The sequence below is a fragment of the Dendronephthya gigantea genome, unplaced genomic scaffold (genome assembly GCF_004324835.1).
Source record: "Dendronephthya gigantea isolate DGI-Jeju-01 unplaced genomic scaffold, DenGig_1.0 000029F, whole genome shotgun sequence".
Lineage (NCBI taxonomy): Eukaryota > Metazoa > Cnidaria > Anthozoa > Malacalcyonacea > Nephtheidae > Dendronephthya > Dendronephthya gigantea.
Window position 1 is genome coordinate 440,214 of NW_021163039.1, and position 141,164 is coordinate 581,377.

General features: G+C 36.9%; 18 protein-coding genes and 1 pseudogene across 30 annotated transcripts in view; 10 read left to right on the forward strand and 9 right to left on the reverse strand.

Moving 5' to 3' along the window:
* Positions 1-1,040, reverse strand: part of LOC114524065 — a 2,560-nt gene extending 1,520 nt beyond the window's left edge. For both annotated transcript variants that reach the window (XM_028545179.1, XM_028545178.1), the window contains exon 1: positions 1-1,040. This exon is cut by the window's left edge. In XM_028545179.1, coding sequence (XP_028400980.1) covers positions 1-1,016 — 1,016 coding nt within the window. In that variant the 5' untranslated portion in view covers positions 1,017-1,040.
* A 5,678-nt stretch (positions 1,041-6,718) lies between these two features.
* Positions 6,719-13,826, reverse strand: LOC114524078. The gene is made up of 2 exons (XM_028545194.1): positions 13,751-13,826; positions 6,719-8,146 (listed from the first exon to the last, which is right to left on the reverse strand). Exon 2 carries the CDS (start codon positions 7,725-7,727, stop codon positions 6,984-6,986), a length of 744 nt encoding a protein of 247 aa, XP_028400995.1. The 5' UTR covers positions 7,728-8,146; positions 13,751-13,826; the 3' UTR covers positions 6,719-6,983.
* A 2,371-nt stretch (positions 13,827-16,197) lies between these two features.
* Positions 16,198-27,698, reverse strand: LOC114524049. The gene is made up of 4 exons (XM_028545160.1): positions 27,579-27,698; positions 19,507-19,617; positions 17,660-19,003; positions 16,198-16,860 (listed from the first exon to the last, which is right to left on the reverse strand). The coding sequence occupies exons 3-4, from the start codon at positions 18,974-18,976 to the stop codon at positions 16,837-16,839; spliced, it is 1,341 nt and encodes a 446-aa protein (XP_028400961.1). The 5' UTR covers positions 18,977-19,003; positions 19,507-19,617; positions 27,579-27,698; the 3' UTR covers positions 16,198-16,836.
* Positions 27,699-39,755: 12,057 nt separating this feature from the next.
* On the reverse strand, positions 39,756-43,229 carry LOC114524063 (serine-aspartate repeat-containing protein I-like). The gene is made up of 2 exons (XM_028545177.1): positions 43,128-43,229; positions 39,756-41,752 (listed from the first exon to the last, which is right to left on the reverse strand). The coding sequence occupies exon 2, from the start codon at positions 41,748-41,750 to the stop codon at positions 40,053-40,055; it is 1,698 nt and encodes a 565-aa protein (XP_028400978.1). The 5' UTR covers positions 41,751-41,752; positions 43,128-43,229; the 3' UTR covers positions 39,756-40,052.
* A 1,255-nt stretch (positions 43,230-44,484) lies between these two features.
* LOC114524088 lies at positions 44,485-45,169 on the forward strand. Its single transcript, XM_028545203.1, has one exon. The coding sequence runs from the start codon at positions 44,485-44,487 to the stop codon at positions 45,016-45,018; it is 534 nt and encodes a 177-aa protein (XP_028401004.1). The 3' UTR covers positions 45,019-45,169.
* Positions 45,170-46,174: 1,005 nt separating this feature from the next.
* Positions 46,175-47,786, reverse strand: LOC114523903 (G-protein coupled receptor 84-like). Its single transcript, XM_028544965.1, has one exon. The coding sequence runs from the start codon at positions 47,552-47,554 to the stop codon at positions 46,175-46,177; it is 1,380 nt and encodes a 459-aa protein (XP_028400766.1). The 5' UTR covers positions 47,555-47,786.
* Positions 47,787-59,107: 11,321 nt separating this feature from the next.
* On the forward strand, positions 59,108-60,955 carry LOC114523904 (probable G-protein coupled receptor No18). The gene is made up of 2 exons (XM_028544966.1): positions 59,108-60,341; positions 60,898-60,955. Exon 1 carries the CDS (start codon positions 59,108-59,110, stop codon positions 60,329-60,331), a length of 1,224 nt encoding a protein of 407 aa, XP_028400767.1. The 3' UTR covers positions 60,332-60,341; positions 60,898-60,955.
* Positions 60,615-65,949, reverse strand: LOC114523982 (dimethylaniline monooxygenase [N-oxide-forming] 2-like). The gene is made up of 7 exons (XM_028545059.1): positions 65,519-65,949; positions 63,737-63,954; positions 62,901-63,122; positions 62,585-62,707; positions 62,236-62,344; positions 61,702-61,936; positions 60,615-61,049 (listed from the first exon to the last, which is right to left on the reverse strand). Exons 1-7 carry the CDS (start codon positions 65,920-65,922, stop codon positions 60,732-60,734), a joined length of 1,629 nt encoding a protein of 542 aa, XP_028400860.1. The 5' UTR covers positions 65,923-65,949; the 3' UTR covers positions 60,615-60,731.
* A 1,023-nt stretch (positions 65,950-66,972) lies between these two features.
* LOC114523992 (dimethylaniline monooxygenase [N-oxide-forming] 5-like) lies at positions 66,973-71,497 on the reverse strand. Its single transcript, XM_028545081.1, has 7 exons — positions 71,050-71,497; positions 69,528-69,754; positions 68,975-69,196; positions 68,767-68,886; positions 68,334-68,442; positions 67,690-67,924; positions 66,973-67,538 (listed from the first exon to the last, which is right to left on the reverse strand). Exons 1-7 carry the CDS (start codon positions 71,442-71,444, stop codon positions 67,215-67,217), a joined length of 1,632 nt encoding a protein of 543 aa, XP_028400882.1. The 5' UTR covers positions 71,445-71,497; the 3' UTR covers positions 66,973-67,214.
* A 203-nt stretch (positions 71,498-71,700) lies between these two features.
* Positions 71,701-74,986, forward strand: LOC114523985 (cholesterol 24-hydroxylase-like). The gene is made up of 3 exons (XM_028545064.1): positions 71,701-71,869; positions 73,530-74,221; positions 74,305-74,986. Exons 1-3 carry the CDS (start codon positions 71,716-71,718, stop codon positions 74,968-74,970), a joined length of 1,512 nt encoding a protein of 503 aa, XP_028400865.1. The 5' UTR covers positions 71,701-71,715; the 3' UTR covers positions 74,971-74,986.
* A 117-nt stretch (positions 74,987-75,103) lies between these two features.
* On the forward strand, positions 75,104-78,050 carry LOC114523984 (dimethylaniline monooxygenase [N-oxide-forming] 5-like). The gene is made up of 4 exons (XM_028545063.1): positions 75,104-75,585; positions 75,725-75,930; positions 76,062-76,747; positions 77,491-78,050. Exons 1-4 carry the CDS (start codon positions 75,203-75,205, stop codon positions 77,803-77,805), a joined length of 1,590 nt encoding a protein of 529 aa, XP_028400864.1. The 5' UTR covers positions 75,104-75,202; the 3' UTR covers positions 77,806-78,050.
* Positions 78,051-80,296: 2,246 nt separating this feature from the next.
* Positions 80,297-82,844, forward strand: LOC114523983 (dimethylaniline monooxygenase [N-oxide-forming] 5-like). 2 transcript variants are annotated; one of them, XM_028545062.1, is made up of 4 exons: positions 80,297-80,802; positions 81,027-81,229; positions 81,347-82,032; positions 82,253-82,844. In XM_028545062.1, exons 1-4 carry the CDS (start codon positions 80,417-80,419, stop codon positions 82,565-82,567), a joined length of 1,590 nt encoding a protein of 529 aa, XP_028400863.1. In that variant the 5' UTR covers positions 80,297-80,416; the 3' UTR covers positions 82,568-82,844. The 2 variants fall into 2 exon arrangements, with proteins under 2 accessions (XP_028400863.1, XP_028400862.1); XM_028545061.1 differs by having other exon boundaries at positions 80,299-80,802; positions 81,024-81,229; positions 82,253-82,842.
* Positions 82,845-82,878: 34 nt separating this feature from the next.
* Positions 82,879-87,538, reverse strand: LOC114523990 (intraflagellar transport protein 20 homolog). 3 transcript variants are annotated; one of them, XM_028545079.1, is made up of 5 exons: positions 87,416-87,538; positions 87,025-87,110; positions 86,530-86,633; positions 86,353-86,454; positions 82,879-83,332 (listed from the first exon to the last, which is right to left on the reverse strand). In XM_028545079.1, exons 1-4 carry the CDS (start codon positions 87,531-87,533, stop codon positions 86,373-86,375), a joined length of 390 nt encoding a protein of 129 aa, XP_028400880.1. In that variant the 5' UTR covers positions 87,534-87,538; the 3' UTR covers positions 82,879-83,332; positions 86,353-86,372. The 3 variants fall into 3 exon arrangements, with proteins under 3 accessions (XP_028400880.1, XP_028400881.1, XP_028400879.1); XM_028545080.1 differs by lacking the exon at positions 82,879-83,332 and adding an exon at positions 85,195-85,481; XM_028545078.1 differs by lacking the exon at positions 82,879-83,332 and having other exon boundaries at positions 85,825-86,454.
* On the forward strand, positions 83,510-85,045 carry LOC114523905 (annotated as a pseudogene).
* Positions 87,539-101,177: 13,639 nt separating the features above from the next.
* Positions 101,178-104,529, forward strand: LOC114523987 (3-methyl-2-oxobutanoate dehydrogenase [lipoamide] kinase, mitochondrial-like). Of its 2 annotated transcripts, none has more exons than XM_028545071.1 (10): positions 101,178-101,381; positions 102,062-102,130; positions 102,216-102,326; positions 102,430-102,477; positions 102,556-102,675; positions 102,776-102,871; positions 102,960-103,033; positions 103,122-103,250; positions 103,342-103,443; positions 103,553-104,529. In XM_028545071.1, the coding sequence occupies exons 1-10, from the start codon at positions 101,232-101,234 to the stop codon at positions 103,857-103,859; spliced, it is 1,206 nt and encodes a 401-aa protein (XP_028400872.1). In that variant the 5' UTR covers positions 101,178-101,231; the 3' UTR covers positions 103,860-104,529. The 2 variants fall into 2 exon arrangements, with proteins under 2 accessions (XP_028400872.1, XP_028400873.1); XM_028545072.1 differs by having other exon boundaries at positions 102,556-102,669.
* Positions 104,530-105,426: 897 nt separating this feature from the next.
* On the reverse strand, positions 105,427-109,593 carry LOC114523988 (palmitoyltransferase ZDHHC5-like). The gene is made up of 8 exons (XM_028545073.1): positions 109,355-109,593; positions 109,156-109,277; positions 107,974-108,131; positions 107,539-107,711; positions 107,009-107,111; positions 106,582-106,673; positions 105,977-106,127; positions 105,427-105,792 (listed from the first exon to the last, which is right to left on the reverse strand). Exons 1-8 carry the CDS (start codon positions 109,459-109,461, stop codon positions 105,613-105,615), a joined length of 1,086 nt encoding a protein of 361 aa, XP_028400874.1. The 5' UTR covers positions 109,462-109,593; the 3' UTR covers positions 105,427-105,612.
* A 173-nt stretch (positions 109,594-109,766) lies between these two features.
* On the forward strand, positions 109,767-113,845 carry LOC114523981 (F-box/WD repeat-containing protein 8-like). 2 transcript variants are annotated; one of them, XM_028545058.1, is made up of 6 exons: positions 109,767-109,894; positions 110,666-110,811; positions 111,110-111,310; positions 112,094-112,293; positions 112,841-113,056; positions 113,178-113,845. In XM_028545058.1, the coding sequence occupies exons 1-6, from the start codon at positions 109,881-109,883 to the stop codon at positions 113,742-113,744; spliced, it is 1,344 nt and encodes a 447-aa protein (XP_028400859.1). In that variant the 5' UTR covers positions 109,767-109,880; the 3' UTR covers positions 113,745-113,845. The 2 variants fall into 2 exon arrangements, with proteins under 2 accessions (XP_028400859.1, XP_028400858.1); XM_028545057.1 differs by having other exon boundaries at positions 109,777-110,811.
* A 6,130-nt stretch (positions 113,846-119,975) lies between these two features.
* On the forward strand, positions 119,976-128,950 carry LOC114523989 (octopamine receptor-like). Of its 3 annotated transcripts, XM_028545075.1 has the most exons (6): positions 119,976-120,432; positions 120,640-120,699; positions 120,791-121,256; positions 124,279-124,326; positions 126,888-127,582; positions 127,872-128,950. In XM_028545075.1, the coding sequence occupies exons 5-6, from the start codon at positions 126,932-126,934 to the stop codon at positions 128,274-128,276; spliced, it is 1,056 nt and encodes a 351-aa protein (XP_028400876.1). In that variant the 5' UTR covers positions 119,976-120,432; positions 120,640-120,699; positions 120,791-121,256; positions 124,279-124,326; positions 126,888-126,931; the 3' UTR covers positions 128,277-128,950. The 3 variants fall into 3 exon arrangements, with proteins under 3 accessions (XP_028400876.1, XP_028400878.1, XP_028400877.1); XM_028545077.1 differs by lacking the exon at positions 120,791-121,256; XM_028545076.1 differs by lacking the exons at positions 119,976-120,432; positions 120,640-120,699 and having other exon boundaries at positions 120,730-121,256.
* A 1,592-nt stretch (positions 128,951-130,542) lies between these two features.
* On the forward strand, positions 130,543-139,983 carry LOC114523986 (dopamine receptor 2-like). 5 transcript variants are annotated; one of them, XM_028545067.1, is made up of 3 exons: positions 130,543-130,870; positions 138,266-138,703; positions 138,870-139,983. In XM_028545067.1, exons 2-3 carry the CDS (start codon positions 138,282-138,284, stop codon positions 139,624-139,626), a joined length of 1,179 nt encoding a protein of 392 aa, XP_028400868.1. In that variant the 5' UTR covers positions 130,543-130,870; positions 138,266-138,281; the 3' UTR covers positions 139,627-139,983. The 5 variants fall into 5 exon arrangements, with proteins under 5 accessions (XP_028400868.1, XP_028400869.1, XP_028400867.1 ...); XM_028545068.1 differs by lacking the exon at positions 130,543-130,870 and adding an exon at positions 132,887-132,966; XM_028545066.1 differs by lacking the exon at positions 130,543-130,870 and adding an exon at positions 133,649-133,941.
* The last annotated feature ends 1,181 nt before the right edge of the window (positions 139,984-141,164 follow it).

A 141,164-nucleotide genomic window follows, 5' to 3' on the forward strand; every position in this document is an offset into this window, starting at 1 on the left:
TCGTTAACAAAGGGAAGGGAAATCGGAATTTTGAAACAGGAGATTAGATTTTCTTTAAACTTCAACTCGAATTTTTCTTTGATTTTAAAATTCTCCATGGGGAAGTTTTTTTCAAAGCAAATCCGAAAAAAGTGACAAAAACAGAAACATACAGCCCACACAATAAAAAGCCACAGGAAATACGCGTAATTGAAATAGTTGGCGAAATAGAACACTGTGAACGAAAGTCCTACAAAAGCTAATCGTCTGAAGAAAGTTTTACCCCATCCACGACCTTCACAAAATATCATAGAAAAAAAAGAAATAAGAGACATATGACTGAACGAAGATTTGTAAAACGTCATTTCTTCGTAGGTTATAATATGTTCAAGCACGAAGGGTAACGTCAATATACAGAATACAGCCACCGCGGCTATTGACCCAGGACGTGCCCATTCAAGTACAATAGAGGAATAATCAGCACAGAGTGTCAACTTTCTACCACCGGTTATTTGACAGCAATTGAATCTGTAAGGTGCTTCATTAAGCGGTCGGCACAATTGATAATACTTGTTATTATCTTTATATTGAATGTGAGAGAAAAGCTCTTTTAAAAGATGGTTAAAAACCTGATCACTTCCATTTTTCCCGGATGGTAAGCAACCAACAGGGTCCTCCGCGGCTACAATAGAAATTCCTTTTATTCCGACTTCGAATGGAAAGGTGAAAAGAGGCGAATCAAATACACTACTTTTAGCACGAGCGACCAAGGAAATTAAGGTGCGACCAATTTCGTTCGCCCAAGGCCATTTCATTTCTGGAAAAACTCGAGTCTTGTTTGCAGAGGCAACGGTCGCTGTTATTTCAATGGTCTTTGTGGTGGGTTTAAGCATTAGTCTGAGCAGATCTTCCACTTTTGATCCATCGAAATGAATAGTCTTGCAAGCGGTAACATTATTTGTCGAAGTTTCATGACCAAATATCGCGGTTGAACAATGCAGAAACACGATTAAACCAAAGTAGTTAAGCAAAGACATCTTTCAACGTGGTGGATTTATATCTCTCAAATTCTAAATGTCAAAAATAGTACGTCAGTCAAAATTTGGACTTGTGAATGCTTGTAATGCTAAATTTAAATTCTTTCACTGTTGTTTTTTACAGAAAGTTTTCGGCAAAATTAATTACTAATTGTAAGACAACAAAAACTGTGTTTATATATTATGTATTCTTGTTCATTTGAATCACTGAACAAAACCAAAATATGCCATGCAAATACCAGGAGTAAGTTAGAAATTTTCGTTTTCTTTCGCTTTTTATCGTAATTAACAGTTTCATCATATCCGTTACCATGCCACAGGCTCAAATATGTATCGGCAAATTTCGATCCTTTTTTAGCATCGGAAGTTACGGGAAGTATTGATGTTTCTCCAATATCAAAGGTATCGAGTAGCAAGTACTTATTAGTTTATATTGACCCATCTCTATCGTCTTGTAACATGTTCAGTTGTTTCTGGCAGAAACGAAGTACATACTGCTTGCGTGCGTGCAAATATTTGCATTTCGCTACAATTTATGAGATAGACGAGGCTTTATTCGTTCCATATTGGGTAATGTAATACATGCACAAGACTAAGAGTAGGTTTTTGATAAGCATCCCCGATTGGTAAAATGACATTCAACATGTGGTTTGTGGACGAGCTGGCTAACGTTTCAAAGACATATAAATAAACTCGAGTTCTGTCAGCATCAACATTCACAAAATTGCTCAATGAGCATAACTGAGAATTTCTTTTATCACTGATCCATGTGAAATATATAGAGTCCTATCTTTAGTCAATGAAAGTTTCAAGGTAGAACATTGAAAATAAGTTCATATTCGAGCAGAAATACCGTCAATGAATCGCTACGTGACGTGATTCAAATCTCCCACTCATGCAATGAGTTTGAATGAGTTTGAATGCGAGTGAGTTTTTAGAATACAGGCGTTAGACTCGTCTTTCATAATTTTACGTTAATAACATTCTAAGAATTTCCTCACCTTGATTTGTTGTGCGATAGCTATACTTGCCTACTATAATTTATTGTTGAAATGTGACGGGTGAAATGTAAATGCGTTCACATCAACCACAGTAACCGTGTGGGACTGCGTTTTCTGGGAACGGCCCCCATGTGTGTACCAAGAATTAATCATGTTTATACATATGAATACAATGGAGCCACTGACTGCGGTTCAGGAAATGGAAATGGGAATGCGAATAGAAAATGCCACACTTTTTCTTAGTATCGGAAGTATTGATACGTTTCTCAGTATCAGCGATATCAAGTAGGAAGTACTTAGAATTAGTTTATATTGACCCATCTCTATCGTCCCGTAAAATGTTTGTTTCTGGCGGAAACGAAGTACATATTCCTTGCATGCTTGCAAATATTCGCATTTAGCTACAATTTATGAGATAGACGTGGCCTTATTCCATCCATTGAGAAATATAATGCACAAGACTAGGACTAGGTTTTCGGTAAGCATCCCCGATTGGGAACATGTGGTCTGCAGGCAAACCGGAAAGCGTTTCGAAGACATATAAATAATAAGCTCGACTTCTCAGTCCGGCTTCTCTCACGATCAACGCAACACAAAATTACTCACACTCGTGCTCATTGAATGTGACTTGTAATTTTTTTTATCACTGACCCATGTGAGAATATATCGGGTAAAACACTGAAAATAAGTTCATATTCGAGTAGAAATACCGTCATTGAATCGCTACGACGTGATTCAAATCTCCCACTAAATGAGTTTGGAATGCGAGCGAGTTTTTAGAATGCAGGCGTTAGACTCGTCTTTATATTTGTTAATTTCCTCACCTGGATTTGTTGTGCGATATAGCCACTTGCGCACTATAGTTTGTTGTTGAAATGTGTCAGAAATTAAACGATTAATGCGATTTTGGGGGTCAAATTTACCCTAGGGAGAGGGCGTCATGGAGTTTTGTCGCCTTTTCCAACCGTTCCGAGCACGCAGTAAAGTAAGCACACGCTTAGCAAAATCTAGCAACAATTATCGCTTAGAACTTATAAAACGCGATTTCTCCGATTCTTTGGCACATCCTACCCCAACAATTACTCAGAATTATAACAGAATGATAATATGTAAAGTTTAAACATTCTAAAGACGGCAGAGAACAAAAAAGCGAGAAAATACGGAATTTCTAAAGTATATGGTTGCTATAGGTGAGTAATTTGAGATAACAAAGCAACCTATTATTTTGACTCATGTTTTGACTTATAATATAAATGCAGCTTATCACTATAAGCTGGTTGGAATATACTATTTAAATCGTCTTTTCAAGCTTTATCGTTTAGTGGCATTCCGGGGTCTTTAGCCTATGTATACTTGCCGAGATATTTACTGATCCACTGATCCATGTGAGAATATATAGAGTCCTATCTTAAATCAATGGAAAGTTTCAAGGTAGAACACGTACACTGAAAATAAGTTTATATTCGAGTAGAGTACCGTCATTGAATCGCTACGACGTGATTCAAATCTCGCACTCAAATCAGTTTCAGTGTGAGTGAGATTTTTGAAATGACAGGCGTTAGACTCGTCTTTATATAATTTTCCATTAACAACATTTTAAGAACTTCCTCACCTTGATTTGTTGTGCGATATAGCAACTTGCGCACAATAGTTTGTTGTTGAAATGTGTCAGAATTTAAACGATAAATGCATTAACATCAGCCACATGCAGTTACTGTGCATAAACCAACCACTTGCGCACTACACTTCGTTGTTGAAATGTGTCTGAATTTAAACGATAAATGCGTTCACTGAAACCAGTGCGGGACTGCGTTTTCTGGGTACGGCCCCCATGTGTGTACCAAGAATTAATCATGTTTATACATATGAATACAATATAGCTACTGACTGCGGTTCAGGAAATGGGAATGCGAATAGAAAATGCCACTCTATTTCTTAGTATCGGAAGTATTGATACGTTTCTCGGTATCAGCGATATCGTGTGGGAAGTACTTAGAATTAGTTTATATTAGCCGAATTTATTTTAGAAGACGGATTTCCGTCTGAGACGGAGAACTCGACGCAGACGGGTAACTCGTCTTGATATAAATTCGGTAAACCATAGGTTTTTTGTCTTAATTTCTCCGTCCAACTTTTCCGTTCAAACGACGGAGAAGTTTAGACGGAAATCCGTCAGACGAGTTTTCCGTCTCAGACGAAAATCCGTCTTCTAATATAAATTCGGCTATTGACCCATCTCTATCGTCTCGTAAAATGTTTGTTTCTAGCGGAAACGAAGTACATATTTCTTGCATACTTGCAAATATTCACATTTAGCTACAATTCATGAGATATAGACGTGGCCTTACTCCATCCATTGAGAAATATAATGCACAAGACTAGTAGCAGTGACCTTACATATACCAACGTACACCCTTACATATGCACATCACGAGACGACCAACCGCTGTTCACTACTGGCTCACTGGCTGTAATGAAGAGCGGTTGGTCGTCCCGTGATGCGCGACACCAGCTTTTTGATTCGATACGATACTGAGTATTTTGTTTGAATGAAATTATGTCATCTTGAGCATTCTCAACATGTGCTAAATTTACTCGCGCAAAAATAAAAAATACTGAAAATACTGTTCATTCGATTTCTCGGATTCCGATTTATATAATATCAGTAATCTGCATCACATCATCATGCGGTCGTCTCGTGACATGTTTATTTCTGGCAGAAACGAAGTACATAAATCCTTGAATATTTGTAAATATTCTCATTTCCCTACATATAAAAAGTCGACCTCCTCTCGGCATCAATCAATGCTTACAGCCAGTAGCGGATCTAAGGTTAGTCAGAATAATTTACGCGGTTTAATTTCAATTCAAAACACTTTAATAACACTGTTATTTCAAATGGATTTCAAAAGAATATACTTTTAAACCGAAAACTATCAGAGAGATTGCGACTTATTCTGAGTTCGCCACTGTTGACATCTGCATTCTGAGTGCATGTAACTTATCTTTAAAATTTCCGTTTGTAAAATTTTAACAATTTCCTCAACTTGATTTGTTGTGCGATATAGCCACTTGCGCACTATGTGTCAAAATGTAGATGATAATTGCATTAACATGATAACATCAGCCACAGTTGCTGTGCATAAACTATCCGCTTGCGTACTACACCAGTTGTTGTTGAATTTAATCGATAAATGCATTCACTCAAACCAGTACGGGGCTGCGTTTTCTGGGAATCCCCATGAAAGGGGCAGTGTGTACCAAGAATTAATCATGTATATACATATGAATACAATGGAGCGACTGACTGCAGTTCAGTAAATAGAAATGGAAATAGAAAATTTCTCTTTCTCTTAGTATCGGAAGTATTGATACGTTTCTCAGTATCAGCGATATTGAGTAGGAAGTACTTAGAATTAGTTTATATTGACCCATCTCTATCGTCTCGTAACATGTTTGTTTCTGGCGGAAACGAAGTACATATTCCTTGCATACTTTCAAATATTCGCATTTAGCTACAATTTATGAGATAAACGTGCCTTTATTCGTTCAATTGAGAAATGTAATGCACAAAACTAGGAATAGGTTTTCGGTAAGCATCCCCGATTGGGAACATGTGGTTTGCAGACGAACAAATATTTCGAAGACATAAATAAACTCGACCTCTCTCAGCATCAACGCTCACAAAATTACTGAACATAACTGAGAATTCATGATGAAATATATAGAGTCCTATCTTAAAGCAATGAAAAAACTGAAGGTAAAGCACTAAAAATAAGTTCATATTCGAGTAGAGATACTTGATTTAAATATCCCACTCAATCAGTTTGAGTGTTAGTGAGATTTTGGAATACATGCAGGCGTTAGACTCGTCTTTATATAATTTTCCTTAAAAACATTTTAAGAACTTCTTGACCTTGATTTATTGTGCGATATAGCCACTTGCGCACTACACTTTGTTGTTGAAATGTGTCAGAATTTAAACGATAAATGCATTCACTGAAACCAGTGCAGGACTGCGTTTTCGGGGAACCCCCATGCAAAGGTCAGTGTGTACCAAGAATTAATCATGTATACATATGAATACAATGGAGCTACTGACTGCGGCTGAACGAACTTTTACTAACAAAGGCTAATTTTAATATCCAAGTTGATATTTTGCTAATATTGTAGGAAATGTGAAACTTGCATTTAAAAACTTGACAGTTATACAGCACAGGCGTATACAGCGCATCACGATGCGACCAACCGCTGTTCACTACTGGCTCACTGGCTGTAATGAAGAGCGGTTGGTCGTCCCGTGATGCGCGATACCAGCTTTTTGATTCGATACGATACTGAGTATTTTGTTTGAATGAAATTATGTCATCTTGAGCATTCCCAACATGTGTTAAATTTACCCGCGCAAAAATAAACGCCTGTCCTGGGAAGGTACGGAATAAATCAGAATTCTTACTCTGTAAACTTTAGTAAATCTTTTAAATAGTTAACCTAGCTTTCTTTTTAAATTTCGACAAACCTGAAAACCGATTCTGGAGATTATTTGCAGGGGGGGGGGGGCATGTGCTTTCCCTCTTTGCCACTGTATATCATGAATTTTAGGAACGTTAATATTCTTTGTTATTTGGAAGTAGCCATCTCATCTACTGAAAGCGAACAAAAACGGGCACGAGTATAGCTGTGAGCTATGCTTGAGCATGATTATTTTATTTATTTTTAGACTAATGCCTGTTTTCATACATGGTGTGAGTGCATCTACGCTGAGTTCTATCTGGCTCACAGAAAAACACCGGTAAATTCGATACAGCTAAAATGTTTGGCCTTGCAGTATTCAATTATGATGACATAATATATATTTATGACAAATTTATTACATAATTATACGTTTTAAAATATAAGGAGTACGGAATATAGTGAGTTTTTATCTTTTTTTAGAATGGCGCACGAAACATTTCAGGTTTCACAGCTACATCAATATAAGCTTAAAATCAAGTCCTTCATCAAAATATTTCTTCACGATTTCTATGCCATGCTTCCACAAATTCTTTGGAAGGAAGTCGGGGATATGCAGCCTTGCAACGTCAACTCCAAAACTGATTATTTCTTTAAAGCAGCGATTGTTGTGCTCTCTTCTTGGGTACAATGCCTTCAATCTTTCAAGCGCATCTTTTGTTTCCTGGTTGGTAGATGGATAAAAATTCGCAAACTTCCAGGCCAGTTTTCCCAATCGTTTGCCATTTTCATCTTTGATTGAATCGACGAGGGTAAAATACTCTCCGATATTTCCAGGATCAGCAACGTACGTTTGCAAGTACTTTTTCGCCTCATCGTGTTCCATATTTTGTAGGCCCTCGATGTCTTCAAATTGACGATCCCACGAAATAATTTCCCTCAACCGTCTTCGGGAATTTCTAGAAAGCGTATCCTTGTCCTTGTAGGTTCTGGCTAGTCGTCCAAACTTCATTAAGCTAGCTGTCATCTTGAGCATGTCCAACATGTCTTCCATCTTCTTCCGGTATTCGGGAGAAATCTTAACAAGTTCACTTTCTACATAGTCAAAGTTAATTAAATCTGGATGCGCAATACAATTTCTCTCCTTTCTTATATTTTTAACTACTTGCCAATGTCTGGCTGTCCAGTGCGCTACTTTGTCTTGTATTTCCTTCCAAAGATTATTCCTCCAACTTGTTTTCTTCAGATATTCATTCATTTGATCAAACCTGCCATTTTTGTAAATTTTTTCATTAGGATCGACCACAAATCTTGCCAGATGTGCTTCCCATGACCACGTAACTTGAGCCAGTGCGAGCGTTTGCTCCAGCTCGTCTTTTTCTGCTCTCAGACAAGACACTTCATCCGTTAAATCTTTCACTTCGCGTCGAAGATTCTTTATTTCTTCTTCTTGATCTTCCAAACATATTTTACTTTTCCACGCAAATCTTCAATTCGTTTTCGAAGTGCATCATGTCCAAGTTGTTTAAGTGTGTCTTCTGCTTCACTGAGTGATCGTAGTAGAGCTACCTTAGAGCTATTATACGGCTCTTTATCACGATGACTTTCCACTCTTTTCCTAGGTGGTTCCAAAGTTAATTTAGGCCATGACGATGAACATTCTCCGGCCATTTCGAACTAAAAAACAAAAATTCATTTACCTCAGGTACAATGTTGTATTTATAATAATTTTTTGTCCTCTATTTAAGGTCTTTTTACATGTGGTATTAAAATAAGTCTTTATGAAACCAAATAAGAACATGCTATAGTCGTAATGACTGCTACGTTTATGCCATACTGATTTCAATACCTCAAACTGGTCATCTCATGCTTTGTTGAATCTCGGCAAACGGAATCTTGTTAACAACCCCTTATAAAAAGATAACCAAGTCTTATTACCGGCACTGTAGCTACGCAAAACTTAACAGAAAATATATACAAAATTAAGATACTCTTGAAAATCTTGATTTCTTTTTTTTGAAAATTATACTTTTAGAATCCTTTCTGACAAAGCGAAGAATATAAACTGGTGAAGTTTTCCACTTCCCAACTTGGCTTTGTGAACGAGTTTCTCTTGGTGAGCGCTAAACTCTTGGCGTTAAAGTCAGTCGGTCAGGCGGAAGTGCCTAACTGTTAGCAACTGCTTTAGCCTGAACACATGCAGACCTTCCTTTCGCGCGCCTTAAAATTTGCGGGGAGGAACGAAGGCGAAATAAAGGTCTGAGGAAACGTGCTCTCCTGATTTATTCCTTGCGGAATTAGAAAGTTCAAGGCTATTCACACTTTGCTACAGGTAAGTAATATTCCCCTCACGTGCATTGAACATGTTTCACTTGCACATTTAGCGTACCTATATAAAGCAATCCGAACTTTATACACCTGGCTGTCGTCGAAGCAATTTCGAAAATTTTCATTGTCATTGTTTATTTCAGTTGGATGCCTCTAATTTGCCCAGAAAACAGAGCTCATCAGTCTTTATAAGGCTGTATTTTATTTGAATAAATTATTTGTAAAAGTAAGTTTCGTTGGAAATGAAAATTACTCTTCTTAAAGAGAGCCAGGATATATTCCAAAATAGGAAAAATTCCATCCCAACACAAAGTTGCTTTCAAAGAGGCAAGATTTGAATTGATCTTCAGTTAGTTACTTTTAGACTATTATTGTATATTTTTAATCAACCTCCAGTCATTAAAACCTTGGGGGTGAGAATGGCAACTGTTTAATTATAATCTGAGTTAATTAAAGTACAAAAAACTACACTAAAATATTTTCATTTTCTATGCCATTTTACTTATAGGCAAAAATATGTTATACAGGGTGTATAAAAAAAATTCGAATTAAACTTTGACAGACTGCTATATATAAAAAACTACACTAAATGATATAATTTTTGTATGGCAAGAAAGACTAGCCTATTAAGTTTTCGATTATATCTTTCGTGTATCAATATGACCAAAAATAACCAAGTTATCGTCTGCTAAAAATGGTTACTTGAAATCAAAATCCAATCGGTTTCTGCTTATGACCAGGGACCGCGGAGCAGGGTGGCTCGCTGGGCTTTAGCCCCACCAAATCCGTAATTAGTCTTTAATTTCGAATATTTGCAGTGTATCTTATCTTGAATATTATCGTAATTTTTACCTCTTCAATGTATATTTTAATAAACAGTTCAAAGAAATGAGTATTCTAATTTCCAACGATATCTGTCGTAATAAATTCGCCATGTTTACAAATGGATTGAAATTAGTTATGTTCAGTACATATGTTTAGCCAAAATAAAAAAACAGAGACAAAAGGGACAAACATTTGACCATTAAAACAGCGTGGTTATCCATATCAAAATATTTGACATCATAACCAAATTTTCCGGTATATTCGACATGGTCGATGCTTGCAACTTGCAACTTTATTTATCATTCACTTTATAGTATTCTCAATTTTGATTGGTTAATTTACCTGCAGTTAACTGCGTGCAAATAATACTCAGCTGCAAATAATTCTCTGAGCATGCGCATTAATGTCAATTTTATAAACAATGGCGACTCGCTTTGCCGAACTGTCCGATAAAACGAACTCAAAATTGAAAATTGAGTGGTGAATGAATTGAAAATTGAGTGGTGAATGATAAAACAATTATTGAACTCGGTTCTCGCAAAATATCGTGATTTGTCGGTGGCTCGCAGATCAATTATTTGCCTCTGCCTTCGGCATCGGCAAATAATTGATCTGCTCGCCACCGACAAATCACGATATTTTGCTCGTCCTCGTCCAATAATTGATAAATAGTTGTTTGTATATGAGCACCAAACATGCTTGAAACTTTACATAGGACCAGCATTTGACCATTAAAACAGCGTGATTATCCATGTTCGAGTATACCGTTTTCCGGCCATATTTGACCATGGTCGAGTATACCATTTTCCTATATATTCAGCCATGTCGAATGTACCGTTTCTTGGTCTCTCATAATTTAATCCTTCCGCTTAAGACATGCGAGAAGCCAACAACTACTGCGCCATAGTCAAACTTGAAAGAGGAGCCTCTTTGGTTGTTTGTATTGTTTAATGTTTGTATATGAGCACGAAACATGCTTGCAACTTTACATAGGACAAGCATTTGACCATTAAAACAGCGTGGTTATCCATGTCAAAATATTTGACATTCATTGCCAAAGCATGGTTACATTGTTTAATATTCGTATATGCATGGGCACGAAAAATACTTGCAAATTTACATAGGACAAGTGTTTGACCATTTAACTAGCATGGTTATCTACGTCAAAATATTCGATTTCATAGCCAAAGCATGGTTATATATTTTAATATCTGTATATGGGCACGAAAAATACTTGCCACTTTACATATAGCTAGGACAAGCATTTGACCATTAAAACAGCGTGGTTATCCACGTCAAAATATTTGATTTCATAACCAAAGCATGGTTATATTGTTTAATGTTTGTATATGAGCACGAAACATGCACTTGCAACTTTACATAGGACAAGCATTGGACCATTAAAACAGCGTGGTTATCCATATTAAAATATTTGACATCATAACCAAAGCATGGTTATATTGTTTAATGTTTTTGTATATGCATGTGATGAGCGCCAAACATGCTGGAAACTTTACAAAGTATCTACTGTTTCCCAATAATCCTTAAATTGAGATGCATTTGCGGCAATTTCAGAGGCCTATGTATATTTCAAAATTTTCCCAGACTCTCCTAGCAGGCGCGCGGTTCCGAGCCCCAGCAATACCCTGTTATGGGAATTCGAAGTTGCACCTAAAGACACAAGATAATGCAAAACTTAATTCAATGAACAAGGCGTTTGTTTTGCACAAGGAGTTTGCGATAAATTTGCATTTCTGTTTTCAGTGATAATTAGCATTTCAAAGCCTTGTTTCACAAATTTTCATTTTTTAACAGAATGACGCGTGCATGGATGTCATTTGAAAGACAAAGAAATAAACTTAACAATGGTGTAAAAGTCAACCAACCTTGTCACATATATTCTGCGTAAAACAAGCGAAATTTGGAATATAATGTTTTTATACACACTGTAGTGGTGTTAATTCTAATCTCACTAAACTACTTGTCAAGTTCGGTGGAAAAAGTTGCGTGTTTCTACATAGTTATAGAAACACGCTTCTCGACCAATCAGCACGCGCGTACTATAAATGGCACATATGGCTTCCCCTTTTTAAGAGCATTCATTTGACAATTAATATAATTGTGCCGAATTCAGTGAACGACAAGTTCTTCAATCATACAAAACAAAATAAATTAAGATTGAACGTTAGTTTAGAATACAATTCTGTTGCTACGTACAATTTTTTCCAGACTATATAGTTAGCTATACACACTCTTGGTTTAAAATCCGAGCGAATGCACTTTTTTGAACAAGTAAGTAATTATAGTATATATCGACTTGTTACAACATCTATATTGCTGTAATTTCCAATCGTTATTTTCATATTCTAATTATAATTATAATTATAATATAACATTTATAGTACGTGCGTGCTGATTGGTCGAGAAGCGTGTTTCTATTTAACAATTAGACAACGAGTCCGAGTTGTCTATGAGCGAATAGTCAACGACATTTTTTTCTGTGTTTCTATACAGTTATACAGGTGTCTCAAAAAAACCGAAAGCTATTGAAATCACTCTTTGTTAAAATTTGTATGCCGTGTTCACGAATTTCAGCCGGTAGGGATTTAATTGTGTTGCTAGAGAAAGGGGACATGTCGAAGGTCATGGTCATTGAGATTCACATTTAAATATTGTTATCCATATTTGTAAATTGTGAATATATTGTTAATAGATATCATTTTTGCGTGCAGGCAAATTTTACTGCATCATATGCATGCATAAACATGGGTATGGCAAACATTTATACACCTGTGGGTCCCAACAGAGTGCTTAGGCATTCAAACTCTAACAATTGCATTGTTATGGGTGATTTCAATAGTTTTCGTTCTTTTTGAGACACCCTGTAGAAACACTTGTGGGAGTTTGGGAGAACGAAATAATTATAATCAGTTGGATTATTTCTCGTTCTCCCAAACTCCCACGCGTGTTTCTATTTATTCTTGCATGACTATTCGCTAATAGACAACGGCATATCTTTTAGGCATATTTTTTCCCGTTGCGTAGCTATATCTCGTATTTATTTAACAACGCCATAATTATTTCGTTTCGAAGACTATTTCGTTTTGTTCCATGCTGTATTCACTTCAGACTACTGTTGCCGTTGGTACAATCACGCGTTATCCATTGAGATTATAGTTTGGACAACTTAAAACTTAAAAGGAGGAAAGCATGAAAACGCTAATTTTAGGTGACTATATTACCCGAAGACCTAAAGTGAACATATATTAGTGCAAAAATTTCAAGCTGGATTATCGACATCATAAATATATCAATGTCGAATCCCTTGAAAACTTGAAAAACAGTGACAAACTGCCATCAAACCAGCTAGGATGGGCTAGAGGATAATTTTTCCATTCATTTATAACAAATATAGTGTTCATAGCCAGAAATCGTGAATAATGAATAATATGCAGCTTGCCATGAATTTGCATAATGCAAATTTCTTCGAATTTTCTTTGCCGAATAGATAGTAGTATCATTCATTGTACACACAAAATATCATATGCATGGGCAAAAAAATCATTTGTAATTTTAACACTTCGCTTGATGGAGATAAATAACATAAGTTTCATGACGTTCATGGAAAATCGAGCGGAAATATAAGGCTTGTTTTTCACTACGTTTTTCACTACGCAGGTGAGTACCTGCAACCATCTGGTGTTAAGAAATTTGTTAAAATAGAACTGAACTCAAAAGCACTAAATTCGCTTCGCGCGAAAAATATAGGCAGTGGAAAACCGGCTATTGAACTGGGAGCAGTTGTTGAGAAAAACTCATTAAATATCGGCAAAATATGGATAGTAAGTGATATACAGAATACGCACGTATATACGAAGCAGATTCCTCGCTTTATAGCCACTACGTTACGGAAAGGCAAGAAAGAGTCAAAATTGCACGATGGAGATTAGAGAATCGAGCAATATTCTCTAACAACTATGAACCTTCATCATGATATTTATACTATCGAGCGAAATGCAAAAAGATATATCTATAATTTATCTTTATATCCTGATATTCTACAGCACAGGAATATCATGTTAGTCCTTTGCAGTCTCTTTACTTAATTTAAGTTTATATACAACTTACCTGGGCGTGGATGGATTCGAGTTGAAGACGTAAAACTCAAGGCAGTGGTGAGCGATACAATATCTGAAACGCAAAGCCAGAAAGTCGTAGGGAAAACTGTTTATATAGTTGCTATGGACGACGCCGAGCATGTCCTAATTGTGGGCACTAGACCCCCTACAGGTGCCTGATCGATTCTTACCCCCGAGAGAATAAGTAGAATAAATATTTCATTTAATTAATGTCGACCCCTAACAAATTGAGAAGTAATTTAATCCGCTTGCGTATTGGAGGCGAGGCCGAGAAAATTGTGCATGTACATGAAAGAAACTATGACATTTCTATTGAGCACGATAGACACTCTTTGTTTTGTGGTTAGCTGAGGTTGAGCAATACGCAGTCGAAGATATAGAACTTCGAATTGCATTTTAACTCAATTTGTATGACTATTCGAATAATAAAGTTATCATGGAATATATTTATCACTTCGAGCAAATTCGCCAAATTATATTTAATTTACCTTTATCTAATACACTTCCATTACACTCCCGTTTATATACACGATTCTTATACGTTCACTCGATCTTGGCAGCTCTCCGCAGCTCAGAGGCCAAGGCAGTGCCACGGCACCACACAGGACATAGGTTGAATTCCTGTCGTAGGAGCGATATAGATGAATTTTGATGCTATAAATGAACTGCTTCCTGAACTCTCCATCAGCCATGAGGACGAAACAATATTATTAACAGTTTATATGTAAAAAACTACATAATTTTTCATTTACTTAAAGTTGAATATGGGCGTCGTGAATAGATAGGGTGCAAAAATTGAAGACATCAAAAGATTTCCACTATAACTTATAAACTTAACGCGAAACTACAGAAATCACGCTATTGCAGCCAATAGGACGCAACTACGTTTAATTAAATTAAGTTTTTAAATTTTTTAATCAAAACCATGCAGTGGCTTTTCTTCCCGGAACGCTGTTATAACATTGCAACTCCCGTCATCGCCTTAATTAATAATTACATTTGTCCCACATGACAAAAAGATTTATTTCGATTTTCGAACCCCTCGTGTTTGGCAACCTAGTAACCCAGTGTAAACCCTTATTACTCCGGCGTCAGCGAGTTGAAAATTCGCCTCGTTTTTGTTTTATATTTCGTCGTCGCAAGTGTGTAATGGCGCAAAATATACACTAGTATTTGAAATGTGTATGTGACGGTATTCATCTACGTCCCAGTATTGTTTCCCAAGAGTTCCGCTGCACAGCTTAGGCTAATTTTCCGATGCGCGATTTGATTTCGCTCGCATGATACGGCAATTCCTCCAAGAGGAACAAATAAACCGTTCTTTTGATGCTGTTTAAGTTTAGATTGAATTGGGTAAGAACACATTTAATACATGTAGATTCTTGTCCTGTTTTAATAATATCGCTGCTATTTCGCCGTTTAACAAGATGTGGTCGTGTATGGGCGCGTTGACACGTCACAGTTTGCACAGGATTGAAGATTTAATATAACTATATAAGCGCGAATTCCAAAGGCAAAGTGTAAGACAAAGTGAATGTATCATGCGGTTTATTTACATTTTTGAACAATTGAACTTCTATACTTTTTTAATACGATGTGCATGCTTCTGAATTTCGCGATCGAACATTTAGGTTCGCAAGGCATCTAAATGCGAATATGAACTGTATTGCTTATGTTCAGAAGCTTTATATTGAAGACTTGTGCGTGCGCCGGAGTTATTAGAAAATCTTAGATTATGGCTAAATCACGTGGTTTGGGAATTAGATAAGACACAGCAAACCCCAGGGAATACATATAATTAAATACCCAATAATACGTTACATTTCTATGATATACATATACTTAATTATCATAGTATTAAAGCTAAAACATGCGAAATTTACTGTAGCAAATCAACCAGTTTTATTTCTTGTTCAATGTATAATTATCTTTAACCTGATGTTATACTTGTAATTAAAAAATGAAAGTAATAAAAACCATCCCAAAACTTTAGGAATGGAGTAGGAGTATTCTACATACTGTGCGAGGCATAGCGAACTTTCGAATAAAATTTTTATCAAATGGTCGAAATGAGGTTGAAACACTCAAAGAAACATTTCAAGATGCTTCTATAGAACCATATTGCTGAGATATAGTGACTGGTTAACACACCCTGCGTTTCAATTATAGTTCTTGCCGTGATCAGTTTCTCTTAGGCAGGTTAAGGCCCGTATTCAAAAAGCTCACTCACACTCACACTCATTGAGTGTGACATATAAATTTTGTTAATGCTGATCAATGAGAAAGTTTTCTCTCAATAGATGAAAAGATATAAGGTAAATCACTGAAAATCAAGCCCCTGTTCGGCTGAAAATACCGCCATTGAAACGTTATGGGCAGATTAAGATCTCCCACTCAATGAGTTTGAGTGTGAGTGAGCTTTTTGAATACGGGCCTAAGGCTACAATCCATTGTCAAAAATGAAATATTTTATTAGCTATGCCTCACATTACTGTACAAACCCCGGGTTTTAATACTAACAAAACAAAATAATCATAATGTACAAACAAGCAATGAGATCTCTTTAAGCTTTGAAGATTATTATTACTCAATTAGTATGTTCGATATACATACAACCACAGTATAGCATATTTCTAGAATATACAGATCTAGAAAATGGGCTAAGCGGATAAATTATATATGTAAGTAAAGTAAATATCTTAGTTAATGATAGTTTTCTACCCTCTACCATTTACTTGGTTATAAGAACAGTATAGTAAATTTGGCTATTCCTTATATAGGACATAAAAGCAGTAGTTGGGATTGTAAGGATAGACGATGGCTAGGGGCTGACCCTTAATATGGGACATTCCAATCAGACTGAATCATTGAGTGAATTTGCCCCCCCAATCCCCTGATTTTCGGGCTTAAATTTCACTTTAATTTCTTCATGATCATTTGAACGATGGCAAACAACCAAAACGCGCCTAACTTTCGACTTCATGGCAATTTCATCGGCCCACTTTTGTCCATCGCTCTGCTGCTTCCAAACGAGGTTGAAAATAATCGGTAAGCTAGCGGCAGCGATTGACCCGATTACTTGAACGCTACTCGAGACCCCTGATTTTTGCGAGAATGACATGAGAATGTATAAAAAGTCTGCAAAAGCTATAACAATTAACACTCCTGTGAAATAATGAAACAAAATTTGATCGTAAGGTAAAAATTTTTCCCTGGCCAGATTGTACAACTTCCGTGGGATCATGGGCTCGCCTTTATCGTCAAACTTGATAACAAACGAATTAGGTGTGTTGTTGTCGTCGTTATTGTTGTTGTTGTTGTTGTTGTTGTTGTTGTTGTTGTTGTTGCTGTTGTTGTTGTTGTTGTTGTTGTTGTTGTTGTTGTTGTTGTTGTTGTTGTTGTTGTTGTTGTTGTTGTTGTTGTTGTTGTTGTTGTTGTTGTTGTTGCTGTTGCTGTTGTTGTTGTTGCTGTTGTTGTTGTTGTTGTTTTCATTGCAAATCTGGTAAATTGCCGAATTTAGTAACAAGTATTTCGCTTCGACCGAAAGCTTCCAATTAACCCACGAGTATAATAGAATGGTGGTAAGTGGAGCAAGATACGGACCATACGTTTCTCCGTTAAGCAATAGACCAGCCGCAAAAGGAAGAAGGAAGTACAAGAAATAGATGGAACCATAAATGATAAAGAATAAAAGGACAATATTCGAATTCCAAGGCAATAGAAGGCATTTAACTAATTTTTGTCGTTTGCTGCGGCAACTAGCTATACGCTCATCACATTTTTTAATTGAATTCCAGAAATAAAATACACAAAATATTGCACCAAAAGCGAAAATACATGATAACGGGAGAACAATTCCTAAATATATAATGACAAAAGTAATAAAGTATATACGAACCAACGACACTTTGATGAACTGCCATATTTCATTGTTGCTTTCTGATCGTTGAGAAACTGATGGAATAGATCCATAGCCTTTGGATGTCAATGGAGTACTGATTTGAACACTAACATTTGGTTGGGGTTTTGTTGTATTCTGTTGATCCCAGCAATAACAATAGGACTTGAAAGTTTCTTGAAGTTTCTTCGCCTCAAGCTTGTCCCACCAAAAGTTTAAGTTAAATGGCAGAGAGATTAGTTGAATTAGGTTTTTATAATTATAACAAAGGGACTGTACACATGAATCAGCTTGACCTTCGTTAAGCTCGTGTTCGTCGGAAAATAGAAATATTGGTGCCCATGGACATATCAGGACATAAAAAAAGATAGTGGAAAAAGACATAACCAGATCTCGCACAGGTAAAATAGTCGCTACAACAAATGATACGATCAATAATCTCCGTACAGAGGTCTTTATTGGGCCACGCCCCTCGATGAATAACATATGCAGTAAGAATGATAACGCCATGGGACTATCTGTTATCATATAACATTCACCGTCATTCTTAAATCGATTGGAATAGTCCAGAATCAATGGGAAAGCAATGAAAATTAATATTGACGTTATTGTAAGCAAAATTATCGGAAAATCATCTGTTACGATTGACGAGTAGTAGGAGCATACTGGACCGTGTTTACTTCTAGCTTTTATTGATTCTGTTATTTCCATTGTGCAACATGATAATTTCAGTTCAAGAGAGACGCATAGCTGATAGTCCTGGTCGTCTTCATTGAACAGATACATCTGTCGCAGGAGGAAAAGAGAAACAGAAAGTCCGATCGATGTATCGTTTCTGAACAACTGCATACAACTTGCGTTTTCTGCGTAGATCAGAACGTCGACATTTCTAAGACCCGCAGACAACGTAACTGCTGACAATGATAAAATTAATGATTGAGAGGCAACTGGTTGAAGCATTAGTGATTGAGAGGCAACTGGTTGAAGCATCATCGAGTATAATGTACGGCCGACTTTGTTTGCCCATTGAAAATTATCCAATAGACTCCGATTCTTATTCGAGGTATCATTGTCTGGCAGCTCAATCCAAACATTCAGGTTTATCACATTCGTTTTGCTATCACGCATCAATCTTGCAACATCCTCGAGCGACCAGTAAAAATGACAGGCATTCGAAGTATAGCTCGAATTTGTTGAATCTCCCAATCCGATATTTTTTATTTCTGAGTTTTGGGAAAACTTTGTGCCTACTGTGGCTGCGACGACGATTTCTTTCAAGCAAAATATTAGAATTGGAATGAGCATCGACCCTTTCATACTTGTTGGGATCTCGACACAGGAGTTCTGGAAATAAAACATTTAATCAGTAACATATTTAGTTAAAGTGATGAGGTAGAGAATAGGTGATTTCAATAGTCTTGGTTTTTGCAACACCCTGTATTGTGCAACAATAGGGCCTTCATAATGATAAATAATCGGCATGCTGTAATAAGTGAAATAAAAAAATTACCCATATACTTCAGAACGTTTGCTACTATTTCTTATGGTATTCAAAAATTGGGTAAAAAAAATGATAGGTGTTAAAATTAAGAATGCGAGAAGTCCGCATAGTTTATTCTTCACTTTGAAAGATGATGTTTGACCGTGATGTTTAGATTTTTTACCGTGCCATTGAAATATGTTTGTTTGTTCCTAGACAATCTTGACCAAAACACTTTTAGGACGATTGATTTTTTCTCCAAAAATATGTTCCCCCTTTCCCCCATTCAATATTGAGTTCTAATCTATGTTAAACCAGGGAGTGATTATAGCCGACGATGTAGTTGAAAATTTGTATCAATTCTTACCTATAAAGAGCGATGTAATTATTTTCTGTTTCCAAAGATCCAGTGAAGTCTATTTCCGAATAATCTGATTTTCGGTGGATTCCCTATGTAGTTCTATGTCTCGCTGCCACACTGCAAATTTAAATGTTCTCAGGTCAAATTTACCCAGAATTACTTTTTGGGGTGATTTGAAACCTTTTTTCACAGTTCAAGTAACCCGCTAAATTTAGAATGTACCATATGTATATGCGCTCTGTTTTCCACTATTGGCATTTAATAAAAACTAATATAAACTATTTGCTCACACAACCGTTGGCAAAATCATGCGCATAAATTATGTATATATTGGATATTATTTAAACACCTAAAAATCAAACTAAACATTGTATTTAAAGATTATCGATTAGTAAAATTCATACGACATCCTTTGAAAACTTAAAAAAAACATTGATAAAGCGTCAGTAAGCCTAAATGCGATAGAAAATAATTTTTTCGTTTTTAACAAATGTCGCGTTTATAATCACGTTTCCATAGCAACTGCATGCTCGTTTTCTTGCTTCTTGCGGTGCAGCTGTTGCATGTCAATGCGCGCCCATCGACTTCCGTCAACGCTTTTTAACTTAAAACAAATTTTTATATGTGCTGCGAGGCATCTTTTTTATGTGTTTTTCTCGTGTTATCCCAGAGCTGATCAGAAGCGCAATGGCAGTTCTCCGAAAACAACTTGCACTTCAGCGGACGCGAATTTAGTTTCTATGGAGACCACGCTAACGCTTCCCTAGACCAATAGGCTCGAACTTAAAATTGAAATTGAATTTAATCTCAAAATACTTCTGGAATGTGTTATAGATACGACAAGTGGTTTATTGTCTACATCCCTTATCGCCTTTGTAAAAACTGATAGGTTAAAAAAATTTCTCACGTACAGAGCAATAAGTTATACACAATGTTATATGAATACTAAGTGAAGGAATCTTTATAATAAATGTGCTGGGCTGGTTGTTTTCGGCTACAAACGCAACTTCAATTTCTCCTGGATTATCTGAACAACGGAGAACGCCGCCAAGCTTAGACTTTAGGGCAATCATTCTCTGAGCAATGCTCTCTGGGCAATGCTTTCGGCTGCCTTTTGCTCGCAGTTCTACTGTTTTCAAACGACGTTGAAAATAATTGGTAATAAAGTGGAAGCAATGGAGCCCATGACTTAAACATCTTAAGACTCGGGATGTTTCTGAATACGAGATCATAAAATATGAAATTAAGGTACGATCAAGGAAATTAGGGTACGACCAATTTCGTTCGCCCAAGTCCATTTCATTTCAAGTAAACCTCGAGTCTTGTTTGCCGAGGCAACGGTCACTGTTATTTCAATGGTGTTTATGGTGGGAGCAAGCATTGGCTTAATCAGATCTCCCATGAACTTCGATTCTTGTAAATCAACAGTGCAATTGGTATTTATATTATTTGTCGAAGTTTCATGACCATATATTGCGGTTAAAGAATGCAGAAACACGATTAAACCAAAGTAGTTAAGCAAAGACATCTTTCAACCTGGTGGATTTATATCTCTCAAATTCTAGATGTTAAAAATATAGTACGTCAGTCAAAATTTTTACTTGTGAATGCTTGTAATGCTAAATTTAAATACTTTCACTTTACTAATTGTAAGACAACAAAACTGTGTTCATATATTATGTATTCTTGTTCATTTAAATCATTAAACAAAACCAAAACATGCCATGCAAATACCAGGAGTACGTTAGAGATTTTGTTTTCTTTCGCTTTTTATCGTAATTAACAGTTTCATCATATCCGTTACCATGCCAAAGGCTCATATATGTATCGGCAAATGCCGATCCTTTCTTGGCATCGGAAGTATTGATACTTTTCCAGTACCAGCGGTATCGAATAGCAAGTACTTATATTAGTTATTATTATGTACACAAGTGCCAGATATGAGGTATGCTGCAATCTCATTGGTTGGCTACTAGACAGATATTTAAGCTCATATCTGTCTAGTAGAGAAAGTAAACAAAATGGCCGAAAGATTTGGGGAGTTGAGTGAATAGAAATCCAAGCTTTAGTTGATAATAGCACACCAAAATGCACCGAAAGGGCGACAAAGTTTGTGTATATAATAAAACAGTTATCAGCTCATATACGACTCGAGTTCGCAGAATAACTGTTAAATATTGACCCATCTCTACCGTCTCGTAACATGTTCAGTTGTTTCTGGCAGAAACGAAGTACATACTGCTTGCGTGCGTGCAAATATTTGCATTTCGCTACAATTTATGAGATAAACGAAGCTTTATTCGTTGCATATTGAGTAATGTAATACATGCACAAAACTAAGAGTAGGTTTTCGATAAACATCCCCGATTGGGAACATGACATTCAACATGTGGTTTGCAGACGAACTGGCTAACGTTTCAAAGACATATAAATAAACTCGAGTTCTGTCAGCATCAACATTCACAAAATTGCTCAATGAGCATAACTGAGAATTTCTTTTATCACTGATCCATGTGAAATATATAGAGTCCTATCTTTAGCCAATGAAAGTTTCAAGGTAGAACATTGAAAATAAGTTCATATTCGAGCAGAAATACGTCATGAATCGTACGACGTGATTCAAATCTCCCACTCATGCAATGAGTTTAAATGCGAGTGAGTTTTTAGAATACAGGCGTTAGACTCGTCTTTCATAATTTTACGTTAATAACATTCTAAGAATTTCCTCACCTTGATTTGTTGTGCGATAGCTATACTTGCCTACTATAATTTATTGTTGAAATGTGACGGGTGAAATGTAAGTGCGTTCACATCAACCACAGTTACTGTGCATAAACCAACCACTTGCGCACTACACTTCGTTGTTGAAATGTGTCAGAATTTAAACGATAAATGCGTTCACTGAAACCAGTGCGGGACTGCGTTTTCTGGGAACCCCCATGCAAGGGTCAGTGTGTATGTTTCCTATTTCTTTTATAATCAGTATAACTCAAAAAAAAGATTTTATACAAATATTATAATTCGATTCAATTACAAATTCTCATTACATCGCTTCGCTTGTCAAGTTCGGCGGGAAAATTCCCGCTGTGTTTCTATACGGTTATAAAAACACGCTTCTTGACCAATCAGCACGCGCGTACTATAAATTTTATATTATAAACTTTGTTGTTGAAATGTGTCAGAATTTAAAAAGTGGTTAGCTCATTTTAACTTGCGATTTCTGTGCGAATACTTGACCGAATTTAATAAAAACAGAACCATTTTAAAGATGATTTTTGCCGATTTTTTTTATGGAAACATACATGACGATATGAATTATCGCATCACCGGCAATATTATTTCACAATAATACAAATATCGAAAAAGATTTCTGTCAAAAAAAACGAAAAACTGACCCCTTGGTCCAATTTTGCGTAAGGAATCGATTTTCGGGGTCAATATTTATCCTAGGGGGAGGGCGTCATGGAGTTTTGTCGCCTTTTCCAACCGCATGACAACATTCCGAGCACGCAGTAAAGTATAAGCACGCGCTTAGCAATAATTATCGCTTAGAACTTATAAAACGCTATTTGTCCGATTCTTTGGCACATCATACCCCCAACAATTACTCAGAATTATAACAGAATGATTATAACATAAATATGTAAAATTCAGACATTTTAAAGACACCAAAGAACAAAAAGCGAGAAAATACGGAATTTCTAAAGTATATGGTTGCTATAGGTGAGTAATTTGAGATAACAAAGCAACCTATTATTTTGACTTATACAAATGCAGCTTATCACTATAAGCTGGTTTGAATATACTATTTAAATCGTCTTTTTAAGCTCTATCGTTTAGTGGCATTCCGGGGGTCTTTAGCCTATGTACTTTCCGAGATATTTACTGATCCACTGATCCATGTGAGAATATATAGAGTCCTATCTTAAATCAATGGAAAGTTTCAAGGTAGAACACTGAAAATAAGTTCATATTCGAGTAGAAATACCGTCATTAAATCGCTAAGACGTGATTCAAATCTCCTACTCAACGAGTTTTGAATGTGAGTGAGCTTTTAGAATGCAGGCGTAGGCTTGTCTTTATATAATTTTCCTTAATAACATTTTAAGAACTTCGATCCTCACCTTGATTTGTTGTGCGGTATAGCAACTTGCGTACTATAGTTTGTTGTCGAAATGTGTCAGAAGTTAAACGATAAATGCGTTCACATCAACCACAGTTACTGTGCATGAACCAACCTCTTGCGCACTACACTTCGTTGTTGAAATGTGTCAGAATTTAAACGATAAATGCATTCACTGAAACCAGTGTGGGACTGTGTTTTCTGGAAACCCCCATGCAAGGGGCATCGTGTACCAAGAATTAATCATGTGTACATATGAATACTGTTCAGAGAATGGGAATGGGAATAGAAAATGCCACTCTATTTCTTAGTATCGGAAGTATTGATACGTTTCTCAGTATCAACGATATTGAGTAGGAAGTACTTAGTATTAGTTTATATTGACCAATCTCTATCGTCCCGTAAAATGTTTGTTTCTGGCGGAAACGAAGTACATATTCCTTGCATGCTTTCAAATATTCGCATTTAGCTACAATTTATGAGATAAACGTGCCTTTATTCGTTCCATTGAGTAATGTAATGCACAAGACTAGGACTGTATACGTTTTTGGTAAGCATTCCCGATTGGGAACGTGTGGTTTGCATGCAGACTTGTAAACAAATATTTCGAAGACATAAATAAACTCGACCTCTCTCAGCATCAACGCTCACAAAATTACTCAATGAGCATAACTGAGAATTTCATTTATCACTGATCCATGTGAAATATATAGACTCCTATCTTAAATCAATGGAAAGCCCAAAGGTGAAACACTGAAAATAAGTTCATATTCGAGTAGAAACACTGTCATTGAATCGTTATACGAGGTGATTTAAATATCCCACTCAATCAGTCTGAGTGCGAGTGAGATTTTTGAATACAGGCGTTGACTCGTCTTTCTACAATTTCCATTAACTAACATTTTAACAACTTCCTCACCTTGATTTGTTGTGCGATATAGCCACTTGCGTACTATAGTTTGTTGTCGAAATGTGTCAGAAATTAAACGATAAATGCAATAACATCAGCCACATGCAGCTACTGTCCATAAACCAACCACTTGCGCACTACACTTCGTTGTTGAAATGTGTCAGAATTTAAACGATAAATGCATTCACTGAAACCATGCAGTGCGGGACTGTGTTTTCTGGGAACTCCATGCAAGGAGCATCGTGTACCAAGAATTAATCATGTGTACATATGAATACAAGGGTTCAGAAAATGGTAATGGGAATAGAAAATGCCACTCTATTTCTTAGTATCGAAAGTATTGATACGTTTCTCAGTATCAGCGATATTGAGAAGGAAGTACTTAGAATTGGTTTGTATTGACCCATCTCTACCGTCCCGGAAAATAATATAGGAAGTACTTAGAATTGGTTTATATTGACTTATCTCTATCGTCCCGGAAAATTAATATAGGAAGTACTTAGAATTGGTTTATATTGACCCATCTCTATCGTCCCGTAAAATGTTCGTTTCTGGCGGAAACGAAGTACATATTCCTTGCATACTTTCAAATATTCGCATTTAGCTACAATTTATGAGATAGACGTGGCCTTATTCCATCCATTGAGAAATATAATGCACAAGACTAGGACTAGGTTTTCGGTAAGCATCCCCGTTTGGGAACACGTGGTTTGCAGGCGAACCGGCAAGCGTTTCGAAGACATATAAATAATAAGCTCGACTTCTCAGTCTTCTCTCACGATCAACGCTCACAAAATTACTCACACTCGTGCTCATTGAATGTGACTTGGAATTTGCTTTATCACTGATCCATGCGAGAATATATCAAGTCCTATCTTTAGTCAATGGAACGTTTCAAGGTAGAACACTGAAAATAAGTTCATATTCAAGTAGAAATAACGTCAATGAATCGCTACGTGACGTGATTCAAATCTCCCACTCATGCAATGAGTTTTGAATGCGAGTGAACTTCTAGAATACAGGCGTCGACTCGTCTTTCTAGAATATTCCATTAATAACATTTTAACAACTTCCTCACCCTGATTTGTTGTGCGATATAGCCACTTGTGAGCTATAGTTTGTTGTTGAAATGTGTCAGAAATTAAACGATAAATGCGTTCACATCAACCACAGTTACTGTGCATAAACCAACCACTTGCGCACTACACTTCGTTGTTGAAATGTGTCAGAATTTAAACGATAAATGCGTTCACTGAAAACAATGCGGGACTGCGTTTTCTGGGACGTCCCCCATGCAAGGGTCAGTGTGTACCAAGAATTAATCATGTTTATACATATGAGTACAATGGAGCTACTGACTGTGGTTCAGGAAATGGGAATGGGAATAGAAAATGCCACACTTTTTCTTAGTATCGGAAGTATTGATACGTTTCTCAGTATCAGCGATATCGAGTAGGAAGTACTTAGAATTAGTTTATATTGACCCATCTCTATCGTCCCGTAAAATGTTTGATTCTGGCGGAAACGAAGTACATACTCCTTGCATACTTGCAAATATTCGCATTTAGCTACAATTTATGAGATAGACGTGGCCTTATTCCATCCATTGAGAAATGTAATGCACAAGACTAGGAATAGGTTTTCGGTAAGCATCCCCGATTGGGAACATGTGGTTTGCAGGCGAACTGGCAAGTGTTTCGAAGACATATAAATAATAAGCTCGACTTCTCAGTCCGGCTTCTTCTCTTTCGATCAACGCTAACAAAATTACCCACACTCATGCTCATTGAATGTGACTTGTAATTTCTTTTATCACTGACCCATGTGAGAATATATCGGGTAAAACACTGAAAATAAGTTCATATTCGAGTAGAAATACCGCCATTGAATCGCTACGAGGTGATTCAAATCTCGCACTGAATGAGTTTGGAATGCGGGTGAGTTTTTAGAATACAGGCGTTAGACTCGTCTTTATCATGATTTATGAATTTCTTCGCCTTGATTTGTTGTGCGGTATAGCAACTTGCGCACTATACACTTTGCTGTTGAAATGTGTCAAAAATTCAATCAATGCTTACAGCAAGTAGCTGATCTAAGGTTAGTCAGAATAATTTACGCGGTTTAATTTCAATTCAAAACACCTTAATAACACTGTTATTTCCAATGGATTTCAAAAGAATATAAAATTATTTTTGAACCGAAAACTATCAAAGAGATTGCGACTTATTCTGAGTTCGCCACTGTTTAGCTACATCTGAATTCAAAAGTTTACTCACAAACATGAGTCACTGCACTCATGAATGAGTGCATGTAACTTATCTTTAAAATTTCCGTTTGTAAAATTTTAACACATTCCTCAACTTGATTTGTTGTGCGATATAGCCACTTGCGCACTATAGTTTGTTGTTGAAATGTGCCAAAATGTAAATAATAAATGCATCAACATCAGCCACAGTTGCTGTGCATAAACCAGCCACATGCGTACTACACTTTGTTGTTGAATTTAAACGTTAAATGCATCCACTGAAACCAGTGGCAGTGCGGGACTGCGTACCAAGAATTAATCATGTATACATATGAATACAATGGAGCGACTGACTGCAGTTCAAGAAATGGAAATAGAAAATTTCTCTTTCTCTTAGTATCGGAAGTATTGATACGTTTTTCAGCATCAGCGATATTGAGTAGGAAGTACTTAGTATTAGTTTATATTGACCCATCTCTATCGTCTCGTAAAATGATTGTTTCTAGTGAAAACGAAATATATATTCCTTGCAAACTTGCAAATATTCGCATTTAGCTACAACGTGCATGCTCTTATTCCTTATATATCGAGTCCTATCTTTGGTCAATAGAATGTTTCAAGTTAGAACACTGAAAATAAGTTCATATTCGAGTAGAAATACCGTCATTGAATCGCTACGACGTGATTCAAATCTCGCACTCAAATCAGTTTGAGTGTTAGTGAGATTTTAGAATACAGGCGTTGGACTCGTCTTTATATAATTTTCCATTAACAACATTTTAAGAACTTCCTCACCTTACCTTGATTTGCTGTGCGATATAGCCACTTGCGCAGTATAGTTTGTTGTTGAAATGTGTCAGAATTTAAACGATAAATGCATTAACATCAGCCACAGTTACTGTGCATAAACCAACCACTTGCGCACTACACTTCGTTGTTGAAATGTGTCTGAATTTAAACGATAAATGCGTTCACTGAAACCAGTGCGGGACTGCGTTTTCTGGGAACGGCCCCCATGTGTGTACCAAGAATTAATCATGTTTATACATATGAGTACAATGGAGCTACTGACTGCGGTTCAGGAAATGGGAATGGAAATAGAAAATGTCACACTTTTTCTTAGTATCGGAAGTATTGATACGTTTCTCAGTATCAGCGATATCGAGTAGGAAGTACTTAGAATTAGTTTATAATGACCCATCTCTATCGTCTCGTAAAATGTTTGTTTATAGCGAAAACGAAGTACATATTCCTTGCATATTTGCAAATATTCGCATTTAGCTACAATTTATGAGATAGACGTGGCCTTATTTCATCCATTGAGAAATGTAATGCACAAGACTAGGAATAGGTTTTCGGTAAGCATCCCCGATTGGGAACATGTGGTCTGCAGGCGAACCGGCAAGCGTTTCGAAGGCATATAAATAATAAGCACGACTTCTCAGTCCGGCTTCTCTCACGATCAACGCTAACAAAATTACTCACACAGTGCTCATTGAATGTGACTTGTAATTTCTTTTATCACTGACCCATGTGAGAATATATCGGGTAAAACACTGAAAATAAGTTCATATTCGAGTAGCTAGAAATACCGTCATTGAATCGCTACGACGTGATTCAAATCTCCCACTAAATGAGTTTGGAATGCGAGCGAGTTTTTAGATTGCAGGCGTTAGACTCGTCTTTATATTTGTTAATTTCTTCGCCTTGATTTGTTGTGCGATGATAGCCACTTGCGCACTATAGTTTGTCAATGAAATGTGTCAGAATTTAAACGATAAATGCGTTCACATCAACCACAGTTACTGTGCATAAACCAACCACTTGCGCACTACACTATGTTGTTTAAATGTGTTAGAGTCTAAACGATAAATGCATTCACTGAAACCAGTGCGGGACTGCGTTTTCTTGGAACCCCGATGCAAAGGTCAGTGTGTATGTTTCCTATTTCTTTTATAATCAGTATAACTCAATAAAAAGATTTTATACAAATATTATAATTCGATTCAATTACAAATTCTCATTATATCGCTTCGCTTGTCAAGTTCGGCGGGAAAATTCCCGCTGTGTTTCTATACAGTTATAGAAACACGCTTCTTGACCAATCAGCACGCGCGTACTATAAATTTCATATTATAAACTTTGTTGTTGAAATGTGTCAGAATTTAAAAAGTGATTAGCTCATTTTAACTTGCGATTTCTGTGTGAATACTTGACCGATTTTAATAAAAATAGAACCATTCTAAAGAGGATTTTTGCCGATTTTTTTTACGTAAACATGCATGACGATATGAATTATCGCATCACCGGCAATACTATTTCACAATAATACAAATATCGAAAAAGATTTCAGGCAAAAAAAAACGAAAAACTGACCCCTTGGTTCAATTTTGCGTCGGGAATCGATTTTGGGGGTCAAATTTACCCTAGGGAGAGGGCGTCATGGAGTTTTGTCGCCTTTTCCAACCGCATGACATGATGACAACATTCGGAGCACGCAGTAAAGTAAGCACGCGCTTAGCAAAATCTATTAACAATTATCGCTCAGAACTTATAAAACGCTATTTGTCCGATTCTTTTGCACATCCTACCCCCAACAATTACTCAGAATTATAACAGAATGATAATATGTAAAATTCAGACATTTTAAAGACAACAGAGAACAAAAAGCGAGAAAATACGGAATTTCTAAAGTATATGGTTGCTATAGGTGAGTAATTTGAAATAACAAAGCAACCTATTATTTTGACTTATACAAATGCAGCTTATCACTATAAGCTGGTTTGAATATACTATTTAAATCGCCTTTTCAAGCTCTATCGTTTAGTGGCATTTCGGGGTCTTTAGCCCATGTACTTGCCGAGATATTTACTTATCCACTGATCCATGTGAGAATATATAGAGTCCTATCTTAAATCAATGGAAAGTTTCAAGGTAGAACACTGAAAATAAGTTCATATTCGAGTAGAGTACCGTCATTGAATCGCTACGACGTGATTCAAATCTCGCACTCAAATCAGTTTGAGTGTGAGTGAGATTTTTGAAATGACAGGCGTTGGACTCGTCTTTATATGATTTTCCATTAACAACATTTTAAGAACTTCCTCACCTTGATTTGTTTGTTGTGCGATATAGCAACTTGCGCACTACAGTTTGTTGTTGAAATGTGTCAGAATTTAAACGATAAATGCATTAACATCAGCCACATGCAGTTACTGTGCATAAACCAACCACTTGCGCACTACACTTCGTTGTTGAAATGTGTCTGAATTTAAACGATAAATGCGTTCACTGAAACCAGTGCGGGACTGCGTTTTCTGGGAACGGCCTCCATGTGTGTACCAAGAATTAATCATGTTTATACATATGAGTACAATGGAGCTACTGACTGCGGTTCAGGAAATGGGAATGGGAATAGAAAATGCCACTCTTTTTCTTAGTATCGGAAGTATTGATACGTTTCTCAGTATCAGCGATATCGAGTAGGAAGTACTTAGAATTAGTTTATAATGATCCATCTCTATCGTCTCGTAAAATGTTTGTTTCTGGCGAAAACGAAGTACATATTCCTTGCATACTTTCAAATATTCGCATTTAGCTACAATTTATGAGATGTGTCAGAAAATGTGTCAATGTGTCAGAATTTAAACGATAAATGCGTTCACATCAACCACAGTTACTGTCCATAAACCAACCACTTGCGCACTACACTATGTTGTTTAAAATGTGTTAGAGTCTAAACGATAAATGCATTCACTGAAACCAGTGCGGGACTGCGTTTTCTGGGAACCCCGATGCAAAGGTCAGTGTGTATGTTTCCTATTTCTTTTATAATCAGTATAACTCAATAAAAAGATTTTATACAAATATTATAATTCGATTCAATTACAAATTCTCATTATATCGCTTCGCTTGTCAAGTTCGGCGGGAAAATTCCCGCTGTGTTTCTATACAGTTATATATTTTAAGAACTTCCTCACCTTGATTTGCTGTGCGATATAGCCACTTGCGCAGTATAGTTTGTTGTTGAAATGTGTCAGAATTTAAACGATAAATGCATTAACATCAACCACAGTTACTGTGCATAAACCAACCACTTGCGCACTACACTTTGTTGTCGAAATGTGTCAGAATTTAAACGATAAATGCATTCACATCAGCCACAGTTACTGTGGATAAACCAACCACTTGCGCACTACACTTTGTTGTTGAAATGTGTCAGAATTTAAACGATAAATGCGTTCACTGAAAACAATGCGGGACTGTGTTTTCTGGGAACCCCCATGTGTGTACCAAGAATTAATCATGTTTATGCATATGAGTACAATGGAGCTACTGACTGCGGTTCAGGAAATGGCAATAGAAAATGCCACACTTTTTCTTAGTATCGGAAGTATTGATACGTTTCTCAGTATCAGCGATATCGAGTAGGAAGTACTTAGAATTAGTCGTAAAATGTTTGTTTCTAGCGAAAACGAAGTACATATTCCTTGCATACTTTCAAATATTCGCATTTAGCTACAATTTATGAGATAGACGTGGCCTTATTCCATCCATTGAGAAATGTAATGCACAAGACTAGGACTAGGTTTTCGGTAAGCATCCCCGATTGGGAACATGTGGTCTGCAGGCGAACTGGGAAGCGTTTCGAAGACATATAAATAATAAGCTCGACTTCTCAGTCCGGCTTCTCTCACGATCAACGCTAACAAAATTACTCACACTCGTACTCATTGAATGTGACTTGTAATTTCTTTTATCACTGACCCATGTGAGAATATATCGGGTAAAACACTGAAAATAAGTTCATATTCGAGTAGCTAGAAATACCGTCATTGAATCGCTACGACGTGATTCAAATCTCCCACTAAATGAGTTTGGAATGCGAGCGAGTTTTTAGATTGCAGGCGTTAGACTCGTCTTTATATTTGTTAATTTCTTCGCCTTGATTTGTTGTGCGATATAGCCACTTGCACACTATAGTTTGTCAATGAAATGTGTCAGAATTTAAACGATAAATGCGTTCACATCAACCACAGTTACTGTGCATAAACCAACCACTTGCGCACTACACTATGTTGTTTAAATGTGTTAGAGTCTAAACGATAAACGCATTCACTGAAACCAGTGCGGGACTGCGTTTTCTGGGAACGGCCCGCATGTGTGTACCAAGAACCAATCATGTTTATACATATGAGTACAATGGAGCTACTGACTGCGGTTCAGGAAATGGGAATGCGAATAGAAAATGCCACTCTATTTCTTAGTATCGGAAGTATTGATACGTTTCTAAGTATCAGCGATATCGAGTAGGAAGTACTTAGAATTAGTTTATATTAGCCGAATTTATATTAGAAGACGGATTTCCGTCTGAGACGGAGAACTCGACGCAGACGGGTAACTCGTCTTGATATAAATACGGTAAACCATAGGTTCTTCGTCCAACTTTTCCGTTCAAACGACGGAGAAGTTTAGACGGAAATCCGTCAGACGAGTTCTCCGTCTCAGACGAAAATCCGTCTTCTAATATAAATTCGGCTATTGACCCATCTCTATATATCGTCTCGTAAAATGTTTGTTTCTAGAATATATTTTTAAACCGAAAACTATCAGGGAGATTGCGACTTATTCTGAGTTCGCCACTGTTTACATCTGCATTGAAAAGTTTACTCACAAACATGTAACTTATCTTTAAAATTTCCGTTTGTAAAATTTTAACAACTTCCTCAACTTGATTTGTTGTGCGATTTGGCACATGCGCACTATAGTTTGTTGTTGAAATGTGTCAAAATGTAAATGATAAATGCATTAACATCAGCCACAGTTGCTGTGCATAAACCAGCCACTTGCGTACTACACCAGTTGCTGTTGAATTTAAACGATAAATGCATTCATGATCACTCAAACCAGTGCGGGACTGCGTTTTCTGGGAATCCCCATGCAAGGGTCAGTGCGTACCAAGAATTAATCATGTATACATATGAAATACAATGGAGCCACTGACTGCAGTTCAGGAAATGGAAATGGAAATAGGAATAGAAAATGCCGACTACTGGCTCACTGGCTCACTGGCTGTAGTGAACAGCGGTTGGTCGTCCTGTGATGCGCGATACCAGCTTTTTGATTCGATACGATACTGGGTATTTTGTTTGAATGAAATTATGTCATCTTGAGCATTCCCAACATGTGTTAAATTTACCCGCGCAAAAATAAACGCCTGTCCTGGGAAGGTACGGAATAAATCAGAATTCTTACTCTGTAAACTTTAGTAAATCTTTTAAATAGTTAACCTAACTTTCTTTTTGAATTTCGACAAACCTGAAAGCCTATTCTGGAGATTATTTACAGGGGGGGGGGGTCATGTGCTTTCCCTCTTTGCCACTGTATATCATGAATTTTAGGAACGTTAATATTCTTTGTTATTTTAAAGTAGCCATCTCATCTGCTGAAAGCGAACAAAAACGGGCACGAGTTATAGCTTTGAGCTATGCTTGAGCATGTTTATTTTATTTATTTTTAGACTAATGCCTTTTTTCATACATGGTTATACTATTAACATTTGCTTCTATCTATAATTAACAAAACTTCATTCATGTTTGGCTATTCACTTATGATGATATAAGAAATGTTTTATACGTTTTAAAATATAAGAAGTACGGAATATAGTGTGTTTTTATCTTTTTTAGAATGGCGCACGAAACATTCACAGCTAAATCAATATAAGCTTATATAAAATCAAGTCCTTCATCAAAATATTTCTTCACGATTTCTATGCCATGCTTCCACAAATTCTTTGGCAAGAAGTCGGGGATGTGCAGCCTTGCAACGTCAACTCCAAAACTGATTCTTTCTTCAAAGTAGCTATTGTTGTGCTCACTTTTTGGGTACAATGCCTGCAATTTTTCAAGCGCATCTTTTGCTTCCTGGTTGGTCGATGCATATTTTTTCTCAAACTTCCAGGCCAGTTTTCCCAATGGTTTGCTATTTTCATCTTTGATTAAATCGACGAGGAAAAAATACTCTCGGATATTTCCAGGATTACCAACGTACGTTTGCAAGTACTTTTTTGCCTCCTCGTGTTCCATATTTTGTAGGCCCTCGATGTCTTCAAATTGACGATTCCAAGAAATAATTTCATTCAACCGTTTTCGGGAATCTTTAGTAAGCGTATCCTTGTCCTTGTAGGTTATGGCTAGTCGTCCAAACTTCATTAAGCTAGCTGTCATCTTGAGCATGTCCAACATGTGTTTCATCTTATCCTGGTATTCGGGAGAAATCTTGGCAAGTTCACTTTCTACATAGTCAAAGTTAATCAAATCTGGATGTGCGACTCCGTTTCTCTCCTTTCTTACATTGTTAACTATTTTCCAATGTGTGCCTGTCCATTGCGCTACTCTACCTTGTATTTTTCTCCAAAGATTATGCCTTTTTATATTTTTTCTCTTTAGATATTTTCTCATTTGATCAAACCTGCCATTTTGGTAGATTCTTTCTGTAGGGTCGACCACAAATCTTGCCAGATGTGCCTCCCATGCCCACGTAACTTGAGCCAATGCGAGCGGTCGCTCCACCTCGTCTTTTTCTGCTCTCAAACTAGACACTTTGTCGGTTAAATCTTTTACTTCGCGTCGAAGACTTTTTATTTCTTCTTCCTGATCTTCCAAAAGGTCTTTTACTTTTTCACGCAAATCTTCAACTCGTTTTCGAAGTGCGTCATGTCCAAGTTGTTTAAGTGTGTCTTCTGCTTCACTCAGTGATTGTAGTAGAGCTACCTTAGAGCTATTATATGGTTCTTTATCACGATGACTTTCCACTCTTTTCCTAGGTGGTTCAGAAGTTAAGTTACATGACGATGAACATTCTCCAGCCATTTCGAACTAAAAAAACAAAAAATTATTTACCCAAGGTACAATGTTGTATTTATAATATTTTTTGTCCTCTATTTAAGATCTATTTACATGAGGTATTGAAATATGTCTTTATGAAACCAAATAAGAACATACTATAGTCGTATGACTGCCACGTTTATGCCATACTGATTTCAATACCTCAAAGTCATCTCACGCTTTGTTCAATCTCGGCAAACGGAATCTTGTTAACAACCCAGTATAGCTACGCAAAACTATATATAAAAAATATATAAAAAATTAAGATACTCTTGAAAATCTTTACTTAGATACTTTTAGAATCCTTTCTTGATCTATCTCTTTTATAGTTATCGACCTTCAAAATCAATTCAATCGGTTTCAAAATTCAATCAAAATCAATTCAATCAGGCAAAGCGAAGAATTCAAACTGGTGTAGTTTTCCACTTCCCTACTTGGCGTTGTGAACGAGTTTCTCTTGGTGTGCACTAAACTCTTGGCGTTAACGTCAGTTAAATGTCAGGCGGAAGTGCCTAACTGTTAGCAACTGCTTTAGCCTGAACACATGCAGACCTCCTTTCGCGCGCCTTAAAATTTGCGGAGAGGCGCAAAGGCGAAACAAAGGTCTGCGGAAACGTGCTCATCTGATTTATTCCTAGCGGAATTAGAAAGTTCACACTTTGCTACAGGTAAGTAATATTCCACATGTTCACGTGAACATGTTTCACGTGCACAGTTAGCGTACCTATATACAGCGATCCGAACATTATACACCTGGTTGTCGTCGAAACAATTTCGAAAATTTTCATTGTCATTGTTTATTTCAGTTGGATGCCTCTAATTTGCCCAGAAAACAGAGCTCATCAGTCTCGGAAACCGCCGGCACCTTCTCATCAGTATAAAGCTTGTGGTTGAAACGGTAGCGATAAATACATTTAATTGTGCATGTTGTTGTAGATTCGATTTTAATTACCACGTAATTGCAGTGTAAGCTACAAAAAAAGCGTGGAAAACAGGCACAAGATTGGCTGAAGAAGAAATGGTTCGGTTTAGGAATGATTGAAGAAATGATTCGGAATGGTCCACACAAAAGCAACATTATACGACTCTATATTTATTGTTACTCGTTATTAATATGGAGCTGTTTGCACAACAAACCTACCGAAGCTGAGACGCAATAACTGAATATGTTGTGATTTTTCACCAGGCTTTTGATTTTTAGGTCCTTTTTTGCTTTTTTTTATAGTTTTACTTTCGTTTACCCGGAATTAAAATTTAACGGCAATTTCCTATTTTCAACACACAACTCTTAATTATTTAAAGCATTCGTCACGAGCACAGATTTCCATCACACGGCAACAGCTATATTGTGAATTCTCTGGTATTGTGAACTCGACCATGGTCGAGTATACCATTTTCCGGCCATATTCGCGATGCTTGCAAGTTGCAACTTTATATAGATGTTTGTATATGAGCACGAAACATGGAAACATGCTTGCATATGCTAACATGCTTGCAAACACGTTTGTTTACATAGGACAAGCATTTGACCAACAGCTAGCGTGGTTATCCATGTCAAAATATTTGACATCATAACCAAAGCATGGTTATATTGTTTAATGTTTGTATATGAGCGTCAAACATGCTGGAAACTTTACATAGGACAAGCATTTGACTATTAAAAAAAAGCGTGGTTATCCATATCAAAATATTTGACCAACGCCAAACATGCTGGAAACTTTACAAAGTATCTACTATTTCCCAATAATTGAGAGGCATTTGCGGCCATTTTGTCACATATATTCATAAATACACGCCAAATTTGGATTCGATTTTTTTTATACACACTGTAGTGGCGTTATTTCTAATCTCACTAAACTACATGTCAACTTCGGCGGAAAAATTGCGTGTTTCTGTACATGCAGTTATATAGAAACACGCTTCTTCACCAATCAGCACGCGCGTACTATAAATGGCACAAAAGGCTTCCCCTCTTAAAGAGCATTCATTTGACAATAATATAATTGTGCCGAATTCAGTGAACGACAAGTTCTTCAATCATACAAAACAAAATAAATTAAGATTGAACGTTAGTTCAGAGGACAATACAATTTTTTCCAGACTATATAGCTAGGTATACACATGGACCCTTGATTTAAAATCCGAGCGAATGCATTTTTTTAGGCAAGTAAGTAATACCAGGAACTTGTTGCAAATTCCAAGTAATATATATATATTCATTTACATAATTCTTAAAAATTTGACATCGCTATACTCTGAGATTCATGTCACAGAGTGGTTTATATATATATATATATATATATATATATATATATATATATATATATATATATATATATATATATATATATATCGACTTGTTAGAACATGCATATTGCTGTAATTTCCAATTGTTTTTTTTAAATTATAATTATAATCACAACATGTTCTATTCGTTGATTTTGTTTTGTCGAAGCGAGTGTAGAGGCCACTGATGAATGATTAATGATTTTTGACTCGTTTTAAGTATATACTCGTTGCCCATTATTAAACCTGTATAGCTCTATAGAAAATGTCCTATATCACGCTTCCTTCCGTTGCCCCAGTATTTGCGAATCATGATCACACAACTTCTGGCAAAATCACGCATATAGCAACAAAAAACAGCTGAGGCACTCTAACAAATACTATGGTTACGAATTGTTGTTTTATCGTACGAGTTTAACCCATACATGAAACGTTGAAAAAATTGGGTTTATCTTCAAGAACAATTTTATGGAACTCCATTAGAAATATAGCGCTCACTGCGTTTTTAAATGCAGGCGTTCTACACAAAATGTGAAAACCATTTGCAGTTGTAAACAGAACGAAGTGTGGCTGTGGGTGTATGCAGTCGTTCAAAAATTAAATTTTATAAGGCGAACGTGAAACACATACAGCAAAGCTGAATTTTCTGCTTCGCTAAATACATCCGAAATGGCCGATTCCTTTCTTAAAACGTAGCTATTTTTATGTACTAATTTCTAAAGACTTAAAGTCTTGTCAGTTGAGCGGTGAATGGACATTTGTCGTATTATCTCTATTTATTGTTTAGAACTTAACTCGATTGGGATGAATAAAAGAACATACTTGTAAGACCCGAGGTAAGACCTAACCTGGAGAAAAAATCACTATGTATACGTCTTACCTGGGACGTGAATTAGACAAGATTCAGCAATTGGAGACAGTGATGACCATGCACCTGTTATCGCGGGAATGATCTAAAACGCAAATGTAAGAAATCTATCTTGCAGCAGCCCAATTTACGGACACAGTTTCCATGGATACCACCAGAGCAGGTGAAAAAAAATGGAATGATATTAGGGGTTACCAATGCGAGTGCAAGATTCGTTATTTTCGCGCCAAGTTCGGTGCTTTCCCTACTTATACGTCATCTACGAAGCTCGTAGTTGTTGATCTTTCGAGTACGAAATTTACCAGCAATTCGTGCTCGAGTTTTGGCTCATTCCTTCCGTGGTGTTATGAAAAAGTAGCATCAAATGAGTTGATGGTCTAATCATAATATTTTGAGTTAAAAACAGTCTAACAAAATGGCTCATATTTTCGTTAATATTAGAAAAATTAATACTTTCGTGAGTTAACTATAACAAAACTACAAAAGGGAGCATAACAACATCCTATCGATAGCTGAAAACGCAAATAATAAAGGAAAAAACTATTAATAATTTATTATCTGAGTCAAGGCCATGTTTACAAATGTGGCCACATCAACCAGTTAAGAAACCGTATACTATGTCGCGTGGTTTGATATATTAGGCACGTTAAACATGTAGGACGGGAACAGGACGACGGCAGCTATCACTACAATAATTCATTGAAAACGAAAATAAATAATTAAATACCTATATAGGAGTTTTAGAAGAAGTCTACATCATGTTTACAACGGAAAAACGTTAACTCTCACGTCCTGCATTTCAGGACCTTCCTATAATACGAACATTTCGATTCCGATTGTTGATGAATTGACGTGTAACATACCAAGAAATAACAGAACTTCGTATAATTTAAATTTAATTCTCGAATTCAAAAGTAATAACTATTGACATTTTCCCAATTGTCAACTTTTATCTTTTCGGCTTTGTAGAAACCGATAATTAAATACTTGTAAATGGCAGGTTCAAAAACCAGAATCAAAGACCCATATTACAACAAGAAATTACAACACAACTTCGCAACTACACTGCTGCGATGGAAAAACATTTGGTAACTTTGCCTCGTTAACACCGTGTCTATCCAACATGTTAGCAGCATACAACATTTTTTAATCAACATTATAGTAAACATTTATTAATTACCCAGGAACCGCGGAGCAGTGCGGCTCGCACCAATAATTTTTCCATAATTAGCCTTTAATTTCGAGTATTCACAAGCAATATTTTTAGCAATTTGTATTTTTTGCTTACAAGTATATGCAGTGTATCTTATCTTCAATACTATCGTAACTTTTACTTCTTCAACGTATATTTTAATAACACACACAAACGAGTATTCTAATTTCCAACGATATCTGTCGAGATAAATCCACCATGTTTACAAATGGATTGAAATTAGTTATGTTCAGTACATATGTTTGGCCAAAATAAAAAATATCGAGGCAAAAAAGTACCTACTATTTCCGGCATTTCTACATCATCTACTGTTTGCGGCCATTTCAGAGGCATTTCAGATCTCAAAATCTTCCCGGGGGCATCCCCCGGCACCCTAGCAGGCTCGCAGCGACGCCGCTCGCACGAGCCCTAGCAATACAAAAAACGCTCCGCGGTCCCTGCTACCGTGGGTTGAAGGGCTGCATGGTACCAATTAGCCTCCTCCGCAGGCATCTCTTATGTATTAAATTATATTAGATTATTAGGCATGGGTTAGCTGTGTCATGGTCATGGAAGGCGAGGAAAAAAGCCAAATATGCATATTTTCAATACGTTGGAGATGCCTGCGGAGGAGGTCAGGTACCAATAGTGTCTGCTCTTTTTGGCTTAACGACAAGAAATTCTCCCCCCTCCCCTTAAAATGACAAGACGCATACGTAATTCGAAATACTTTATACAACATTATATATTTCATTGCTAAAGACATTGACTCCAGATCCCTTCCCTGTGACAAACGAACGAAGTTAAATTTCATACAGTCTTAGAGTCACTGCAACTCTAATAACTGAATAACTGTAGCTAACTATATATAAATACAAAATTGAATATATTCACATGAATAATAATGATACAAATTTCCTATTGAAAGGTAAATTTTGATACAAACGGAAACACGCCTTCGTCCGGTTACCTTGACAACGAAGCATGACAGCAGGGCCGTCTGTTATAACTAACCTCAATACATCAAATTTACTATAAATACTTATGAATGTTTCTTCTTTTGTTGCTGCTTAACGATTTTAACGAATTCAAAATTCGATGTTTCATCACACTCCAACGTCTGAACTGTCTTCCCTTTGGTTTCAACGATGTAGGTGGAATCATTCTCGGAGAATGTCACCTGTTTCTCGACCAGTTGCTGAGGACTGCCAAATGAAATTATACCCAGACTGTCGGCTGTATCGCTTGTATTTGAGTATCTCTTTATTTTCTCGTCTCTGGAGGGCGTTTGATAGCTAGCGGTATCGGGTTTAACAGCGGGTAGATAGTTCTTGTTCATTTTTACGGAGCGAAGACCCACCGTATCATCAGAATCCGAAGATCGATCAGATTTCGTCTCGTTTTGATAAAAGTCTAGCTTCCTGGATTCTTCCTGGGCCGTCGTGATATTCGCAGGGTCCGTTACAATTTCTCTTTGTGGATGACTACTTCCCCGAAATGGAATACTGTAAATATGTTCGGTGTTATCCGAAGTGTGCACGACTAATGTATTTTCCACTTTCTCTCCCTGCACAAGGTGAATTTCCGAGTATTCGCTAGTTTCCGATTGTTCACGATCATTTCCGACTGGAACTTCCATGGTTAAGTCCGGGGTATCTGAGTTTGATGGACTCGCTGGGTGTTCCGGAATTATCGGTTGTTCGGGTAGCTTCGAGTGGTCAATGGCACTTGCATATTCGATCAGTTTGTCGAAGTTGCTGAAGGATAAGCCTCGAATCTGGCTGTCTTCATCCGTTGCAACATCAGGGACTTCAGTCATCTGTGGTGGTTGTTCTGCGATTTCGAATTGTTCCACGATTACAGGTTGTTCCAAGATTTCGGGTTTTTCCACGATTTCGGGTTGTTCCACGATTTCCGGTTTTTCCACGATTTCAGGTTGTTCCACGATTTCGGGTTGTCCCATGATTTCGGGTTGTTCCACGATTCCAGGTTGTTCCACGATTCCAGGTTGTTCCACGATTCCAGGTTGTCCCACGATTTCAGGTTTTTCTTTAGTTTTCCGTGTTTTCCAAGGTCTCATAGAGATTTCTCGATCCCTTGTGCCACCAGGGTAATCAGTACTTCCAGGTTTCTGAATGGTTACACTCTCATAATCCCCAGTATCAGTATCCCCAGGACTGTCCGGTGGCTCGTCCATTACAGGACGCGCTGGGACCTCCGATTGTCCGAAGGTGCTTGCATATTCGATCAGACCCTCGAAGTTAGTAAACGTTAAACCCCGTCTGAGGCTTTCTTTATCCACGCTATCACTGGTATCATCTGCTATCTGTACTTGCTCCACGTTCTCTGATTGGTTCAGGGTTTCCGCAGTCTCTTTTTTTATGTCAGAGCCCTGCATACTTTGATGATGTGCAGCTTTATCGAACTTCTCTGGTTTCTCGAATTTACTGAAGGAGAGATTACGAGTAAGGCTATCAGTATCTTTACCATCATCACCATCATCATCATCGGCCGCAGCTTGCTCCACCGTCGTTGTTTTGGCATGTCCTGCTTTTTTGAAGGTGATCGCTTGATCTTCGGTGGTGCCAGGATGGGAAGTATCATCATAGTAACTAACGTGGTACACTGACTGTCGCTTCATTCGAAACAAGATGGCGTAGATGAAGAACAAGATTATCGTTATTAGAACACCAATAAGTGCCAAAGAAACGGAAAGAAGTGCTTTCGCTGTATCTGCCATAGCTAAGTAGATAAGTAGGAAGAATTAATACTGGTTGGAATAGCAAAGTCTTATATAGTAAATTAATTTAAAACTACGTATTTTGTAAACCTCCCAACATGGTGTAAGATAAATTTCTAACTGAAATTTATGTCGGAGTTTACCACTCTTTGAGCGAAATAACGTCACTCATTAACTGTCTGGAATATACAGAAAAGAAACAAATGTGACTAACATAGATTTATCCAACTTTAGAGACAAAGCAATACCTTCATTGGAATCCTAAGTTTTTTTAAACATTTTTCATTTCAATGGATTTAATTACGAGTTGTGGAGAGAGTGATAAATAGTTTTTTAAAGACTAAGAATTGTGTACTGAACACAATTGTATCTCTTTTCTATTGAAGTGTTGTCAATGAATACGGCTCCCCCTCCCCGCGTCAATCGATTGATTGATATAATACAATATTTAGATAATATCTGACGCAATCATCATCAATTGGTCATTTCGCCGGAATAAAATAATTGATTCGATAAGAGCATAATTCAAAAATCGAAATCTCAGAGTCTTACTCCATTACTCAGATATTTCCCCCAATAGAGTTTTAAGTGCATATACATAAACCTGCGTAGGTTTCGACACGATAGTTTTGGCCGGAACTTCATACGGCGCTTTATATTTACTCTCAACTCCTATTGTCAGACGAGATTGAAAACGATTTGCAAATAGAGCTTTAGCCAGCCTTTGAAGGACCAGATTTTATCATATTATGTCCTGAGTTTTATTCTGTCAAGCACTCAATGTTTACAACGGATATGTACCAATTAAATAAAATGGTCTGCAGTGTCAAGATCACTGTCTTTGTTTACATCGTATGCAAATTAATCGTATTAATCACAAACAGGGAAGCTTACATAAATTTCACTACACCGAACAGAAGTTTCTCAGTAACATAAATCGAACAGTCATAGCCCCTGTTTCTATTTGCAAATAACTAGCTGATTGTCAGACCACAGCACAGTTTCATAAAAGCAAGGAAAATATAGTATTTGCGTATGTAAAGTCAATCTTAGCTAGCATTATAAGCTGTTATTGATGTTTATAAACCAATGATTGAAATAGACATCAATGATCGCTTGCTACACCAGCTATGCCCATTGAGGAATCTCTCATAACCTTTTTTACTCATGGCTGATCCTACATTGTAAGTCGCAAAAGCAATACTGATACGGTGATACCCGGAAAAGTTTGTCAATTATAACGTTAGTAACACTGATTCGTGCAAGCAAATGAAGCAAATATTTCTAAATTGTTCGGTATTTATATTCTATAATCCTATATCCTATTCGCAACAAATGCGGAAGATATACAAGATGAAAAGTTGATATTTCTCGTACCTTCAATTTAGATTTTCAAACGGAGAGTCCACGAAGCCCACAAACCACAGCCACAAATACATTTAAACTGGTTATTTCTCCCAAAATTGTCCACGCATAGCCTCGCTGGTTGACAGTAAATGGCTAATACACAACACAATAAGGAAACCCTAAGAATATTCGGGTCAAGGAGGTTGCATTGAAACGTTCGCGATAGGGTGCCTTGTGCAAGCATGCATTTAGTATATAAATATAATCTGTTATCCACCTACTATAGTCTATAGCACTAAATATTAGTCACTATTCACAGTTAAACATCTGTTTTACTATGTTTCATAATTTTAGCATAATGTTTGGGCTCTCTTAGGATTGCAAATGCATAGTGAAATTCCAAACAAAACATAGTGGAAACAAACTAAAGATTTAAAGGAAGGAGACTTTTTTATAAGGAGTGGGAGTACTAAGTGTACTTTGAATGCATAAATTGTGCTCTAATCGATAAATTTGTGCCTAGTAAAACAAATTACGGCAAATAGAAAAGGGTATAGGCAAGAAAAATGTAAAGCAAGCAAATAATAAAGCAGCAGTTCTAACAGAATATTTTTTGGATCGATTCAGCTTTACATGTCATTGATAGAAACATTGGTTATGCATATATGCATAGTATTTCCAGAATTATCCTCGCTTTATATGATATATTATACACTGTAGCTTGTGGGGTTTCCCTTTAACAGTAAACTTTCATAAGGAGTTTAAGGACTAGCTTTTCAACAAAGGTAAAAAAGTCGAAGATAGAGGGCTCTCTAGATTTCCCATTTTTTTTAAATTTTTTCTAAACACCCTCTCTATAGTTCAGCTTTATTCAGCAGCGTAGCAAACATAAATAGTGTTAGATATTCAGACAGCACATCGTATTTTGAAAAGTAGAAGTTCAAGACGTAAACAGACAGTTTGTTTACATAGTACAGTCTTTCAAGTGCGATTGTATATGGAGTAAGAATCGTGCCTGTGTCAGATTTTATGGAAATTTGCCTTGCCAAAACTTGCGAACGGGCATGTACTCTTTGATCGATATTGGACTTAGTTGATATTCATAATCAATTGGCCCAATATAATATAACAAAATAATCAGTATTTTGAATTACAGATATATATGAAATAGATGAGCACATTGCAGTGAAAACTATACAGAGAACCACCCCCCAATGTTTTGGTAAAAAAACGCAGACTGCAGACATAAACATGAGCACCAGTCGAGCGATAAATAAAATATTTGGAATTTTTCGGCAAACGGCCGATTATTGTGGAGAAGAATTGTTGATCTGGCTGTTCCTGCTGTTGTGTGCTACATGAAGTAATGCAAAGGAAGTAAACAAATATGGCGGCCCTCAATGCACTTGCTGATTACAGCAGCGAGAATAGCGATGGAAATTCAAGTGAAAGCTCTTCGGAGAGTGAAGAGACAGACGGTGAAGAGCAAGGAAATGATACAAAGATAGACGTCGCTCAAGAAAAATTACCTTTACCGGATATACTAAACGAGAACCCACAGCAAAAGCGAAGCGAGTTTGCGTCTGTCAAAATGGATGACCATTCAGCTTCGGTGTTTTTTAATCCGTTCAAAGCCAAAGAAGACGAGAAATTGGCGATTTTGGAAAGGCATGTGAAACTGACTGAACGCAAGGACGATACAAAGGGAGAAAAAGCTAAATTTAGGCGAAGTAAAAACGCTCATAAAGTTCCAAAAAGACAGAATTTTCACGGACAAGATCAGAGAAATGACAATGATGATGGGTTTAAGGCGTTTCAGAAACGCAAACGTAGAGTCGGAGTAAATGACTCTCTCATTCCTCCCAAGAGAGCCCTTCAAGCTTACGAGAAACAAAGACGAGACGAAGCACCTCGGACATAAATTTTAATACATACCAATTTAATATAGACCATGAATGTTCAATTAGTGATCATATATTGTATCGTTGTTGATTGTATAATTCATGTATATAGCTAACAGTGATTTCCGTTCTTTTTTAGTTATTAAGGGTGAGAGACACCGCTTTATTTCTTGAAAGCTGAGGAAAATTATAGTAAAATATACTGAATAATTCAATAATATACCAGTGAAATTATTGTTTTTATAATAGTGCGGTCAATATCTCATCGGAGGTGGAGATAAATATGGAGTCCTACTTGAGAATTCCCTTAGCAAAGCGTGCACTGCTGCATTTAAATGCATATCGAAAGAATAAGCCCTGGTTTAAGCTTATAAGTTTTTGCAAATGAGAATTAATATATTTTTCAGCTAATTTGCATAAGGTTTTGCGCATGGCAAGTACGGCGCCTATACCGCGCGAACTGAAATTCTTCTGAAGGCAATCTAGCCGGTACTGATTTATTTCCCTGAGAGCAGGAAGAAATTCATATCACATTTATTATAAACAAAATTTGTCTTTTTACCTTTATTTACACCTGGTTTAGAACCTTATAAAAATAATACTAATATAAAATTTGCAGAAAGCGTTTATTTTATCGGTATTAACATACATCTATTCAATGTTTATCATTCAGCTCTTAGATGTTTAGAGGCGTCCTCTGCTGGCAAAAATTACTGAAAGAAAACTATAAAATGCTCTTACTTTGACTTGATCAGTGTTAATCAATTTAGCTAATATAGAATAGTGTACATTAAAATAAAAAAGTTTGTCCAGCCAAAGCCCCAATTCGTAAATATATTCACTGCCCAAAAATGGGTATCAACCTACTTCGGGCCTGAAAGGCTGAAAATTGCCTGCTTCTCGATACAAAGGCAAACCGAAACATCACGAATGACGGGTTCATTATAACCTTATCACCCTTTAATATTACAATATTTAATACTCTAAAAGTTACCGATAAATCTTTCGTCTCTTGGTATAAGGGGGGGGGGACGTGAAACGTTCAAAGGGACATTGGAATGTTGGTTATATTGGAATTCAAATTCAATAAAAAAGGGGACTCTGGGAAGTTGGAAACTTTTTATAGTTCTATACTAACCATCGTGTATTTGACGACCTATACTTCACTACAGTTGCTCAGTAGAATATCTCATTACTAATATCTTGAAGTATCTTGAATATAGCCCGACGGAAATGCGCGAAACGAATGGAGTAAAGGAAAGGATTTATGGACGAATTGAATATGACAATCATAAACTGCAAGTCCCTCATGATGTGTATCGCCGAGCAACTGCAAGTATCGCACCAGTTCATCGTGTAGATTATCAACAAGGCTGGGATATAACAGGCCAAAAACACGAGCGAAATCATGATGTATGTCTTTGTTACCAAGATGTTGTATTTGTTACTTGTATATTCGTTGTATGTCGCAACGTTCGCTTGGATGGCGTCAGTATTGACACAATTTTGTTCAGCCATTGGAGGGCAGGTCGTATTTTGATTGGTTTGTACGATCACGTGAGACTTAGTGTTTGAACTGGGGTCAGATTGTGCGCAATCCAAATCGTTTTCTCGTGGAAGTTCTCGACTGGTATCACAAGGCTCGCTATTCTCGATGCATTTCTCGCTGTTCATCGAAGAACCAGCAACGCTTTCGTGGGCATTTATCGCACTCTCCTCCATGTCAGAGCTTGTACTGGGAGACGGTTTAGCTTGAGAGAATCCAGAATCCTTTTCGTCAACATTTTCGTCGATGGATTCAACTCTACTCGCCTCGTTACAACCGTTATTGTCAATACCCTTAACATTCTCCCCGAAACCAACAGCGGCACATTTCCTCAATCTCACAACATAGGCCTTGTTTACAGGGCAGGCATGGCTCAATGCGTTTGTATTTCCGATAACTGTATCCGGCTCTACGTTGGCTTTCTGAGCTTCCTTCAATTTTCGTAGAATTTTAACATAGCAGAACGTGGTAACTCCCAAAGTCCAAAACACCGCAATGTTGATGAAGACGAAAGAATAAAACAGAAAGCTCGTGAGAATGTAAACTGTTGACAAACCAATGGCGACCAGCCAGACCACTAGGGATACCAGAACAAAACGCCTTTTCTTGAAGTAAAGTCGATACTTAAAACTGTACGATATGGAAATGTAACGTTCAATAGCTAGCAACGATATGCTTAAGACCGAAGCGGTGCAAGAAATAAAGTATGAAAGATGTAGCACTCGTATTTCGTCGAAAGCCAAGTCTCGCCTCAGGCCCTCCTTAATGTGTAAATACACCGAGAGCGGTTCAGTTATGCAACCAACCAAGAGATCAGCAAAAGCCAGATTGGCAACAACTATGTTGAAAGGCGTGCGCAGACGTCGATAGGGATCAAGGTACACGGCGACGATGATCATAAGATTACCAGGAATCGTTATCAGACAAAGAGCAGCGGAAATTGAAGCCGTTACGTAGGACAGGGTGGATGTAGAGCTGACTGGACCACACTGAATATTTAAACTCGACATGTTGGCTCGCACAGAATTACTGGATATAATTATACACAAGGTTCTGTTGATCTCGATTTCAACACTTCGAGAAAAGGCTGAAAGGATGTCAGTTAATTTGCTTCCAGGGCCGGCACGTTTTGAATTACTACTCCTACAGTTCGTATCATTTACTGTAATCGTTTGCTCTCCTCTCGTCTGCAACACAAAACGATTCTTCAAACGCCACACGAGAAAGGAACTGCTACACGTCTTGTCCTCTCTTGCACGTGTATTCAGTGTACGTTTTATCGATCGTTGATTCTAAAGTTTACATCAAATGAATTGGATTTACTGTCTGGGATTGAATAAATTTCTGCCTGTATGGGATATGAACACAGCTGGGCTCGTTTACAAGCCTCACTGTTTGTTTAGCTGTGACTGAACGATAAGGAAACTTCTGAATATCATAGATTCTGATTTGAGAAAAAAATGGAAACTTTGATAAGTACATAAGGACAAATTGAGTGAAAACGATTGTTCTAGATAAAAGCGGAATCAGAATTTATTTTACTTCCCCGCCTGAAGAAGTTACATCCGAGGCAAGTCAAGATTCTACTTGAACGGAAAACTCTCGAATGGTTTGTCAGAAGATGTGTCAGCGCCAAATGCATTATCAAGTAACAAAGACGGTCAGCTGAAACGCTTGACTTTATCATTAATGCATTCGGGACATGAGCCGCCGTCAAACAACAGATAATGTAACACGTCTAGTTATTTTTTCCAAATGAGGGTGGGTACTGGGAGGGTCTTGCTCAGGTAAGTTAGTTTATATGTGGGAAGTTGTTATACCACATCTGATGAAAAATCAATCCTGATTATGAATTATAAATACTTCTCAGGCGATCTTCGCGTTTGAAACTTTAGTTTGTTAAGAAATATCTTATTATCTGTCTATACCCATATCGAACTCCATAATTTAGTCGTTGACTATACGCGTTCATATTTAACTAACCCGGTTTCACATCACTTTTTTATGCCTCTCCAGTTTAGAGTAGAGCTTGTGCGTTTTAGAAACTGATTTGCATACAATGAACACAGAAGATCACAAGACTGCAAGTGGAGCTATTCCGCATTGTTCAAAATTACTGGTTACGACTAAACTATACCTAAACTTTCCTAAAATGCCGGCTGTTTTGGTCCGGCTATGTATAAATATACATATAGTACAACGGATGTTTCATCTACAAATCACTAGCAAACGAATTAAAGATATATTACCTTATCAAATCTGCCTTGATTGTCAGAAATTTTATGTTTATACCATCGAAGCACTTTTCCGTTCAGCGTTGCACAATCAGTGGAGGATTATCTACGGCAGTACGCTATAAATCCTTAAACACTACTCGTAGAAGCATCACTATACGCATCACACAGTGGTCAGCGAACGAGAATTAAAACCAATACAATAAACATTTGATATATGAATGCTGTAATAATCTGGTCCGATATAATAATTGTGCTCTCCAAATTTCATCTTTAATTTAAATATCGTAAGAATACAAAACTGCTCTTTCAGTGGTTCTGAAGTGGAAAGGTCCGTTCTGAGGTTTGCCTAAATTTAGGATCAAAGATGACAAGTGTCCAGGTTATTAAGAATGGTCGTAAATTTTTTAAAGCGTTAAAGAGAAATGTGAAGTACTTGTTGCAAGTAATTATTACCTTTGATGTTTACTTAATAACTTGGAAACATTGTCAACAATGTATATGCATAACTAGGCTGTCTTTCATACACGCAATCGGTCAGATTACCTTCTTATCGGCCGTCCAAATCTTAGATTTATCTTTTTTATTTGACAGTTTTATCGTCGGCATAGGAAGAGTTTGGTTTAATTGTTCAATTCTCACAGAAAATATTTAACTTAAAGCTAGAATGCAAAAGAAAGAGGTCAACAGTTATCTAGCTTATTCATACAATGATTGAAACGTCGACTTCATTCATTTAAGAGGTGAAACATTTTTTATCTCTTTTAAACAGTTCCGGTGATTAAATTAGCAGACGATTTTTTGAAAAGCTAATGATGATAATTGCACTGCACCCCCACGACTGCAGCATTTGAGTAGGCACCGTTTCGTAGCTGCCCGTATTTCGTTCTGCGAGAATTCAAAAAATGCGCGTGGCTCAAGTCCCCGCGCCCAAAAAACTAATTGGTTTAAACGATCGTTAACTAACCTATATTGACTAAATATATTTCTACTTTCACATTTCCGTGTTCTGACTGCATGTGAATAGAGAGGTGATTACAAAATAAATTGTTGAAATTTGGAGACGATTTTATAATTACACCATCAGAAAACCGTGTTCGGTTAATAGAGAGGCGATTGCGAGATATATTTTTAACATTTGAAGACGATGTCACATTTACACCATCAAAAAACCAATCAAATATTGCAGTGTACCATGGGACGCACAGCCTTGCGCTTGGCAGAAATACATCCAATTTTAAAACGTGGCCTTTTTTGGAAATTGCATGGAACACCCACCATATCCGAATTCTAAACTCAAAATTTGAAACGCCAACTATTATTATTGCTAAATGGTCGAGTAGTGAGAAAATTCACGAATCTAAGAATCTTTATCAATCGCCGTTACATGCCACATGCATGTGCGATACCGGTAGCTATAAACAAAAACATTCCTACATGCATTCTATAAATAAAAGGGCAATATTTCAAGAATTCTATGTAACTGGTATATGACTTACTATCACTAATTACATAACAAAACCTCTTACTTTAGTGTGCTTTTGGTGTGTTTTATAATTTTAGCGAAATTAGATTATAGCTAATAATAACAATTGTACAGAAATATGTAGTTTTTCTTAGGGAAGGACATTTAATTATAGTGTATATTTTGGCATTATAGTTAAGTGGTTTAAACAGTGTTTATATCGTTCACACACATTGACAACACGCCAACTATTTAACCGTAAATTTTAGTCCCAAATCAGAAGATTTGTACGCAGTGAAGTCATCATAAACCACTAGCAAATAATGCGCAATGTATTGTTTTAATTTTGACTGCAAGAATAAATGTAATTTGAACTGTTTCCAGACAAAGCGACGCCTGCAGAAACCTCGCCGCAAGCGAGCTTTATTCACATCATATGTTTACACTCTCCGGCTTCCCGAAATTGTGTCGCACGCCGCAGCAAAATTGCCTCCGGTAAACAACCTTTTAAAGCATGCCGAAGCTTGTCAAAACTTGTTAAACTTTTGACTCAAAAGATTAAAGATTGCCGCCATATTTGAATGAATATATTGAGCTCCACCGCGCGTATAATTGCAAAAGCGGCTCTTAGCGGTTCGAAGGGGATCGATTTTCATTATTGACACACGTTTTCGTTTGAGTTAAACAAAATGTGTACAAGAATGCAGCAAATACAGCCACGCCAAACGCATGCAGCTTTCTGTAATCCACAGAAAGACATGCAGTACCGTGCTATAAGCATTTACTTGTCACTAAAATGCTTCGCTTCCACAGCACTGGGTCAACTTTTGTATAGAAAACGTTCCTGTTAGCTGACCACCCTATTCATACACGTTTTAAATAGATTAATGTGGTTTTCTATCCGTGGCAAGTTTTTGAATAATGCTATACAATATATAATAATTAGCACGAGCGTCAAAACATGCCGGTTTTAGCGCTGTGTCAACGGAGCCAAATTTTCATACTCAAACATAGTTACTGGCTTCCATAGAAACCAGTTACTAGTAATAGCTTTAAGTAGAACCGCATACGAATACTAAGTGCCCTAACACAGCCTTATAAACGCCCCAATATTCAAACAAAACTGTTAAACACGCGACCAGATTGATACACGATACTCCACAAACCTCGCTTCCCGTTGTCGACGAATGGTGTAAAGGTCATGCCCACTAGTCTTGCCTCGAAGAACCATAATTTCGACTGAATTAAGGCTATAGGAAATTCACACGATTTAGACAATGTACGTGGGAAAACAATGACAGATTTACAGCAAACGAAACATAGATATTTACCAGTATATATAAACATCTTCTCTTGTGGCTATACTGGTCCATGCAACGCACATGAAACGCTAGTCAAACAAGGGAAAATATCATTTCATGCGGATGAACCCACAAGTAATTATCATATTTGTTGAATAACCTTCTCTGGGGACTTATGGACAAAAAACTTTGCAACCGCCTGTCAAAAGGTGACGCATAATAGACAAAGTGTATATTATAAGAGTATGAACAGAATGTTAAATTTTGAGTTGCATATAAAGTTTGGCTTAAGTCTTACTCGGGATTCAAGCGCCCTTGTTACCCTCGTATGATCTACTTCATATTTAACTCTATGATAATAGAAGTCAGTTCAAAGCAAAAGTTTTAGCAGCTAAAAGTCTTGCGAATGGCTCAGGCATTCAAACTATAACAATAGAATAATTTATAGCTATATTGGCACTTTGTATGGTGGTTGAGGAGATTGCAAACGCTATAATATTTGCATAAACACAGATACTGCACACGCTATAATATTTGTATAAATACAGATGCTGCAAATAGCATTTCAATGCCGAGACAACTAACAGTGATTTTGTGTCACAGATATATGCAGCCCAACGCTACATTTGCATGGATGGATATTTGTGTTTTATAAGACTAGTATGCATGCTATTTATCGAATTTTTGCTACTTCATCACCGTTCGAGCCTGCATTCCTTTCTACCTTCTAATCAGCGGGGGTTCAACCCGTCACTCTGTCTCCATGGCATGGCAGCTTTCAAGTCGTTCAAGTGCCGCAAAATTTTAATGGCCGACAATGTGAACAAATTTGGAATTCGGATGAAGTGCTCGTTTGTCAAAAAAAAGGCGGAATCACTTAGCCGAGGAGCACTCTAAAATACTCCGGAGCAACTTCGCCAACACAATTACCTTGCTTCGTATAGCTCTAAAGGGATAATCGGTCCTTTCATAAGAGCAACAATATTACAAATATGTTTTAAGCGCATATTAAGCGGCTATATGCGAGTTATTTGAAAATGAATATTTTAACACGCATTCCAAACTACCTCCTCCGCAGGCCCTTTTCGGGCAAATATGGCGGGCGGTGATATTTTGCGGGCAGAAATTTGAAATTTTTAGTCTGGAGTTGTGTGCAACACAACGTTCTTATAAAAATAGTTCGTGAGTTCTCGTAATCAATTCTTGGACAAATTTGTCTATCTCGATTGAGACAAAGGAAATTTTTTCTATTAATTTTATTATTTGTAAAGCTGGATTTGTACTGTCTGTAGGCCCTAGAGACAAATTGTATCTAATTACCTATGTCTTTACGAACCTGTACAAAAGATAAAATTCCTACACAGCTAAGGACTAGAAAAATATCAATTTTGGATTGTATAACAATTTCGAACTACAATCTTTTATTTTAATCTATTAAGTTCGTTCAGGACGGATGATCAGATCTATTTTAACTGCCGATTCTTTCTAGGTTATATATCGGTCAATAACATAAATTTTTGAAGATGCTACCCTTGATTTCGTACACAACTTCACCGGAGACGTCTATTTACGCCATAAATATATAAATATGAACTATGAAATGATCACCCACGTAGACTACACCTGCTTTTGACTTTGTTTTCCATCTTTGAGTAAAAACGTTTTCAAGACATGCAGCGATTACGATCAGTTGCATGCGTTCTTCTCACGCGTCACGTGCCATGCAGGTGGTAAACAACGTTTGTTCGTGTAGTGAGGATGGGCGAATTTAAATGACTTTTCGTCTATTTTGTCTATGTCGTTGAAAAAACATTAAAAATAAGAATGACTTTGTCTTATTATGAATAAACATTCAGTGTATTACAAGAGTCTATTTTATAGATTGGCTTTATCGATCTCCGTTGAAAAGTTATTTCACTTTTTAACAAAACGTTGCACATTCCGCCATTTTGAGCGGGGTAAATTTTAAATCTTTAAATTTTGAAAATAAATGAAATGTTTTTCTTGAACAAATTTCGCGTCTTATTTACCACGAAATTGCTGGGTATTGACGAAAGTGCTAATACTATTAAGATTTTACGAGATTTTGACATTTTTCTCTTTTTTTGCCTTAATTTAATGAGGTTTTTTTAGCCAAGATGGCGGACAGCAAACTATATTAAGTCGAAATATTTCATCATATTTTTATATGTTCAGTTGTGAGACTCTTTTGTGCCGGACAAACTATTTTCGAACTGTCAATGCCGCTTGAGACTGTACGAGATCGTTGTCTTTATATTTAGTCGCTTGGCGCCACAAAAAGTTATCATTTCCGTCATAGCTATTTGAAAGTATTAAGGACGTAAAATTAGTTAAGTGGTTCTTTTCAATATTTCACAATTTATTGAAAGATATTCGAAGCATGTTCACAAATATGTCATTTAGCTGAAATTTTCATGAAAAAGTTTTGCAATCCTTTTCGATTTTAAAAGAGCTTTTGAATTTCCGCAATAGTAATTAGTTCTTATCTTTTTTTAGACATTGAAGTTCCTTGAGATACAACTTAATATTTAACAACATAGTAACTTCACACTTCATTAATGCCGAAGTTGTTGAGATATCCGAAATAGATACTCTTCAAATTTGCGACAAATAATGCTACTAAAATGGTTGGTCAAGTATAGACTTCAGTCTTCATATTATTAAGTAGAGCAATCTTGACTAACTTATGTGTAAATACATCAGCAAATAGACCGGATATTTCATGGCGATGTAATTGGTTGTATTGTAATTGAAAATCAAACATAGAATCTTAATCATTCCAGGAAAACAAAAGATAGGAATCAGTTGACAGTCTGATATAGAGAAGGAAATTAAACTCGTCTGTTAATAAAAAAGATAAAATATTTACAAAAATTTAGCTTTTCGTCGTACCAGCAGCTAGGATTTTTGAAAACCAACAATATATATAATATATATAGAAGAAACGGATGAATGTTTTCGTTGTAAGTAAAGTTGACAAAATACGGTCTTTCTTCGTCTTGAAAGTGTATGGCTTTTAAATTCAATTTCACAAGAAAGCAATCCTATGGAAACATTCAGGAAATTAAATCAATGTCCGGGCAAAATGAATACCCCCTTCTAAAAAAATTGTAGCCTATAGTTACATTTTTTGAACTCGCATTGGTAATTTTTCCTGCCTGTGTGATAAAAAATAGACAGGTTTAATATTATGAACATTGATATGCTACGCGGTGTGAATTTCATCTGTCAATTTCGTCATATAGTATTGTTTTGTTTGCACATGCAAAATGGACGTCCGTGTCGCAACGGGATAATAATTTAATATTAATATCCTGCAAAGTGGTTATTAATATTTAGAGCTTGCTCTGCCATTTATTATATACTAATGAATAACACATACATGCGATAATATCCTATTTTTGAGGTCGCGTTTTCGAAACGATTACTGAATTAAAATCAAACTTTAATCGTAAACTATCTGGTATATATGAAGGCGAGGATGTAGCTTCGTTGAGTTCGTTAATCATACAAAAGGTAATTGTAAATATATATGCATGTATATATGTCTTATATAGAATTGTGTATTTACACAAAGCCAATTCATACTCCTAATTTCAAAATTCTAAGCTGAAATTAATCTCTGATAGTTCTACAGTAAATAATTAAAGGAATAAAGGTATAAAATAAAGCGCTGTGTTTAGAAAAATAATCGAACTTTGCCTTCAGTATATATATAATTTTATTTAAATCATATGTGCGTATAGAACATAAATAGAAAAAATAAAAAGTCGAAATAGCAACATTAATCTATATGCTAATGGATGAATCGATACGTAACAAAAATAAACACTAAATTGACGCGAAATATTTCTATCGCAATCGATTTGTGGAAAATGTTTTCGTTTTTGACACCCTGTAAGCCAGGCGTTGAGCAGAACAATGTACAAACGAATTCAATTCTTATTTTGCCGAAATGACTTGATGAATACGATCGAAAAAGATAGGGAAAAGATTGGATTTACCGCTGCATCTATAATTAATTATGGAAAACAATCTATTAGCACAAATGAATTGAAAACGCGCGGAATGTTATTACCTAAAGCTGTTTAAACTAGACTCCCATGGGTGGCCGTTACGGTATATTCCAGACCTCAGCAAGCCAAGAAATAGGACGAAGCGGCTGCCGAAAGACCGTTGTTGCCGCCGTGCAAAACGAACTGAGAAGTTCTGAAAGGAAGCGTGAAGGTTACTTGCAAAGTTTCAACTGTATTTTGTTACTCTCCGAAGCGGAAGGAAAATCGCCATTGGTTGGATTTTAGTTGGCTTTGTTACATTCGCGTATGGTCGTTGTCGCAAACTAGCCTGAATCTAGATAAAATCTTGTTTAGAAACAAACGAGGCTCTTTGGACTTCATAAAGACTATCCAGACGTTAAAGATATCGAGATTTTACTACACAAGCAGAAGGGATTCTAACCGCATTGCGGAATATATAATTATACTCTATAAGGAAGTTTGTTTGATGTGCTCTTCAAGACAAACACATTTGTCCATAATAACAGAATAATTTCTAAAGACTTTGGAATATCGAAACGGTGTAAAGAAATACTGTATATTTTGGATAGTCATACTACTTCACAAGTCGAAACGAATCCCAGGTTTGTACATGCATCATTTAACAAAAACCGCCTAAATAGCAGATTTAAACAAAGCAATAAGCTTTAACTCTTTTTATATTCGTATTACAATAGCAGGTGACTATATAATAAGATATATATCTGAATTGATTAAAATGGCATACAGCCGCTACAGCCTTGCAATCATGCGGTTAAAGTTCAAGATTTAAACTGAAAATTGCTTAGCAACTCTATTTTCTTCTTCACTTCCCCCTCGCATAGATGTTTGCTGAAAAGTGATAAGTAATCACACTCTCGTGAGGTGCATGGGAAGCGGATATAAACGGCGCAGTTTCTAAAACACAGCCGGCTAATCAAATCCTTTTGTAAACAGGAAATACTCCGAATCGCGGACGATACATAGACGTGGAGGGGAAAATTTGTGTAAATGAATTGGAACTTAAAGCCGTCCGTTTTAGTTAGACTTCAGAAACATCTGCATGGGTGCAAAAATTAAAAAGGAATAAAAAACATATATTAGATTAATCATAAAGACTTCTGATAAAGAAAAGAGTACAAAAGAGGAGAGATGCTGAGCGAAGGTAAAACGACCGCACTTTAAGGCATTAAAAATATATAGCTGATAACAGCGCCACCTCGATTCCCATTAATTTCATTATCAGTCCAATATATAGTAAAAGCAATTAATATACGTGCAAGAAAACATGGACTAGAAGCCTCTTCAATATAACAGCATTAATTTGATCGAATTTTATCAACCGACCTGATAATTATGAAAATTTTAAGAGATTTGTTATCGCCGCTAATTTCAACGCAAATATGCAGACTTCCTTTATCATGACCAAAGCTTTATACTCGCTCCATAGATATATTTTGAGCAAATAAATAAACTCCTTGAGACTGTATATAATACTGTTCGTGAGTATTCTGAAGGATTTGGACTGTTTTTGATACGAATAAAGAAACATTAGGACAAAGATAAATATTTTAGAAATGCAAAACTTCTATTATTTTGGCCGTTGTTGGGTTGATTAAATCTTAGACTTACGCCTGTATTCTGAAAGCACTCACACTCAAACTCATTGAGTGGGAGATCTTAATCTTCTCATAGCGTTTCAATGGCGGTATTTCCAGCCGAACAGGGGCTTGATTTTCAGTGATTTACCTTATATCTTTCCATCTATTCAGAGAAAACTTTCTCATTGATCAGCATTAACAAAATTTATATGTCATACTCGATGAGTATGAGTGTGAGTGAGCTTTTTGAATACAGGCGTTGGTGTTCCTAAATCAAGGATCCTCTTCAATAATTGTTGGTTACAAAGCCGAAATTTGATTGCTTTTCAAGCGTTTTTAAAACGGTTGAAAAACGTTGATCACGATCTGGTGGCGGTGGATAGCACTATCCAGCTTTCGTTCAACTGGCCCCAGATCAAAAATCACTACAGTAAACATTAATCGACATGAAAGATTTCGCCACGTTTTTTATACGTGACTTCATGATGTAGACTAAATATCAACGATGATAAAACGCCGATTAATAAATCAAAGAAAAAAGCCATCTAGCTTTTGCAAAAATTCATCACACTGCCATTCGCCATAATTGTAAAAAAGATAAACTTTAATTCCGGTCAGTATTGAGAAATGATTAGAGCGCATGCGAAATATCAAACAATTTAAAGATGTTTACCAAGTGAAGTGCACATTTGAATTTGCAAAAAATCGCATCTTTTTCATGAAAGTTTATGTCGAGTTTGTAATATATAAACAAGTGCTTTGCTTCAGTTGTTTACATTCCGAACTGCCGTACTACATTCAATATATGTTTTATTGTTTAGACGCGAAAAGATATGCTCAATATGTTAAATTAGCTTTACTGAACTTCTGTTGTAAATTGGCGGTGTTTGAAACCGTTTTGACATAAAAACGAATGTAAGAGCGCTCGAAAACGTTACCGTGTGTGCACATACCTTAATTTTTATGCCTAGCTATTACTAAATATGAACTAGAGTTGGTGTGCGGCTGTAGATGAATAACCTTAAAAACATTTAGTTTACATCTATTAGTCACCAACAGATGATATGTACACTCAAAATCATCTGCCTAGATCATATAATAACGACATATTTTAGAGCATTTTTTGCACCCAAATTAAAAAGGCTAAAAAACAAGTAATTCGGGAGAATTTCCAATGTGTAACTAAACGTGGACCGCCTATAGAATAATATAATCACAAAAAACATATTCAATGCATTTTCTATATACATGTATGTATATAAATTATAATACATTTTCATCGTTACACTAGATGTTTTCATTTCATAGGAAACAGAATCCAATCAATTGTAGAAGATCGAAAAGTGTTTTACTACAGTCGACTGGAAACCATAAATAAATAATGCATATGGTTTCTTTTTCGTTCTGTTAAATGTTAGCCGAAGAATTATTACTTATTACGTATATTGAAAACATCCTCCTTTCAAAACGGAAGACAGGTGAATCCTGTAAACAAAATATCGTTTGGATGTTGAAAAACTGCATTAATTTGTCTCATTTAGCATTTTTGTTTGTATTTTGGATATAGGATTGTGAGATATATCGTCCTCGTCAGAGTAATTCCTCCTCAAAAGAGATAACGAAGCAGAAGTTTGGAAGAAACAAACGTCCGGATTTGGATAAGTAAAGCGTTCATTGTGTCGGCAATGTAAATTGAATGAAATGGAAATTAGTCTGTCAATAACAGGTCTTTCATTTTTTTCTTATGATAATGGTAGGGAATGACTTCCGTTTAATTAAATAGAGGAAGTTATAACAAAAAAGGAAGTGACTGTCGAGAAGTGCTTGGGTTTCTTCTTCCAAAACGTTGTGCTAAAACTGCACACTTTGAAAAGCAAGTTTTTTCGAAAACAAAACAATTTACGGCTATGTTGGATACTTTGTGCAATTCCAACATGACTTCGCAATCGCAGGCAGAGTCCTACGCTACTGCAATCCTTTCCGGCCTATTGGCTCTGGTTACAATTCCTGGAAACGTCCTGGTCTGCCTGGCAGTTCTAAAGACGTCGAACAGAAACATCCGAAATCCTTTTAACTATTTCGTGCTGAGTCTTGCCGTCGCCGACCTGGTAGTCGGTTGCCTGACCGAACCATTGTCGGTTTATGTCCACGTGAAAGAAGCCTCGGGTGGTCGTGTAGAGCACGTGGAATTGGAGTTCCTTCACATGTCCTATTTCATATCTTGTACCTCTTCCGTGTTAAGCATCTGTCTTCTCGGAATCGAGAGATATGTTGCAATTACTTCGCCGCTTAAGTTCAGGCTGTTCTTCAGTGTACGAAGATTTCTTCTTCTGGGGACTATACTTTGGTTGACATCGATAGGCCTGTCATCGATTTATCTCGTCACAAACTACACGACTTATGCTCTGATCTTCAGCACAAATGCGGTCGGCTGGACTCTGGGCGTGAGTATTTTTACGTACACCAAAATCTTGAGGACGTTCAACGAAAGGCTGAGAAACTCTGCAATACAGCGAAGAAAGAAAACAACGATGTCGAGTGAAACAAAATCGCAGTCGGCAAATGTCGGGTTGCAGCCGGTAAATCGTCATCATAGGTCGCCCTCAAAACAACCGCTATCCCCCGCGGTCGTTCCAAAACACAAATCCAGGTTAAGTCCCTCGCCTGCAACGCATGATGGTAACGAATCTAAGTCTAAAACGCACCACGACGCAAAGGGAATGATTCCAATGACTAAAAGTAAAAAAAACGATTCGCTCCCTAATCCGTGGAACGTGAAGTTAACGAAAACCTACCTGGTTATCATATCGATATTTCTCGCGTGTTATTTTCCCGCGTGTGTCGTGATATACACTATGAAATGGTGCAGCACGTGTAGCTGTGAGACCCTGCGTTATTTGCAAGATTTGCAGTTCATGATCATAGCCGTACAATCCGCGTTGAACCCGTTCGTGTACGCTTTCCGCTTCAAACGTTTCCGGAACGCCGTGATGCAAATGCTACACTGCCGCCCGCGAACGCGAGCTAATGTACGGTCAACGGTAAACTTCAAGAGTAACATGGCCCTAACCAAGAGCACGTTGTCACTGCAAGTCTCCGCGATAAAGAAGCACTCTTCCGAAGAATTATGAGACAAAAACGGTAATTGTAAATACTGCAACTAAATTTGTAAATAATGTCTGTAACTTTCAGGTAAAAGATATTGTAAATGATTTAATGTATTGCATTAAATGTCTGAATCTTTTCTGAATTTTACCTCAAATTATATTGTTATATACTCGTGATAATACATACGAGAATGTCATATTTTTTACCAGTTTTAAGCAGTTTGACTCGAAGTATCATTTGCCCTTTTTTTATGTGTTTTATTTGCAAATTAAAACCGAATAAAAACTTTCTTTTAATCACGTTGAAACTCGACATTTTCCAGCGCTAACTTAGCCGAATATAAGAACAAAATATCAGCATATTTTCACAGATATCTAAAATATAGGCGATAGATAAGGTTACATTATGTATTACAATATTTCTTTACGAAAGGAAACAAAAAATACACGCTAGAAAGATAATTAAAACCACAGCAAAATTCCGATGGAAATAAGGCTTAGTTTTAACCACCGGTGAACATCTCATGGTTTTCAACGGACATTTGTAGTCGTCTTCAACACTCAAAATATTTTTTCTTGCATCTTCCCAGGTATTTGGGCCTTGGAGCCGATATTGGGCTGGAACAGCGGGCCCAAACAAACAATGATAAGCAAGTTGAGGGTCTTTTGCAAAAATTGACCACAAGTCAGGCTTTGCTCCGATCATTTCAGTAATCTCGTCCATGTAGGCTATCATCGGAACCTGAAATGTTTCATCAAATGAAAGAGGGATTTTTATAGTTGTTCATTTAACAAGGAGGAATTGCGTTTTCGACCAATCAGCGCGTTTGTTTACAGAATGCAAAAATTTGAACTACACGCGCTGAAAAAGGTACATTATTTAGCTACCATTTTACATGAAGTATGAAAAACTTGCCTGGAAAATGTAAACAAATATGCCGATTAGTTGAAAATGAAATTCCATCTTTTTGTTCATTCAGCTATTCTTTTATAAAATTGGACCCACTTCAAACGAAGCCTTATTAATGTTACATTTTGCTATTATGTCGTGCGTGCATTTCAAGAGAAAAAAATCATAATATATGATAATATATTAATCTTATTAATCTTTGCCTCTGTAAATCACTGTAAATCCTAAATTCTATTAAAATACTGTCAGTTTTAAAACGAGATTGACAATAAAACTGAATAAAACGTTGAGACCATAAACGTTTAACATCTGCAATTCTTGTTATAAAACTGACCATATGTTAAATAAACCTTGAAACTTTGAAAAGTATTAATAGGCTTCATTCTATCCTTTTTCAAGCTTCGTGTGTTTTAATTGTGAGAAGATGCGAATTGAAACTCGAACTTCGCCATATTGTAAAACGAAGCCTTTCCATTACACTTACTCCATGTAAAAACTTCTCCTTCGATCTACCAATGTTTGAGAGCTGTTCTTCCCTCGCTAAGCATTCAGCCAGCATGTCTTTGTTGCTCGGCAAAACACATCTTCCGGCAAAAACCTCGGCAGCCACCCTGGCCTGCATTTCCCAGGTGGGTACATCCGAGCCGACGGTCTCAATCAGGCCTATAAATGCCAGAGTTTGGTGATGTGCTTCCGGGATAAATATATGCTTATACAACCTGGAATATAACAAGGACATCGACAGAAGATGAATAAATATACAACATAACAAGATGGAATTTTGTTTTCCGGCAAATAATTGGCATATTTGTTTACGTTTTTCAGGAAAGAAATTTTTCAGAATGCACACATTTGATACTTCATGTAAAATAGTATAAATAATGAATCTTTTTACAGTCGAAATTTATTCTGATTGGGTTACTGAAAATGTAAACAAACAATCTGATTGGTTTAAACGAAATTCCCTCTTTGTTATACAGCATAAATATGATTTACAGCTCAATAATTTATAACGAACCTTGAATAATGTTCATTCTCGACCGGGATAATATCAGGTGCAAATGGAAAATCTAATTTAAACCCAGTACAAAATATGATAGCATCAATATTCTCCAACACTTCTTCACCTGTCGAAAATTATCACGTTGGTATTAGCTACATGTAACAGTGTAGATCTAAATCTAAACATTTTCACGTTCTGAATGAAGGCTATATATCAGGAAGCCTGTCTACACCATCGAGGTTTACTACATGAGTTTACTAATTTTGTAGATAGGATGTGTAAATTGCATGCAGAATTTACCCATCGGAGATAATCTTTGTTGACAGCGTGCAACTTATAGAGGTAAAAAAAAACACACACACACCGCCAAATACTACAGACGTTTCTCGTAGATCCTTGAGTTCGCCTTTTACAATAACTCGACCAGTGATTATTTTAGTCGGTAGTTCATCGTTGACAAATCCAAACTGATTAACTCCAAGGACACCTGAAAAGCCAGAATCTGCGTTGTATTTCAATATCGTATCGTGTGCTCCTCTTTTCATAACGGCAAATCAATTTTAATGAAAAATTTTTAGTTTTGTGCATGATCGATTATTGTAAATTTCCCTAGTACTAATAAACGTATTCATAATTTTAAAAAAAATTTCAATGAAAACAAAACAAATTTAGATGAATACCGCTGGGCTGTAGTCCAAGACGCACAAAATCGTACTCCGTGTTGTGGACACCGCTAACATAGAATCGCTTCAAATTTTTGTTTACTAAACCCGCAGCCCTCGTGATTTGATGGTCGAACGGTTTTGTGGTACCAGGTACCAGGCGTTTTACGATGTAACCGCCGCTTCTTGTGCTGAGGTATACTTGAGATGCGTGCAGGCTCAGCTCAATTGAAATATCACCTGCAACCAGAACGTTAAAAGGCCTCTTAAAAGGTCAGTTCTTTTTCGTGAAACGTATACTTCACTATACTACCAATATAATATATAGATATGTTTATTGAACTCTGATGAATGTGGCCTAAGTTATATTCTAAAGATTAAAGGTTGTATTATGGCTACAAGAACTTTTATAAAACAACGATTTTGGAGTTCCACATATAGGTCGTGTGTTGACAGAAACAAACCGAGAGGAGAGAGGGAAGGGGGCTAAATAGAAGGGAGAATCATAAACTCAAGATGTCCGCCGTTCGATGTTCCACCCCTCCCTCGGTGCCTAAATCCCGGACATATCTTCCTGCATTATTGGTTTGCAAGTTAAGATTACATTCGTATATTCGTGATATTTATTACCACCCAAAGATCTTTCGGCATATTTCAAAATTAACTTGGTAATACCCCAACAGAATGCGCACATGATGCATGCTATTGTGGGGGACGTTTAGGTTCAGTGATTTAGCACACAGGGTCGTTTTCAGGCTGATATATTTGATATCTTTCCCGAATTTCCTTAAACGGTTCGCACCCCCCGGGTATTTGAAATATTGCCATAATGGCATGTTTCTCACAGCACCAACCTGCAGAAGAACCACAGCCAACGACAACAACTCTCTTTCCAACATAAGGTTTAAAGCTTCTGTAATCTCCACTGTGCACTTTAGCACCTTGAAATTTCTTCATTCCTGGAATATCAGGTATAGATGGAATGGAAAGATGCCCAGTGCATATCATTACAGCATCAAAAATCTCCTCGTCTATTTGGATCCCATTTTTCGGCGCCTCATTTTCGGCCTGCCTGAAATTTTGGAAAAATAACATGTATATAACGTTTGTTCTGATTGGTCGAAGCCATCCAAACACGGAAATTTAATTCGCGTATGGAAATCAAACTTGGAACACTACCTCCTTTTTTAATTTTATCATGTATAGTAAAATCACATATAACATGGATAATAAAATCATAGTCTTTAACTATCCATGATTTTATAAAGCGATTACTTATTGGTTTCCCGTGTTGTGATGGCCTGATCTAAACATGCACGAGTGCGCTTTTCTTAACTCTCGCAGCATTCCCGCGTGTTTGGATCAGGCCATCCAAACACGAAAACCATGCATGAAGTAATTAATTATTAATAACTATCGATTTGTGATACAGTAATGCATGCGTGTGATGAGTCACTGGAGAGAACAATTCGATTTTACAGCGGACAGTTTTGAATCAACAATCCGCGTTTTAAAAAGTTTCAGCAACTCCTGCCTAAATGGAAAACATGCAACGACCGCAGTTGATTGCAAAGACCCTAGTTCATTCCAATAGATAGTGGGAAACACATAAATTTTGACTACATACTGATCATCGCAGCCCCGACCAGACGACAAGTAAATTCTATATCAGTAATCGACGCTATACTTAGCTAATATAGAGGAGTTTTCCAGCATTTTTTCGACAAATTGAATAAATTTGAAAAGAAAATATCAAGAGCAATGGTTTTAAGGAATATTTTCTAAGAGGCTTTCAAAAGGAAGGCTAGAAAGACGTTTTGCAACTCTGGCGAAATGATTCTATGTGTACAATCGATCCACGCACGACCACCCATGCAACATTAAAAATATTGTAACTATACGCTATGTAAATTTCATGCGGTAATAGGTATATCCTCTGTATTATGTATGTATTATCAATAATTTTATCACAGCACTTTCAAAGCGTAGCCTCACAGACTGAAATTCACACATATTATTCATGCCAAAAATTCCAAGGGGCTGTTTACAGATTCCGGTTCAACGAGGCGCGAGATGATGTTGGGGGAGTGAAATCAGCAAATAACGTGAGATCGGGCAATCGTGTGATCACCCCGACAGTAACATATGCTAGTTTCGTCTTATAGATTTATCTTAATACTTCAAAGTCATCTCACGCTTCGTAGAATCCCGGTAGATTGTCCCTAAGTCTACAGCAATGGGGGGGTTCATTATGACAATGCAATAATTTAATCTCTCATGATCAGGAAATTTCTATAGTGGTTAATATCAAAAGTCTGACTTCGGACGAATTCACGAGAGGAATCGATTAAAAATTGTTGCTCTTAAAGCATCATAAAAATCGCATAAATGGAGTTATGGAGTTGCAGCCCGTAACAGCCGAAGGGCGGTCGATAATTTTAAGATGCAACATTGTAACACCACATGCGACATTTATTACACCACACAGACTTTCGCGTCTGGCCTATAGAAGTCTGTCATTGTTTATTAAAAGACAGCGTGAATTGGGTTTATATCTAAATATATTTTGCAATCTACAGTCCTTGCCTTGTAACTTCCTGATTATAGCAACTGTTATGTTTATAGATATTAGATACCTTGTATTCCTTGTATAAGATAAAGCCCAGTTGCCGGTCTCGTTGTAATCCGTGGCCTTCGATAGCTTTGTGACCTTCGTATTAAACCTGACGTACTCCTCTAAGCCAAAGTTCTCGGCGTACAATCGTAAGTACTTCATAAACAGACGATGGTGAAGGTAATTTGGCCATTCCTTGGGCACAGGAAAGTCAGAAAAGCACATTATTGCTTTGCTAATGTTGGTTACCGTGCCGGAATGCACGGAGCCCAAACCCGGTCGAGGTTCGTCGGTGTAGTTCCAAATGCCACCAAAGCTTGATTGCTGCTCAAAACATGTCGGTTGCAAACCAGCATCGAGGCAGCATTTAATGGCCGTCAGACCTCCGACACCACAGCCGATAATTGCGACTTTTTTGGCAACCATTTTGGTTAACTTTATTTGCCGGTAAAATATGATTGCACGTTTGTGTAGATATATGGTAATTGGATTGGACTTCGCACCCTGAAGGCATATCCTAAGGTGTCAAGCCGTAAGTGTCTGTTCACACGATCCAATTTTGTTGGATTCAATTCACTTAATTCTGATGAATGTTTTATAGTCTGTTGTCTTGTAGTGTATATCAGCAGCAAATCCACTGAAGCCAATCTACTACTGCAGCTACATCAATCGCCGACTATATGCCATACGTCAAAAGTGAATTGGATCCAAGAAAATTGGATCGTGTGAACAGACCTTCAGTGTCAAATTTGCAGCGATGAATTTAATTAATTCATATGGCATTATGAAATAAAAAGATAAGAAGGCTGAAGGCATTTTGCTGAGCGAGTTAATACTACATGTTTGGAGAAGAAAATACACAAGTTTATAATTTTTAGGCTGTTGCGGTTGATCAAAATATTGATAAAGATCGGTTTATTGAATAACGATATTGATTTTTCAGATTTTTCATTCGATACTGAATTTTTTAGTTTATCGATATTTCGATATACCAAAAATTGGGTGAAAAAAATTCCATACTTTTCGCGTTATAGAATCACCCGAAGTTAATGATTAATGTGCTTTTAATCGGGTCTTTAAATGTTTTTAATGACTATTGACGATGCTTTATTAGCGACTCTATCAAACTTTGGTGCTAGAGTAGAGTATAATGGTCTAAGCAGAGATGTATAGTGTTAGATGTCAATTTAGTGAGCATGCTCACATTTTGATGTGTCTGATAAACGACTCATCAGTTTAAAATATGAATCTTTTTTCTGTAAAAGAGCATGTTACTATGATGCTGTCCGCATTTTTCGGTATATGCAGTGTCTGGTGAATCATGTTTTTGTTGAAATATTTATAGAACGTCGTGTATGGAGAGCAAAACTCATCAAAATCGATGTGAACATTTCTCCACCGCCAGTCTGCCATCGATTGAATTGTTTTAATTAACATATCGCCTTTAATTCAATTTTTACCTTTTATTTCCCCCAGAATTAAAAAGACTTCTTAATAAACAAGTATCTATCCTATGATCTTGGAGATGCCCAACCACAGTTGGGCAAATTTTCAGTATGTATACAATCTAAATTCACAAGGTACATTATCGTCGTATATGTATATTAATTCATGACGATATAATTCTAAACCAAGTTCAGTCATCCCATGTACATAGGACTTCCCATTACCTAGTTTACCTCGAAAAGCGGTGTGCCTCATTTCACTAGCCCGATTCTTCACAAAAGATAACGAAGAAAGTAAGCCAAGAGAGCTCCAAAAACCACAACAAGAACCCAAAACAAATATGAAGACTCCTTCTTCGCCATCATCGGCTCGCATCTTTTCACTTTCAACGGGTATTGGTAATCTTCTTCGACGCTTTTTATCACATTTTTTGCACCTTTCCAGGTGTTTGGCCCTTGTAGTCGATATTGGGCGCCGATTCCCGGCCCATAGAAACAGCAGTAGGCTAGTTTAGGGTCTCTTAGAAAAATGGACCACAGGTTTGGCTTAGCACCTATCAACGCGGACACTTCGTCCATGTAGGGAATATTCATAACCTGAAAGATATGGTTTTTAAAAATCGACTTGTAAAGACAGGACAAACATCGTATACTAAAGCAATACTTGACGCAAAACGTGACTGTCAGTATGTGTAAAGCTTGCAACAAAGTTAATTTTTTGACTTGACATTCGATCATGTTCACTTACACCGTACAAAAACTTTTCCTTCGGTCTGCCAATCTTCGTAAGGTATTCCTCTTCTGCCACACATTCAGCCACCCTGTCCGCTTTGCTCGGCAGCACACACCTTCCGGCAAACACCTCGCAAGCCACCCTGGCTTGGATCTCCCAGATCGGAGGATGTGCTCCGATGGTCTCCATGAGCCCTATCACAGCCAGGGTTTGCTGGTCTGCGTCCGGTATGAAGATGTGTTTGTACAACCTGAGTGTTGAAAAAATAATCTAATGACATTCACATTAATGAACAGCTTGGTTGACTCTACAAAGTTTACTTCTGCTTTTCAAGAGAACAAGCTGCGTTGATTTACTTTTTCCTTGTATATTTTGTAACTGCTTATCATCTCTGTCGTGTTATTGTGCGGGTATTAAAATACAGCAAAGACGAACAAATTATTTGTGCACATGTTTTGAATTTAAAAAATAAACCAAGATGATGGCGGCAATTGCAAACAACCTATATGAAAGTCGAAAACCAGTGACACCCTCGAACTAAACACGAGTAAATTTAAATGCAAATCATGGACGAATTGAAGCGAATGCTTTTTGGTAGTGGAAACATCAGATTTGTACATATAGAAAAGTCGGAAACAGACTTGGTTTTAAATTTATACCTCGTATAATGGCCATTCTCGACCTCAATGAGATCAGACGCAAATGGAAACTTCAAATCAAAACCGGTAGCATACACTATGGCATCGATGTTGTCCACCACGTCCTCACCTGTGTGGGGAAATCGTTTGGTCAATAAAAAGCATACAAAATCAATCATTATAACTTTATATGTCTGTGAAAATTCATCCAATTTAAAATCTCAACATTAAGGACTTCGTTTTCCCTATGGACGGTGGAGGATGGAATAAAAATCGAATATAAACAAATTGTCAGGTTTATAAAAACGAACTAATTTGTGAATAATAACAGTTCTATGTATTGCAACATTTTTGTATATGAAATTGATCTTATTGAATTTTACGTTCTAAGAATACTCAAGAACTTCATTTTCTCCCAGAATGGTGGAGGATATAACAAAAAACAGTCACGAACCGTCAAAGACCACAGACGACCCCCTAAGTTCCTTCAGTGCCCCCTTTACGATCACGCGACCAGACATAATTCTGGTTGGCAATTCCTCGAAGAATGGAAATTGCTGAACCATCGCGACTCCTGTGACAGATTAATTGCAGGTGTAATGAGAGAAATAAGTATCATATATATTAGTTTAATTAGTTGTTATTAATTGCAAAGCAATTACCCGTAGGTTGAAGACCGAGACGTACAAAATCGTACTCTGTATTGAGAACACCTTTAAAAAGGCTGCGATTGAAATATTTGTTGACGAAACTCTCTTGCCGCGTGATCTGATGATCAAACGGTTTTGTGGAGCCTGGCACGAGACGTTTAACCACATAACTACCCTGCCTTGTGCTCAGGTACACTTGTGACGCGTGAAGGCTCAGCTCAATGGAAATATCACCTAAAAACATAGTCGTTGTTTGAGAATCTCCCGACCAGAGCATCATCGTCTTCGACAACTAAAGGCCTGTTCACACGATGCAAATTTCTTGGATCCAATTTACTTCTAACGTAGGTAATAAAGTCTGTCATTGATAAGGCTATACTGCATTATCTTAGTTGATTTACGGCCCATATAAACTGAAGGTTAGTCGGCTATAAAACATCAATCAGAAGTGAATTGGATCGTGTGAACAGACCTTAACATCAAACGAGTGTCATTTTCGGTTCGGTTCATTATTTGGGTCGAAGTTTCAGCGGGATCAGTGATTTTCAGAAACAGCAATACCTACCAGCCGAATAACTGCTACCCACAACAACAACCCTCTTCCCAACAAAAGGATGAAAACTTCTGTAGTTCCCGCTGTGGACTTGAACACCTTTGAAATCTTCCATTCCTGGAAACTTAGGTGTAGCTGGATAGCAAAGATGTCCAACGCAAATCATCACCGCATCGAACGTCTCCTCAATCGTTTCACCCTTGTGATTCTCCTCCGTAACTTTCCCATCTTCGGATTTTCTGAAAAGATTAGCGATATTTCTTTGTACAGAGCCAGACCTCGTGATTAATAACCTAATATATTGCCATGTTGCACAATATACATTTAGTATAGAATAGCCGCTATGATGTAAGAAGCCAACTGGATGAAACAGATTGAACTGGATTACCCGCCATTACTTCGGCTGTGCAGTGCAAGTGGATGCATAAAAATCACGAAGACGTGCATTACAAAACTGTGTGTTCCTAATCGAAGCCCTAATGCATACTTCCTATGCAGAAAAGGTCTTTAATATCAATAGGCGACCAATCCGGCCATTCAAACAAGGGGAAATTATGCAAAACGCTTGTTCGCGTCTTAAATAAGACGGGCTTAGCAGACTCGTATTATAAACGTACAGCCCCCGTCTTAAGTCCGGCTACACGGCGATTTTTGAGGTCGATTTTCTTCTCTTGGTGTATGTTATTAGGTAAATCCAACAGAGTAGGTTACTTTACTTCGCCCAGCATAAACAACTGCGTAAATAATTCACACAAAAGCATACGCTGTGCCTTATAATTGTCTTCGATGAAAGGCTGCGAATGCATGTGATGTCTAAAAGAGTCTCTCAAACGCAAGAATTGTACAGACATAAAAACGTTTATCACTGCACAAATAAAAGGGAGTTTAGTGTGCCTCGAACCCAGAATTGCCAAGTTTGCCTGCAAAATGTGAAGTAGTACACAAATATATAGCCATGCGAAGTTGGCAATTTTTGAATACTTTGCATTGCGGGCGAAGGTAGGTGTGAAACTTATTTAGTTACACTCTTGTGGCCATAATACAAAGTATACAAAATTTGCCAAACTACGTTTGGCTATATCTTCGGTACTTTGTAATATTCCGCAGCCAAGAACTTTTCTTTTTTACAATGTTTAAAACACGGTTTTAATCATGCAAGCACAATGCTTTCAGATTAATTGTTTACACACAATCTAAAAAAAATTCGTGGCGAGCAAACATTATCTTCGCCGCCAACTAAATAAAAATGAAATAAAAATGAAATAAACCTTGGAATATATTCGCCGGAAAAACCGTAGATTCTCTAAATTGGAATTTGAGATTGATTTGTATCGATTTCCTGGGCCGAAAATGCATATCAAATTATGAATCAAACTCTGATTCAATTAAAGTAACTCGCTGGACTCGAGTTTCACATATTCGTTACAACTCCTTGCATTCAAGAATCCAGTTGCAATTGTAGAAGATATTTTAAGATTTAAATACCCTGAGAGCTAAAAACGTTTGTGATTTTTTAAGACAGTTATTCGTCTACCTTGTGTAGGATACGAGCCATCTTCCGGTCGTCTCGTGATCTGCGGCCTTGGAAAGCCTTTCCACTGTCGTATTGAGTTTCACGTATCTCTCCAACTCAAATTCCTTCGCATACATTTCAAGGTATTTCATGAACATGCTGTGATGCATGTAATTCGGCCATTCCTTTGGCATCGGATAGTCGGAGTAACATATTGTTGCTTTGCTGACGTTCGTTATTGTGCTTGCGTGGACGGAGCCAAGGTTAGGCCGTGGCCCGTCCGTGTAGTTCCAAATACCGCCGAACTTCGATTGTTGCTCAAAACATGTCGGTTGCAAACCGGCATCGAGGCAGCATTTGATGGCGGTCAGACCTCCGACGCCACATCCGATAATTGCGACTTTTTTGACGGCCATTTTAGTTCGTTCGCAGGCGAGACACGTTATTAAATAAACAATCTATCCTACGAGCAGCGCTTTTAAACAAGCGGTTACCAAAAAGATAGACTAATCGGCTTATATTTAGATTACGACAGCAGAGCTTACACAGGAACACGTAATTCAGTGTTTGGGGTATTTAATGCGTTTTTAAATAATGATAAAAATCGCCACACTTTGGTCCGAAACGTAACGATGCGTATAATATATTCACAGCATGGGCATTCTGACATATACTTAAATTAAACAGATGGAGTCATTTACAAACCTCATCATACAATTTGCCGAATTAATTTCTCTCCTATTTATTATTCTGCTGTCATCAGTGAGCTTCTATATTCTTTATTTACGTCGAATAAAATATGGCCATTTACCAGGTCCGCCCGCAAGCTCATTTTTTAAAGGTAAGCGGAATAAAGCGATGGCCAGCGATACAAATATGAATTACAATTATTTATGTTGAATTTGTCATTAAAAGTTTACTTTGCCCTGTTGAAATCCTTATAAATTTCATAACACTCAAAAGCCGATTACAATTCGCTCTTCGATTTCATGCATGTTCGAAAAGATGTTTCGTACGTGACTTGCAATTCACAACTCAATAAATAATTATTACAACAAATTCAAAATGGCGTCTTGTTGTTATTGTGATATTCATATAGGGACATAGTATATTCATAATCGCTTTTAAAAGATATGTATTGGTTGTAAGGCGAATATACGAATATGTTTAGCTACGGCCCTGCTGTTTACATATTGTGCTATCATAAAGTAGCTATATTTATCAGTCATTTGCAATGATAGATGAGGGAAATATTCGTGGTCAATCTTGCGGTTTTTACGTGCCATTACCGGCAAATTGATCATTGATCCGGCTTCCAGTAATTAAGCCATTATCGACACGAGCGAAAGGGCTGCATGCTTTCCGCTGTCGCGTTTTTTATACGCACGAACACGCACGTAAAAGTCCAGATCCTTATATATGTCAACATAATGTCATGTTTGAAAAAGCTAGCTGAATAAATCAACTTTTTTGCATATTTTAGTATGCATTTGTTGACCCATATGTTAAATAATAAAAATTTGGAGGCAATTGAAATTTACCGCGCGTAAAAAATGCGACAGCTGTAAAGACTGCTTACGCGTTTTTTATACGCACGTACACGTACGGAAAATTTTAAATGCTTTTAAATTTTTATCATTTAAATTCTAGGTCAACTAATGCATACTAAAATGTACAAAAAACTAAGTTCCTTCGATTTACTCACTTCGTTTTTTCAAAGGTAACATTGAAAAGTGGAAAACAGCCTTAATGCTGGAGCTAATAACCACGCGTGCCGCTGATAACTTAGCAGATATAGATCTCCGGCCTTTAAGGCGCTGTTACACTATGCAATTTTCCTTGGCAACGTGCAATAAAATTATGATACTGAGGGATGTTACTTTGCAAATGTAAAATGTTCGCTTTGAGTAATTTGACAACTTTCGATGCCTCAGAGGTAGAATTGCATTGCAAGTTGCGAGGAAAGTCGCATGGTGTAGGGATCAAGGATAGCGTGTTTGATATTTCCGTCGCTCGTGTCAAAAGGCTCACAGGCGCAGTTCAAATAATTAGACAACAGATAAGAATAAAGAGATTAAATAGTTTTGAAACATAGAAATCCTCCAACATGCATTGACCGCAGCTAAACCGCTTGATTACTTTGGGGAGGTTAATATATTCATACGTACATACGTAGTCAACAATAGACCTCTTTTTCATAATGACGTCAAACGCGGAAAGTATGATGTTACACGAAGTTTAATTGGCTCGATAGTTTTGTGGAGCAAATCAAATTTCGTGCAACATCAGACTTTCCGCGTTTGACGTCATTATAAGAAATGTCTCTTGCATTCGAAAGAAACTAGTCGAGCATAGGACAAATACATTTGAATTTGGAAAACCATGTCCTTGTTCCCAGTTCTTGCTACATGAAATACCGCACTCTTGGGAGTCATTTTGTCACAATATTTCATGTATGAAACGAGATTTGCTTAAGCGCTAACCATTGCTCTCCTTGCCAGGGAACTTTCCTGACATTAAAGCCAAGTTGGACAATGGTTGTTCATCCTTCGAGTTCATGCTCGACTGTCACCTGATCTATGGCGATGTGGTGTTGATATGGCTATTTCTTCTGCCTTGGATAAATGTCGCCAGTAGCTCCGACATAAAATACGTCCTTGTCACCGAAAAATTCCCCAAAGACCCAAGATTTTACAAGGAATGCCTGGAGACCCTCTTCGGTCAGAGGGCAATGGGTACAAGTTTGTTGACAAATCTCGACGATTCCCAATGGCGCCATCGAAGGTCCCTTATGAACCCCGCATTCCACCGTTTGTACCTACGCAATCTTATGTGTAACTTTAATCAGAGTTCGGATACATTTTTGACCAAATTGCACGGCCAGGCTGAAAGAGACCTGGAAACCAGGATGGTTGACGAGTTCTCATTGGTTACTCTGGATGTAATTTGCAAGGCGGGGTTTGGAATCGACCTCGACGTCATCAACGACCCGCACAGCCCGTTTATTCAGGCATACAACCTGATCATGAAGGGTGTCGAAGAGGCATTCGTGAACCCATTTCATAAATGGGATTTCAGATCCTACCCGAGGCAAAGGCAAGTCATAGGAGCACTCCAGTTTCTTCGCTATACCGGGCGCGAAACTATCCGAGCACGACACGAAGCTATCCGACGAGGTGAAGACAATCCAAAGGTAGAATTGTATTGTATTTTCTAATACCAAACTAAATCTAATCTATTGCTACAACTGATTGAAATGATGTTTTGTCTCATCAGGATATTTTAGGCCACATTATGTCAGACGGTCGGGATCGGACACTTTCCGGAGAAGACCTGATTGACGATTTCGTCACATTCTTTTCATCCGGGCACGAGACTACGTCATCAACTCTCTCTTTTTGTTTATTGGAACTGGCGAGCAATCAGCAAGCCTTGAATCGAGCGGTAAAAGAGATCAACGAGGTCCTGAGCACTAGAAATGACGTCACCTACGACGACCTACCAAAATTCAAATACCTGGACTGTTGTCTGAAGGAAACTTTACGTTTGTACCCTCCAGCCCCGGGGATCATCCGTATAACACCCAATAATGTTACCCTAGCCGGGTACCAAATTCCCAAAGGAACTACCACCAGTGCCAGTCCTTTTGTTATGGGACGCCATCCAGCGCTCTGCGACAACCCCGGAGATTTTATCCCTGAACGTTGGGAATCGAGCGACGACAGTCGAATCTCCGGGTTTGCATACTTTCCATTTTCGCTGGGGCCCAGGAATTGCATTGGACAGCAGTTCGCAATGATGGAAAGCAAAGTAATACTTGCAAAATTCTTGCAAACGTTCACGTTCCAGCTTCTTCCTGGGCAAACAAAACGAATCCATGAACGAGGAAGCCTGCAACCAATGGACGGCGTGATTTGTAAACTGTCAGCAAGAGAAAGCTGAACAAACAATTGATAAAAGTACAATAAATAAATAAAGAAACAAACAAACAAACAAATAAATAAATTTCTCAAGTTTCAAATACATCACGTTAATGTAACATGACGTTCTTCAATGATTGCGACTTTCTGTAAAGTGTGAATAAATTTGCAACATGACACGATGTAAAACATTTCAATTTCGATATACGTCGTGAAAAAGTAAATAAAGTTATACAACAAAACATTCCTAAACAATGGACGTGGCCATTATCGGATGTGGTGTTTCAGGTTTAACAAGCATCAAAGCCTGTCGTGATGTCGGCCTAAACCCTGTGTGTTTTGAACAGCAATCAAGTCTTGGCGGGGTGTGGAATTACACGGATGACCCTCGACCAAATCTTTCCTCCGTTCATAAATGCACCATTACGAATACTAGTAAACTGTTCACGGCGTTTTCAGATTTTCCTTTCCCAAAGGAGTTTCCAAACTATTTGCCGCAGAATTTAGTGCAAAAATATGTTGAGTTGTACGCGAAAGAATTTGATTTGGCGAAGTACGTGCAATTCAACACGGAAGTCGTGAAATTGGAACGGAGTGCGGATCACAGTGAAACGGGAAAATGGATTGTGTCTACCAGGTAACATTAACTTTGCATGATTCAATTTTGTAACAATTTAGGCGGTCCTAAAAGTAAGTAAACTAGATAAAATGAAAAAAGATGAAATAAATTATTTCTCGATTAAAACAGAAAATGGAAAGTCATTATTTTTCTATAGAAGGCTGGAGGAAGACAATTCTGAGATTAAAACCACCTTGTTTGATGCGGTGATGGTATGCAATGGTCACTACTCACACCAGGTGTGGCCGAATATCCCAGGAATGGAAAAATTCAAAGGGATGAAGGTACACAGTGGGGATTACCGAACATTTCATCCATTTGTTGGAAAGAAAGTTGTTATTGTAGGATGTAGCCACTCTGCTGGTAAGGATTGAAATATTGCATTTGAGTGAATAGCCACATGGAGAAAATGTTTGGATCAGGGTCATATTGGTGGGTGGGGGGAAGAGGATTTACTGGATCATTTTTTAACCATTTTTTCTTTCACTAACTAGTGGACATTGCAGTTGAACTAAGTCATGATCATGCTAAACAAGTGTACATCAGCACAAGAAGTGGCTGTTATCTTGTGACACGTCTCGGTCCTGGAGGACAACCTGCTGACTTCTTTATCAATAGAGTCGCTTCACTTTTGCCAATGAAACATATGGGAAAGCTATCACCAGTATTGCTAAACAACAAAGTCAATTTCAAAAACATTGGCCTTCATCCATCAGGCACTTTTGGTGTGAATCAAACTCCAGTGGTAAATGATCAACTGCTGCATCGTATTATTACGGGGCACATAATCGTCAAAGGAGATATCAAAGAGATAGCCGAGGATTCAGTCATTCTCCACGGAGGTGAAACGTTAGAAAAGATTGATGCCTTGGTCGTGGCCACTGGTTTTAAACCAATTTATCCATTTGCAAAAGACATTATTGAAGTAAAAGAGGAATTCTACACTAGTTTATATAAACATGTGTTTTTGCCAGATGATGACTGGCATACTCTAGCTGTCATTGGAGCTGTTGGGGTGAGTGGCCCTGTCCTCCCTGTCAGTGAAATGCAGGCAAGAGTTGCTGTAGAGGTTTTCCTCAAAAGATGCAAATTACCAAGCAAGGAAGATATGGAAACTGAGATTGCAAATAGGGAATGCGCATGGTCAAAATCAGGAGCATCTAAATACTACTTCATGCGGGTAGGCCTACAATCAAGTAATAACACATATGTTGTTTGTAGGTGTTTCTTTTGTTTAGGGACCGTGCTGCATTTTATCATTTGACCATTTGATGCCAAAATTGCAAACATATATCATTATCAGGACCCACTTGGTTGAACTGTTAGCTAAATGGAAATTAATATAATATGCCACTAAAATAGTATGCAAGTATGACAACAGTTTTTCTCCTCTGAAGTATTTTCTACATGTGTTGTTTAAATATTTTAAGTGATGCATGCAGTGTAACGTAATTTAAGGACTGACCTATCTATACTTAGCAATGACTCATACCATCCTGGTCTTCACAGACGTCTGTCTTTTTGTTAACCAATCAAAATGCTTGTTTAGTTGATTCAATACTGGTGCTTATTCACCTCAGTTTAACAACTTAGAATTAAGCCGTATCAATTTGTCGGGTTTTTTCTCGGTTTTTAATGAAAGACCGATTAACCAAAGAACCCTGATTTTTATCGATTAACCGATAAACTGCCCTAGACTAGATGTGTGATGACACATATGACGTTTCTAGGTGTTCCTCTGCCATTGGTGCTGCATTTTTAACATTTGACCATTTGATACCAAAGCTGCAAAAAATTATCATTATCAGGACCCACCTGGTGGAACTGCTAGCTCTGCTGATTGGAAATTAATATCATAAATATAGTATGTAAATATGACAACAGTTTTTCAGCTCTGAAGTATTTTATACATGTTTTGTTAAGGTTCTATATGTCCCATACATGAATGAACTTGGTGAAATGATTGGTGCAAAGCCAAACTTGTGGTCAATATTCAAAAATGACCCCAAACTGGCCTATCAATGTATCTTCGGTACAACTGTCGCAGCCCAATATCGATTGCAAGGACCAAACATTTGGCCAGGTGCTAGGAACCACATCATGACATTTAAGGAACAATATCTGTATCCATTACATACCAGAAGGTCTTCACCATCAGAAGAAAAAAGAGGTTATGGTGTTCTTGTATTCATCATTGTCGTGGGTCTTGCTATAGTTGCTGTTATGCTTAAGGCATGATGTGATAAATGCAATCATGAAAGTGCATGTGCTCTACACAGATCATATTAACTCTTTCCAACAAGCTAACTCATGTATATTTACTAGCTCTAATTGCAATATAATCAGAAGAGTTTACAGTTTAGAAATTCCTAATTAAAAACTTGTTCAGAAAAAGTTGGAGACAAGTAATATATAGTGACATACTGACATAAAACTATTAAATAGTTTAAAAATATATTTAATATTCAGATTTTGTAGAGTAAAGTGCAGTGTAACTGTGATTAATAAATGTTTTTTGTTCATAACATTTAAGTTACTTTATAGTTTTAATATATTGTATTTAAAATATTTTTCATCAGTTGATAATACACAACATTTTGTGTTACTACTCCGGCGTCAGCGACGGAGCATAGGCGGACGGAGTTGAAAATTCGCCCCGGTTTTGTTTTGTTGTTGTTTCTTTTTTTTTTAGTTTTCGTCGTCGCAAGTCTGAATGGCGCGAAACATTGTGGTATTTAAAATGTGTATGTAACCGTATAAATCTACGTCCCAGTCTTATCTGCCAAGAGTTGTGGTGCACAGCTTAGGCTAATTTTCCGATGCGCGATTCGATTTCGCTCGTATGATACGGCAATTCCTCCAAGAGCAACAAATAAACCGTTCTTTTCATGCTTTTCGACTAAGTTTAGATTGAATTGGGGTAAGAATATATTTAATACATGTAGATTATGGTCCTATTTTAATAATATCGCTGCTATTTCGCCGTTTAACAAGATGATGTGGTCGTGTATGGGCGCGTTGAACGTCGTACAGGATTGAAGATTTAATATAACTATATAAGCGCGAATTCCAAAGGCAAAGTGTAAGACAAAGCGAATATATCATGCGGTTTATTTACATTTTTGAACAATTGAACTTCTATACTTTTTAAAGTACGATGTCCTTTTGAATTTCGCGATCGAACATTTAGGTTCGCAAGGCATCTAAATGCGAATATGAACTGTATTGTTTATGTTCAGTGCGCCGGAGTTAACGCCAGAACAGGCGTCTTGTTATTTTAAGATATTTAAAGTTTTATAATTTAGGCTTCCAAGTGCATGTAAAAACTGTCAAAAATGCTAGCGTATTTTAACAAAACCCTGGTTAATAGAAAGAACTAAACACGTACTTCATATTTTAATATGGAAATGCAAATAACAATTTACCTGACCAGAAATTGCTGTGAATTTCCAGGAAGGTGTACTGTTGTGCACGAGTTCGTTGTATAAAGATTCTGGGATCACTTTTTAAACGCAAAATTGCTTTATATTTTTTGGTCTTTCGGTCTTTTGAAGTAATCGACACTGACTTCAATAACTAAATTATTTCAAAGATAATCAAGGTTGACGCTTAATATGCAAATCAGACAAAACTGTATCAGTGCTTACAACATTGATCAGATATTTATTTTCTGTTATTAATTAGTTTGCTGTTAATTAGTTTGATAATTACTAGTTATTAATAGTATGACGATGGAAAAACATTGGTAAACAATGGCCGCCGTTAGGGACGTGGCCATTATCGGCTGTTGTTTCAGGTTTAACAAGCATCAAAGCCTGTCGTGATGTCGGCCTAAACCCTGTGTGTTTTGAACAACAATCAAGTCTTGGTGGGGTGTGGAATTACACGGATGACCCTCGACCAAATCTTGGTTCCGTTCATAAAAACACCATTACGAATATTAGTAAACTGTTAACGGCGTTTTCAGATTTTCCTTTCCCCAAGGAGTTTCCAAACTATTTGCCGCACAATTTAGTGCAAAAATATGTTGAGTTGTACGCGAAAGAATTTGATTTGGCGAAGTACGTGCAATTCAACACGGAAGTTGTGAAATTGGAACGGAGCACGGATCACAGTGAAACGGGAAAATGGATTGTTTCTACCAGGTAAATGACACTCTAAGCGTTCACAGGATGAGATTAATTCCACACAAAAATAAAAAGTCATCATTTCTCTATAGAAAGTTGGATGAAGACAATTCTGAGATTAAAACCACCTCATTTGATGCAGTGATGGTATGCAATGGTCACTACTGGCACCAGGTGTGGCCGAATATTCCAGGGATGGAAAAATTTACAGGGATGAAGGTACACAGCGGGGATTACCGGACATTTCATCCATACATTGGAAAGAGAGTTGTTATTGTAGGGTGTAGTAACTCTGCTGGTAAGGACTGAAATATTGCATTTGAGTGAATAGCCACATGGAGAAAATGTTTTGATCAGGGTCTATTGGTGGGTGGGGGGAGACTCTGGGATGGGATCACCCTCCTTCATAAGTTTTATGATGGACATTTCTAAAAGACTTTTCATTGGCGTGATTTGTAAACTGTCAGCAAGAGAAAGCTGAACAAACAATTGATAAAAGTATAATAAATAAATAAAGAAACAAACAAACAGACAAACAAATAAATAAATAAATTTCTCAAGTTTCAAATACATCACGTGAATGTAACATGACGTTCTCCAATGATTGCGACTTTCTGTAAAGTGTGAATAAATTTGCAACATGACACGATGTAACAACATTTCAATTTCGATGTACGTCGTGAAAAAGTAAATAAAATTATACAATAAAACATTCCTAAACAATGGACGTGGCCATTATCGGCTGTGGTGTTTCAGGTTTAACAAGCATCAAAACCTGTCGTGATGTCGGCCTAAACCCTGTGTGTTTTGAACAACAATCAAGTCTTGGTGGGGTGTGGAATTTATACACTGATGACCCTCGACCAAATCTTTCCTCCGTTCATAAATGCACCATTACGAATACTAGTAAACTGTTCACGGCGTTTTCAGATTTTCCTTTCCCCAAGGAGTTTCCAAACTATTTGCCGCAGAATTTAGTGCAAAAATATGTTGAGTTGTACGCGAAAGAATTTGATTTGGCGAAGTACGTGCAATTCAACACGGAAGTCGTGAAATTGGAACGGAGTGCGGATCACAGTGAAACGGGAAAATGGATTGTGTCTACCAGGTAATATCAAAGTTTGTTTGCAACTTTGCACGATTCAATTTTGTACCAATTTAGGCGGTCCATTATTTATCGTTCATGTTGTTCATTGTTGAAATCAGCTACTATATAGAGATCAATGGCTAGAGATGAATGTATCAAATAAAATAAATAAAACAAGATAAAATGAAATAAGATGAAATCTCGATTAAAACAGAAAATGAAAAGTCATTATTTTTCTTTAGAAGGCTAAAGGAAGATAATTCTGAGATTAAAACCACCTTGTTTGATGCGGTGATGATATGCAATGGTCACTACTCACACCAGGTGTGGCCGAATATCCCAGGGATGGAAAAATTCAAAGGGATTAAAGTACACAGTGGGGATTACCGGACATTCTATCCATTTGTTGGAAAGAGAGTTGTTATTGTAGGATGTAGCCATTCTGCTGGTAAGGATTGAAATATTGCATTTGAGTGAATAACATGTTTGATCGGGCTATAATGGCGGGTAGGGGGAAGAGGAGATGCTGGATAATTTTTGAACCATTTTTTCTTTCACTAACTAGTGGACATTGCAGTTGAACTAAGTCATGATCATGCTAAACAAGTGTACATCAGCACAAGAAGTGGCTGTTATCTTGTGACACGTCTCGGTCCTGGAGGACAACCTGCTGACTTCTTTATCACCAGAGTCGCTTCACTTTTGCCAATGAAATATCTGAGAAAGCTATCACCAGTACTGCTAAACAACAAAGTCAACTTCAAAAACATTGGCCTTCATCCATCAGGCACTTTCGGTGTGAATCAAACTGCAGTTGTAAATGATCAACTGCTGCATCGTATTATTACAGGGCACATAATCATCAAAGGGGATATCAAAGAGATAGCCGAGGATTCAGTCATTCTCCACGGAGGTGAAACGTTAGAAAAGATTGATGCCTTGGTCGTGGCCACTGGTTTTAAACCAATTTATCCATTCGCCAAAGAAATTATCGAAGTAAAAGAGGAATTCTACACTAGTTTATATAAACATGTGTTTTTGCCAGACGATGACAGGCATACTCTAGCTGTCATTGGAGCTGTGGGGGTGGGTGGTCCTGTCCCTCCTGTCAGTGAAATGCAGGCAAGAGTTGCTGTTGAGGTTTTCCTGAAAAGATGCAAGTTACTAAGCAAGGAAGATATGGAAACTGAGATTGCAAATAGAGAACGCGCATGGTCAAAAACAGGGGCATCCAAATACTACTTCATGCGGGTAAGCCTAGAATCAAGTAATGACACATACTGTATGACGTTTCTAGGTTTTCCTCTGTCCTGGGTGCTGCATTTGATTTAATTAGACCATTTAATGTTAAATTGCAAACAGTGAACAATTATCATAATTAGGGCCCACCTGGTTGAACTGCAATTAACATAGACTATAGTATGCAGTAATACACGGACACATAATATATGTTTAATTTAAATCTTTTAAGGTTCCATATGTCCCATACATGAATGAACTTGGTGAAATGATTGGTGCAAAGCCAAACTTGTGGTCAATATTCAAAAATGACCCCAAACTGGCCTATCAATGTATCTTCGGTACAACTGTCGCAGCCCAGTACAGATTGCAAGGACCAAACGTTTGGCCAGGTGCTAGGAACCACATCATGACATTTAAGGAACAATATCTGTATCCATTACGTACCAGAAAGTCTTCACCATCAGAAGAAAAAAGAAGTTATGGTGTTCTTGTATTCATCATTGTCGTGGGTCTTGCTATAGTTGCTGTTATGCTCAAGGCATGAAGTGATAAATGCAATCATGAAAGTGCATGTGCCTTACACAGGTCACATTAACTCTTTCCAACAAGCTAACTCGTGCATATTTACTAGCTCTAATTGCAATATAAATAATATTAATTGACTTTTAGAACTGCTTCTGATAGATAATATGTTTTTTAGTTTTAAATTATTTACTAGAAGAGTTTACAGCTTAGAACCTCCTAATTAAAAACTTGTTCAGAACAAGTTGGAGACAAATAATATATAGTGACATACTGACATAAAACTATTAAATAGTTTAAAAATATATTCATTATTCAGATTTTGTAGACTAAAGTGCAGTGTAACTGTGTTTAATAAATGTATTTTGTTCATAACATTTAAGCTACTTTATAGTTTTAATATATTGTATTTAAAATATTTTTCATCAGTTGACAATACACAACATTTTGTGTTATTATTTTTGAGATCAAGATGTTTAAAGTTTTATAATTTAGGCTTCCAAGTCCATGTAAAAACTGTCAAGTGATGCTCCTCTACAAACATTGCTAAAATGCTAGCGTATTTTAACAAAACCCTGCTTAATAGAAAGAACTAAACACGTACTTTATATTTTAATATGGAAATGCAAATTACAATTTACCTGACCAGAAATTGCTGTGAATTTCCAGGAAGGTGTTGTGCACGAGTTCGTTGTATAAAGATTCTGGGATCACTTTTTAAACGCAAAATTGCTTTATATTTTTTTGTCTTTCGGTCTTTTGAAGTAATCGACACTGACTTCGATATCTAAATTATTGCAAAGATAATCAAGGTTGACGCTTAATATGCAAATGAGACAAAACTGTATCAGTGCTTACAACATTGATCAGATATTTATTTTCTGTTATTAATTAGTTTGCTGTTAATTAGTTTGATAATTACTAGTTATTAATAGCATGACGATGGAAAAAACATTGGTACGCAATGGCCGCCGTTAGGGACGTGGCCATTATCGGCTGTGGTGTTTCAGGTTTAACAAGCATCAAAGCCTGTCGTGATGTCGGCCTAAACCCTGTGTGTTTTGAACAACAATCAAGTCTTGGTGGGGTGTGGAATTACACGGATGACCCTCGACCAAATCTTGGTTCCGTTCATAAAAGCACCATTACGAATATTAGTAAACTGTTAACGGCGTTTTCAGATTTTCCTTTCCCCAAGGAGTTTCCAAACTATTTGCCGCAGAATTTAGTGCAAAAATATGTTGAGTTGTACGCGAAAGAATTTGATTTGGCGAAATACGTGCAATTCAACACGGAAGTTGTGAAATTGGAACGGAGCACGGATCACAGTGAAACGGGAAAATGGATTGTTTCTACCGGGTAAATGACACTCTAAGCGTTCACAGGATGAGATTAATTCCACACAAAAATAAAAAGTCATCATTTCTCTATAGAAAGTTGGATGAAGACAATTCTGAGATTAAAACCACCTCATTTGATGCAGTGATGGTATGCAATGGTCACTACTGGCACCAGGTGTGGCCGAATATTCCAGGGATGGAAAAATTTAAAGGGATGAAGGTACACAGCGGGGATTACCGGACATTTCATCCATACAGTGGAAAGAGAGTTGTTATTGTCGGGTGTAGTAACTCTGCTGGTAAGGATTGATTAATATTGCATTTGAGTGAATAGCCACATGGAGAAAATGTTTTGATCAGGGTCTATTGGTGGGTGGGGGGAGACTCTAGGATAGGATCACCCTCCTTCATAAGTTTTATGATGGACATTTCTAAAAGACTTTTCATTGTGATTTATGCGGCGAATAATCATGTGATTTGTTTTTCACTAACTAGTGGATATTGCAGTTGAACTAAGTCATGATCATGCCAAACAAGTGTACATCAGCACAAGAAGTGGCTGTTATGCTGTGACACGTCTCGGTTCTGGAGGGCGACCTGTTGACTTTTCTATCTCCAGAGTCACTTCTTTTCTTCCAATGCAACATTTGGCAAAACTATCACCAGCATTGCTAAACAACAAAGTCAATTTCAAAAACTTTGGCCTTTATCCAACTGGCATCCTCGGTGTAACTAAATTTCCTGTTTGCACAGACAAACTTGTCCATCGTATCATTACTGGGAGTATAATAGTCAAAGGGGATATCAAAGAGATAGCCAAGGATTCAGTCATTCTCCACGGGGGTGAAACTTTAGAAAAAATTGATGCCTTGGTCTTGGCCACTGGTTTTAAACCAATTTATCCATTTGCAAAGGACATTATTGAAGTAAAAGAGGAATTTTACACTAGTTTATATAAGCATGTGTTTTTGCCAGACGATGACTGGCATACTCTAGCTGTCATAGGAGCTATGGTGGTGAATGGCCCTGTCGCCCCTGTCAGTGAAATGCAGGCAAGAGTTGCTGTAGAGGTTTTCGCCAATAGATGCAAGTTACCGAGCAAGGAAGATATGGAAACTGAGATTGCAAACAGGGAACGCACATGGTCAAAATCGGGGTAACCCAAATACAACTTCATGCGGGTAAGATTAGAATCAATACACACTGTATGACGTTTCTAGGTTCTTCTTTGTCCTGGGTGCTGCATTTTTAAAATTTGACCATTTGAGTTAAAATTGCAAACGATTATCATAATTAAGGTCCACCTGGTTGAATTGCAATTAACATAGAATATAGTGTTTAGTAATACACTGAAATATTTTAAGGTTCAATATGTCCCATACATGAATGAACTTGGTGAAATGATTGGTGCAAAGCCAAACTTGTGGTCAATATTCAAAAATGACCCCAAACTGGCCTATCAATGTATCTTTGGTACAACTATCGCGGCCCAGTATCGATTGCAAGGACCAAACGTTTGGCCAGGTGCTAGGAACCACATCATGTCATTTAGGGAACAGTATCTGTATCCATTACGTACCAGAAAATGTCCACCACCAGAAGAAAAAAGAAATTATGGTATTCTTATATTTATCTTTGTGATGGGTCTTGCAATAGTTATTTTATTGTTGAAGACATGAGATAGTAATTACAATTATGAAAGTATGTCAAACATAGGTCATAATATTAACTGTTCCAAACAAGCCAACTTTTTTAAATATACTGGGTTATGCTTTTCAATGACAAATTTATAATTTTACATATTATAATTAGCTTTCAGAACTGCTTTTGAATTTGATAGATCATATTTTGATGAATTTGACATTACCAAATTACCAGAGAAGTTTAGGTTTCATCTGGGAATTGAAAACTTGTTTTGTAATAAGTTTGAGACAAATAATATTGATTATGTTGAATAATGTTTTAATACAGAGTAATATATAGTATAACTAAGTTTCTAATAAATGTATTTTATCATAATATTCAAGCTACTTTGTATTATTTGTTATCAAGGGCCAGTTGTATAAAAGACTAGTTAACTAGACTTAGTAACTGTTAGACTTTTAACTGTAGTTAAGTACAGAATTGACCAATCAGAGTTGTGTATTTCTGACTTAACTAGGATTTAACTATGCAAAATGTAGTTGAAGGGTTTTATACAACCAGTCTCAGATAGTAATTAACAGTGTATAGTATATATTATTTTTGAAATATTTTAAAGTATTATATTTTAGTTTTCCCAGTGCATATAAAACAAGTGTTGCTCCTCTACAAAATCTTGATAAAATGCTAGCATATTTCAACAAAGCCTTCATTTGGAGGAGCTAATCATATACTTTATATTCTATTATGGAAATACAGAGTACATGATTATATACCTGACTGGAAATTGCTGCAAATTTCCAGCAAGGTGCTGTGCATGAGATACCTTGTATCCAGATTCTGGGATCACTTTTGAAGCACAAATTGCTCAATGAATTCCTTTTGCTCTTCTTCCGTCTTAAGAAGTGACTCGTACTGACGTCGATATCTGGATTGGGCCAAAAGTACAGTGAGGAAATTAACGCACAGCCCTAAAGGTGAACTGCAATGAATTTTAAAATACCTTTCCAGTTGGACTTTCTTCTCACCAATCAAAGCCTGCAATTGCTGTTGCTCTGTCTCTCGTTGCTTCTCGACTGATTTTAACAAATTTCTTGAACCTATGGCCTAAATAAGTACAACAATATTATAATTTCATGTCACATCAGGTTAGTAAGGACTGGCTTTCCAGAACCAGTTTTGTTTTCTAGATGGCATCTCGTTCTTGTCAACAGCAGCGTAATTCTATAGTGCCATGTCTAATTACCACCCCCTGTGTGGTAAGTATGTATCGTGCAACCAAGCTATCAGGGCCACAATTTTAATGTCTTCTATTTACTTACTTGTATTTTTTAAAATATTGAGTGCACAATTTGCACACTTTCCAGAATAGCACTGCAAGAGAGTCATCCTAGGTACTACTAACAGCAGGGCCGCCGCTACTACTTATATCAGACAACTTTATCAGACAACTGTGGTGTCTCAAAATTTCAGGACTTTTATAATTCTATAACCTTACCTTCATTTTTTCATTTTCAACTTCCTTGGCAAGGCCATCAACCATCCCGATAAAATTTCCCACAATGCTTTGAAACTCAGATATTTCTAGGGGAAGAAAAGTGGATATCTTATACATAAAGTTACATTTTATAAACTGTCAGATATGAGGAAAAATAATAGACATTGAGCCGCTCAATACTGCACAAGTCCAAGTTTTTACACCAAAAATACTATAACTAGAAAATAACGATGTTATAAAGTCGATTCAAAAGACTACAAAACGTATAAAGTTGCAAAAATCATAAACAAAATCATGCAAGGACAGAAGGACCAAAATAGAACAAAATCATGCAGTTCAAATTTCACTTAAAACAAGATAATTTAACAAATGTTTGCCACAATATACTTACTGTCGACGAAATCTTTACATTCTTCTTTCAATTCCTGAGTTTGTTGGTAAACCTCTGGCTCAAGAACACGAACTTTCGACAATTCATCAAAATGAAATCCACTCGCTTCGTCCGCCATGTTTATCTGTTGCCATGGGTTCTTCCCCACTGAGCTATATTAAATTCCTGGAGGACTGGCTCTTGACAAAAAAGTGAAGCAAAAAACATGGCGGATTTTTTCGTGCTGACGCCAGATATGGTCCCAATGGGCAATGGGAATGACCGCTCACCGCTGACCAGGGGCGGCGGAACATAAAATATTTTGGGGGGCTAATTTCACGAGGCGCCACCATGGTTGGCGCCGAGCGAAATTCTTTTGGAATTTCAATGCTCTAGATCTTCGGAAATGGCCATTTCAGAGTGTTACTTGCCACTTTCATCGTAGTTTTTCATGGGCAAACACAAACTGAAAACGGCACAGCGCGTGTAGTGATTTCTCCTACATTTGAAAAATCATCTCTCAAATTCTGAAAATAATTTCCAAACAAAATGGCGATCCGAAAATAATAACAATATACAACCACGAATATTTTATATTCTGCTGTTAAAGACAACTATGATAGATCAAAGAAAGTCAATTTACATTCACTTGATCCGTATTACAATATAGGATATCTTATTAACATTTAATACGCCGGCGAGCATTAATTTGACGACTTCGTGGTAACTTAGTTTGTATATTTGCTCTCCCATCCTGGCTTTCTTCATGAAATTTTTTGGGGGGGCTAAGCCTCCCCACTTTTACTTCTGGGGGGGCTTTAGCCCCCCTAGCCCCCCCTGTTCCGCCGCCCCTGCCGCTGACAACCGCGATACAGTGCTTCAGGCGCACTCCTTCGCCCTCCGGCTGCCTTCGAAAAATATTTTTTGTTTTTTGTTTTTTTTCAAACGAATCCGACTATTTTCGACTATTTTTTCGACCTTTAAAAACAATGGACTCTTTTTGCAGTGTGTTGATGCAATTAGTATCCAGAAAGGATGAATATCGACTCATACTTGTAAGCCGATTTATATTTACTTCTGAAGTTTCATCGATGGCATTTTTGACAGCTCTCATAGAAAATGAATTGAGATTCACGCTTATAGTTTTATCCGGATAAGTTGTTTCTCATGGCGTGAAATAAACAGGGTCAATGTTTCCAAATCTCTAGGTATGTATATTGATAGTCACCTCTCGTGGTCAGAGCATATTGACAAAATATCCAAAAAGGTTTCTTGGGCTATTGGAGCGTTAAAGCGCGCAAGACCCTTTATATCGCGCAAAGCGACAGTTCAGCTTTATTTCGCTTTAATACAACCACATTTTGACTACTGCTGCTCGGTTTGGGATGAATTAGGGGACACACTTGCAAAAAAATTATAAAAATTACAAAACCGAGCAGTTCGAGTCATAAAAAGGTCAAGTTATGATGCCAACGCTTGTGCTTTCTTAAATCGCTTGCAATTAAAAGGAATTATGCCTCCATATTTACAAACCCTGTTTTCTATTCGAAATTCTGAGTATGACTTTAGAAATAATCAATTTAAATTAAATTTACCAAAACCACGAACGAACTATCTAAAACGTAGCTTATGCTATAGCAGGGCTTTGCTATGGAATAGCATTCCTGAAGAAATGCGTAATTTAACCCTCTTTCCTCAATTTAAGAAAGCTACAAATGATTATTTTACTAATATATATAACGACTCTATCACGGAAATTTTGTAAACCAGTTGTATTTTTTTAACTAAATATTCCACCGTGTTTAGATAAATTGTTTGTGATTGTATTGTATTGTATTTGTATTTTCCGGCGAATATATGACCATGGTCGTATATTTGCAATTTTCCGGCGAATATGACCATGGTCGTATTTGCCATTTTCTGGCGAATATGACCATGGTCGTATTTGCCATTTTCCGGCGAATATGACCATGGTTGTATTTGCCATTTTCCGGCGAATATGACCATGGTCGTATTTGCCATTTTCCGGCGAATATGACCATGGTCGTATTTGCCATTTTCCGGCGAATATGACCATGGTCGTATTTGCCATTTTCCGGCGAATATGACCATGGTCGTATTTGCCATTTTCTGGCGAATATGACCATGGTCGTATTTGCCATTTTCCGGCGAATATGACTATGGTTGTATTTGCCATTTTCCGGCGAATATGACCATGGTCGTATTTGCCATTTTCCGGCGAATATGACCATGGTTGTATTTGCCATTTCCCGGCGAATATGACCATGGTCGTATTTGCCATTTTCCGGTGAATAAGACTGAGTCTGAGCACAAATGACAATGAACTGATTCCCACATACAAAATCAAACTGTAGTTTAGAGTTAAGTCTCTCATATCATAAATGGTGAATATGTAATACGACTTAAGCCAACCAAGCGTACCTAAACGGAGATAATTTCCGTTTTCTTAAAATATGATATGAAAAACTTCATATTCAAATTCTTTCGAGATTTTAGTTCGCCAATGTTTTCAGATATCACCATTATTTACTGAAAATTTTCAGCCTTAAGTAATCGTATGCCACATTTAAAGCACGAAAAGTACGTGTCAGTTGTGTAGATCTTAAAATGAAATTAACAAATAGTAGAAAAAAAGTCGAAAAATAAAAATTAATAACGAAAACAATTTACCGCTAAGTTTTTTCAAAAAATATGCAGGGGGGAGTGAATGTTGGAGCGGGCTCAATATTGAGCCGTGTCAGTGGTCATTACCATTGCCCAGTGGGACCATATCTGGAGTCAGCACGAAAAATCCGCCATGTTTCTTGCTTCACTTTTTGAGCCCAAAACATTAGGAGCCGGTGCTCCAGGAATTATTATATAGCTCAGTGGTTCTTCCCGCTTGGCATTTGTAAAATAACATCCTTCACAAGTCGAAGGCAAAAAAACTGCTTCTGTGCTTTCGCAAGTATACTGTATACTTGCTTTATTTACATTTTAACTTTGAGCAAAATTTGAGCAAACTTCGACCAAGATACGAGATGGCAGTGGTTTTTAATATTATGCAAACATTATTTCTACGAATTTATCCACAGACTCATCATTACACATGCACGTCTACCTGATTAAATGACTAAAATTACCCTGATTGACCAGCCAAGCATTACAGGTGAGCAATCAAATCCAAATTCACTAGAAAGTTGTAAAACCAACTACCCGAACTAGTCTTAGCTAGGACATAGGCGAACGGCATCGCATGCACAACAAGTGAACTGGTTCAAACCCAGGTTGCAAGAGTTTAGACGTACATACTATAAAATTTCAACTACTTACAAAATGATTAAAGTTTCTAATTGTTTGTTTAATTACCTCTGGACAACTTTTTACTGAATTTATTAGGTGCCATTGTTGATAATATACTTCAATATATGCACAAATGTTACATAACCAGTGATAAGTTTTTATAAACACCGGTTTGTGACAGGCCGAGCCTTAGGAATCATTTTGGCGTATGTAAATAACGAGATAATCTAATTGGCGCGCCTCGCGAGTCGCGACAAAATAGGCGAGAGTCGCGGCAAAAAAGGCGCGACTGGAACAAAAAACGAGCGACTCCAGACGAAAACGTGTATATTAATTTCGAGAAAATAATCGATACACCGGCAATTACACCGAAAAATAATTTATTCAATTCAATTTTTTACGGTCGCGCGAGCGAATTTTTCCCAAACGTTCACCATCACGAATAGACAATGGTTGAGTCGCCAATCAGAATGTAGGATTTGTAATAGACAATAGTCGGGTGTATACTAAATAATAATATTTAATTTGTTTTTTCATATCGCAATGATTACTTCTAAAGCGTCATAGCGATTATATAACCTGCGGGTTTTGCAACGAGGAGGGATTCCACCGCATGATCTTATCATAATTTGGTTGGAGTCCGTTTTAGAATATTGTTGTACAGTGTGGCATTGTGCACTGCCTGGGTATCTATCTGATGAAATTGAGAAAGTTCAAAAACGCGCATTGAGGATTAAACTGCCAGGTCGATCTTACAGTGAAGCGCGAGAACTGCTGCAATGTCCTAGACTTGGTAATCGTCGAAGCGAACTTTGTGGGAAAAGAATTAAAAATATAGCATCAGGCGGCCGCTTATTGCGCCACCTAACCCTGATTGAAGACGAACATCGATATAATTTAAGAAACATTCAATAGTTTTCCTCTTTTAATGTAGAACAGATAGGTTTAAAAACAGCTTCTTCCCCCAGCATGATTAATACATTAAAATAGGTAATTTTAAACTAAATTTTGAACTATCTTGTAAAAATAGGTATTCTTATTTGTATATAATATATAGCTACGTGTAGTCTGTAGATAATAATCTTGTAAAACACATTGACATTGTAATTCATTTTTATGCGACGATGTGTTATTAAATCTCAAATCATCAAATCAAAATTTTGTAACAAAAGGTAGAGTTGCACAATAACTATTCGTAAAATTTATAATTATAATTATTCGTGCATGTGTATTTGTGTTTTGTTTACGTTTCCGTCTGGTGCTCATATACAAACATTAAACAATATAACCATGCTTTGGTTATGATGTCAAATTTTTTGACATGGATAACCACGCTGTTTTAATGGTCAAATGCTTGTCCAATGTAAAGTTTCCAGCATGTTTGGCGCTCATATACAAACATTAAACAGTATAACCATGCTTTGGTTAAGATGTCAAATTTTTGACATGGATAACCACGCTGTTTTAATGGTCAAATGCTTGTCCTATGTAAAGTTGCAAGCATGTTTGGCGCTCATATACAAACATTAAACAATATAACCATGCTTTGGTTATGATTTCAAATATTTTGATATGGATAAACGATGTTTTAATGGTCAAACGCTTGTCCTATCACCGAGGAATGTCTGTAATTGCATCTTCATTAGCTGTGTTCATTATAGCATTAAACATCACACGTCTTCTTTTTCATGAAATGCTCCGAGATCAACTATAAACAATACTCGACCACTTTTGTCGGTGAACTGCCTTGCACCGAGATTCTGCGGTCTCCAAAATTCTGCTTTTCTTGTAGTTTGGAATGGGACGAAATCTTCACTTTAGCTTGTGATGTGAAATCAGATTAAAAATGGCTAATAATTAATAGATCTTGGCTTTGTTGCCGATGAAGAACAGTTTACCCCGAATGAGAACAATACAGTGTACCGGGAATTGAACCCAGTAACCGTGTGCACAGTCAGATTCCATCAATTTAAGTTCACTTTTGAAGTTTTAACCCACAAAATAAATGCCTGTTGGGTTGGGAAACATTCCTATAACTTTGTATCCGGAATGTAGATCAACATGAAATGAGGTTAACATGACATTTTGTTACTTTTAAGAAATCAATCCGGGGAGAAGTTAAATTTTGAATGGAAAACCAACCATAAACGCGATTCCGAACACACGGACACTGTTTTTATTACGAGGGAAACCAGAGTTCCTGGAGGAAAACCCTCACCGAAAGACCGAAAGCCGGAATTAAACACAAAGTACACAAGCTTTCTTCAGATTTTATTAAAGCATTGTCATGTGTTACAAAGCGTGTGTGTATATTTAGCTATTGAAATCAAGAGACATGGAGACGGTTAATTTTTCTACTTTTATTTTACTCTTACATATATATAATAATGTACAAATATATCAATTGGGATGCAAAATATTTACATATGAAGAAGGTGTAAGATGTGCACTTTAAGTTTGGCATGCTTTATTAAAAGTGTGAAAGTCACTATGTTGGTGTATTGATCAGTGAAACATGCATGTATATCTATGTGTATAGCTGTATGCAAGTGTCGTGTATATTTTATTCTACAAAGACTTATACACCCAATCCAGTTTGAAAACCTACTTGCTATGGCAGAGTATATGTAACTTAGTTTAATTCAGAGCATTTTGATTCAGGGTATCTCAAAGCCCTTGTCGAAAAACAAAAACTATTCTTCTGACAAATCATAGGCAGTGTTTCTCCTAACGGTTTTTAGTTTTTAAACTTTGTAGCTTTATTATTTCAAGGATTTATTAGGTTAAGATGTTTCATGAACATTTTGAAAACTTCGGCATATAGCTGAAGCAAGCTGCTCGTATATAGAAACAGCAGAAAAGGAAACATTTTCCTTGAAAAATTGATTGCACATTTTTTGAGCTAAGGCATAAAGCCAGAGCACACTGCTCTTATAGAAACAGGATTTGAAAAAAAATTTATATACAAATTGACAACATTTTTGGAGCCTAGACATATTGCCGCGGGAAGGCTGCCGAAGTGAAAGGTAGTACTGAGTACAAATCTCTTAATTTCTTTTAAAAATTTCTTAATTTTTAGAGGTGAAAAATATAACCAAACTAAGACTTAGCCAAAGAAAGCTGCCCTTTGAAGAAACAGCACCGAGTAGAATTTTTTTGTCTGAGAAACTGATAGAATAATTTAGAGCTAAGGCATATAGCCAAAGCAAGCTGCCCTTTGAAGAAACAGCACTGAGTAGAATTTTTTTGTCTGAGAAACTGATAAAACACTTTTAGAGCCAAGGCATATAGCCAAAGCAAGCTGCCCTTATAGGAACCGCGCTGAAAATAACACTGCAACGTTATTAGATATCCCAAGATACCTGCTAACACTTCGAACCACTCAGCAAGGTTAAACAGTACAGACAAAAAGTGGCGCCTTACTTTCCATAAGCACTGCTCAACGATGCTAGGTGATTGGAAATCTCACAGAGACCTTGGAAAAATAATAAAGTTACAATGCCACTGCCCATGTTGTCTCTTAATCTTTTAACTAAAGTAAGAATGACGCTCCCTCCCCATTTCAAGTATAAATTCACATTCATTAAGAGCATGTTTTATTTTTCATGTGTATAAATTTTGTTAGTAAGTGTGCGTAGATTGTATACTTTGATGTATTTCAGATTTATAGGAAGACAGTATGTGCTTTCAATTTTTCTGAAAATAATTAGTCTTGTTGATCAAGAGAAAAGAGAGAGAACCTAGAAGAAGCCTATTGGATTATGTCTGCCATTAGAGGCTGTTGTTTGCATAGTTTTTGCATGACTGTTTGTTCATGTGTTATATGTATATTATATGTAAACAAGTATGGTAATATGTTTTAACTATATACATTCGTACTATACAGTATTTATCAATTACAAAATGTGGTAAGACATGTTAAATAATGGTATATTTACAATTCATAATTTTACAATCTATATTTCCGAAAGCCGCATGTGGCCGGATAAGACTATTTCAATAGGACAAGAGCTTAGAGAGGCAGATGGAAGCAAGAAAGAACCTATGGGATTATGTTTGCCATTTGAGGCTGTAATTTGTATGCGTGTACTGTACAAAATAGTGTTTCTCTTATAATATTACAGTTTACATTCGTAGACGTAAATCCCCCAAGAATAGCGTTCCGAGAGATGGAACAAGGTGTAAGAACCTATGGGATTATGTTTGCTATTTGAGGCTATATAATTTGTATGCGTGTACTGTACAAAATAGTGTTTCTCTTATAATATTACAGTTTACATTCGTAGACGTAAATCACCCAAGAATAGCGTTCCGAGAGATGGAACAAGGTGTAAGAACCTGTGGGATTATGCTTGCCATTTGAGGCTATAATTTGTATGCGTGTACTGTACAAAATAGTGTTTCTCTTATAATATTACAGTTTACATTCGTAGACGTAAATCACCCAAGAATAGCGTTCCGAGAGATGGAACAAGGTGTAACCTATGGGATTATGTTTGCTATTTGAGGCTATATAATTTGTATGCGTGTACTGTACAAAATAGTGTTTCTCTTATAATATTACAGTTTACATTCGTAGACGTAAATCACCAAGAATAGCGTTCCGAGAGATGGAACAAGTGTAAGAACCTGTGGGATTATGTTTGCCATTTGAGGCTATAATTTGTATGCGTGTACTGTACAAAATAGTGTTTCTCTTATAATATTACAGTTTACATTCGTAGACGTAAATCACCCAAGAATAGCGTTCCGAGAGATGGAACAAGGTGTAAGAACCTATGGGATTATGTTTGCCATTTGAGGCTATAATTTTATATGCGTATATATTGTGCAAAACAGTGGTTCTCTTATAATATTACAATCTACATTCGTAGCCGCAAATTAACTAATAGCGTTCCGAGAGATGGAACAAGAACCTATGGGATTATGTTTGCCATTTGAGGCTATGATTATTGTTCGTGTGTCTGGCGTTTTAAGCCATTTCCTATATGAAAATTCATGTCTAAAAGTTGTGACATATATAACCCTAGTTTGAACATGCAACTTTATCAACCTAAACCTTAGCGCGTAGCCCTTAAGCGCACAGCCGGATCCTATGACCGAATTTGTTTACTCACATGCAAATCAATTTACACATGCATCATGCATTAGTTATGTTCCTGGTGGCCAGAACCTAGGTAACAGAATAACTTTATGGTTTAAAGAACATCGCGACCCTTTAAGACGAGCAATGAACTTCTGCTTTGCAGAAGAATTGCTCGTAGACCATGCATTTTTCGTGCGAAATCACATCCTAACCCTAGCATGCACATTTTTTGACCACCAGGCTACTCTAACCTTCAACATCGCCAATTTACGCTGCTGTTCGACGTCGTATCGTATTGTGTCGTTTTGGCGTGGTTTTAGCGTCGTTTTGGCGTGGTTTTAGCGTCGTTTTGGCGTCGTTTAGCGTCGTTTTGGCGTCGTTCATCGTCGTTTTGGCGTCGATCATAGCTCCACAGAGGCGGGTGATTTATATTTTATCAACCTGAAATAGAATTTAAAAAATGAATAAGAAACCAATTTTTAACATACGGGAAGATTGAAGAATAAAAACTGTACATAATATAATGCAGGAGGGTGAACTACGCCCGAACATTACACATAGGCATACCCTCTATGATGGAGGAGGGGAGCGTGGTGAAACTTTTAAAGCGAAGCTCCGTTATAGAAACAGCAATTCAGCCATCGTTGTTCGTCCTAAACCTTAAGGTTCCTATGTTTGCTCTAAATCTAAAATGGGCAGTTGCTTAATACTTACATTTTAATTTGAACAGGTTAATCTTCGTTTCAAATGGCTTTGACTCGCTCAATCTCTCTACCTTAAAGTAAAACAAAGCAATACTTGTTATAGACGGTGATATCCGCAAGTTATTCAATAAAAAAACTTAAATATTAGGAGAAAGCACGCGTTGAAATAGGCTCTCGTGTGTATGAATTAAATAGAAACGAATAGATATGTACCTGTTCATTTCAGCAACTACGAGACGAGCAGCTTTGGACTTGCTGTCTCATTAAACGAGAGTCATGCATCTCGGACAATTTCAGCCGTTGTCGATGGCGAATTTCTTGCCCACGGTATTTCTTTTAGTTTTACTTTAGCTCTTATAACTCTGCCTGAAAAGAGTAGAAGGCAATGTTAGTTTTCTGCGAAGCCTTTAGAACTTAATTGAAAGATATAATTTGCTCTAGTTGAAGCGAAGGTTGGTGCATGGTTATAGGATTCAGCTGGTCGAGTTTGACCGCGCGATATCAAAACGTCCGCAAATTCACATGGATTTTAGCACGTGTAATAATTACCTTTTTCATTTCACCAATAAGCTCCGAGAAAAAGCTAGTCGTGCCCTCTCTTCAAAGGCGAGTTATCTTGAGCCATTTCAGCCACAATTTATCGGTCATCAATCTCTTGTTCGCGAATTTCATCGTCAAGCTTGGTTTTAAGTCGTCAGAATTTTGTCTGCAATGAATAAAAAGCAAGGTTAATGTTATAAGAACAATTTCAAATCGAACACAAGGCGAATAAACTTGGATTTTTGGGATTACACGTGGTGAAGTTGGGCCACGTTGCATGCTGAAATATTCGCCCAAAATCTCTCACTAAAGCAAGCAGATAATCGTAAAGAAAAAGGCATATAAGTACCTGTTTTTCACACCAACGACAGCGGCACAGCGCGACAGAGATACTAAACTTTTTTTCTGTAGAAAGACGTTATCATTGATAGCGATTTCCGACGAAATTTTGAGCATTTGAAGTGACTTGTGTTCATGCTTTGAAGACCAGCGCCCAAATGAAGCCTCAAACAGGTTGCATGGTATATGACTAATAAATTAGCCCAACATTGTTATAAGCGAGCCTTTGTTTGTTTTAACTGCTGAAACAAAGATTATGTTAATTTGGCTTATTTTTATCCAATAATCTTGCCTCAAATTTGAACCTGAGCTAGATCATTTCCATTTTGCCTGCTCCAGTGCTCCTTGCGATAAAGAATAAGCCAAGCTATTGGCTGATAGACCCGTCCTGACAGCTCAGATTTAAATAATAAAAATTATGATTAATTCTTCTTCTGAGCTCGGAATGATTGACATAAAAATTGAAAGCTTTTGTTATTTGAAAGCCTATTACAATACAATGAAATCAAACTGAAAACTGAATTAATTTCTTTATTCTCCCTAAGTTACTCAAACGCTTACATTTGTCGATATATACTTATGTCTAGTTGACTAGTTTTGGCTTGCCCAGGTTCAGCTAAGATTCGAACCATAGACTTACCACTTGGGATACCATTGTCTTCACCACTAGACTAAGAGATCTTGTGCTGAACGCCTATGGTTATTTAATTTTCTGTATACTTTTCTCGAAGGTCATAAGGAAAAAAGAGTTAAGAACAGATTCGAACCATCGGCTTACCGCTTGGAAGACCATTGTCTTAGCCACTATACTACGAGATCTTGTGCTGGACGGCTATCGTTATTTAATTTACTTTATACTTTTCTCGGCGGTCATAAGGAAAAAGAGATAAAACCAGATTCGAGCCATCAAATTGCCACTTGGAAGACCATTGTCTTCACCACCAGACTACGAGATCTTGTGCTGAACGTCTATGGTTATTTAATTTTCTGTATACTTTTCTCGAAGGTCATAAGGAAAAATAAGTTAAGAACAGATTCGAACCATCGGCGTACCGCTTGGAAGACCATTGTCTTAGCCACTAAACTACGAGATCTTGTGCTGGACGGCTATGGTTATTTAATTTACTTTATACTTTTCTCGGCGGTCATAAGGAAAAAGAGTTAAAACCAGATTCGAGCCATCAAATTGCCACTTGGAAGACCATTGTCTTCACCACCAGACTACGAGATCTTGTGCTGAACGTCTATGGTTATTTAATTTTCTGTATACTTTTCTCGAAGGTCATAAGGAAAAATAAGTTAAGAACAGATTCGAACCATCAACTTACCACTTAGAAGACGATTGTCTTCACCACTAGACAACGAGATCTTGTGCTGGATGGCAAAGGTTATTTAATTTACTTTATACTTTTCTCGAAGGTCATAAGGAAAATGAGTTAAGAACAGATTCGAACCATCGGCTTACCACTTGGAAGACCATTGTCTTCACCACTAGACCACGAGATCTTTTGGTGAACAGCTATGGTTAATTCATTTACTTTATACTTTTTTCGATGGTCATAAGGAAAAAGTGTTAATACCAGATTCGAACCACCAACTTACCACTTGGAAGACCATTATGTCCACCACTAGACTACGAGATTTTCGCTGAGCCTCTACGCTTGTTTCATTTACTTTATCCTTTTCTCAAAGGTCATAATGAAAAAGAGCTTGGCTTAGATTCGAACCATCAACTTACCACTTGGGAGGCCATTGTCTCCACCAATAGACTACGAGATCTTGTGCTGGACGACTGTGGTTATTTAGTTTTCAGTATACTTTTCTCGAAGCTCATACGGAAGAAAGATTTAAGAACAGATTCAAACCATCGGCTTACCACTTGGAAGACCATTGTCTTCACCACTAGACTACGAGATCTTGTGCTGGACGGCTATGGTTATTTAATTTACTGTATACTTTTCTCGAAGGTCATAAGGAAAAAGAGTTAAGAGCAGATTCGAACCATCAACTTACCACTTGGATGACCATTGTCTTCACCACTAGACTACGAGATCTTGTGCTGGACGACAATGGTTATTTAATTTACTTTATGCTTTTCTCGAAGGTCATAAGGAAAAAGAGTTAAGAACAGATTCGAACCATCAACTTACCACTTGGTAGACCATTGTCTGCACCATTAGACTACGAGATCTTGTGCTGGGCGGCAAAAGTTATTTAATTTACTTTATACTTTTCTCGAAGGTCATAAGGAAAAAGAGTTAAGAGCAGATTCGGACCATCATCTTACTACTTGGAAGACCATTGTCTTCACCACTAGACTGCGAGATCTTGTGCTGGGCGGCAACGGTTGTTTAATTTACTTCATCCTTTTCTCAAAGATCATAATGAAAAAGAGTTTAGCTTAGATTCGAACCACCGGCCTAACACTTGTGAGACCATGGTCCTCACCACTAGACTACGAGATATTGTGCTGGATGACCAAGATTATTTAATTTACTTTACACTTTTCTCGATGGTCATAAGGAAAAAGTGTTAAAGACCAGATTCGAACCACCAACTTACCACTTGGAAGACCATTGTCTCCACCAAAGGAATGCCAGATCTTTTGCTGAACGGCTATGGTTATTTAATTTAATTTATACTTTTCTCGAAGTTCATAAGGAAAAAGAGTTAAGAACAGATTCGAACCATCAACTTACCACTTGGAAAACCATTGTCTTCACCACTCGACCACGAGATCTTTTGGTGAATGGCTATGGTTAATTCATTTACATTATACTTTTCTCGATGGTCATAAGGAAAAAGTGTTAATATCAGATTCGTACCACCAACTTACCATTTGGAAGACCATTATCTCCACCACTAGACTACGAGATTTTTGCGGAACCTCTACGCTTATTTCATTTATTTTATCCTTTTCTCAAAGGTCATAATGAAAAAGAGCTTAGCTTAGATTCGAACCAGCAACTTACAACTTGGGAGGCCATTGTCTCTGCCAGTAGACTACGAGATCTTGTGCTGGATGACCATGGTTATTTAATTTACTTCGTACTTTTCTCGAAGGTCATAAGAAAAAAGAGTTAAGAATAGATTCGAACCATCGGCTTACCACTTGGAAGACCAATGTCTTCTCCACTAGACTACAAGATCTTGTGCTGAACGACTATGGTTATTTAATTCAATTTATCTTTTTGTCGAAGTCCATAATGAAAAACAAGTGTTGCAAAATTTTTAAAAATACTTTTGATATAATATTTGGCTTGATATAATATTTGGTTGATATAATATTTGGTTGTACGAAGCTGGGTAGCGCTATCCACCGGACAGTGATTTTTTCAAACTTTCTAAAAATGTTTGAAAAGCCAAAAAATTTTAGCTTTGGGAGCAACAATTATTAAGGAGGATCCTCACTTTTGGAATACTAAGATCAAATCAAACAACGGGCGATTTTGAAGCGATTGAAAAATCCACTATCCGGTGGATAGCGCTATCCAGCTTTCATACAACCGGCCCCAGGCCTATACCATGGTTGTGGATTTTGAATATTATCAACATAGCATCTCTGTTTAAAACAAAGGAATCAAAGGCCAAAAACAATGTTTTGGCTTTTTTATTCAGTAACTTTAAGAACTTTAATCTATAAGCTAAGCGCCTTTCGAACAACCCTGAGAACGACGCTAGGTGGAATACTCCCGGAGAAAGAACGCCAGGAATATCACCCCTTGGGAAACTTTCCCCGATGATATCATCGACTTCCGGTGCGGATGATTCATCGTTCGATTGCGACATACATCTGAAACAAAAACAATAATCACACCACCACCAGCACCACGATCATCATGGCGAATGAAAGGGCGCAAAATAAATGAAGAGTTTACCACGCTTGGCTCGTCTTGCCGGCGATCCACGGCGCAGAGGCATCTCTTCTGCCGTTAAACTCCATTCGGAGCGCAGATACAAAAACCAGGAATGGTCGTACGTGAATCAGGCGGCGATCGAAAACTGTGCTGCCAAGGTAAGGCATAATTTTTGACAATCGACGCTGATTTCAAAACGCGTCCGCGCTGCAAGTGCAAGCCATTCAAACTTTTATACTCCAAATGTTCATTTCGATACAATCCTACTTCAGTGGACAATTTTTTACTGAGAGATCACATCTTTTGCTAGTGTTTTGTTAGACATATATTATATCTGCATTTCGTCTCTTCGTAAATTTATACATGGAAATACCCATAGCGAAGCGTTGTGCAAATATATAGTTTAATATTCCTAGCTAATTTGATATATTATTAAAGCCACGCTTTTCAGCTAAAAATTTACTCTGCAAACATCCTCTTTTGTTCAAATTAGATGGCAATCTTCCTCCGTGCATGAATGATGACAGTTATGAATTCCAATTATAAACAGATATATTTCAACGTATTTCAATATCAGGAAACGACCGAAACGTACGACTAAGAAACTTTTTTTTTCAATGCCCTCGAAGGTCAAGTTCTGAGAACCACATATTGGCTTAGAAATGATTATCCATTGATCTTTGTGCAGATTCGGCTGTCTATACAAAATACCTGAACTTCTAGTAATTATATATTTTTGGCGCAGGGACTTTCTGAGAACAAGTCATTGGTAATAATTTCATGTCTAGAATCCACAAATATAATCCTTCATTTTAATGCTTTAGTATTTATTTTGCAGCCATCTATCAAGATGACACCATATCAAATGCTACATGCTGGAAAATTTGGAGATGGTGCACATTTGATTGTAAGTGCTATATTGACTTATCAAAACATTTAAAAAATTTTTTTTTTGGTTTTCAGATCTTTATTCATACATTCTTTGTTTGTAGAGAAATGTGCAGTTTCTTCAAAACGAGCTTGTCATACGGGTTGCTAGACGCTTGGTTGCTTTTCATTCACTTCCTTACATTGTTGCAGTAAATCCAGACATCTCTGAAACTGTAAGTAGTGATTTTATTGCAAAAACACTCTCCAGTTATATTAGGCAAATTATTCCCATGTTTTAAGATGCACTAATAGTTTCTCTGTGTTCTTCTGTTTTAGTATGAATTATACATCCGTGCATTCAACCTTCTTTATTCAATACCCAAGGTAAAAATAAGAATTTTCCAAGCTATACTGATGTTGTTTAAGTTTCCGTAGTACTTAATAAAATGTGCCTGAGTTCAGATAAAAGATTTACAAGCCGAAAAAAAGTACAGCAAAACTGTGAGATCATTACTGGATGATCATGGCCATGTTGTCACATCCCTGGCTCGTGGTTTTAAAGGCTGCAAACATCAAGTACGTGTAAGTTGAACATAACATAGAGAATCCCGGCTTTATGTCCCTACAGTAAATATATAAACTTACTCTGTATATTTGGTTTCTGATCTTTAAATGGAAACAGTATGGCACAATTCATTCCTTCCTGGACAAAACATTGAAATCACGTCTCGGCATGAGACTATTGGCTGAACATCATATTGCCCTTCGAGAGGAAAAGGTAACCGATTTTTGCAATGTGAGATGTATTAACCATTGAATATTTAATGATAGGAACAACAAAAAAATATCAATCTTTATTTGTTTAGAGCAATTTTGTTGGGTGTATTGCAACTAATTTGCATTTGAAGACTATGATTGAAAGATGTGCGGATTTTGTCAAGTATGTAAATTCGTAAGGTCAGCCTCTGCTCAACCAGCCACATTCATCAATGCAAATAGCTAATATTCTGTATTGACTGTGATTACAGGCAGGTGTGTGAACATCACTATGGTGTCAGCCCAAACATAGTCGTCAATGGCCACACAGATACATCCTTTTCATATTTCCCCTCACCTCTGGAATATATTTTGCTGGAACTCTTGAAAAATGCAATGAGGTAAAAAGATCTAGTCCATATTAAATTTGCCATTCGGATCAAGCACATGAAATGTTTCCCGGCTCATACTTCAGATATTTTTTAACTTTAGATCGACTGTTGAGTTTCATGGTGACAAATACACCTTTCAATCGTCCTCCTTGCCAAGGGTAGAAATTACTATTTGCTGCAACGAAACAGATTTCACAATAAGGTTAGTTGTCAACCAAATAAATGAAATCCCTACATCAAGGCCTTTACCATTGTAAGATCTGAAAGTTGTGTTTACTTCCCCTTAAACTGTTTTCCCCATTTTTTTCCAGGATTTCAGATCGAGGTGGTGGAATTTCAGATGAAATGATGGAACAGATATTCCACTATTCCTTCACTACGTTCAAAAAAGATGCAGCTGGTAGTAGCACAAACGTCCTCTCCGACTATAACCATAATGCAAATCTATCAGGAACCATTGGCAGTATGGCTGGCTTTGGTTTTGGTCTGCCAACCTCACGAGCCTATGCAGAATTTCTTGGAGGAGCTGTGAACCTACAGACACTCCATGGTTATGGAACTGATGTTTATATTAAACTAAAGCGAATCGATGGGGATCAGGATAGCTTTCGTTTGTAAAAAATTGGGGGTAGAATGATATCTTTAGACTTTGCACTCAGGCCAAAATCTGAGTGGGAATATTTTGAAATTGATGTTTCAAAGTAAAACTAAAATTTAGATGTTTTCTTCGATCTCATAACTATAAGATAGAATGACATAGTCATATCTCAATTGTATCATATTGTGTTTTTACAAGGGAAAAGTTAAGCTTACCCTACTGTGACATTGCAGTGCATTGAACTGGTAAGACAAGTTTTCATGTGCTAAATGCTCAAAAAATAATGGATTACTATTATCCCTGCTAAAATATGGTACATGAGAAGTGAACCTTTAAACTAAATCTTCAGAAATATCAATGACCTCATATCAAACACTGGTATGCAACCATTACCTACTAAAAATGAAGTCAAACTGAATGAAAATCTAGAGACCCAAAACAGAGGTAAAACTTTGCTTATCAAAAGAAAACTTTAGAAACAAAGTGACACTAACTGAAGCTTAACCATGGAAATACATAGTTACCCTTCTTGGAAAGTTGTTATTCCTTCATTCTTTTCAATTGTTTCTCTGGGTACTTTAACAATTCTGGTTTGTTTTTGAGTAATATTATAGTTCTATAGATCCAGTGTATTTTCAGCTCCGTGGGTCTCATACGAAAGCGGTAAAATACGGTGGTAAATAATGTAGCCTAGATTTCTATAATAATTTGTATATTGATAAGATTATTGTTACATTATCATTATGTGCCAAGTTCTACAAATTAAAATAAATGCAATTTTAACACTACAAACATGCTTCGACACACACAATGTTTATGTGCCACACAAACAAGACACTGACCAGACCTTGAATTTTTATAGCTTTTTTGCCGCTTATAGTAAACTTTTTCATAATGTTAAAAGCGGAGAACCTGATGTTACACGAAGTTTGATTGGCTGCCCAAAGCTAACGAGCCAATCAAACTTCGTGTTGCATCAGGCTTTTCGCGTTAAACTACAGGAACTTGAGTGTTTGACTAAGGCGCACAACACAAGTTATTTTCAAGCAGAAGTTCTTGTAATTGAAGGTAAATTAGCGAACCGCCCAGGCTAGTCTGTGGTATAAACCTTCCCAAAAAAGTCTGCTCTGTGGCGTAGTTTCCGGACAAAGCATGCATGCTTCTGATTGGTCAATGGGCCCAGTTGACCAATCAGGTACGTGGTTTCTCCGAAATACGTCATAGAGCAGACTTTCAGAACAAAGTCTCGAATCTCGATTTCGTGTTAACTATTATTGTAAAATGTGAGTCACTCACATGAACGCGTAAATAGAATAATTTCGAAAGGCTCACGCAAATTGATTAAAACCTATTATGAACACTGATCTGTGATTATGAATGCATCATCCGTGAACTTGACGGTAACAGAAATTTGAGAAATATTTGAGCAAATGTAGATCAACTTTAAGCGATAAATTCATGGAGCATTTCATCAACATGCAAAATCCTCCTGGTAATGACAGTAATGGCAATTTACCGCAAGTCTAGAGAACGGCATTCATAGATGAAAATCCCGAATGGAGAATGTATAACTTCAAAATTCCGCGATTCACTAAATGCAACAAAAAAACTAACAACAGTTACATTATTTGGCTACCCATTCTAGTTTTCTGGTCAATGATATAAATGTTATTTTTGGAGTACTTCGGAGAGGCACAGCCCCCCGTATTGTTCATCCTTTCTCCGCAAATCACCCCCCCCCCGGTCCCGCAGGCTGCCGTCAACTGTATTACGTCATACCTCCGCCTCGCGATAAACCTTCATTTGCCCGGGCTGTTTATCAGGGGTGTAGAACACGGGTGTGGGGCCTCGGGCGTTGGGACTTCGTGGGGAACGCAGCGAACTGGGCTCCGGTTGATTTTCCGGAATTTCAAGGTTCGTTCTTTGCAACGGTTGGGGTGAAATTCCGTCCGTCTGTGAAACACAATATAAAAAAACACAATTTAAAAAAATAACCTCTAAGTAGATGTGCGAGAGCCTATCATTTACACCTGCAATTTTTGCCAAGAATTTTCAGTGAAATTTTCTTCTTTGCAAGTGCAAGAAGGCATTGAAAGTTTAAGATATGCGAAGACGGTAGAAGAAGTCAGGTATATACCTTAGTAGAGTTCGTCCCATTGGAATTTCGCGTGTTTGTAAAGGACATCTGATGATTCGGCATCGTTTCCATTTCAAACCTCACGTCGTGAGGTGAAGCTTCTCCGTTTACAACTGATCTTCCTTCATCCAGTTTTTCACAATGCAAGTGTCTGCAATTAAACAATAGAACGACGCATTTTATTATGGGTGTTTGAGGCGGGCATTGATCTAAACATAAACTGGATAACGTGTAATCTCTTGTGTCGCCGTTGAAAACAGAGTTGCTTATGTTGTCATTATATAGTTGAGGTTCTGTTTGTCAGTTGTTGTAATTGTTCTTACGAGTGTTTGTCTAATCATGTTCAGACTTTTAATAGTGGATTTTGTAGAATACTCAATAAAACTGTAAACCAGGTTGAAAAACAAGAGTATTAGAGTAGGAAGCCAGATTGGCAAAAAGAGTTGAGACTTCCTCCGGATAGGAAGATTTCAAGTTTTGAAAACCTTCCTCAAAATGACGTCACGTCAAACATGAATCATGCAACCAGCATAATGTAATATCGGGGTTTTTGGTACAAGCATGTGATGAATTAGAGTGTTTTTGCAACTCTGAAAGAAACTTACCGAGGTTGTATAGGAGAGCAAAATACATTTTCCCAATTTGCAAAGCAACCTCTATTGAATGGATTGACACCTTTTCGAACTTTTCCAGTGACCTGAAAATCACGATAAGTCATGCAAAAACATTTCAATACAAGTCTTCAGATAAAACTGTGGTAACATGACTGTGGGTATGACTCTAGGTTAATTAATAGTATAGCTCTTCACGTAATAGTTCAGTTGGATCAAAAAGCATTTACAAAGCATTCAAATTATGTGACTCTATCAGCAAAGGAGGTCGGTAAGACGGGTAACATCATATGATTCACTTGATGGTAATTCAGAGTAGCACCATCAGATTATGTGGTAATAAATATTTAAAAATATTCTAGCTGCACATGATAATTTGTATTAGATGCACAGATTTAAAGATTTTTTGACCATTACTTACCTGTTCATTTGTTGTTCTGCCACAGGAAATTAACCCAATATGAAAGAAAGTAAGGCCAAAGACTGGAAAGGCCACTAGACCACATATAACCATTATTATAAGACTGAGACTAAGTTAAGGAATAGGTAACGAGTATACACTACCAATCACGTACTATCAATATAAACAATCATTCTTTCCAATGTGATTTTAAACCTAAATTTTCGTGGTTCAAAAGCCGGTTGTATCAAGCCTGTAAGCAAGTCTATCATTTTATTCAAGAAGCAAACTAAATGTTTTTAACTTAATACAAATTAAGATACTGTTTACAACTACATATTCAGTGCATAAGTTGACTCATTCAAGAGAGATATGTAAGAGTGTTATTTAATTTTGACTTATCCACTGTTTAAGTTGAACAGGCTTGATACAACCGGGCCCAGATGAACAATTTTAAGAGGCAAATGAGAAAACTTCTATTCAAATTCTTTTCACAACATAGATAATTCCAAATCCCAGAATGTGACCTATGTCTTCATATTTAAGGATACGATGCAATAACATTATTATCCTTAAAATCACCATCTAATTTAAGGGTTGCCACCAAGCAAAAGGTGAACACAGAGATGAGCTGTATGGTGAGGGATGATAAGAACAGGAAGAAATATCGATAGTTCCTCTTGCCAACACAGTTGTCCACCCAGGGGCAATGGTGATCAAACACCTAAAATATACAGACCATTTAAACAAATTTGTGTTGGAAATTTTAATTGTCCCCTTCCCTGCTGTAGTCATGGACTAAGTTTCCACCCTACAGGGATATATCTCAAAATTGCATGCGTATGCTAGCAATGATTGAAACTAGACTACAAAAAATTCAGATTTTGTTCGATTTCCACTCGAAAGTAAGACCCATTAAGGATGAAGTGTCACTAAAGTTTGTTCTATTGTTAAAGTATTTTGTTTACTATGACTATTATACATACCTCAATGCATCTATTGCAAAGGCTACAATGTGAACATCTCGGTGGTCGATAAAACTTGCAAGTTTCACACCATTTCATTTTAATCTGGATCCCATTGATCTCAACACTTTTGAACAACGGTGATTTGAAATCATCCTCCGGAATGGCTTTCAAGGCAACTTAAATTTATAGCAAAACATTTTTAGCGAGGAAAATTCATCTGCCATTTTAATTGGGTTTTGATCATTCAAACTAAGTCTTCCTTTATACATTGTGGCATTTATACAGCTGAGTTGTGTAAAGGGCTGTTGTCAGAGTAAAGATTTGCTGTTTTTACTCTAAATGATAAATTCCCTGCCAAGATTGGAAATGGGGAAATTCATGTTAAGCTATATAGAAGAAGGTCGGAAGATTGCAGCCATATTTATGTTAGAATGTTCCAAAGTGTCTTGGGTATAACTAAATTTGTGCCAAAATTCATACTTTTATCCACTGTAAGAGGATTACTTTGATCTATTGCTGTATATAAATGAATTGTCAAATTTTTGGGGGGGAATCTCATATCAGCTATACATAGAGTGACAACTGGTGAGGTGTTTTAACTTTCCCATTTCATTTAAATCTAAATTTTATCAGCTGAGGTTGAAATGAAAGGTTAAAAGAGATGATAGCTTTGTTGCGTTTTAATCAAACATGTCTGAATTCGTGACAGTACAATACGATGTTCAACTTCCTGTTTATATATTATAAAGAAATTCGAAACCTTGGCTGTCCAAAATATATTTTCAAAATAACCTTAGAAGTGAACAATCCCTGGCCTGTTTCAATTTGTCAAATAGATTACTTTATATTTCATTTAACACGTACGTGTAAAAATTCAAAGTGAATGAAACTACTAGAATTAACTCAGGTTCTTCGAATCTTTGTCTTTTAAAACTTCTTCAAAATTTTATTGAAAACTTAATTGCTTTTCCACCGAGACTCCGTTTATAACTTTGAAACAAAGCTAAGCATATTTACAGATAACATCACTTTACGTTAGTTTTTTAATGTGTTCAAATATTTAAGGACTGCCCGATGCTGATTTGAAGTCAATAAATATCATTTAATATAAATACACAATTTCATGCTGTTTACACATACTCGGTCTTAATTTTGAGGTTTTAAACAAGTCATTTTAACCAAACCCTGCTGGCCACTTACCTCTGGGAATCTTGCCAGGATCTTGAATCGTAGCTTGGAAAAAGTTACTGATGATAACCAAGGTTAAAATTGCTTCGTACACAGCTATCAAAGGCGAAACCGTCGTGACGAGGTATCGACATCTAAAATCAACAAAAAATACAACATTGTTTCGAGGGATTTTGAAATATTTCAGACCTCGAAGTAACTAGATACGTACGGGAATACGAAGAAGATGGTGGTTGTGGCGATCAGGAGGAATAAAGCTAAGAAAACAGGCACTCTTTTTGAACTACATAATTTTCGTCTTTCTCTATGATCGCTCATTTTCCTTTTAAATTTGTGAGATTGTTCCCGGCGCCAAATTTTACCCGCTAAAATACTGTTGTTCGCCGATTCCGCGAAATGTTCCCGCACTTTTGACAGTTGCTCAAATTCCTCTGAAGTTCACTCTTTATCCTTAAAAACAGGAGTTAAACGAATTTTAATAAAATAAAAATGGAATTAGGGAATTATTTTTCCTAGGAAAAATAGAAAAAAGTGAAAGGAAGTTCAAAGTTTCGAAGTTCTCTCAAACAAAATATTTTGATTCTAAATATAGAAGATTACAATTCTCAATTTCTTTCATTATTTTCTTTGCAAATTACACTTCTTTGTTCTAATATTGCACCTTTGAAAAGCTCATAATATAATCCTGCAATATTTCTCACGATATTACTGATGGATTAACTACGCTTTGCACACGAATGGACTTTCATAGGTATCGTTTTAAATATAATCTGTTCAATTTGAGATGAGCTACATGTGTTGTCATCGTGGAAGGTTAAGTTTTCGCTTTTCACATCCAATATATATTTCCCTTGCTGGGTTTAATCACTTTTGATACGTAATGGACAGGTTAGAAAGTATATTGGGGACGCGTTTTTAAAATGGGAGACAATGAACTTGCCTCGTTTAGGGAAAAATGGAAACATGAAATTAAAACAAAACAGCACCTTGCTGAAAATTGTAAAATAACCCAAGTGGCTAAAATTGACCCAGTATCTAGCGCAAATGAACCCAAAGGCGGAAACCCACGCGTAAAAAATATATTAAACACTGCAGAACAGGAAGACACAAGTACATTATATGGTTGTAATTTCTCATCAGATTCCAAAGGGCCAGTTTGTTCTGAGAATTTCAAAAGTGTTTCTAAGAAATCTAAGCTAGAGCAGAAACAACCAATAGCGTTGCTTACACTTGAAACTCTCACTTACAATCGAACAGAAGGTGCAGAAATTAGTGCTAAAACTGAGCAAACACATAATCCAAAATTACCTTGCCAAGCAAACGAGGATTTACTGTCTTTGTTGATCAGAGATATTGATGAAACAACATCGATTCCTTTTTTTGACATCAGTCTCCCAAAGGAGGTCTGCATAAAGATCTTCAGCCATTTAGATGTGGTTGACTTGTGCATGTGCTCATGCGTTAGTAAGGCTTGGTCGTTCATTGCCAACGATGAGTTACTATGGTATAACCTATATGAAAGGTTAGGTTTCACCAGACATGGTGGTGATGTAAGGGAAAAAGTTGGCTGGAAAGGTATTGTGAAGGATCAAATGTTAAAGCAACGTTTGGTGGCCCAAAACTGGAAAGAGCGGATCTGTCAGATTCAGACCTTTGAATATGAAAAAGGTGCTTTTTTTAAGTTTTATTGGTTATTCCATGGTCACAACATCTGAAATTGGTTAATTTGCATGCAAGTTAAAATGGTCTAAACAACCACCTCTCTAATTTTTCTCACTTCACTTAAATGGTCACCTCTCTAATATGATCAACTCTCTATATAATATGATCACCTCTCAAATAACAATACCCTCCCTAATATTACCACCCCTCTAACTTAGACACCTTTGCTATACAATCACCCCTCTAATATGATCAAATCTTAAGAGAAATGAATTTTTACCTTGAACTAAACCCTCTTCTTTAGGTGGGGTTTTAACAGCATGTCAGTTATGCGATGATGTCTTGATAGCAGGTTATGCCAATGGTAAAACATGCTTGTGGAATGTTGAAACCAATCGACAACATTCTCTTGAGTCATCAGCAGAAGTTCATCAGGACCCAAGCAAAGCTAGCGTTGAATGTGTTGCAGGACTTGGCAGTGTTTGTGCCACAGCCTTTACTTGTGGTGGGTTGTCTCCATGTTGTTTCCTGTTTCTCTTAACTGAGTAAAAGTTTCAATGCCATATAGTTACCAAACCTTCAGAATCGTCAACTAAAATCTAATTTGCTGTTGGAATGATGTCCTAAAGAGGTTTCTAGTTGTTGGTGGGAAAATTTTTTTCCCAAATACTAATTTATGATCAATGCATGGCCTCCCATTCTTTTTTAAATTTGCAAGTGAATAATAAGGGTAGGACTATGGAAAAACAAATACTGTATAATATTGAAATTGTATTTCACAACTCACTTGCAGGACATAGCCAAATATATATTTACTTTATAGCCTACAGTGTTTGAAAACCAAAAGACCTGTCTTAGTTCAGAGAGCATGTCACATTGACACATTGACACATTGACATTGATATATTGAGATTTTCTTATATGTTGTGTATTTTGGCGGGAAAACGTTTTTGGCGGGAAAGCTTTTTTTGGGGGAAAAGTTATGTTAGGTTTATTCTTTAGATGATGTAGTGGACTAAGTTTTGAACATTATTTGGTACAAAACACCAAGCAAGTTTTTTCAAAATATAACGCGGCTATCAACACTGTCATAGCAAAATGTTAACGCCATTATCACTATAAAATTAATCAAAAGTTGCTTTGGTTCAAGATTTAGTTTTATTCTTGGCGTATCCCTGCTATGGTAAACATACTTTTAGGTGCTTTTCAGGTTTGCAAAACATTTTTAATGTTGAAAATTTTACTGTTGCATGATGATATAACTGAGAAATTCTTCCGATGCATACAGGTATTGTAAATATTTGGCATACCGACATCAGCGTTGATCCAATTTACCAATATCACATCGGTACAGCGGCCAATCACATTGCTTTAACGTCCAGAACCAGTCCATTACTTCTGAGCGTCACAGGAACCGACATTCGTGTCGATCAAGTCAACGACGATGGACAATGGCAGTTCTTGCATAGCCACACTTTTGAAGATAAGGTGAAATAATTTTTGTCCATCTAGTACGGATTTCTGAGGTCGTTTCCAGTGCTCTCTGTCACCCGTTTAACTATTAGCAAATTATGAATGGACTGCTGGTATCACTGTAACAAAAAGAGCTGATTTTGATTGGATATGTAGAGAAAAACAGTGTAAATAAAGTTAGTTTAGTTTAGGTTTCGTCGTGTAGTGACACTGGATCAATAAGAGATGATCCTTACTGAACCTCTAGGAAGAACAGTTTAGAACTGATAGAGCTATCCAGTGTGAATAAAGTTTAGTTAGGTTAGGTTTCCTCCTGTAGTAATGCTGGATCAATAAGATATTATCCTTACTGGACTTCTAGGACGAACAGTTTAAAACCAGTGTTTAGAACTGATAGAGCTATTCAGTATAAATAAAGTTAGTTTAGGTTAGGTTTCCTCCTGTAGTAACGCTGGATCAATAAGATATTATCCTTACTGGACTTCTAGGAAGAACAATCCAAAAATGATAAACCTATCTGGGATAAGTAGAATTAAGGAATGATGCAATTATTTTCATTTAGGTAAATTTCATAAAAAGCTTACAGGACGAAAACAAAACACTCTTCGCACTTGCCCTAAAAGAAGATGTATTCATTTACGAAGCGAAGCTGAATGTCACGAGGGAACTCGATAAACTTGCTGGAACGAAGGTTACATCAATGGATTGTAACAGGGACCTTATCGCTATTGGCTGGGCACCATTTGGATTTGGCATTGGCAATGAATTTACGGCTAAGGTAGGGTATGGTTCAAGCGGAATCGGGATACTACTTGTGCTGGTTATATAAGATTTCAGCAAGGCAATTTGCATTTTATGACCATTGTCTTACCACAGCCTTTTCTGTCTTTTTATCCCAGGTGCGTCTCTACGACATCGCGACCCTCCGAAGTTTGTGTTCTTTTATCGGCCACCACGCCGACATCACGTGCTTGAACCTTAGCTTTCTGGGAGGCCTGGTGACTGGTAGCAAGGACAATCGTGTACGTGTGTACGATTTAAGGGTCGAACATCCCCAAATGATCCTGCGAGGTCATTCGTCTTTAGTGACCACGGTGCAAATGGACTCTTGGAAAGTGGTCAGCGGTGCTTACGATGGTACCCTCAAAGTATGGGACCTGCGAATGGGTGGGGTCCTATGGGAAACGCGGGCGTCCCACCCTGTGAGACTTGGCCGTTTTAACGCGGAACGATTAATCACGGCAAACATACCCGTGGACAAGATGCCACGGATGAACATGTGGTATGCTGACGATCTCATCCAGCATCGGAGGCACAGGGGTACCGTACAGGTGTATGATTTTGGAGTCGAGGCCGGTGCTGTTGTTCCTGAAGAAATGAGATCGAATTATGATGACATTTCCGGTTATAATTATAATATAAACCTTGTAGCTCCTTATGACACGCTCGCGAGTGAAATAAATTAAATATCAGATGATCAGTTTTGTCCGCAACGATTGACGTTTGTTTATGCTTCGTCATCCTTGGGAAATTGCCCGAGGATACGCCATTTTGAATCGTATAAATAAACCAGTGTACGTAAACTAACTGCCTAAAATAGCCTTAAAACGTCTCGACGTTTCGACGTAAGGGCCTTCGTGAGATGAGATAGAAAGGGAGGAAGGAAAGAATGGGGAAGAACATGTTTTGTATGAGGGGTAAACAAGCAAAAGGAAAAAAGGTAGACACTGAAAACAAATTAGAATACTATTCTGCTGTCTGTTCGCGGGCCAAGAACAACCAGCAATTAGGGAGGCCTAATCTGGCAATGGAACAGCTCAGGGAGAATAGCTCAATATTTTTTCTACTCCAGGCGAAAAAAACCGCATTTAATAGGACGTATTCACTATCATTTTGTATTCCTTATTCCTTCTATTTCATTCATACGTCTTAATTTATCACGGTTGGCGCTATTTTGGTTTACACTGCAAAGACTACACCTGCTTTTCTGAATTTCGAATTTGAATCCAAAAATTGAAGGGATCAGTTTAATTAAAAAACAATGATTAGTCGGAGATGTTTCAAGTATGTAATTATGATAGAAGAGAGTTTATCGGCAAATCTTTTATGGCCATCACAACTAAATGAAACATTTATAATTAGAAGTTGTTGCATTTTTCCAATCACGTTTTTTTCTGGCGCGGTCAGCTTTGAACTCGGACAGATTTAGATTCTTAAATAACCCCGGCCTTCTTTCGAAGAAATTGATAAAAATATAAAATGTAGATAACGTGCATGAAAACAAATCACTTGACCTAAACTAATTTTCAGTGTGCCACGTCATTCGAGGAAGATTGGAAAGTTCAGTTGTATAAGTTTGGTTGTATAAAACTCTTTAACTACATTTTGCATATTCTAGAGGTTGAAAGGGTCTTATTTAGGGTAAGAATTAAGCGTAGGTTCGATTCCTGCCGGAGGACCGTTAGCTGACTCATTTTTCAATCAACTGTTTCTGGCTTCAATTTGAAGTGTGTATAATTCCACTTGAAAATTAAGACCCTTTCAACCTCTAGAATTTAGCTACATCGAATGAAGTGCAAACTGAAATTGCAAACTGAAATCGTAATTGACTTAGTTAAATCCTAGTTAACTCAGAAATAAACATCGATTGGACAATTTTGTCCGTAACTACAGTTAAAAGTTAGCTATATAGTCTTTTATACAACCGGCTCCAGCACAAGTCTGCTACTTTTTTGGCGGGAGGTCTTTACAGGAGGTTGGGCATGCAAGCTCGGCTTTGTTGAACATCATGGGAAAAAATGACGGCATGTACTGTATGTCAGTCGATGAACAACAACATCTTTACCAATTTAAACTTCCAGTCAAAACAATAGGTAAAACGCTACGCCAGTGATAAATTTTGTCAAGGCTTCCTTTGCGGATGAGTCAGTTTATTCTCCGCATGTTGTCCCATTTTTGTCAACAAAGACACAGCTGACTCACAGCAAGCGGAAACAACAACTGACCCAATGCTAACACGCTCTTTCGCAGAAAAAAGTTCATATTTTTCAAAGAAACTTTACCTTCCAGCCACAAACGTTCATCATAGAGTAGACTACAAGTCAATCCTCACTGAATTGATTTTAATGCCATACTAACTGCAGCCAAATCGTTTTTACATTGAAGACAAAAAAATGTTGATTTTACTGCACGATGATAAAAAATGCGATTAGTAATGCCTATTTCAAAAGTAATGTGCTGTCCGGCCATAAATTTGACGGGAAAGTTAGACGGGAAACGTCGGACGAGGAACCCCTCTGTGAACGGATTCATTTCACTCAGACGAGTTTCCTGTCTTCAATGAGTTTCCTGTCTAAGACGAGTTTTCCGCGTCTCTAATATGAATTCGGCTATCGAACACAATATTGGTTTCTTAAGCTGTATACAATAAGGGTCTAAATATTTAATAAAAACTTATGAATGAATGAATGTTGAACAAGCCTCCAAAAAATTAAAACATGTATGATTATCAGTGGGAAGTTTGAGCAATTTTGTCAACGGGTCTTCCTGGGTTGTGCATGATGGTCTAAACGCAGAAGCCGTTGTATTGTATATGTAGTCATGTAATTTTGACATTCATGAACTGAATTTATATTTTCTATAGTGTTTTGCATTTTCCAACGTTATATTAATAGCAGTCTTTTCGTCGTACGTGCTTAAGAACACGAGCGTTGACATAAGTTTTGGGTAAGTTTTGTCTATTTTCTATGCTAGCGGTCAACTTATTTCCTGAAATGCAAACGTACTGATCAATAACGATTAGGAAATAAAGCTGGCTACCGCGAAAGGGTTGTGAGGCGGTATATTTGTTTTTTGGCAATTACCAAATCAATCTCGTGGTTTTGTTGTTATAATAAAGTCTTTGATAACGAAACAAACTAAGGTCAAGACTAGAAATTTCGGTTACATTCAGGGCTGTCGGAATCAGATATTGACAAACGAAAAGAAAAGAATAAATACTTAATGCTGACGCTATATGACGTGTGCGTTAAATGCGAAAGATAACGCGGCAATGTGGTTGATTAATCATTCAAATTTCCTTTGATAAGTGTGATTCATTAACATGTCGATATATATAAATCAAATATGAACTTCACGCGTGTTATTGTTGAAAATGCAAGCAAGTGCATGTAAATATCTACAAACTGATTTATGTCAGCAACGGTATATAAAGATTTCAATCAATTCAGAGAATCTATAAGGTAGGTTTCTCCTGGCTTTTTCTGGTGATGTATATATCAACAAATCCCATATTACATTTGAGCATTTAGAAAGTATTATTGTGCTACTTGGGTACTCGTTTAGGGGAAGCGACATGCAAGATAACTTTCTCGATAGAAACGTTTCAAACGTGACTTTGACAAGATGATTTTCACCTCAACGCGGTGAAATTTGACCTAATTTGCGTGCGAGCCTTTGAAGATGACGTTTCCTCTTTTGAACCAATTAAATTTACAACTGAACTAACTGTGTGGTTTGTGTTAATTCGACGGCCGGTTTTATAAGAATCTAAATATATATATACTCTTTGCAAATTCTGAAATCGGTTACAATAACAGTTTTAAATGTTCGATGATGACATAAAAATAGGCGAGGTTGGCTATCTTGACGAACTTTAGAGGCTGTAAAGTTTTCTGTTGAAATTATAAAGTACAAATCAATAAGTAATAATAAAACACAATATCCTTTTGCTTGATATATACTATATGCCCGTATTCAAAAGGGATCCATTCCTCACTACACTTGATGCGATATAAACATTTCAAAATCATTTCCTCAATTGATTCAAATTCGAAAACAAAATTTGAGTTTGTCATTCTGCCATCTTTTTTTTATCCGTGGAAAATTGGAACTATAAAACTATTGCATTATTATTCATGGCAATATACTGACAAATTCGAAAAGGCGTTTTTCTTTAATTTCTGTCTCGGCTGGAATTTTAACGTGTATTTCCCAAGAAAGTTGTAGCCAAAAACATGGGACTTGTGAAAAGCTGAGAGATATTTAGCTATCGCCAAAATCTTGCAGTTAAACCGCTTTAAACATGCTTATATAGCCTTAAACCGCCTTATTAGCCTCAATACCGCCTTTAACGGGTTATGCATGCAATAACAGGAGTGTCGTTGATCGATTAGCTTACATGTGCTAATGCGGCTTGCATGTTTGTTTTAGTATGTTATCAGTCACGCGAGATGCGAAAATATGATGGCCAATAATGGCACTTGTAAATTCTGATGTATACTAAGACTGTATATATATATTCAAATAAATAATCTTGATATATTTAAATACAATTGCCAAAATTATACGGCGGACATTTTGAATGCATGCATGTTGCATGTTCACCCACAAATTTCGGAAGAATATGAAGCCATTGATGATGAGTTATTATCTGGGTAATATTCTTTCTTCCCCACCAAACCTCTTTAAACATCCGAAAAACGGCAAATAAGACTTATCGTGCATGGGACCATCAACATATCTTTAGTTTTGGCTACGTCTTAAAACTTATTAATGCATCTCGGAATGAAAACTATCTTTAGTCTTCAGTTCAAAGAGCTTCATTTGATGTGGAAATTCTAAAAAGTATATACATAGTGCATACATGCACGCATGGCTTTAATTATGCTTTGTTTTTGCGACACGGTAGTTAAAGCTGCATCGTTGAAATATTTATCTCTCATCTAGAGTTCTTGAAATTTTTATGTTGAAAGACGGAACGATACAGATAAAAACCCAGTATGGCAGCCCGACTCTGCATGTCTACTTTATCATTTTCAGGAGGGGAAATGCTGAAATTGAGAGATAAATGACTCACAAAATATATCTTGAATCAGTTAATGAAATAATCATAATGTTTGAAATATGATGCTCGAAATGCTTGATAATGTTTGAAATTATACAGCCAAAGAAAAAAGATAATAATCGTTCATATTCCTTACCTGCACGAGTGGCAAGTGTTATTAAAATTGTGTCGAAACTTTAAAAACTTTGAAAAATAACAATTATATATAACCTACTATAAAGCCGGTTGAACCAGAGTTGCAAAAAGAGTTCAACCTTACTCCGGGTAGGATTTCAAGTTTTCAAAAACTTCCTCAAAATAACGTTACGTCACTCAGTGAGTCAAGTGGCAACCAGCATTAAGAAATATTTGAATTTTTGGCACTTGCATGTGATCAATTAGATTGTTTAACTTTAAACCTTCCTCACAAACCTCATTCAAAGCAAACCTTCCTCTGGGGGGTACCCGCGTACCCGCAGCTTTTTTTCAACTCTCGGTTGAACAAAGTTTTTGAAGTTAAGTAAATTTTTAGTAGGTTTTAATACAAGCAAGAAACAGCGTGATCGCACTTTCTTGTAATATAACTCTGGTAAAATCATAAAATTTGGTAAAAATGCCAAAGGCAAATAACGCTTTCGATGTTTCGTCCTCATGCACTGTCTTTTTCTCGGGAGTTGCTCTAAGAGATCCAACTCTCTTATGCATGCATGACGAATTAAGGCCCTTGCGGCGTGGAAACGTAAACGTGTTTATCGTAGTTTTTAGGCAACTGTTATATATATTAATGATATATATATACCACATTTGATGCGCCTGCATGCATTCTAAAGGCCATTCAAACGATCCAATTCATTTTTGACGTATGGAATGTAATTTGTTATTGATAAAGCAGTACTGTGTCGGCCTTAGTTGATCAGTTTGCTGTTCATAATATATATTGCAAGTCAACAGACTATAAAACATCCATCAAAAGGAACTGACAAAATTGGATCATGTGAACAGACCTTAAAACACTGTAATACACGATTCTGAATACAAAATAGCCAATTCTGTCATGCCAATACCTATAGTCAAAGTCAATAATATACAAATATTAACGGTTCAAAGAATCGGTTCCATTCAGTTACAAATTATCTATAGTGTATCTATAATACGTATATGGCATTTCGTTATTTTTGCACGTTTTGTGTAAGAATCAATCACCAAAGCCATCAGTAATATATATATATGCATTCCAGGCAAAGCAAACACAAGCTGTGTAAATAGCGATATATAATAACGTACGGCTTAGAAACAGGAATTTCCGAATATAAAAACGTGATATAGACTATAGTTAATCCTTCCTAATCCTTCCTTGCGGTAAAACGTCATTTTATGCTCGGAAAAAAACAGAAAAATAACATAAATTACATGATTGTGACCGATATCAACAACATGACAAAACGTTTTGATGTTGACTGAAATGCATTTCGTGTGAACTTAAAGAGAAATATGATTTGGTCTAATGACATATTATTATTATTCAGTCTGATGAATTGTTTAAGGAGATACTTGCTTGTTTGTAATTACGCGAATCCCCGACTCAAACGGACAAAAACGTTCTCTAAATGCCTCTTTCAGCTCCTGAAAACGTCTAATAATTTTTATCGATCGAAAGCTCATAGATAATCTTTTGATAACACTTCAGAGCGTGCATTGCGGCTGCGGGGGTTGCATGGAAGGTCACGTTTGTTAAGTTTCCTTCGATTGTTATCGTGACAAAGTAATTAAATCATTTTAAGCTATCGATATTTATATATGGCAGTGACTATCGCAAAAATGCGGAATAAAGGTATCTGTATAGTTCAGTCTGTTGTTTATATACTTCAGTTACTTCAGTACCGATGGTGTCTCCAAAGTACACGGGATGCACATTCAAATATCGAAACTTAGTCAACGAAAAAAAAAGCGGGATAACACTTCCCGATGATTCAAGATGTATGGTCGAGTTCATTTAGGTCAGAAGATGTTCCTCATTGACCCATGCATATATGTACAATTAAGTATCGACTGCGCCCTACCGCGTTCGAATGAGTTCTTTTATCAACACGCACAAATTCTAAGCGTTGAAATTCTAAGGGAATTTCCAGTATCTTCGTATTTCCTCGATCTATTTCGTTTCTCAGAATCCCTGACATCATTACCTTTACGTCATTTCCAGGAACAGACATTTACAACCCTATGTTATACTGTATAATTGTTTTAAATTCCGTTATAGTATTTCTTTGAATCGCTCTCCTATAGATGGCTTAGCACTAAATTGGCTATTGACAGTTGCATATAACCTGTAGGTAGGTAGGTGCATGTGTTATCAATACACGTCTGATATGCTTGTCAGATTGTTGCCAAAGGTTTATGTGAAATAACAACGGTTATTTCCTACGGTATTTTCAGAAAGGCGAGAAGCACAAGTTTTGCTGACGAGGCAAAATACTGCGTGACTGTATATAATTTGAACGTTCGAATTTAATTTTTTGTACATATGTTTGGTGTTTCAGAGTTGGCATTGATACTGCAAGGCCATACAGCTGCGTTTGATCAGCGCCCGGAGAAGCAAGGTGCGTTTGAATAATTGCATACGTTTCGCTTATACGAGTACAATATATATGTATTATTAATATGTGTAAGAACGTATTCTTCTTTTGAAAGCGTTTATTTTTGGCTGTAAAACATCAGATTGGTACAACATCAATTGATCTAAATTTGTAATTAAACGATAAAGACAAACTTTCTTCTGAATTTATTTTAATACACTGATTGTAAATATTAAAATATACATACGAATTTTATCACGAGCGTCAAACGGAACTGATGACGTGTTTGTAAGAAGAACTTTATAGGTCAAAAATTATATAATTATATACTCATCAAATTGATGAATTGTGGGGCGAAGTACGTGTGATCACGAACGTGTCAACAAAGACCAGACGAATCAGATTTATTCAGCATTCTCATAATATACAGTTTCGTTATTCCGGTTACGTGTGGGTCACTCACACTCAGTCAGACTGAACGCGATCAATCGTCCCTACCAATAACCCATGGTAGCACGTTGAACCGTTTAAGAAGAAGACGTTGTGTGAATCATCGAGAGAAATTCACAGTCGGTTTGAAGGTGCCTGGAATTTGTAAATATGATATTATAGTGAGATGTCTATAGACGCTTTCATTTATGTGGTTATACTGTTGTACGTTTAAGCATAATATATGTATGTAAAAACCTTAGGACTTAAATGCTTTGATATCGATTATATAAATTAATTGCCTATTATTATATATAATGCAAATTTCATTTCAGACGGGGCGTCCTTGAGCTTAGAAACATCACGTTTCCGATATAGCTACTCATATATTGTTATATAGCATTATAGCATTACATAGCTACTCATTATACCACTGATAGATAGATACAGATTGTCCTAGATTTGGGGGAGATAATTTCGGCTAGTCATTTGAGAATTGAGATAGCAATGTAATGTAATACGGTATAAACCACCAGGGGCGGATCCAGACTGATGCTACCGATGCTAAAGCATCGGTCAAAATTTTCTAATAATATGCGAAATGTTTCGTAATACTCACTTTCGTAGCTTAATCACTCATTTAAACTTTGAAACAACACACATGTTTAAAAACTTAAAAAGTGAGTTGAGAATTGTCCAGCATCGAAAGGAGACGAAGGTAGCAGCAGAATTTGTCAATTTGGCGCTTTTTTATCGCGTAGCCGATATTTTTGTCACGCTTTAAATTCGACAATGTTTTAAAGTAAAATATATGCAATTAGATATGTAGTGGGGAATATTTAGTGTCTATGCAGCGCCAGTGGGGAATAATTTGCGCCAGTGAAGCACGATTTAGCAACAGTCCCGAGTCCTCTAACCGTGTTTTCCCACAGGAAGTCTATTGTATTCTTGTGGAATTTGAGTTTTACTGATGCTACTAATGTATTTATACATATCCACTGATGCTGACCGCCGCTTCAACTCTTGCATGTTTAATTTTTCATCGCCCGCATTTCTCGAAGCAAAATGGCGGACGATATGCAAATTAGCAGCGAACTTTGCTCATTCTTTCGAGACGAAAAGGCTATTCAAATAGAGTCGATTAGGAAGGAATGTGAAATGAAAGCCTTGTCAAAAGTCGAACAAACAAAAGCTTGGGATCCCTTTCGAGGTGGTAAGCATACTCGTGATTTGTACGCCGAGTTGCTTATTCCTCGGCATATAACGAAGGAATGGGAACGTCAGGGTGGAGAGTTGAGAGCTTTAAAGTGAGTAACTTCAATGACATATTAAATTGTATGATTTTTTAAAAGTAAACATGTTTCAACATCTCATGATGCCATCCTCAGTATGATATATTGAGTAATTGATACTGGGAATATGTATTTACGATTTAAGATATATTGATATTGGGAAGATGTATTTACTAAATTTACTTGCACACAGCCTGAGTAATATACGGGCATTTTGTGCTAGAAATTTGTTTCTTGGCGTAATATGATAAACTACAGTCCTCAGCTGCAAAGGTAGAACAGAAGTAGCAAAACCTCATATTTATAACTATTGCTTGATTCAGACTAGACTAGACATTAATTAATGACATTATAACATTACCAAGCCCATGAGGTTCAACTGGAGTAATTAATTTGCCATCCAGGGGCTGGGAGGTCTTTATATTCAGAGGTTGCAGAGGCAATATGAAAGCATAATATTTATCAAAGTTAATATGTTTATGATATCAAAGCAATATTCATACCAATTACATGACCTTTCACATTGTTTCAGAACCCTGGGAGATGGAAATTGCTTATACCGAGCATGCTCCAAATGTTGTTGGTAAAGACCAACTATGGCATGTTTTGCGAATGTTGACAAGCATTATTTGCCTTAACATTTTATAAAAAGATTGACTGTGTTATTATCTGCTTCTGTTGGAAGATCCTTTGCCTTAACATTTTATAAAAGATTGACTGTGTTATTATCTGCTTCTGTTGGAAGATCCTTGCCTTAACATTTATAAAAGATTGACTGTGTTATTATCTGCTTCTGTTGGAAGATCCTTTGCCTTAACATTTTATAAAAGATTGACTGTGTTATTATCTGCTTCTGTTGGAAGATCCCTTGCCTTAACATTTTATAAAAGATTGACTGTGTTATTATCTGCTTCTGTTGGAAGATCCCTTGCCTTAACATTTTATAAAAGATTGACTGTGTTATTATCTGCTTCTGTTGGAAGATCCCTTGCCTTAACATTTTATAAAAGATTGACTGTGTTATTATCTGCTTCTGTTGGAAGATCCTTTGCCTTAACATTTTATAAAAGATTGACTGTGTTATTATCTGCTTCTGTTGGAAGATCCTTTGCCTTAACATTTTATAAAAGATTGACTGTGTTATTATCTGCTTCTGTTGGAAGACCCTTTGCCTTAACATTTTATAAACATTGACTGTGTTATTATCTGCTGCTGTTGGAAAATCCCTTGCCTTGAACAATTTATAAAAGATTGACTGTTAGATTAGCGTTCCTGATACGTTCTTTTGCTGTGGCAGTTGTCAAGTCTTCCTGCACTGTTTCACCTTTTACCGAGCAACGAGGCATAATATTTTAGAGCAACAATAAAAGGCAATGCAGGACTATTTTTTGTGTTGTGAAACGTTTTTCACTTTCCATAACAAAAGATAACCCGTATTTCCTTTTCAAACAGTATGAAGTACGAAAGGAGGCATCTTTGACGTCTGGTATGTTTGCAAAATAATGATAATGACTAATGCCCATCAGACTATATATGCAAAGGTAAGTGAAAAATGTATGTTTCAGATTAGGTATATTTGCCAAGATACAAATACTTATAAGCAAAATTGACGATTGATTTCGGCGAACAAATTTTCAAATTTCCGCTCCCAAAATGCGGGAAATCGTGTTTGCGAGAGTCTAGATTTCAAAATTTTCCGGGGGAGCATGCCCCCGGACCCCCCTAGGAAGCCTCGCGCCTGCGGCGCTCGAATTCAGCATTAGTCAACCAAAATCGTGGATCCGCCCCTGTAAACCACTATACATGGTTGTCTAAATGAATCCATGATCTTAAAAACTAATATCACATAATTATTCTTATATGTTCTCTGTTCTGTCCTTAGGGTAATTCGTCTTTGAGGAGCTTCGTGGGATTGCATGCAGCCAATAAGGTGAGTCGCATGTTTACTCTGGGACAAAGAGTTCTGTTTAAAAATAAAGAGTTTTGTTTTACGTACGTGCAGACTGCTGTGCTCGACGCTAAAGGCACTTTCCTGAAGGGTGAAACGACGAATTTGGCTGCACGATTGCTTTGTATTATATTGTTTGTTTGATTCAGTGTGAGAATTCAATATGATCTTGCTTGCCATGTGGTGTAATGTACCTCAAATTTGCGTGACACCTGGCTAATTCGACGTATTGGGCACCCTGCGTTTTTTCAACGCCTTAAATAACTGACAAGTTCAAAGCTTTTCCAAACACGTTCAAACGCATATCGCATGAAAATATTTGCTTTGACCAGGAATTATGTAGTGAATATCATTCACCGACCACCCATAGACGCAGTTACATAAACTGACGCCAAGAGCTCGTAATAAAATACTTCGCATGCTGTTTACATTGCTATAGTAAACTTTTTAAGTAAACTTTTTTTAATCGTTTAAAGTAATTATCATATACATGTGCAAGCCATTATTCGGAAAAGGGGGTCGTTAATTGAAACTGTAAAGGACAGCGCATGCAAGCTGGTAACAAAAATCATGTCAAGTTTCGGTGTCTCGTTAAATTGTAATCAAAATATTTGTGCAAGAGACAAGCCCCAGCGTATACGAGATCCACGCATTTTCGGCAACTACAAGTGTATATATTGCAACAGTGTATCACTATATTGCATGGTTTCGCTTATAATTGTCTTTTCATCGCCGACACTATAATTGTAATAGGCTTTTAAAAACAGAAACAATTAATTATTGACGGTTTAATGATTTAAATGTGTTCAATGAAAACACAAGCGTCAAACCATGAAATGTGGTGAAACTCAATGGGTAAAATTATGGTCATTAGATACTTATGACATTATAACATGACGTCAATTAATACTTTGCTATTTTAGGCCGACCATAATAGAGTTCTTTCAGCCATCATATCAAGAATAAAAATATATCTCTCTATATAATGTTGAATTTCCGAGTTCTGATTTACAATAAAAACAAGCAATTGATTTCGAACTTTTTTTTAACCACAAGGCTATTGTACACTGACCATCATCTTAGCATATAAACATGAGCAGCATTTGGACATATATTTTATGAGATTAAGAATTCCTGCATGGTTTCTATCACCGGGCCTATCAAAACAGCGGTATTTCAATGTTATTTCATGCATGTATCAAAATAAACATGCTTTAGCCTTCTTGTACCGGCGTGTTGTATAGAGATATGAACCGCTTTGAACCGTTTACGAACCACGAATTACGTCAGAGATGCGTCTGTTAGGTGTGGGGGGGGGTGTAAAAGCGGTTCTGACGATGCTATAATCCAGTTTGGATAACTCCATAGTTCGCATAAAAGTTAATTAAATCTGGTATTAGACTAAATGCTTGAAGACTGCGGTAGATTCGCGTTGAGTTTTGGAAAGGAGAACGATTTTTGACGCTTTGAATTTGTTGTAATTTGTTCAGTGACACCGTCGAGGTATACGAGTCTGCTATTTGGCTAAATGTTTTGGTGGCTAAACTACCTAGAGACAACGCGTGCATTTATTTTCGTGAGTTTTAATACAAAATGCGTAGTTAAGTGAATACATGTATACGTCAATACGACGCCTGAAATGTTTTTTTTTCATGGTGGTTCTATTGTTTGTAGCTACTGTTTATATGCGATATACTGATAGCTTTCAAGTCAATAGTACACTCCTATTACAACAACACTTGCCTTGGCAAATGTCTACTGGAGATAAATTGGTTTCGTGATAGGATAAATCGCATCAGATTATTTCAGTTTTGAAACCGCAGTGGAAACGCAAAGGTATAGATCTACGGCTATGTATATGAAATAAAGATGGTCTCATTTGAATCGAGAGTTTGTGAAATCGCGCCTATTGCATAATCAACAGGCTGATGTGCTTGCGAATTTCGATTATATCTGTTTGTTATTTTTGAAAATATATTGTTTGAATTTGGTTGTTTATAACCTCGCTTGATATAAAGCAGTCCGACTACAGATGCACTGCAGAGTTGAACCAAATCGCGAAAAACCTTTCATTCCGTCCTGCATTTTTGCTTGCGTGTGTAGTTTGTCGTGACTGGCAATTGACAGATACAAATATGCTACCTGCAGTATTTATGCCAATGTTTTCCCCAACTATTCCAGTCTATGCGGAACTTAAAAGGATCTGCCAGCCTTGCACACGAGGTCCTCAAGCGAAACTTTCTGTGGTACACAATTCACAAGTATAACAACCTTTGGAAATCGGTCTGAGCGACACCACATTGTATCAAACTATAATAGGTGACCACTCATATAGAGACATATCGTATGACGCGTCTTTTTCGACATAAAGCCGGCAGTGGATATTTTAATGATTTATTTGGGGTCCGATTGGTACGAAGGCTATCCAGCGATGGCGCTATCCACCGGATAGTGATTTTTCAGCCGTTGTAGGAATGCTTAAAAAGGAATGAAACTAAAGATTAGAAGCAGAGAATAACTTTTTACTTTCTTTGCACTTCCAGGTTCGACCTGAACGCTCAAGTAAACAACGCGGAATTGCAGCGCGATGCAAACTCCGCTAAACAGTTCCGAGGAAATCCTCTTTCAGAATGACACCAAAGTCGCTCTCAATACGGACGTTATCAGCGCCATCTTGGGAGCCGTGATGGTGTTTACTATCTTCGGAAATATTCTGGTCTTATTTTCGTTCCACGCGCAACCATCACTGCGCAAGGTCAAATACTTTCCCATCTTCAGCCTAGCTTTGGCGGACCTGCTGTGCGCGGTCACCGCGATGCCGCTGTACATAACGAAAAAAAACGCCTCGTCGGAAAACATCGACGCCCGATTGGTCTGCGATCTTTACCGATTCTCGTACTTCTTCACCGAGTATGCGTCGATCATGAGTTTGATGGTGATAAGCATCGAACGATTTCTCAACATCAAATTTCCTCTCAAGTATATGAACTGTATGCGTGCACGCGTTATGATTTGCGTGCTCGTTGCGTGCTGGGTCGAAGCGTTGATCGTTGCAACGATGCCGTTTTACTGGCGTAACGAGAAAGACAAAGAATGCACGAACTCGCCGACTTCGACGTGGAGCATTGTAGCAATATCTGTGAACGTTTTTCTTCCATTCTTAATCATGTTCTCGTCTCATTGTTATATTTATTGCAAGACGCTGTGTGAATTCTGTCAAGATCACAGTGCTGCACATGTAAGATTGAACATTATCCTTTACCAACTTACAAGCCCTTTTACTCTTGCGATTTTTGTGTGATTTTCTGCTTTTAAGAGGTGGGAAAGAGTGGGAAAGTCAGGGATGAGCAGATAAGGGCACCTACACATCAAAGCATTCAAGACTACCCACTCGTTTACATCTATCAAAAAGGAAATCACACCGAAATCAAAATAAAAATTGCAAGTTTAGGCGGGGTTTAATACCAAGGTTGTATCGCGAATCTCACGAGGTAAACTTATCATTTATCATGTCATTTCTTTTTCAGTCGGCAACACCCGATCATCGTCGACGGAAAACGGTCGTACGCGTCGAGAAATGGAAAATAGAGAAAAGAGCAACGATCAGTTTTTCCGTTGTGGTCGGCGTGTTTATAATCTGCTGGGGTCCATCGACTATTTACTATTTCACGGCCAATGTTTCTCCCGAGACGTTCGCTGACCAATCGTTCAAACGCTACAAATCCATCGTCGGTGCAACGATGAAGATCCTAACGTTTTGCAATTCATTCATGAACCCTGTCATATACTTCTGGCTGAACATCGATTTTCGGAAGGCTTTTATACGAATTTTGAAACGAGAACGGCAAATGAGGACGCGCGCGGGGACTGGGAATTCCGTAACAATGACCTTATTTGGCAGCTTACATCAAAACAATGTCAATCATGTTTAGCCAGTAAGCCAGGAGCCAGGGAATGGCGGGAAAGAACTAGGACCAGTTGTCAAATGAAAATCCATTTCTCGGTTGAAACAACCCGATATCTTTTGGGATATAAATTATTTCGGCTTCAAATTTATGTCAGGACTATAGTTCTTACAACTAAATATAATCACAAAATTTCGACTAGTTTTATAAAGAATAACAAAAGATGGAATCGATTGAATACTGCAGAATGGATTTGTATTTTGACAACCCTCCTGATTGGCGCGCTGATTGGCTAAAAAATGAAAGCGAGATCACTTGAATGTGATCTACATGAATTTCATGATACGAACCACTGATCTCGTATAACACTGGATACAGTAATTAGTTAAAGTATCTATCAGAAACGAAGTCAGAATCAACGAACTGCTAAAGAACCAGAACAGAATGTGAAATATTTAATGCATGTGTGATCCTCACCCGCAAATGACGAAATATTTTAAGGACATAGCTAAAAAGCCATTATATGCACGGAACTCTATTTGCATAGATAAGATCTAATGTAGAGCAGTTTCCGCATATTATTTGCATGGGTGGTACCAAGAAGTTCTAATTAAGAACGCCCACATTCAAGTTATCATATTTGAGAGTAATTTAACAACTATGAAAAAAGTTTATTCTAAATATATAAAGTGCTAATTTTATGACTTGCGTCTTTGCAAAATAGCTGAAATAGTTGTTTTAGTTGATCGAGGTTGGGCCAACCGCAATGTTTACATTCCCTGGAATAAAATTTTCCCATTTAACGAAACGTTTTGGGCACAGATGTCGCGAGTAAAAAGGGGGAAAACTGTAAAAGAGATTATTATTATTAATTCGTTTTCTTCTAATCCTAAAAGATCTGGAATTTGTCATTTGCAAGTGATTGCAAGACAGCATAGACGGTTGGATAGATAGATATGGATATATATAAATGGATATGGATAAACATGGATAGATATATATTAATGGCAGAATTTCCAGGCTGTGCATATCGGATTCTAGGCATTCCATACTCTACAATGTAATCAGTAGATTCTACTACAGTCACTTTCAATAATTTATTAGTATTTGAATCTAGTTAAATGATTATTTTCAACTAGACACAAATACTAATAAATTATTGATCTACCTATTAAAATGTACAGTACAGGATGTTTAGAATCTACATGTAGTTGTATTCAGTCTCCGTAGCGATACTGGTCAATGAAACCATAATGCACTTATAAGAAAATTATAGCAGGTAAAAACCCAGCCCATGTAAACAGGAAATCTTATCAGATTTAAGCACGTTGGAAACTTACCAGAACCTTCTGCTGATATTAGCCCCTACATCTACATAATTATGACTTTGCATACATTATATGCACGTACATTCATTTTGAGTGTAAGGAAAACTCTAAGACCTCTAAAATGGTCACTTGAGTCCATCTTTGAAAGGTCTAGAGGTTTATTTCGTACGAGTTCAATTGTAAGAGAAACTTGGTCTCTGGTTCCCACGGTCCTCGCATGAATCACGATTCTCGCCTCACGCAATACCAGTTTCGTTTTTAACCAATCAAGATGTCGCGTGCGACGTTCGTCGCAATTCGACGCAAGTTCGCGAGCTTCAAGGAACTTCGTACGAGGACTGGCCGCCCCCAGAAGAGAAAAACCGTGTGAAACGAAAAACTCGTGTGCAACGCGGAAAATCGATATGGGAAGCCTATATACAACGAATGAGACTTATACATACCAAAATTTACAATAACGAATATTACACCAAAACAGGTGAAATTATAACAATGCGTGAAATGGATTTGGATATTGAAAAAGTCTTTATGGAACAAAACGATCACATGCTATTGTTAAGATGATAACACGACTACCAAAATCGTGTTATTTACTTATTTCAACACCTCAAAGTCCATTTTTTGCTTCGTTAAATCCCGGTAACCAGGCTCATGCGAACAGCCTTTAAGAAGCACTTTCATATAGGCCTTCGATTTGGCAGAAATGCACAGGTTCAGGCCGTTCAGCTTTACCGTTATAGCACTGGGCATGGCCCGTTCTCAAGAGGTTGACATGTGCTTATAGTTATATTGCGTCTTGGATTGGAATATTTTACACACTTGGTTGGGAAATGACGCATACCATTCTCTAGTGACATATCTTAAATAAACATACTGATACGTGGGAGATTCAATATTGAGTAATACTTCAATTTACCGTTAAAACTGAGTTTTGCATCGATCTCAAATCAGAAGTAACAGCATTTCGGAGCGATCGACAGTTATAGATACGCAAGTTAAACTTTCCCCGCTCTATTATTAGTTAATTGAGCCAGGGTTTCGTTCGAGATTCTCCCAGAAGCTAGCTGGCATGCAGGAAGTATGGTTTCAGTTTGTATAACCTTATATATCTCTCCAATTCACATGGGCAGCAGAGATCATATGATAAGGGTTGAATAAACTATTGAAAGACATAAAGAAAGTATATTTCACATAAACATTTGATCGAAATAGAAAGACGGTATATATTTAGAAAAGCCAAATATCTCAGTTAATTAAAGAGGCGAAATTTGCAAGGCTGTGGGAATTCGACAGGTAAGTATATGTTTAATTTATTTGAATATACATAAACTTTGAACCTTTAATATATACATGTATCTCAACAGCCAATAATACACAGAATGTGGACTCTATTTCATAGTCATATAATTATATACAACTTTTTTACTAGTTATTCCTTTCATATATATAGCTATCATAATGTATATAACGATTCAGTATATTTGAAGTGCTTGGAGTTCATGGCTATATATGCATACATCAAATAGACTCAGTTTAAATAATACTTTGTCGGCATGTGTCAAGATGTTTCTAGCTATAGACTAAATGTTAGACTATATTCCTCATTAAAAAGATTATCTTAAACGCTATATATTCTAGCTACATCTTACTGCGGAGGTAAGCTAAGGTAGTTATCACGCCCGTCAGCCAATATAGTGCTTTATAGAATTCACTTTAGGTTACATATATATACATTGGATGTAATTAAACTCGGCTGTTTCAAAGCACTTTAAACGGGCGCGCTCCTAATTCAATTAATATAGTAACAATCAAATTTCATAGAAAATGTACATCCATACTTTCGGTGCATACATACATACTGTAGGTTCGTATTTCAATTGAAATTTAACGTAGCTAGTTGTGTTTTACATCAAAAGCAAGGCTATATAGTGCATAATAGGTGTCAATATCAAAACATGAATTGCCCCAACAATGCCCATTTTCAGTTTTCATTACAGCGCCGCGGTAGGCATCGTGCGCTTGTACAGTGACATGCAGAGAGCCCAATACAATATAATGGAGTCCGATACAAATTAAGCCAACCTGTTTGGGTATATTGTGTGAATTAAGATTATACTACTGATGAAATTATATCATATTGTCAGCATGTATAAATAGACGCTAAACAAAGACTGTGTGATATTTGATCATAATATTCATGAGTCGGTATGCATTCATATATACGTGCAGGTATAACAACAGTTTTTAAAAAACAATATCCATGCATTGGCTATATCCAGAAGTGACATATATATCGATGATCTTCCGTTTGCAATAAATGCGAGGAAGTTCTCTTGTTAAGGATGTTATTTTATGAAGTCTATCAGCATGTGACCACGGCATGCTATGCCGTTTAACAGAGACCTTGCCGACAACTTGTAAACAATAAAATACATAAACTTATAACACAAAAGAAAAGTGTGTTTTAAAAACTCGAGAGGGTTTAGACGATGCCACGCTCTAAATATCTAAGTAAATAGAAGTAGCTTAGGAGATTGAACTGCGCATGTGTCATGGAATAATTAATTTTAAGGATCTCTTACATCCTTGAAAATTCAAAATTCTCCTTCTTAGCAATATTTGGTGTTTTTCAAAGGTGCTGAGCCAAGGGTACTTTGACAAATATTCGCAGTATATTTTCGTATATAGCATAAGGTATATACTACATTTCATGACCATTGTTATGAATAATAGTATAAATTATAATAAAATAGTCCATTCATACTTCATTTAATGCATATATATATATATATATATTAATATAATATATTATATATAATATTATATAATATATATATATTATATATATTATATATATATATAAATATATAAATATATATATATATATAAAATGTGGATATCCTAACTTAATTATCGTCAATATTGTATTGTATAATAATTCGTTTGCAAAATTAAATGATTTCTCCCCGTGGCAACAAATGAGATGCCCTTAGCCCGCGTGTTGTAAGTACGGATAATGTTATAAGTAATAAGTCAAATATTTGATAGCGGTTGGCTGTATTTGCGCTGTGAAGACTTAATATTCTATTCATTGTTGCATTTTTTATTCAAACAGTCTTATATGACCTTAATACAATCAATCGATGTTATACTACAGGTATTCACCTGCGGTTTCAAGCTTCTGACAGCGGGAGGCCTCGAAACTTGCCGCCGAAGTGTTATATAAAAACAAAGCGCGCAGCACGTATTTTCCAGGCTTCCAGCAACATTTCAAAATGGCAGACTGGACTAAATAAAGTTGACAATACAGCGGAAGATTTGCAAAACGTAACTCCGTTGAATGTGCTTGTTTATTTCTCTTTGGTTCGAAAAAGGACTTTATTCTACACGTAAGCAATTCATGAATCTTCGATTATTATCAGTCTAATTTTAGACTTATACGTTGGATATAGAACCGTCCGTCTATAAATATGAGATCGAATATTAACTGTGAACTTTATTGCTGAGACTTTCAACAGCTAGAAAGTTATCATATTTTCACCTTTACTTAGAAAATTGTCCAGCATTCGAACAAAATTTACTTAATATATCTTTCAGTGTGATTACTAACAAAATTTCTCACATTTTCGAATACTCTAGAAATCCCCAAATCGCCCATCCATAACCATATAGCGTGACGCATGCACAAACATCCAACGCAATGTTGCGTGCATTTATTTCCGTGAAATCATTAGATTTATTGCTGTGAATTTAAGCTTCAAGTGGTGTGTATACCTGCTTACTGCACGTATAGATAGTCCTCAGTTAAGCTGCAACTTTAATTGATTGAAACTCAACATCATGATATTTTAATATCAGTCTTATCGCTAATAAGTAATAACATTAAGGAAACACATGAAAAAAAAATCACCTCAAAATAGAACTGAAAATTTTTAACCTTTCAATTTTCTCTTCGTAATAGAAAACTGCACGGTTATATTGGGCCGCTTTCGTCATTATAAGTAATATCAAAAATCAACAATTTTGGACTTTTAATTATTTCTTGCAACTAGAACAATTATCGGTGATTCAAGCGGCATATATTACGAATATGATTATACGTGCATGCCGAAAGCATACGTTTTATGCAAAATGCTCTTTTGCTCCGCTGCATGGGAGGTGTCATCTGCTTCGAATAGATAAGGGCGCTTGATGGGCATGTAACGTGCATTGCTGTATCGATAATCAAATGATGGATTTGATGATACGGCTCAAAAAATGTCGAATATTTCAATGCTTGATACTTTTTTTTATGACAAGCGCGAGTTGTTGAGATTCGACATCTAGAGTAGCTACAGTTGACTGCGGAGGAAGAACAAATTGTGGTAAGTGTTTCATGCATGCAGCTGCGCTATATATTTTCTACATATAAATGCATATGCATGCGGGAAGTTTTAAGAAGCGAAAAGTTGCATATATCTGCCTAGAAAATGATCATTTTTAAACGCATGCTTTTTAGCTAAACTGCTATAGAAGTTAGAATCAATAATATCAAGTGCATTCGGTCGTGAATTTACTCTGGAAACACACAAAGAAAAACGAACCGAAGCAAATTAGAGCTACATATAAGAGAGGTAGCTCAAATCGACTAATTTTATTTTAATAAAAAGCTAGAGTTCCATTCAAGAGTTAGTTGTCCTTACGTTGAAGTATATGTTTACATTCATATATAAGATGCCACGGCCAACTGAATGCTCAAAGGAGATCTAATGAAACAAAACACTACTTGAAAATAGAAAATATTGGCTTTATTTCAACGAGGGTGGCGGAACAAAGACATGCAATATACTAATACTTTTTCTTTTCGAAGACGTCAAATTAAATAATAATACTTCTTAAATTGTATATACGTTGAAGAATCCGACTGGAATAATATGAGAAAAATTATCACATAATGATATTACAACTTGAAACTCTTGAAAATTATTTTCATATGGTATTCGAACACAGCGTTGAAAGATATACCCGAAATTCTAATTACTCGTATACAAATTAGAGCATCGTAAATTAACATCGAATAACGATAGGACAAAAGGCGTCACTTGAGTCGGACCCTTTGTTTGCGTTTGCAAAATGCGGAAACCTTCTCTTGTTCACTATTTGGCTTTCCGGCTGGAAAATTGCCCATTGCTTCCAACGATTGCCTGATCGAAACACGAGAGCAAACGTTCAAACGCTGAGAAGCCCTTCTGCAGGTCCGCTATTTATTCAACGAAAATACATCGCTGGCATATATAATTAGTGTAATTAGCGCCTGTTTTCCACTGAAGCTGACAAACCGAACTCTTTCATGGGATATTTTTGCCATGTAGTTTTTTACATCATAAAATGTTTTGGCAAACAAAATATATATATCACGTATACGGTTCATCGGTTGCTTTATAAAAACCAACAAAAGCGAACTGTAATTATGATGGACCTTTTGAACGCTTATTACATGCATGACAACGTATATCAATCTGACCAAATAATATCGACGGCTCATGGAGCAGCACGAATATTTTCTAGAAACCAAGCAAATGTGGATTTTTAAGCAAATGTGGGCAACCAGAATCTTTAATATTTATTTTTTGGATTTACTTTTCTATCGATTTTCTTTCTTTTCTTAAGCGAAAGAAGTCTGCAAGCTAAGTTCATATCCTGAACACAGCCTGGATTTTCGCTTAAGCGCATGCGCAGTCTTACAAAGGACAAGGTCGTGCCATTGCATGCATATGTTGAGAGAACAGCCACGAAACTGAAGAGCTGAATTGTATTTAACGCACGGGCCCTAGAGAAGAGTTGAATTCGGCATTTAACCTGTCCTTGCTAATGGACGACTTGCGCTTTAGACTAGATTTTGATGGAAGTAACTAGAAGGAAATAAATCACCACAGCTAGAAAGATCTTACTTTAATTACTGCAAATGCAAGTTTGGTTGCGAAATTTTGTAAAATACGTAACTTTTGTAAAATGTTTAACTAAATTAGCTACAAACTTCCGGCCGTAATTCAAAAGTATACAAAATTCGCGAACTTTGCATGGCTATATTTTCCGTAATTTACAACAACTCCCAGCCAAACTTGGCAGTTTTACTAATTTTAGTGAGCTCTTTCAGTAAATGTCCTTTTTATCATCGATGTAAGAAATTAGCCTAAAGCACAAGTCAAGTCGTCCATTGGTACATCACCTCTACAATCATTATGTTTGTCACTTAACATCTTACCGCCGCGAGTCAAAATGTAACTGCGATAATAACACATTGCATCTGCGTAAACGAAATGTTCATTATTAAAGGCCATTTCAATTTGTCCACATTTGCACATAAATAGGAATTTCATGAATAATTGAATGTGAAAATTTAGATTCTGAGACACTCAACATCCGAACCGCAAAGCATGAAAGATCAATAGTTTAAGATGCCGCAAAATTCTATTTAAAACCATATTAGCGCGTTAAATTTAACGCAATTGAACTTTGAATTCTTATACAAAAGTATAAAACACGAAAGGGAGAAGAAAGCTTCGGGGAAAATACTTCGAATCGTAAGTAAAATTTAACATATATAATGTGTGTGCAAACGGCTTTTATTCATGCATATATTGACATAGGAAAATAATGAACAGCGTGATTCGATGATCCACAGTTGAATATATTTCATTTTCAGTCTACCCATGTTAACTACATATGATAGTTTTTTGTTTACCATTAGGCTGACGTGCTCGCAACCGTCACAATTCGCAAAACCCCCGCGAAAGTTAGGTTAAAATGTGAAATATATTTGTTATCTTAATATATGAGTGGACGTTTGCTAATAATTTCGGCTCGCAACAGGCAAACGGAGAGCGTGTTGACGTGCGTTCCCAACAATGTGACGAAAATTGAATTAATGTTGCCGTTGGGAGAAAATTTCTCAATCGCTACAAACTCTGCAGTAATTTATGCGCGGGAAATATGAACCGCGCTGAAATTTGCAAACCAATATAATAGAAATAACATCAAACGCGGTGGAAAAATTCTTCGGATTGGTAAATGGGTAAATTATAGTTTGGTTTGAGAATGAAATATGTGTTGTCGAGGGTAATGAAAACATTGGCGAACTAAGTTAAACCAAACAAATTATGCTTTCACAGTTTCACATGCAGTGATGCAGCTATATGCACGTACAAGTAACATATTATGTAATATGTATTTATAATTATGAAGTGAGCGAGACTGATCGATACAGTAGTACGTATGGCTTAAATTAAAATTAGTAAAATTAAAAGGTTTTGTTGTTTTCGTTTCAAAGAAACCGCACGAGACACCATGGAAACAGCCTTCCCGGCTCAAGAAGATACAATAAGCACGTAATCAAAACATGCCTTGAATATATCTAAGTTGGTCTAGTCTGCAGAAGTTGTCGGAGCAATATAGATTCAAAAAAAAATCCACAAGAGTTGAACTGAAAAACATAATGAATATATAAAGGGTTACTCTTTGGCTTGCATGCTATGCCGTTAGATAGAACGCAGTAAAAATGCATAGGGTTTTAAGGCACTTCTTGATATTTTAAAACAAAAGCTGTTGTTTGACATGCCAATATTCGATATCCAGCTGTGAATGTTATTACCTAATGTCTGGCGCATTTAGAAACGAATATACATTGAGTTCGAACAATAATTATAAGTTTATCACAACCGGTTTATGCAAACCAGTCGTTTGTAGTCGCAGCAAGTGGGAAGATATATCATGCAATAGAAGAATTAAATCAAGTTTTAGAAAACCATCTTGCACCAGTTGCACGTCGTACAGGTTCTTCGGGGAATCGATCATTAGTGTCTTCAGCAACCGATAAAATTTACTACGCGACCTGACATTTGAGTTAAGCGTATTAAGTACTAAATGCCATTTAGAATGATTCTCATAAATTATTCCTAAACATTCACTATATTCCTTTTCAATTATTCTAGTTTTTATGTTGTATATATATTCCTGTCTGTCAGGAAACGGAATAATACTGAAAGAGGTCCAATTATTCCTAAGCCTCTAAATTTTGACACAGACAATGGCGGCCTAACCGCATCCAAAGTTGTTTCACGGCTGGAAGGTCAGAGCGTGCATGAATTAATTCTTTGATTGCAAGATGTAATTCCTGTGCAATATGGTTTTCTGTAAGTTATGTTTCGCTTCGGAGTTGCATTTTAAATTTTCTTCCGGAAAAAGTTTTGCAATCGGTAAAAATATTTCCAGAACAACGTTCTAATTCAGTAGTTGCCGAAGGCAGTAGTGATGATAGACTGATTAAAAATTAATTTCCGAAGAAAAATTGCTTCTTGTATTTCAACAAATGCATATTTCCCCCCGATACAGCGATACTATTTTGAAAATATTATGATAAATGTTTTCGTTGATTGGATGAAAACGTAGAACATTGATTTTTTTTTCGATACTATTTTGAAAATATTATGATAAATAGTTTTCTTGATTGGATGGAAACGCAGAACATTAGTAAATGCCCCGCCTCTATCAATTAACTTGCACCCACATCAAAATATGCCGAAAAGCTCAGAGGGTTTCTAGCAAAGGACCAGGCAATGACAGAAATAATTAAAGATAACAATGTGAGAGACGTCTGAAGATAAAAAATTACCAAAAATTCGAATAACATAAACTCATGTCCTTTTCTAGACCATACAAAGAAATAATGGAAAACCTATTTAACACTTCAACAACAACCGCAATAACATCCACTGCGTTCCGTTCCGACCGTCGTACGACAATCGACGAAGATGCCCTTCATTTAAGCGTGACGATCGTGCTCAGCGTGTTCATATTCGTATCCGTGATCGGCAACAGTCTTGTGTGTTTTGTTTTCTACAAGCAAATGGGCCTACGCAGAGTCGTCTACTATCCTATCATATCATTGGCCGTCGCCGACCTGCTGTGCGGGGCGTTGGCCATGCCCGCGTATATCGCGAAAAAGCACGTGCGCGGTGGATGGTGGGAAGGTCTCACCTGCGATGTATTCCGTTTTACGTATTTCTTCACGGAGTACGCTTCGGTGTTGAGTCTGATGGCGATCAGCCTCGAGCGTTTCATTGCAGTCAGCAAACCTGTTACACACAGGTAAGGTCAATATCACACTCGAATTTATGGCTGTTTATGGAAAGGGGGTAACGTTAATTTGTTCTCTTGAAAAACAAAAGTAAACTTTGTAGAGCCAACCAAGATGGCGCCGAATGATTGATTATGACGTCATATGCAAACCAGGAATTATTTTGTAAATTTCTAGGATGTGGTTATCAAAGAAGAAGATGATTGCTTTCCTAACGATATCATGGCTCGACGCCGCAGTTGTAGCGGCCCTACCTTTCTTTTGGCAAAAAGGCACCGAAGACGAACCGTGCGTTTACGACCCGACCCGAGAGTGGAGCTTAATGGTGATTACGACAAACGTGTTCGCGCCCTTTCTCGTAATGTTATTCTGTCACGTGTATACAGTAAGTTACGCGTTGAGATTTTCTCGGAATAGAAAGTCAGAACTCTTAGAGAAAGGGAACAACCCCACGAGCTCGCAATACGAATGGCAGCCGGCGGTCGAGATGAAGGATAAAAACACCCAAAAAAGGGAACGCGATATAACACGTACTTTGGGACTGGTGGTCGGGGCCTTCGTGATTTGTTGGGGCCCTTCAACCTTTTACTATTTTCTCCGAATGGTCTGTCCGCATTGCTTCCAGCCATCATTCAAGAACATCAAACCGATATTCAACGCGGTCGTGAAACTCATGACGTTCCTAAATTCGTGCGTGAATCCGCTGATCTATTACTGGCTCAATCGCTTGCTCAGGAACGCGTTCTACGAATCGCTGTTGGGAAAGGAGAGGATGAGAAAACGAAACGCTGAGCGCGTGAGCGCGATGCTGCGTGAGAACTCACCCGTTAACAGTTCCTCACATAAAAATAGAAGTAGCTGGAACACGAAAAAAAGACTTCTTGACACAAACGACTCCGACGAGAGGACTTCCAAGACTCAAACACTCGTTTGATAGGCAAATATTTTCTTATTACGAAATTCACGGCAGTTTGAAATCATTTCAAAACATTAAATGCTCAATAAGAGCAATAGTTTGTTCGCAAAAAATATTCCCGCCTTTTTTGTTGATTTTAAAAAAATGCACGAATCAATAATCATACGGTTATCCTTACTGTAATTTAATTGTCACAAACTAAACGATAGCGATGATGAGCAGTTAGAAAATAAACAAGACTGTCAGAAGTAAAATTACTTACTTTTGTTCCCTTGTAAAGCAGAAATAAGCTTAGTTGAATAAACCAAGAATCCAAGATGGCGCCTAATAACAAATCATGACCTCATATGTAAACAAAGTATAGTTTATGAAACTGCAAGGTTAAGCCTGAAATTGGCTAAGAGTTTATATTGAGTATACGTTTTATCAGTAAAAAACTGTTGTAAATTCATTTAAGTAGCAACAAAACGAAACGCATCGCCTAGGATTTCATGTCGAAAGTCGAAACCGGCGAGGGATGGTAATTTGAGATGAAAATGCCGATATCGAGCCTCAGTCACCATGCAGTGTAAAAACACCGAAAAGAAATGAGTGTAGTGTAGGTATAGGTCACTTGCTGTATACAATCTCGCACCCAAAGTCATAAATGGAATGTCTATGGACAAGAGATTTAGCTAGACACAGTAAGCGGGCAGTCCTGGGGTTTGTACAGGATGGATAATTTAGAGGTTTGCACATGCAATTCTATTGTGTAGTCATTGGATTGGTGATTGATTTCACTGATTAACACATGAATCTTTAATCTGGATTGAGTATCAACTGTTGAAAACATATTGCAGTCTGACAATATTTATGCTTATGTGCCTTGGATACAGCCAAGGGTACTAATCAGTTTGCTCTTACTGAGGTGTGGTTCTACATTTTATTTTAAAGGAATATGTTTGCACTTGAGGCAGCTGTGACCATTTATATTGATAATTTCATAATAAATATAATTTCATAGCAATTGCAAAATAAAATTGCTTATTCTAGAATATAAGGTTGGTTTACTTTGCTAGCATAAGGTTAATAGGTTGACAAGATTATTATCTGGGGGGGGTTTCTCAGGTACAAAATATGTGGAGAGGGGGAAGGTGACAAAATACCCCCCCCCCACCAATCAAAAGAAAAGGGTTCTTGTTAAACACTCAGTGGCGTAGCCAGCCCAACAATTTACTCATGCTATGCTAATATTTTGGTGTTCATCGACTATGAAAACAATGAATTTCTAAAGAAATGAATAATGATAATAACATAAAATTTGCATAGCATGACTAAATCGTCAGGCTGGCTACGCCACTGTAAACACTTGTGTATAGTTTACACACTTCCCTTTGTTTATCCAGACAAAATCTTATAAACAGACTACATGTATGGGATATATAAAATTTAGAAAACAGTTATCTTTGTAATTTTACTTTTTGCCATTCATGAACACAACCAACCCAATTAGTGTCAAAACAGCAGCAACTATAACATTACGATTAAATATATCCATCTCTTTTGTGACATGCCGT

What these genes read in the sequence shown, in the direction of transcription:
- LOC114523987 (XM_028545071.1), top strand. Translation starts at nt 101,232, where the DNA reads ATGAAGAGTTTACCACGCTTGGCTCGTCTTGCCGGCGATCCACGGCGC. An exon ending in TTCTTTATTCAATACCCAAG is followed by an intron (nt 102,478 to 102,555) that starts GTAAAAATAAGA and finishes GCCTGAGTTCAG; the next exon opens with ATAAAAGATTTACAAGCCGA. An exon ending in TTGCCCTTCGAGAGGAAAAG is followed by an intron (nt 102,872 to 102,959) that starts GTAACCGATTTT and finishes TTATTTGTTTAG; the next exon opens with AGCAATTTTGTTGGGTGTAT.
- LOC114523903 (XM_028544965.1), bottom strand. Translation starts at nt 47,554, where the DNA reads ATGTCGAGTTTAAATATTCAGTGTGGTCCAGTCAGCTCTACATCCACC.
- LOC114523988 (XM_028545073.1), bottom strand. Translation starts at nt 109,461, where the DNA reads ATGAGCGATCATAGAGAAAGACGAAAATTATGTAGTTCAAAAAGAGTG. An exon ending in TTTGCAATAGATGCATTGAG is followed by an intron (nt 107,712 to 107,973) that starts GTATGTATAATA and finishes TGTATATTTTAG; the next exon opens with GTGTTTGATCACCATTGCCC. An exon ending in ATGGGACGAACTCTACTAAG is followed by an intron (nt 105,793 to 105,976) that starts GTATATACCTGA and finishes TGTGTTTCACAG; the next exon opens with ACGGACGGAATTTCACCCCA.
- LOC114523983 (XM_028545061.1), top strand. Translation starts at nt 80,417, where the DNA reads ATGGACGTGGCCATTATCGGCTGTGGTGTTTCAGGTTTAACAAGCATC. An exon ending in AAATGGATTGTGTCTACCAG is followed by an intron (nt 80,803 to 81,023) that starts GTAATATCAAAG and finishes ATTTTTCTTTAG; the next exon opens with AAGGCTAAAGGAAGATAATT. An exon ending in AGGATGTAGCCATTCTGCTG is followed by an intron (nt 81,230 to 81,346) that starts GTAAGGATTGAA and finishes TTCACTAACTAG; the next exon opens with TGGACATTGCAGTTGAACTA.
- LOC114523986 (XM_028545065.1), top strand. Translation starts at nt 138,252, where the DNA reads ATGTCCTTTTCTAGACCATACAAAGAAATAATGGAAAACCTATTTAAC. An exon ending in AGCAAACCTGTTACACACAG is followed by an intron (nt 138,704 to 138,869) that starts GTAAGGTCAATA and finishes GTAAATTTCTAG; the next exon opens with GATGTGGTTATCAAAGAAGA.
- LOC114523989 (XM_028545075.1), top strand. Translation starts at nt 126,932, where the DNA reads ATGCAAACTCCGCTAAACAGTTCCGAGGAAATCCTCTTTCAGAATGAC. An exon ending in AAGATCACAGTGCTGCACAT is followed by an intron (nt 127,583 to 127,871) that starts GTAAGATTGAAC and finishes TTTCTTTTTCAG; the next exon opens with TCGGCAACACCCGATCATCG.
- LOC114524088 (XM_028545203.1), top strand. Translation starts at nt 44,485, where the DNA reads ATGGCGGCCCTCAATGCACTTGCTGATTACAGCAGCGAGAATAGCGAT.
- LOC114523984 (XM_028545063.1), top strand. Translation starts at nt 75,203, where the DNA reads ATGGACGTGGCCATTATCGGATGTGGTGTTTCAGGTTTAACAAGCATC. An exon ending in AGGATGTAGCCACTCTGCTG is followed by an intron (nt 75,931 to 76,061) that starts GTAAGGATTGAA and finishes TTCACTAACTAG; the next exon opens with TGGACATTGCAGTTGAACTA. An exon ending in CTAAATACTACTTCATGCGG is followed by an intron (nt 76,748 to 77,490) that starts GTAGGCCTACAA and finishes TGTTTTGTTAAG; the next exon opens with GTTCTATATGTCCCATACAT.
- LOC114523982 (XM_028545059.1), bottom strand. Translation starts at nt 65,922, where the DNA reads ATGGTTGCCAAAAAAGTCGCAATTATCGGCTGTGGTGTCGGAGGTCTG. An exon ending in TGGCTGTGGTTCTTCTGCAG is followed by an intron (nt 63,123 to 63,736) that starts GTTGGTGCTGTG and finishes TTCTGGTTGCAG; the next exon opens with GTGATATTTCAATTGAGCTG. An exon ending in AACGTCTGTAGTATTTGGCG is followed by an intron (nt 62,345 to 62,584) that starts GTGTGTGTGTGT and finishes AATTTTCGACAG; the next exon opens with GTGAAGAAGTGTTGGAGAAT.
- LOC114523981 (XM_028545057.1), top strand. Translation starts at nt 110,064, where the DNA reads ATGGGAGACAATGAACTTGCCTCGTTTAGGGAAAAATGGAAACATGAA. An exon ending in GCCACACTTTTGAAGATAAG is followed by an intron (nt 112,294 to 112,840) that starts GTGAAATAATTT and finishes ATTTTCATTTAG; the next exon opens with GTAAATTTCATAAAAAGCTT. An exon ending in GCAATGAATTTACGGCTAAG is followed by an intron (nt 113,057 to 113,177) that starts GTAGGGTATGGT and finishes TTTTTATCCCAG; the next exon opens with GTGCGTCTCTACGACATCGC.
- LOC114523992 (XM_028545081.1), bottom strand. Translation starts at nt 71,444, where the DNA reads ATGGCCGTCAAAAAAGTCGCAATTATCGGATGTGGCGTCGGAGGTCTG. An exon ending in GGGTAGCAGTTATTCGGCTG is followed by an intron (nt 69,197 to 69,527) that starts GTAGGTATTGCT and finishes CTATGTTTTTAG; the next exon opens with GTGATATTTCCATTGAGCTG. An exon ending in GTCGTCTGTGGTCTTTGACG is followed by an intron (nt 68,443 to 68,766) that starts GTTCGTGACTGT and finishes TTCCCCACACAG; the next exon opens with GTGAGGACGTGGTGGACAAC.
- LOC114523985 (XM_028545064.1), top strand. Translation starts at nt 71,716, where the DNA reads ATGGAGTCATTTACAAACCTCATCATACAATTTGCCGAATTAATTTCT. An exon ending in CGCAAGCTCATTTTTTAAAG is followed by an intron (nt 71,870 to 73,529) that starts GTAAGCGGAATA and finishes TCTCCTTGCCAG; the next exon opens with GGAACTTTCCTGACATTAAA. An exon ending in GAGGTGAAGACAATCCAAAG is followed by an intron (nt 74,222 to 74,304) that starts GTAGAATTGTAT and finishes TTGTCTCATCAG; the next exon opens with GATATTTTAGGCCACATTAT.
- LOC114524063 (XM_028545177.1), bottom strand. Translation starts at nt 41,750, where the DNA reads ATGGCAGATACAGCGAAAGCACTTCTTTCCGTTTCTTTGGCACTTATT.
- LOC114523904 (XM_028544966.1), top strand. Translation starts at nt 59,108, where the DNA reads ATGTTGGATACTTTGTGCAATTCCAACATGACTTCGCAATCGCAGGCA.
- LOC114524049 (XM_028545160.1), bottom strand. Translation starts at nt 18,976, where the DNA reads ATGAAAGGGTCGATGCTCATTCCAATTCTAATATTTTGCTTGAAAGAA. An exon ending in AGTTCATCAAAGTGTCGTTG is followed by an intron (nt 16,861 to 17,659) that starts GTTCGTATATAC and finishes CGCAAAAATCAG; the next exon opens with GGGTCTCGAGTAGCGTTCAA.
- LOC114523990 (XM_028545079.1), bottom strand. Translation starts at nt 87,533, where the DNA reads ATGGCGGACGAAGCGAGTGGATTTCATTTTGATGAATTGTCGAAAGTT. An exon ending in ATGTAAAGATTTCGTCGACA is followed by an intron (nt 87,111 to 87,415) that starts GTAAGTATATTG and finishes TTCTTCCCCTAG; the next exon opens with AAATATCTGAGTTTCAAAGC. An exon ending in AAGAAAGTCCAACTGGAAAG is followed by an intron (nt 86,455 to 86,529) that starts GTATTTTAAAAT and finishes GGCCCAATCCAG; the next exon opens with ATATCGACGTCAGTACGAGT.
- LOC114524078 (XM_028545194.1), bottom strand. Translation starts at nt 7,727, where the DNA reads ATGAATGAATATCTGAAGAAAACAAGTTGGAGGAATAATCTTTGGAAG.